Below are 144,179 nucleotides of genomic sequence, written 5' to 3'. Positions count from 1 at the left end.
CGAAGAGGACGCCATCATCATTTATCCATACAGTAAAGTTGCTTGCCCTCGGTAAAAATTACGGCCGTAGTTTCCCCTTGCTTTCAGCCGTTCGCAGTACCAGCACAGCAAGGCCATTTTGGTTAATGTTGCAAAGTCAGGTCAGTCAATCATCCAGACTGTTGCCCCTGCAACTACTGAAAAGGCTGCTGCCCCTCTTCAGGAACCACATGCTTGTCTGGCCTCTCAACAGATACCCCTCCATTGTGGTTGCACCTATGGTACGGCCATCTGTATCGCTGAGGCACGCAAGCCTCCCCAGCAACGGCAAGGTCCATGGTTCGTGGGGAAGGTTCTCTGATTAGAAAGGGTGAAAGACAGGGATGTAGTCTTTTGCCCCTACTGTTCAATCTATACATTGAAGAAGCAATGATGGAAATAAAAGACAGGTTCAAGAGTGGAATTAAAATTTAGTGTGAAAGGATATCAATGATAAGACTCACTGATGACATTGTTATCCTCAATGAAAGTGAAGAAGGATTACTGGATCTGCTGAATGGAATGAACAGTCTAATGACTAAAAAATATGGATTGAGAGTAAACTGAAGAAAGACGAAACTAATGAGAAGTAGTAGAATGAGAACATCGATAAACTTAGCATCAGGAATTATCATCACAAAGTAGCTGAAGTTGAGAAATTCTGCTACCTAGGCAGCAAAATAACCCACGACGGATGGAGCAAACTTCGTTCAAACAGGACTCGGGAGGCCCAACAGTACTGACCGGCCACCGTGTTATCCTCAGCCCACAGGCATCACTGGACGCGGATATGGAGGGGCATGTGGTCAGCACTCCGCTCTCCCGGCCCTCTGTCAGTTTACGAGACCGGAGCCGCTACTTCTCAGTCGAGTAGCTCCTCAGTTTGCCTCACAAGGGCTGAATGCACTCCATTTGCCAACAGTGCTGGAATACCGCCTCGACATTCTCCGAGCTAGCAAGGGAGGACATGTTGAGAATTACTAACGTAAGTGGTCTTAAAAAAACTAGTAACACTAACCTACGTAATGGCATCAAATCTTAATTATTACGTCAAATGGTTATTCTGTAATAAATTGTTATAATCAGGGCAAGACTTTGTGCTCACCCTGTATATTATGCTAGAAAAGGGCAAGCTGAGTTTCTCGCAAGCCACGCTTTCTAAAACCGATCAGATATACAGACAGACGCTTTTCTGTCTCAAGGAAATTTGTTATATCCTAAGTCAGAATATGTTCAGGAATTCCACAGCAAACCAATGTTAAGGATATTGGTCTGTAATTTTGTGAGTCCATTCTTTTATCCTTCTTGTACGAAGTAGTCACCCGTGCTTTTTTTCCTGTCAAGAATTGAGTGACTGCACGTTGCTTAAATTGCATTGACCGACCGTCTGCACAGGGTTCCATACTTTACACTGTAACAACACAGCTGTCCGATGCTAAGGCTTCCCCCAAACTGGAGCTGTAGAGAAGAGGCTACGGAACACGCCAGTACCTACCACATACCAATGCTGCCAACTGTTGAAGAGTTACAAAGGTGGAGGCATTACTTTTCAGTCAACCCTCGTACAATGAACCCAGTCGAAAAAAATGCTTGGATTTTGTTTAAAGAAGTGGTAACTTTTTAGACAAGAACAAATGTCCAAATTATAAAACCTAGGTTAGAACAAGGCTGCAGAGTCTCGTGCAATTCAGATGTAACGTGAGTGCAAAGCTTCATTTTCTACTTTCACATATTGATGCTAGCCCAGCCCGACAGCACTTAACTTCGTCGATCTGACGGGAACTGGTGTTACCACTGTGGCAGGGCTGTTGGCACAGACATAGCGAGGAAGACATACAAAGGAGACTAACACCAGCGGAAAGAGAATCCCTGGCCTAGAGAAGTCTACTGGTGTCAAACATTAGTCCTAAACTGAGGAAGAAGTTTCTGAGAATGTAAGTCTGGAGCACAGCATTGTACGATAGTGAAACACGGAATGTGGGAAACCGTAAAGGAAGAGACTCGAAGCATTTGAGATGTGGTGCTACAGATGAATGTTGAAAATTAGGTGGACTGATAAAGCGAGGAATGAAGAGGTTCTACACAGAATTGGTGAGGAGACGAATACGTGAAAAAATGGCAAGAAGAAGGAGCAGGATTGTAGAACATCAGTTAAAATATCGGGGAATAACTTCCGTGGTCCTAGTGGGAGCTATAGAGGGTAATAATTTAGAGAAAGACAAAGGCTGGAATAAATCCAGCAAATAATTGAGTAGGTAGGTTGCAGTTGCTACTCTGAGGTGAAGAGCTTGGCACAGGAGAGGAATTCGTGGCAGGCCGCATCAAACCAATTAGGAGGCTGATGTTTTTTTTTTAAGGGGGGGGGGGGGGGGAGGCTACCATCTCATCAATCTCCTCTATGTACCTGTGAGCAGGTGACCCCTTCGATACCCCCTTGATACAGCTCGCCTATAGCAACCATTAGAGCAGCAGTGTGTCCACTGGTTACCTACCCACAGGCACCTAGCGGTAAAAGAGACAGTGGTCCTTGTGCAGGTACATTTTTAATGTGATCAACAAAGGCATGCAGGTGACAGCAATGATGTACCAAACCAAAGCAGGAGTGGGAGTGTCTTAGAGAGACCCTTTGCTGTTTCATTGGTACACTTGCCTCATCCCCCCCCCCCCCCCCCCCCCCCCCATCCATGTTTACGCCACAGCAGGGCTGAAAAGGAATAAACACCATTTGTTGCTTCGGATCACATTCAGATTTCATTGAATGGTATTAAATGGTCTCTAGTGGTTCCGCAGCATATACAAGGGCAAAAATTGTGGTCACGCTACACTCCAAAGGGGTTAGATAATGTTCAGGATGGTTACAATCTGACAACATCCTTTGAGAAAGGGGCAGGAATTGGGGGGGGGGGGGAGGGGGGGGAGGATGTCAACAGTGTTAAAGACTGTTAATAACATTCTGCTGCACATCACTCAGCAAACTGTTGTTCTCTACCATGAAATGTGTGTACATGAATGCCCAAGAGAAAGGCTGGTTTCGTTGACGCCCGTTACACCGCCCCCTGATGCTGTTTCATGTACACACAAAAAAAAAAGTTTTGCATCACCCCTGTTCCCAGAACTCCTGAAGATAGATGTTGACTGTCGATATTGTATCACAGACACAGTCCCTTCGTTCTGAGATGTCACTAAACCTGCCCAAAGATGTAAACAACCATGCATGAGCAGTGCCTATTAGATGGAGGGGGTCCGACAGCTGATCAGTTCCAGTTATTCCACCAGGAAGCAGGTACACGGCTCATGTTGCCTGTAGTTCAACCATGCCTAGATGGTCAGTACCGCACTTCGATCGTGTCCGCATTGTTACTTTGTGCCAGGAAGGGCTCTCAACAAGCGAAGTGTCCAGGCATCTCAGAGTGAACCAAAGCAAAGGCGTCTCAGAGTGAACCAAAGCGATATTGTTCAGACATGGAGGAGATAGAGAGAGATACGAACTGTCAATGACATGCCTCAACAGGCTGCCTTAGGGATACTACTGCAGTGGATGATGATGATGTTTGGTTTGTGGGGCGCTCAACTGCTTGGTTATCAGCGCCCGTACAATTTCCCAACCTTTGCTCAGTTCAATTTCGCCACTTTCCTGGATGATGATGAAATGATGAGGACAACACAAACACCCAGTCATCTCGAGGCAGGTGAAAATCCCTGACCCCGCCGGGAATCGAACCCGGGACCCCGTGCTCGGGAAGCGAGAACGCTACCGCGAGACCACGAGCGGCGGACGGCTGCAGTGGATGACCACTACCTCTGGATTATGGCTTGGAGGAACCCTGACAGCAACACGATTACGTTGAATAATGCTTTTCATGCAGCCATTGTGGGCAATAGGCTGCACGATTCGGAACTTCAGTTTCAATGTCCGTGGTGAGGTACGTCTTTGCAACCACAACACCATGCAGTGTGGTACAGAAGGGCCCAACAACATGCCCAACGGACTGTTTCATTTTCTCTTCACCAACGAGTGCCGCATATGCCTTCAACCAGAAAATTATTGGAGACATGTTTGGAGGCAACCCGGTCAGGCTGAACACCTTAGACAAACTGTCCAGTGAGTGCAGCAAGGTGGAAGTTCCCTGCTGTTTTGGGGTGGCATTATGTGGGTTTGACGGGTGCCACTGGTGGTCACGAAAGTCCCCATAATGGCTGTACGATACGTGAATGCCATCCTCCGACCGATAGCGCAACTGTGTCGGCAGCATATCAGCGAGGCATTCGTCTTCGTGGATGACAATTCTCACCCCCGTCATGCACGTCTTGTGAATGACAGGATAATACATTGCTCGACTAGAGTGGCCAGCATGTTCTCCAGACATGAATCCTATCGAACATGCCTGGGATAGATTGAAGGGGGCTGTTTACGGATGACATGACCCACCAACTACTCTAGCAATCTGGACCACCACCTCTGAAGGTCTCGCTGTATGGTGGTGCAACATGCAATGTATGGTTTTCATGAGCAATAAAAAGGGCAGAAATGATGTTTATATTGATCTCTATTCTAATTTCCTTTACAGATTCTGGAACTCTCGGAACCAAGGTGATGCAAAACTTTTTTTTATGTGTGTAGATTCTGAGCAGTGATGTGTCTGAAACGTATACCTTGGCCACCCATAAAAAAATCACGTGATTTAAATGCTGGGTGTTGCAGTTCTGACCTCCATCACGGAGGCTTGAAACAAAGGGAGGATGTGTGGATAAGAGGGGGGTGTGATGACCTCCCCATCATGTGACAACTTGACAGTGATGTTGGGCAGAATTGTAGTGCAATTTGATGCCAATGTGACACCTATAATCTACCTTACACCTCGTCTGTACTTCTGAGCTCCAGCCTTTTTTCGCACATTTAGGCACCCCGCTGTTTGAAGTGTCGGTGATCCCAAGGGTGTCATTACAGGCCTACAGCGTTACAGAAGTAGGTTGTCGGTAGGGTGACCAGATGCAGTTGTTTAAAAAGGAGGACAAACAGCTTCAAAAAGGAGGATAAAGGAAAAAAGAAAAGAGGACACACAAAACAGGTCAACTGCTGATGAGGACACCACCCGTCAGCTTTGGATCAGTCACAAAACTGCCGGGAATTACCGGTAAAACTAGTAGTTAATTGTTACTGACGATCAGGTGGTGGTGAATTGAGCAATATAAAAAAATTAAAAACATTGATTGTGATGACAGTGTGGCATCAATTGTTTTGTTATGTCAACAACACGGAACTGTAAAACGTAAGACCATTCACCTCCCTTCATTCGACGCACCGCTACCAACATCTGCAATTCGAGCAGCAGCTGATGACATGTAAACTGCACCTTAACCTTCTGAATACAAATAAAATGAATGACTATGAAACAATGAAATAAAACTATGACAGTTAACTTTTATTGGCCACGTTCCAACTCCACATATCTTACATTCCGCTTAAAATCCATTTCTCCCTTTCTTTAAAGCCAGATATTTGCAGGCATCAGAAAATGTACACTTTCATTTAGGTATAGCCAAATATTTTACGTAACTCACTCGGTTAAAAATTACACTCACAAATTACACGTGCACTACAGGAAGCCAAGCCAATACAAAGCGAAGATACGAAATGGAAATTTTAAATAATCGATATTTGTGCATTCGCTTATAGGTCGATCAACGATAACACTGACGATCTCGGTGCCACCTACTAACACTGCCTTCACGCGTGTTTATCACGAAGGCTGTGCCAATAGGTAAAGTATTTAAGAAAAGAGCAATAGAACAGGACAAATTGTAAATTTAACTGTATTACGCTCGACTTTGCGAAAAAGCTGGACACTGTAAAAATCCGTCTGGACCCCGGACAAAGAGCTAAAAAGGAGGACACGTCCAGATTAATCCGGACGTCTGGTCACCATAGTTGACAGCACCTTTGAGCCAAATTTCGAACTTGTGTGCTGCAATGGGAGCCAGTGACAGGGTTTCAAAACAGTTATCCTTTAATTGTGTTCTGCAGTGTAGTTTGGAATTAATGAATTGTCTGCTAATCAACAGAGAACTGTAAATATTCTATTCTATTTCTGTACTTGCTGCATTTTAAAACTTTTGGAATGACATTTCATTATTGTAAAGTCATATTTAAAGTGCTTTCCATTCTCATTTCAGGTCTGATTTTGGTTTTTCTGTATCACATCAGATTTTTGTACAAATCAGATCTTAAGTTTCAGCTGAAATCACATTTTTTTCTGACAGGGAATTTTTTAAATTGCTTTAAAATTACTGACTTTGTAATCTTGTATAGGATTACTACACACTGCATTAGAGTAGACAATGGCATATGTTCACTTAAAAGTGCTAAAAGTTATTACAAAAACACGACACACATATGCAAAATTAATTTCCTGCTGCTGATTCCACTGCATCAAATTCTTTCTGATGTGGGGTAGAACTTCTCTCTCTTGACTTTCTCCCTTCTCCAGTGCCATATCTTTTTTGTCCAGATGGAACTGCTCTCTTTGTCCTCCACCGACACCGCCGAGGTTCACAGGGAAAAAATCAGTATGTGAATGTTGAAAATGAAGCTTTGCACTCACGCTACATCTTCGTGAAACTCTGCAGCCTTGTTCTAACCTAGGTTTATAATTTGGACATTTGTTGTTGGCCAAAAAGTTGCTCACTGCTTCTTCACACAAAGTCCAAGCACGTTTTTCCACTGGGTTCCTTGTACTTTCAAGCTGCCTCATTAAATTTCTGATTTGTGCCCTCACAAAGATGCCTTTTTTATGAAGGTTTACTGAAAAGTAATGCCTCCACCTTTGTAACTCTTCAACAGTTGGCAGCATCGGTATGTGGCAGGTACTGGCTTGTTCCGTAGCCTCTTCTCTACAGCTGCAGTTGGCCGGAAGCCTTAGCATTGAACAGTTGTGTCGTTACAGTGTAAAGTAGGGAACCCTGCACAGAAGGTCGGTCGATGCGATTTAAGCGACGTGCAGTCACGGAATACTTCACAGCAGAAGGTGTCACCCCAAAGGAGATTCGTCAGAGAATGAAAGTAGTGTGTGGTGGTTGTGTTGACGTGAGTACTGTGCGTCATTAGGCGAGTACGTTTAAAGATGTCGAGGCAGGAACATCTGGCCTGCGTGACAAACACAGGCTTGGACATCCTGTGACAGCAACCACCGAGTTTTGCAAGCAAAATGTTGACAGAACGATTCAGGACAATCGTCATATCACTTGGAGAGAAACTGCAACCACAATCGGCATTTCACGAGAATGTGTGGGTCACATTATTGCTTTAGCAGCTATTGGAAGATCTGTACACGATGGGTACCCTGGATGCTGACTCCTGAAATAATTGCGCACAGACTTGAAATTTGCCAGGAATTCCTCATATGTTACAAGAATGAAGGTGACGCCTTTCTCCATTCAATTGTGACAGGAGACGAAACGTGGGTACACCATTACGACCCGGAGACGAAACGTCAGTCTGTGGAATATTGACACAAAGACTTGGCCCAGAAAAAGAAATTTGAGATGCAGCCCTCAGGTGGAAAAATCGTTGCCACAGTGTTCTGGGCTGCAGATGGTGTTATCCGTGTCAATTTCCTAGATCGCAGGACAACAATAAATTCAGAACGTTACATCACGATGCTGCAAACTCTGAAACGACAGCTAACAACAGTCCGAATGGAAAAGGGAAATGTTTTACTGCAGTATGACAATGCCAAACCACACACTTCACGTGCCACCACAGCAGAACTTTAGTGCATCCTCCATGCAGTCCGGATTTAGGACCGTGTGACTTCCATCTGTTCCCGATGATGAAAGACGATCTGCGGGGACATCATTATGTTTCTGATGAAGACGTCGAGAGAACTGTGAGACTGTGGTTGCAGAAACAGAGTATGGACTTCTTATGGACTTCTTCCGTGATGGCTTCAGAAAACTTGTTCATTGTTGGCAGGAATGTATCCAATTGGCTGGTGATTATGTGGAAAAGTGAATATTGGTAATTAAAGATCACATTGTAAGGATTATTTCTGTGTTTGATTTATTGAAATCTTTGTATCCAAAACCCAATTAATGAAGGTGGAGGCATTGCTTTTCATTCAACCCTCATAATTTCAAACAAACTGCCTCATCAAATTTCTGGTCTGTGCCCTCACAAAGATTCCTTTTTTTAAGTTTCTTATCAGATAATTTTGGAAATCTTGTTGCAAAGTACATGATGCAGTCACCTTCTTTCGGAAGGCCTTTAGTGAACTGTATCATTAATCCAAGCTCAGTGTGAAGAGGAGGTAATTGTTTTTGGAATCCTGATTTGGTTTTACAAAGAGTACTCTGTGGCATGGACCCATTACTTGGCTTGTATTTATTGCAAATCTCGTACCCACTGCAAAGTCCCAAGTAACTGGAAAAAAAAAGCATGGGTGACTGCTTCATGCAAGAAGGATAAAAGAATGGACCCACAAAATTACAGACCAATATCCTTAACATTGGTTTGCTGTGGAATTCCTGAACATTTATCAGCTAACAAGACAATGCACTCGTTGGGTCAACACCACCCCTGGCAAGCCGCTTGAATGTGAGCGCGAGACGCCCCGATTGGCTAACTTCAGTGCTAAATAACTCATAAACGGAGCAACGTATCGTATATATGTAGATGTTTCTTGATTGAACAACTTTGTAATTTATTAAATTCTGTGAACCATGTTGGAGGGTTTTTCTTTTGGGCCAGTTGGTTACATTCCAATACTTGTCTTTGGCTCAGCTGTCCCACTCAGAGATAAAATGTGCCGTTTTTGTGTAGCTGAATGCCAACTATTTTCAAATCCCCACACATTGAACAAGAATTTTTTCATGGGTGACTTCGTGACAAAAATTCATTTTCAACACAGCTTTGAGGTGTTCATACATCTCCTTGTGTACTGAGGCAAACTAATTTCCATTGTGTAAAAAATACGCCTTTCAGGCTTCGTTTTGATTAATCTATAAATGACCTCCACTGTCTCAGATAGTAAGTAACTTTAAAGAAATTCAGTAAACCCATGGTATCACAACAAAACACCATACAGTTGTCATCTTTGATGAATGTTATTAATTCCTCGCCTCTGTTCCTGTACCTGGAGAATGGTACTCTCGATAGTAGAAGTTTTTTTGCTTTTAGTCTTGGCCCAAGCAATTTGGTGGCATTCTTTATCATATTCAAGTCATGAGTTAAATCATTTAGTTTATTTTGAATAAATAATTCTGGTGCAGTACCTTCTCTCCTATTGGAAATCTTTAAGAATAGTTGGTGGAATTGGAATAGGGAGAGAGTCAATATGTGTAACTGGTTGTGACGCCAAAGAAATACACTACTGGCCATTAAAATTGCTACACCAAGAAGAAATGCAGATGATAAACGGGTGTTCATTGGACAAATATATTATACTGGAACTGACATGTGATCACATTTTCACGCAATTTGGGTGCATAGATCCTGAGAAATTAGTACCCAGAACAACCACCTCTGACCATAATAATGGCCTTGATACACCTGGGCATTGAGTCAAACAGAGCTCGGATAGCGTGTACAGGTACAGCTGCCCATGGAGCTTCAACACGATACCACAGTTCATCGAGAGTAGTGACTGGCATATTGTGACGAGCCAGTTGCTAGGCCACCATTCACCAGATGTTTTCACTTGGTGAGAGATCTGAAGAATGTGCTGGCCAGGGCAGCAGCCAAACATTTTCTGTATCCAGAAAGGCCCGTACAGGGCCTGCAGCATGCAGTCGTGCATTATCCTGCTGAAATGTAGGGTTTCACAGGGATTGAATGAAGGGCAGAGCCACGGGTCGTAACACATCTGAAATGTAACGTCCACTGTTCAAAGTGCCATCAATGCGAATAAGATGTGACTGAGACGTGTAACCAATGGCACCCCATACCATCGCGCCGGGTGATACGCCAGTATGGCGATGACGAATACACGCTTCCAATGTGCGTTTACCACGATGTCGCCAAACACGGATGTGACCATCATGATGCTGTAAACAGAACCTGGATTCATCCGAAAAAATGACATTTTGCCATTCATGCACCCAAGTTCGTCGTCGACTACACCATCGCAGGCGCTCCCATCTGTGATGCAGTGTCAAGGGTAACCACAGCCAAGGTCTCCGAGTTGATAGTCCGTGATGCTGCAAATGTCGTCGAACTGTTTGTGCAGATGGTTGTTGTCTTGCAGACATCCCCATCTGTCGACTCAGGTATTGAGATATGGCTGCATGATCCGTTACAGCCATGCGGATAAGATGCCTGTCATCTCGACTGCTAGTGATGTGAGGCCGTTGGGATACAGTACGGCGATCTGTATTACCCTCCTGAATCCACTGATTCCATATTCTGCTAACAGTCATTGAATCTCGACCAACACGAGCAGCAATGTCACGATACGATAAACCGCAATAGGCTACAATCTGACCTTTATCAAATTTGGAAATGTGATGGTACGCATTTCTCCTCCTTACACGAGGCATCACAACAACATTTCACCAGGCAATGCCGGTCAACTGCTGTTTGTGAATGAGAAATCGGTTGGAAACTTTCCTCGTGTCAGCATGTTGTAGGTGTCGCCACCGGCGCCAACCTTGTGTGAATGCTCTGAAAAGATAATCATTGCATATCACAGCATCTTCTTCCTGTCGGTTAAATTTCACGTCTGTAGCAAGCCATGTTCTTGGTGTAGCAATTTTAATGGCCAGTAGTATATTAGGATATTTGATATCCTTCTTACTTTCTGCATTATGACCATCACAAAAATAATGATCTTGTCCTCTTCATTCCCTCAGTCCACACATGTGGACCTTCGTTCATTAATTGTTTTCCTCCACAAATAGGTTTATTTTTCTTCTTATAGAGCAATGGTACATGAGTGATGCTGGATTTGATGGTCATGTGTGTGTGTGTGTGTGTGTGTGTGTGTGTGTGTGAGTTGTGCTTGCTTTGTGTGTGAATGGTCTCTCTCTCTCTCTCTCTCTCTCTCTCTCTCTCTCTTACTGAAGAAGCTTTACACGTCTTTTAACTGTGCCTGTCTGCAACTTGACATGTCCTCTGTATGTTAAGTACCAGTCTGTCTTTCCCTACATTGTTAATTTACTCTTTGTGTGGTAATGCAGATTAGAGATTAGATTAGTACTTGTTCCATAGATCATGAATACAACACTTCGTAATGATGTGGAATGTGTCAGGTTAATAAAAGGTGGCTATACAAGATATTACATTACACAAAATATTACATGGCACTTTTTTTTGTGGGTGTTGGGGAAATTACACACTTACTATATCCAAAAATTCATCTAATGAGTAGAAGGAGTTGCCATTAAGAAATTCTTTTAATTTCCTTTTAAATGCTATATGGCTATCTGGCAGACTTTTGATGCTATTAGGTAAGTGACCAAAGACTTTTGTGGCAGCATAATTTACCCCCTTCTAAGCCAAAGTTGGATTTAGCCTTGAGTAGTGAAGATCATCCTTTCTCCTAATGTTGTAGCCATGTACACTGCTATTACTTTTGAATGCATTCGGATTGTTAATAACAAATTTAGTAAGTGAATATATATATTGTGAGGCTACAGTGAAGATCCGTAGCTCTTTAAAGAAGTGTCTGGAGGATGATCTTGGATGAGGTCCAGCAATTATTCCGATTACATGCTTTTGTGCAATGAACACTCTTTTACTCAATGATGAGTTGCTCCAGAATATGATGCCATACGAAAGCAGAGAATGAAAATAGGCATGGTAAGCTAATTTACTCAGATGTATATCACCAAAATTTGCAATGAACCTAATAGCTTAAGTAGCTGAACTCAAACGTTTCAGCAGATCCTCAGTATATTTTTCCAGTTCAACCCCTCATCAATGCATACACCTAGAAATTTTGAATATTCTACTTTAGCTACCGATTTCTGATCACAGTCTATATTTATTAATGGATGCAATAAATATGTAATGCTTGTTTTGAAGAAATTATATTGTGGTAGTAGTGGCCTACTGTCATTGCACATCTAACCATTACTGTGCAATTCACAATTAAGTGCCTGGCAAAGGGTTCAAGGGTTCATCTAACCACCTTCAAGCAATTTCTCTAGTGTTCCACTTTTGAACTATACATTTACAGGATGTGGAATCATCAAAAACACAACACATTACCAAGGCTAATATGATGTAGGAAACCCGTTGTCATTCAAACCAGCTTCCATTTATCTCAAAATGGCTAAAGACAGGCCTGTATGTTTTTCAAGGCGTTTATATTTCATTCTGCCTGCAAAACAGTGCCAAGTTCAGGAGATAATGATGGATGTGAATAGTGATCTTGCACCATCCTGTCCAAAGCAGATCACAAAGCCTCAATAACATTTAGATCTGGTGACTGTGGCAGTCAGTAGAGGTGAAATAATTCATCCTCGTGCTGACGAAACCAGTCCTGGGCTAAGCAAACTGTGTGAAGATGGCCCTGTCATCTTGGAACGCAGCATCACCATTGGGGACAAACATATAGCAAAACCTGACATAGATACGACAGCCCATCAGGACAATATGATTTTCAGGCATAGAGATGGCATACAAAACATTTGTTTCAAAAAATTCAGAAGAATCACCCAGAAAGATGTGGAAGACACAATGTCGTCTTACAGCCGTTTGTTGCGGGAGGCCGAGACGGTTGATACAGTGTGGCTCATAAGAAGCGCGTACAGTGCGGTTTGTAAGGCAACAAGAGAAACCCAGGAAAGAAAAGAAAGGAGGGTGGACATTGAGTATAGCGGATGCAAAAGAATGTAGTTACAAAGGAAAACAGCACAGGGTTAGGATCGAAGAAAAGCCGTCAGGCAAAAATCAAACAATGGAAAATCGAGGATGGAATGTAACAATACCAGAGAAGGAAAGTTACTACTCACCATATAGCAGAGATGCTGAGTCGCAATAGGCACAACAAAAAGATTCACTCAATTAAACTTTCGGCCATTAAGGCCTTTGTCAGCAGTAGACACACACACACACACACACAAGCACACACCTGCAGTCTCAGAGAGCTGAAACTACACTGTGAGCAGGAGCACCATTTGTTTCAAATTTTACACAGAGTACGCGAAGGAACTTGCCCCCCTTCTTGCAGCAGTGTACCGTAGGTCTCTAGAAGAGCGTAGCATTCCAAAGGATTGGAAAAGGGCACAGGTCATCACTGTTTTCAAGAAGGGAAGTCAAACAGATGTGCAGAACTATAGACCTATATCTCTAATGTCGATCAGTTGTAGAATTTCGTAACACGTATTATGTTCGAGTATAATGACTTTTCTGGAGACTAGAAATCTACTCTGTAGGAATCAGCCCAGGTTTCGAAAAAGACGGTCGTGTGAAACCCAGCTCGCGCTATTCGTCCACGAGACTCACAGGGCCATAGACACGGGTTCCCAGGTAGATGCCGTATTTCTTGACTTCCGCAAGGCGTTCGATACAGTTCCCCACAGTCGTTTAATGAACAAAGTAAGAGCATATGGGCTATCAGACCAATTGTGTGATTGGATTGAAGAGTTCCTAGATAACAGAACGCAGCATGTCATTCTCAATGGAGAGAAGTCTCCCGAAGTAAGAGTGATTTCAGGTGTGCCGCAGGGAAGTGTTGTAGGACCGTTGCTATTCACAATATACGTAAATGACCTTGTGGATGACATCTGAAGTTCACTGAGGGTTTTTGCGGATGATGCTGTGGTATATCAAGAGGTTTTAACAATGGAAAATTGTACTGAAATGCAGGAGGATCTGCAGCGAATTGACGCATGGTGCAGGGAATGGCAACTGAATCTCAATGTAGACAAGTGTAATGTGCTGCGAATACAGAGAAAGATAGATCCCTTATCATTTATCTACAAAATAGCAGGTCAGCAACTGGAAGCAGTTAATTCCATAAATTATCTGGGAGTACGCATTAGGAGTGATTTAAAATGGAATGATCATATAAAGTTAATCGTTGGTAAAGCAGATGCCAGACTGTGATTCATTGGAAGAATCCTAAGGAAATTCAATCCGAAAACAAAGGAAGTAGGTTACAGTACGCTTGTTCGCCCACTGCTCGAATACTGCTCAGCAGTGTGGGATCCGTACCAGATAGGGTCGATAGAAGAGAGAGAGAAGATCCAACGGAGAGCTGCGCGCTTCGTTACAGGATCATTCAGTAATCGCGAAAGTGTTACGGAGATGATAGATAAACTCCAGTGGAAGACTCTGCAGGAGATACGCTCAGTAGCTCAGTACGGGCTGTTGTTGAAGTTTCGAGAACATACCTTCACCAAAGAGTCGAGCAGTATATTGCTCCCTCCCACATACATCTCGCGAAGAGACCACGAGGATAAAATCACAGAGATTAGAGCCCACACAGAAGCATACCGACAATCCTTCTTTCCACGAACAATACGAGACTGGAATAGAAGGGAGAACCGATAGAGCTACTCAACGTACCCTCCGCCACACACCGTCAGGTGGCTTGCGGAGTATGGATGTAGATATAGATGTAGACTAGTGCATGATGGGAGAGGTGACTGGGTGTGGTTAAGGAGGAGGCTGTGGTGGGGAGGGAGAGGGATAGTACAATGGGAGTACACGGACAGTGAAGTGTTGCAGTTTAGAGAGAGGGCAGGAGAGAAGGTGCGGAGGGGTGAGGGGGTAAGGAGTGGGAAGGAGAGAAATAAAAAGAAATTAAAAGGCTGGGTGTGGCGGTGAAATGACGGCTGTGTGGTGCAGGAATGGGAACAGGGAGGGGGCTGCATGGGTGAGGACAGTAACTAACGAAGGTTGAGGCCAGGAGGGTTACGGGAACATAGGATGTATTGCCAGCAACTTGTTTTTTGGCCACAGTTTGTCGGTGGCTGTTCATGCAGACAGACAGCTTGTAGGTTGTCATGCCTACATAGAATGCAGCACAGAGGTTGCAACTTAGCTTGTAAATGATCAGTTTGAAGGTATAATGTGGTACCTAAGATCAAATTACCCATCTCCGGTTGCCACCCCTCCTTCCACAATGACCTCCACCTGTTCAGATTCCGCCAATCCTTACCCCTCACCAACATAGTCCTGGCAAAACCATATCGACGAAGCCCAATCCTCCTTGCAGTACCTTCTCTCCATGTGCAAAATTCTCCTGCTATGTAATCCCTGATTCCTGAACCCATAACTCACATTGAAACTCTTGCCCTGCAGGAACTTGAGCAACATGCACAGTGCCACCTCAAAAAGCTCTCCATCCTACTCACTTCCTACCCCCACCTTTGAGTACCACTGTCCACCACTTCTACAACAACTTCCAAACATCCCCACGCCCCCTCGTAGCTGACAGACCCTGTCTCGCCGACCTACTACACTTACCCCACCCTCCAAAACTCACTCCCACCACCACACAGAACCCAGAACCTAAACAGACCCGCAACACAGTTATGAAGCTTTCCTCCAGAAGCCTTAGTCCCACAGAAATATCAGTCCTTTCCAAAGACCTCACCTTTTGTCCCACTCCCAAATTCAACCATGCACGACTAGTTAAAGACCTTCTCTCCTTCTCCCGGTCCCTACAGTGGAAACACTTTTTCGCCACCAACCCGACCAATCAGACTCGACCAAAGACCAATATTGAACCTTGCCTAACTCAGTTCACTCTTCCATCCAACCGTGATCCACCCCCACTGCCTCCAAACCAACCCCTGTTAACTTTCCAGAATTACTTAACCTCGAACCTTGCCTCAACATCATTCCCCAAATCCCTCAACATGCAAACTAACCTTACATCCGCAGAAAAAACTGCAGTCCACCATCTAAAAACAGATCCCGACCTTATAATCCTACCTACTGACAAAGGCTCCACCACTGTTGTTTTGAACCACAAGGATTACGTGGCAGGAGGACTACGTCAGCTGTCAGATACTGCCACCTACAAACTGTGACACAGTGATCCCATTCCAGTAATCCAGCGGGAGCCCATCCCAGAACTTCTCCTCAGAGTCCATCTCTCTACTCACCCCTACCACTCCCCGCACTCCCACCTTCTACATGCTTCCTAAAGTCCATAAACCCAACCACCCAGGATGCCCCATTGTGGCTGGTTACTGTGCCCCCCACTGAGAGAATCTCTGCTCTCGTAGACCCACACCTTCAACCTATTACCTGGAACCTATCCTCCTATATAAAAGAAACCAACCATTTCCTCCACCGACTCTCCACAGTTCCTGTCCCTTTACCACACGGTGCCCTACTCGTCACTATTGACGCCACCTCCCTGTACACTAACATTCCTAATGCCCACGGCCTTACTGCTATTGAACACTACCTTTCCAGACGCCCTATGGATTCCAAACCGACAACCTCCTTCCTAGTCTCCATGACCAACTATATCCTCCTTTGAAGGCATTACCTACAAACAAATCTGCGGTACGGCTATGGGCGCCGGCATGGCACCATCCTATGCTAACCTATTCGTGGGCCATCTAGAGGAATCCTTCCTAAAAACCCAGAATCCTAAAACCCTCACCTGCTTCACATTCACTGATGACATCTTTGCTATCTGGATTGAAGGTGAAAACACCTTATTCACAGTCCTTCAGAACCTCAACAACTTCTCCCCCATTTGCTTCACCAGGTCCTACTTAACCCAACAAGCCACCTTCCTCGATGTTGACCTTTACCTCAGTACCTCTGTCCGTATCGAACCTACTAATCACCAGCAATACCTCCACTTCGACAGCTGCCACCCATTCCATACCGAGCAGTCCCTTCCGTAAAACGTAGCCACCCGTGGTCGTCGCATCTGCAGTGACGAGCAGTTCCTCTCTAAATATACCGAGGGTCTCACTGAAGCCTTCACTGACCATAATTATCCTCCCATCAAAAACAAATCTCCCGTGCCTTATCTTCCCAGTCTCCCACCAGCTCCCAGAGTCCCACAGTTCGGCCACAGAGGAGCATTCCCCTCGTAACTCGGTGCCGTCCGGGACTGGAGCAACTGAATTACAGTCTCCACCAGGGTTTCGATTATCTCTCGTCGTGCCCTGAAATGAGAAATGTTCTGCCATCCGCCGAACCTACGCAATATACTCGTCCATCCTTACATGACCCCTGCTCCCAATCCCTTACCTCGTGGCTCATACCCCTGTAATAGACCTAGATGTAAGACCTGTCCTATACATCCTCCTACCACCACATACTCCAGTCCGGTCACTAACATCACCTATCGCATCAAAGGCAGGGCCACCTGTGAATCCAGTCATGTGATTTACAAGCTAAGCTGCAACCTCTGTGCCGCATTCTACGTAGGCACGACAACCGACAAGCTGTCTGCCCGCACGAACGGCCACCGACAAACTGTGCTCGAAAAACGAGTGGACCACCCTGTTGCTGAACACGTCGCCAAACGTGATACCCCTCATCTCGATGACCGCTTCACAGCCTGTGCCGTACGGATCCTTCCCACCGACACCAGCTTTTCTGAATTGCGCAGGTGGGAACTTTCCCTGCCATGCATCCTATGTTCCCGTAACCCTCCCGGCCTCAACCTTCGTCAGTCACTGTCCACACCCATCCAGCCCCCCCCCCCCCCCCCCCCCCCCGCCCCGTTCTCATTCCAGCACTACACAGCCGTCATTTCACCTCACAACCAGTCTTTTAATTTCTTTTATTTTTATTTCTCTCCTTTCCGCTTCTTACCCCCCACCCCCCTCCGAACCTTCTCTCCTGCCCTCTGTCTAAACTGCAACACTTGACTGTCTGCCACTCCCGCCATGTTATCCCTCTCTCTCCCTGCCCCAGCCTGCTCCTCACCCCCACCCATTCGCCACTCCCATCACGCACTGGTGCTGCTGCTTGCAGTGTAGTTTCAGCTCTCTGAGACTGCAGACGTGTGTGTAAGTTGTGTGTGTGTGTGTGTGTGTGTGTGTGTGTGTGTGTGTGTGTGTGTGTGTGTGTGTGTGCGTATGTGTGCCTACTGCTGACAAAGGCCTTAATGGCCGAAAGCTTTGTGAGAATTTTTTTGTTGTGCCTATCACAACTCGGCATCTCCACTATATGGTGAGTAGCAATTTTCCTTCTCTGGTATTGTTACATTCCAGCCTGGATTTTCCATTGTTTAAAAGTAATACAACAATATTATGAGAAGGAAAAGTTGCTACTCACCATATAATGGAGATGCCGAGTCACAGATAGGTGCGACAAAAAGTCCCTAACAATAATAGCTTTCGGCCATTAAGGCCTTTGTCAACAACAGACACACACATGCAAACATGCCCCCCCTCCCCCACACTCACACAAGAATGCAACTCACACATGACTGCATTCTCAGGCAACTGAAACCACACTGCGAGCAGCAGCACCAGTGCATGATGGGAGTGGCCACTGGGTGGGGATAAGGAGGAGGCTGGGTCAGTGAGGGGGAGGGATAGTATGTAGGGGTGGCAGACAGTGAAGTGCTGCAGGTTGGACAGATGGCAGGGGATAGGTGCGGAGGGGGGGGGGGGGGGGGCGGGGGGGGGGAAGAAGAGAAATGAAAAGACTGGTTGTGGTGGTGGAATGATGGCTGTGTAGTGCTGGTATGGGAACAGGGAAGGGGCTGGATGGATGTGGACAGTGACCAACGAATGTTAAGATAGGAGGGTTATGGGAATGTAGGATGTATTGCAGCGAAAGTTCCCACCTGTGCAATTTAGAAAAACTGGCGTCGGTAGGAAGGGCCCATAAGGCACTAGCTGTGAAGCAGTCATTGAAATGAAGGATATCACGTTTGGCAGTGTGTTCAGCAACAAGATGGTCCACTCGTTTCTCGGCCACAGTTTTCCGGTGACCATTTGTGTGGACAGACAGCTTGTCGGTTGTCATGCTTACATAGAATGTAGCACAGTGGTTGCAGCTTAGCTTGTAGACGACGACTTGTTTCACTGATAGCCCTGCTCTGATGGGATACGTGATGTTAGTGACCAGACTGGAATAGATGGTGGTAGGAGGATATGTGGGAGAGATCTTGCATCTAGGACTATCACAAGGGTAGATTAGATTAGATTAATACTTGTTCCATAGATCACGAATACGACACTTCGTAATGATGTGGAAAGTGTCAGGTTAATAAAAGATGTCTGTACAAGATATTACATTACACAAAATATTGCATGACACTAATGTTTAAGTTTTTTTCCCCCTTAATTTATATATAAAAATTCTGCCAATGAGTAGAAGGAGTTGTCATTTAGAAATTCTTTTAATTTATTTTTAAATGTTACTTGGCTATCTGTCAGGCTTTTGATGCTGTTTGGTAAGTGACCAAAGACTTTCGTGGCAGCATAATTTACCCCTTTCTGTGCAAAAGTCAGGTTTAACCCTGCATAGTGAAGATCATCCTTTCTCCTGGTGTTATAGCTATGCACACTGCTATTACTTTTGAACTGGGTTGGATTATTAACAACAAATTTCATAAGTGAATATATATACTGTGAGGATCCCTAGATCCTTAAATAGATGTCTGCAGGATGACCGTGGGTGGGCTCAGCAATTACTCTGATTACACGTTTTTTAGCAATGAATACTTTTCTACTCAATGATGAATTACCCCAGAATATGATGCCATATGAAAGCAGTAAATGAAAGTATGCATAGTAAGCTAATTTACTGAGATTCTTATCACCAAAATTTGCAATAACCCTAATAGCATACATAGCTGAACTCAGACGTTTCAGCAGACCATCAATGTGTTGCTTCCAGTTTAACCTCTCATCAATGGACACACCTAAAAATTTTGAAAATTCTACCTTAGCTACAGACTTCTGTTCAAAGTCTATATTTATTACTGGAGTTGTGCCATTTACTGTACAGAACTGTATGTACTGTGTTTTATCAAAATTTAAAGAGAGTCCGTTTGCTGAGAACCACTTAATAATTTTGTGAAAAATATTTACAATTACATCACTTAGTTCTTGGTTTTTGGATGTTATTACTATACTTGTATCATCAGCAAAAAGAACTAACTTTACATCTTCATCAATGTGGAATGGTAAGTCATTAATGTATATCAAGAACAGTAAAGGACCTAAGACCGAACCCTGTGGGACCTCGTACTTGATAGCCCCCCCCCCCCCCCAGTTTGAGGAATCAGCTGTTGTTTTAACATTACATGAACCACTTATTTCAACTTTCTGCATTCTTCCAGTTAAGTATGAATTAAACCATTAATGAGCCACGAAGTGAGGGCTTGGGAGCGGGGTTTTGTAGGGATGGACGAATGTATTGTGTAGGTTCGGTAGACAATGGAATACCACTGTGGGAGGAGTGAGAAGGATAATATAATATTTTTAATTGAACAATGAACAAAAAACTTACATGTCATTTTTCAGTGTAGTGTCCCCAATGTGGACTTTGGAAGTGCACAGATACTACAATGAAAGAACTGTCTTGGATGTACGTATAGCCAGTCGTGCACTGCCTTTTCCACTTCTTCGACACTTCTGAAATGCCAGCCTCTCATTGCGTCTTTGAGTCCGCCGAACAGATGATAGTCAGTAGGAGCGAGGTCTTGTGAATGACGATGTACCAGACATTCAGATTTAATTTCCTGAATAGTCTCAACTGTCTTATGGGCTGTATGCAGTTGGGCTTCGTCATACTGTAGGAATACTCTGGAAGTCAGAAGCTGTCGTCGGTCACTGCCAATTGCAGGGTGAAGTTGATTTTTCAGCACGTCTAAATAAGAATACGACTTTTTCAGCAGACGGTTGAGTACGGCATTGTTTTCGGTTTCAGCAATGAGCTCGTGGCACCATTCCTTGCACGACCTTTTCATTTCTGGTTGGTGATGGTGGACCTGAGTCTCGTCACCTGTAACAGTTTTTTCTCAGAAATGCATCACCTTCGATGTGGAAACTATGCAAAAGTTCTTTACAGGCACTGATGCGACGGTTTTTCAGTTCGACAGTCGACTGACGTGGCACCTGTCTTGCAGACACCTTGTCGAGGTGTGGCACATTGTGAACAATATTCTGTACTGAGCCAATACTAATCTTTGGATTTATAGCCTGTTTTGTTCAGAATTATGCATCTGTTCTCCTTTAAAAGTTGCTCCACTGACACAGTGTTCTCACTCGTCACTATGCAGTGAGCCTGTCCTGGTATTGGGGCATCCTCCACAGAAGTTACACCACTTTTAAACTTCCTACACCACTCGTAGAAGGCAACAGCACGGTGCCTTCTTCTGCATTGCAGCATCACTCCGCTACCTGTAGGTCGCTTTATGAAACTCGAGGCGCACTACTTCTCGAAATTTTAAGGAACTTTTAAGGTTTTTGTTTGAATCACCCTTGTACTTTATGAAATACACAACAAAACAGAATTAACTTTATCATTTTTAAAACACTATCTGTACATGGCATTAGCTGTGCTGAAACATAGAAAAAATTGTACATTTAAGTTTAATGGCATTTTTACACTTTTGTAACATTAATAACGGGTGACAGAATGCTAACTATAGTTGTAGAGCATTTCTATACCTGTGATCTGGTACCGAATGCATCACTGTTGGAGAGCATCGAGTGGTTGTTGTTGTTGTTGTTGTTGTGGTCTTCAGTCCTGAGACTGGTTTGATGCAGCTCTCCATGCTACTCTATCCTGTGCAAGCTTCTTCATCTCCCAGTACTTACTGCAACCTACATCCTTCTGAATCTGCTTAGTGTATTCATCTCTTTGTCTTCCTCTACGGTTTTTACCCTCCACGCTGCCCTCCAACGCTAAATTTGTGATCCCTTGATGCCTCAGAACATGTCCTACCAACCGATCCCTTCTTCTACTCAAGTTGTGCCACAAACTCCTCTTCTCCCCAATTCTATTCAACACTTCATCATTAGTTATGCGATCTACCGATCTGATCTTCAGCATTCTTCTGTAGCACCACATTTCGAAAGCTTCTATTCTCTTCTTGTCCAAACTACTTACCGTCTATGTTTCACTTCCATACATGGCTACACTCCATACAAAAACTTTCAGAAACGACTTCCTGACACTTAAATCTATACTCGATGTTAACAAATTTCTCTTCTTCAGAAATGCTTTCCTTTCATCGAGTGGTGAACTAAATGAATCTCAGTCTGCGACACTGCAAAACGTAAAGTGGTTTTTCATCCAGCCTGTAGAACTTTGGTCTTAGAGTACAGAATTGCAGAGTCCTGCTCTCTGCATTGCTTGTCATGTTGTAGTTAAGCAAATTCATGTTACGCAGTAAAGACTATTTATACATTTCAGATTATAAACCTTATGTCATGGACTATAATTGAAGCAGGGGACTTACAGGTCAGTACAAGACTGAAAGACTTCATTAGAAGATGCTTTCTTCTTCTTTTCATTCCCCTCCTCCTCTTCCTCCATTCAGTCTATTATTCAGCATTTCCTTCCATTTTTGTCCTTTCCAATGCGCATCATTCTTCACCTCAGTCTTGTTCGTGGTCTTCCAATCGCTCTTCTTCCAGATTTTTTTCCATTCCAGATCTTTTCTGGTAGCCTTTCTTTCCCCATTCTTTTAACATGGCCAAACCATTTCAGCAAATTTCCCTCTGTAGTTTCTTTTATAGGACTGATCTGCAGTGTGATTCATATTCTTTCATTATTGTTCTGCTCCTTCTCATCTTATTCAGGATCCCTCACAGAAGTATTCTAATTAGATCTTTCATTGCCCAGGTTCACATTTTGATTCATAGGTTAGAAATAGTGGATAATTACCTGTACATCATAATTTTTGCATCAGCAGGGATTTTCCAATTCCTAATTATGTGTGATACACAATAATGAAATTAAGAGCAGTTTCCTACACTCTCCAAAATTTCTTCCTTGGTGTTTCCTTCATTAGCTTATTTGAAAGCATCTAATTCTTTAATTCTCGAAAGAGAATTGCAGTGTTGGAATACATCTGCATACTAGGAAAGATGGAAGGCTTTTCAATGTTAGTCTTCTGAAGAGTAAGACAAAGCGCTACGAGATAGTCGCTCGTGAACTCCTGTATGCTGATGATGCTGCAATTGTTGCTAACTCTGCAGAAGAGCTGCAAGAGCTAGTATCAAGATTTAGTCATGCACGCCACCTATTCTCGATGAGTGTAAACAGCAGTAAGACCGTAATTATGGTTCAGGGTACTAACACAAAGCTGAATATCACACTAGATGGCACTACTCTGCAAGTCGTAGATAACTTCTGCTATCTTGGATCTACTATAGAATCAAACATGTCTGTTGACAAGGAAATTGATGCTCGCATTGGAGAGCTGCGACAACTTTTGGCAAACTCTCTACACGCGTTTGGAAAAACAACAAACTCTCTTTGACCACCAAAATTCTTGTATATCAAACTTGTGTCCTCAGCATCCTTTTGTATGCATCGGAAACATGGACTACCTATGCCAAACAAGAACGTCGCCTTAATGCTTTCCACATGCGGTGCCTGAGATCCATCCTCGGAGTAACGTGGAAGGACCGAGTGACCAACGAAGCAGTGCTATCTAAAACTAACTGCAACAGTATTTCAGCTATCTTGAAGCAGAGACGACTCTGTTGGTTGGGACACGTCCACCGTATGGATCCTGACAGATTACCACGTGAGGTGATGCTTGGAGAGATCTCTATAGCCAAAAGACCTGTAGGATGTCCTGTATTGAGGTCCAAGGACTCCTGTAAATGAGATATGGAGAGCTTTGGAATCGACACAAACAGATGGGAGGCACGGGCTAGCGTGAGACCAGAGTGGCGTGATGATACATCATCTGGAATGTCGAAGCTTGATGAAGGCTTGTTAGACAGATTAATTGCGGCAAGAGGTGCCTTGCTGCCATTGGCTTGACAAGTCATATGAAAAAATGCAACGCATAACCACACAGACACTGCAACAATCATCTACCAAGACGTCGTGGCCAGTATATATTTCTATAATAATTTTACCATTAGAATGTACATCCTTCATTTTTTCACTTTTCCTGCTGATTTTCATCACCTCACTTTTTGTTAAGCCTATTTTCACCCCTGCTTCTTCAATTACCGTATGACAGGTATTTAGTTGCTCCTCCAATTTCTGCTCATTGTTTTCTCATGTCGATGATTTTCATACCATCTACATTTCATCTATAATCTGTAAACCACCGTGAAGCGCATGGCAGATGGTACATCTCAGTGTACCAGTTATTAGAGATTTTCCACGTTCCATACACTTATGGAGCACAGGAAAAATTATTGCTGAAGTGCCTCTGTACATGCTGTAATTAATCGATCTTATCCTCGTGATCCCTATGGGAGTGGTATGTAGAAGGTTGTGGTACATTCCTGGAGTCATCATTTTAAGCTAGTTCTAGAAACACTGTCAGTAGACTTTATCAGGATACGTTCCATCTATCTTCAAGAGTATGCCAGTTCAGTTCTTTCGACGTTGACACTCTCTTGCAAGTCAGACAAACCTGTGATCATTCGTGCTGCCCTTCTCTGTATATGTTCAATATCGTCTGCCAGTCCTATCTGGTGTGGTCCCACAGACCACAGAAGTATTCTAGGGTGGGTTGCACTACTGATTTGTAACCTGCTGTTGACTGTTGGTGAACCCTACTATCTATTCAAAACTATTCTGTTTCTTTTTTTAAAATCTATTATAATACAATTCAGTCATTTGGTGTACATGTTTCTGATTCTGAATTACATTGCTTTTGATAGTTCCAGTCTAATCAGACCTTGCCATATCTCTTCCCTAAGCCTTTTGTATATCTATGAACACAAACATTTCATTCACTAATTCCCATTTATTTTCTACTACCTGACCAGCTGTAAATATGGCCGCTATAGTTGCTCTTCCAGGTCGAAAGCCTTGTTGTTGCCTTAATTGTGGTTCTATCTTGTTGCTGATATTATGTTTTCCTAAATTTTCATGCAATGGCACTATCTGTTTGTAGTTCTCACAGAGAACATTGTTATCCTTCTTAAAAATGGGTAAAATAATAGCCTATATCCAATTGCCAGGAATCTCTCCGAAGGGCAATACTGTGCTCATTATTCTGCACAGCCAACAAATATCAAAAGGTCTTGTGGCATTGACCATTTCCACTTTAATGTCATCGACTCCAGGAGCTTTACCATTCTTTCATTTCTAATACAGCCTTTGCTACATCCAACATTTGCACACCTTCTCTTTCTATGAGAGTCATAACAAAAGTCATGAGCAACCCCCTGCTAGAATTCGAATTCAAATTCAAACAGTGTAATAAAAATCGCTGCAGGATTGTAATTTATAGACTTTGCACCACATGTTGCCATATTATGACATCATTAACATCTGTCATGTGACCACAGGCAGTACTTCCAAAATCGCAGACACAGATATTTTGTTTTGACAGCACACTGTCATTGAATTCCTTGTTAAAGAAATAAAATCTGCTACTGATATTCACCTCAGATTTCAATGTGCCTAGGGAGATGTCTGCATGGGTGTTAGGAGCATTAGGAGATGGGTGAAGCATTTCAAAGGTAGGAATACAAGCATCTGAGATGAGCCTTGTTGTAGTCGCTCGCCTCCACAGAATGCAACAAGGAAAGAGAGGGGAGCTCATTAGAGAAGACAGGCATGTCGCAGTGAATGAAATTGATGCTAAGTTTGCAGTAGGACATGGTGCAGTGGAAGAGATAATTCAAAGCTTTTTTATTGAAAACTTAGGGGCCATTGGGTCCCACATTTATTGACCAAATACCACAACTTCAGAGGAGAACCATCAGAGAAAACCACCTTTAGAGATTTAAAGGTGGTGGTTTTTTGACGAGTATTGTCACAGATGATGAAAGTTGTAAAGGAACAGTTGCTGACATTACGAGAGTGTGGAGTCTCAATGAATCTCATAATTTGCAGCATTGTCCCCCGCACGGAGTGTGGCCCTTTGGTTCTGAATCAAGTGGGAGGACTGAACCAGAGACTTCAAAAGTTCTATAACAATATACTGAGTGGTCCAGTGATAGCGACTGGGCCAAATGTCACACAAAATAATGGCGTTGCCATAGGTCAAATGGATATCAACTGCATTTTGTTAAATAGGAACCCCATTTTTTATTACATACTCGTGTAGTATGTAAATAAATATGAATGTTTCAGTTGGACCACTTTTTTCGCTTTGTGATCGATGGCGCTGTAGTAGTCACAAACGTACCAGTACGTGATATCACATAACATTCCACCAGTGCAGACGCTATTTGCTTTGTGATACATTACCTGTGTTAAAATGGACTATTTACCAATTGCGGAAAAGGTCGATATCGTGTTGATGTATGGCTATTGTGATCAAAATGCCCAACAGGTGTGTGCTATGTATGCTACTCGGTATCCTGGACGAAATCATCCAAGTGTCCGGACCGTTCCCCGGATAGTTACATTATTTAATGAAACAGGAAGTGTTCAGCCACATGTGAAATGTCAACCACGACCTGCAACAAATGATGATGCCCGAGTAGGTGTTTTAGCTGCTGTCGCAGCTAATCCACAGAGCAGTAGCAGACAAATTGCACGAGAATCAGGAATCTCAAAAACGTAGGTGTTGAGAATGCTACATCAACATCAATTGCACCCGTACCATATTTACATGCACCAGGAATTGCATGACGATGACTTTGAACATTGTGTACAGTTCTGCCACTGGGCATAAGAGAAATTGCAGGACAATGACAGATTTTTTGCATGTGTTCTATTTAGCGACGAAGCGTTATTAACCAACAACGGTAACGTAAACCTTCATAATATGCAATATTGGGCAACAGAATATCCATGATGGCTGCAACAAGTGGAACATTGGCAACCTTGGCGGGTTAATGTATGGTGCGGCATTATGGGAGGAAGGATAATCAGACCCCATTTTATCGATTGCGATCTGAATGGTGCAATGTATGCTGATTTCCTACGTAATGTTCTACCGATGTTACTACAAGATCTTTCACTGCATGACAGAATGGCGATGTCCTTCCAACATGATGGATGACCAGCACATAGCTCGCGTGCGGCTGAAGCGGTATTGAATAGCATATTTCATGACAGGTGGATTGGTCGTTGAAGCACCATACAGTGGTCCACACGCTCACCAGATCTGATGTCCCCGGATTTATTTCTGTGGGAAAAGTTGAACGATATTTGCTATCGTGATCCACTGACAACGCCTAACAGCATACGTCAGCACATTGTCAATGCATGTGCGAACATTACGGAAGGTGAACTACTCGCTGGTGGGAGGAATGTTGCTACACATATTGCCATACGCATTGAGGTTGACGGACATCATTTTGAGCATTTATTGCATTAATGTGGCATTTACAGGTAATCACACTGTAACAGCATGCGTTCATAGAAATGATAAGTTCACAAAGGTACATGTATCAAATGGGAACAACTGAAATAAAATGTTCAAACGTACCTATGTTCTGTATTTTAATTTAAAAAGCCTACTGCTACCAACTGTTTGTCTAAAATTGTGAGCCATACATTTTTGACAATTACAGCGCCATCTCTCACAAAGCGAAAAAAGTCGTCCAACTAAAACATTCATATTTCTTTACGTACTACACGAATATGTAATAAAAAAATGGGGGGGGGTCCTATATATAAAAAAAAAAAAGCACAGTTGATATCCATTTGACCTATGGCAGCGCCATCTAGCGGGCCAGCCATAGCGCCATCTGGTTTCCCCCTTCGAGCTAGACAAGTTTCGTTCTTTGTAGTTTTTTTGTTTGACGCTTATTTCGTGAGATATTTGGACCGGTCACGATCAATGGACCACCCTGTAGACTGTGACTTCCTGGACTTGTGCCATAGGGTTGAGAACTGTTGTGTCCTTCTAAGTGGGTTAGGTTTGCACTAAACATCAGGGGCAGCTACGCGGGTAGCTGACTGTGAGTGGGGTGCATACAAGGGTTTTTTAGATTAGGCAACTCTCCATCCAGTCCAGGTAATGATAGCTGTCGGAAACCCTCAAGTATCAGGATAAGATCCAAAGAAATGCCTCCCAGAGGTGAGAGTATTAAAATCCTAATGGTAAACTGGCGAAGCATTTGCAACAAAGTACCAATGTTTGAAGCAAAAAGGCACAGGTCACACCCGTCGACAAGAAGGGCAGTAGAATTGATCCACAAAACTACCGTCCAGTATCCTCGATGCCGATTTGCCACAGAATCTTAGAATGTATTCTGTTATCAAACATAATGAGGATCTCGAACAGAATGACGTCCTCGATGCCAACCGGCACGTTTTTCGTAAACATCGATTGTGTGAAACCCAACTCGCACTTTTCTCACATGACATACTGCAAGCTTTGGATCAAGGCAACTATAGTGTGCGTCATTTATGACAGAGTTTAGGTTCATTCTGCGCATCTAACGTCACAAAACACAGTTAGCCAACGAACAGAGAACGACGTTGCCAGAGCTCGACTGCAGTGCAGAGCACGGACAAGTGTCTTCAGTTTTAGAAATGTTCAGTCATAAATAAAGTGATTGAACAAAAGCAATGTCTTGATAGCAGACTTGCTTTTGTAGAAAGTTTGGAAAAAGCATTCTTTATACCAATTGCTTCATATTCTGTTAATTAAACCAAACAAGCAATAAGCCTCCTAATTCAGGCGATAGGAAGGAAAGGTGTTTGTATCAATCTCACGAACCGCTTTTTCACAATAAAGAACAGTGGTAATTGTTTATTTCCTATTGTACTTCAACAAAGTGTGAGTAATTCATAGTGATACCAACAGTGTTTGTCGGTATTTTGCGTGACGTTTTAAAGATCTCAAGAAGTTTTATTGTGCGAAGAACTGCGTTAGCGCAATGGTTAAGGTGTTGGGCTGTTCAGCGAAAGGTTATGAGTTCAAACCTTGTGTGGTGCTTAATATTTTCTTTATGTAAAAATAATATCGAAGTGTCTTACTTCATGAATTTTATTCATTTGAATGTAATTTTTTGAAATTTCTAGTGCTTTGTCTCTTCATTAACCCTTTCGCTGCTACAGAGACGTGCTCCCCGCATTCCGCGCTGTGCGCAATTTTGTCATCACTGCACCACTCGCCTGTGCAGACACATTGTGTTCTGACTGCTTTGACACACTTATCATTTGATTTAACAAAAACTATTTGGTCCAAAAATTTGATTTTTACACATCTTCTTGACTGATACCTTCCCCCCATAAATGACTTAATTTTGTTTTGATGTTCAACGCAGTTACTGTGCAGCATTAAATGTAGTAAACTATTGCACGAAATTTGGAAGAGTATACGCTATGGACTTTTACCTCTGCAAACTCTTCAAAATTTCGTGCAATAGTTCACTATATTTAATGCTGCACAATAACTGCATTGAACATCAAAACAAAATTAAGTCATTTATGGGGGGAAGGTATCAGTCAGGAAGATGAATAAAAATCAAATTTTTGTGCCAAATAGTTTTTGTTAAATCAAATGATAAGTGTGTCAAAGCAGTCGGAACACTATGAGTCAGCACAGGCGAGTAGTGCAGTGATGACGAAATTGCGCACAGTGCGGAATGTGGGGGGCACGTCTCTGTAGCAGCGAAAGGGTTAATGCAGCCGTGGTGGCTTTACTTCATAAACTGCGCGCTCCCCCCTAAACCTAAGTTTGTGAACTATACTATACTATAGCGCTCCTTCTCTTGGCGTGTGAGTCGTGTGCAACTGACAACGCAGCAATTTCCTGTGTCTGGGTGGGCATGCGCGAGCCGCCAAGATAAAAGAATTGAACTATAGATAGATGCAGTGTTTCTTGATGTCCAAAAAGCAATTGACTCAGTACCACACCTACGCTTATTTTCAAAAGTATGATGGTATAGGGAATGAGGTGCAATTTGTGAGTGGACTGAGGACTTTTTGACATGTTATCTTGGATGAAGAGTCATCATCACATGTTGACATAACCTCAGGTGTGCCCCAGGGAACTATATTGACATCCATGCTGTTCATGTAATATATTAATTACTTTTTGCTGTTCCCCCTCCCATCTCTGTTACAAACAGTGCACTTAGCTTTTCACCCCTATTAACTCATGCATGATGTCTTAGTGGTAATCTCTGTCTTGCATATTACCCTGTCTTCCACCTTTAACCTCTCAGGTTTCCAAATCTTGTCCTAAGTCTTCCCTGAACTGCAATTCTGGCTAACTTTTCTAAACTGTACCCTTTTCCCTAAATCTCTCGTCCTTTTCCTTCACCCCTTTTCCTTCCCGAGCCACTTTTAAAAGCTAAATACGTGTGTGTGTGTGTGTGTGTGTGTGTGTGTGTGTGTGTGTGTGTGTGTGTTCCCTTGCTGCCCTACTCTATCCTGTGCAAGATTCTTCATCTCTCAGTAACTACTGCAACCTACATCCTTCTGAATATGCTTGCTGTATTCATCCCTTGGTCTCCCTCTGCAATTTTTTCCACCACGCTTCCCTCCAATACTAAATTGGTGGTCTCTTGATGCCTCCGAATCTGTCCTACCAACCGATCCCTTCTTCTAGTCAGGTTGTGCCACAAATTCCCTTCTCCTCAATTCTGTTCAGTACCTCCTCATTAGTTATGTGATCTACCCATCTAATCTTCAGCATTCTTCTGTAGCATCCCATTTCGAAAGCTTCTATTCTCTTCTTGCCTAAACTATTTATCGTCCATGTTTCACTTCCATACATGGCTACACTCCATACAAATACTTTCAGAAAAGACATCCTGACACTTAAATCTCTACACAATGTTAACAGATTTCTCTTCCTCAGAAACACTTTCCTTGCCATTGCCAGTCTACATTTTATTTCCTCTCTACTTCTACCATCATCAGTTATTTTGCTCCCCAAATAGCAAACCTCCTTTACTCCTTCAAGTGTCTCATTTCCTATTCTAATTCCCTCACCATCACCTGATTTAATGCGACTACATTCCATTATCCTCATTTTGTTTTTGTTGATGTTCATCTCATTTACATTATACTATCAATAATTGAATGTCTTTGTTGCATAAATATTCAGTTGGGTCTTGATAAGATATCAATGTGGTGTAGAGACTGGCTATTTGCTTTAAATGTTGCATTTCTGAAAACAAAAAAATGTAGCATCCAAGACTATAAAATCAATAGGTCACTGTTGGAATTGGCCAGCTCATACAAATACCTGGGTGTAACATGTCGTAGGGATATGAAATGGAATAATCAGATTGGTTCAGTTGTGGGTAAACAAGTGGTAGACTTCACTTTATTGGTATAAAACTGGGGAAGAGCAGTCAGTCTACAAAGGAGATTGATTACAAATCACTTGTATGACCAGTTCTAGAATACTGCTCAAGTGTCTGGGACAATTCGAGAAATTAGAGCCAATACAGAGGCTTACCGACAATCATTCTTCCCACGCACTATTTGTGAGTGGAACACGGTTGGAGGGATCAGATAGGGGTACCGAAAGTACCCTCCGCCACACACCATTAGGTTGCTTGCGGAGTATGATGTAGATGTAGACGAGACCCATACCAAATAGGGCTAACAGGTGATATTGAACATATACAGAGAAGGGCAGAGTGAATGGTCACAGGTTTGTTTGATCCATGGGAGAGAGCCACGGAGATACTGAGGAACTGAAATGGCAGATTATTGAAGACAGATGTAAACTATCCCAAGAAAGTCTTTTAACAAAGTTTCAAGAAACAGCGTTAAATGATGAGTCTAGGAATATACTACAACCCCCTACATATCACTCACATAGGGATCGTGAAGATAAGATTAGGATAATTACTGCATGAACAGAGGCATTCAAACAATCATTCTTACCACGTTCCATGCATGAATGGGACAGGATGAAACTCTAACAACTGGTTACAAGGGACATACTATTCGCTGTGCATCACACAGTGGTTTGCAGATTATACATGTAAACACAGATGCAGATATAGATGTAGATATTCATAAAGCGTCTGGAACAGAGTTCTGTTGTAAGTGTGTTTTCCAACTTGCAGAATGATGGGGAAAACAGTGTGAAAATAAATAGAGACTATGTTGCAAAGTGAGAGAAAAGTCTTTAGATTGTGATGACATGCTTGGTTTCTCTAAAAAAACAAATATTAAGAGATTTAAAAAAATTTTCTCACCACTTTCAGTATGGCTCTTTGATGTCATCAGTTCATTTATGCATTGTTTCTTCTGTAATGGTGTTATTTCTTCTACCTCCCTGTGTTTCAGTGATGCAAAGATTCGTGACTGGCCTAACAAGCCAGTGCTTGTCAACAATAAAACAAAAAGATGCCTACATAACCATACCTATGAATTGTACAATCTCTCTCGCTGTTTTGTTAACATAAACGTTAAGTTTCCAGAAATATTTAGTTCACTTTGTATCTTTACTGTGTGCATACAGCAGTAAACTTACAAGTATTTGCTACACTATTCCTGAAATCCATTATTGTCCAATTGGAACTTTTGCCCGTGTTATCAAAATAAACCGTATGCAGCACCCATAAGAGCTGATAATTTTTCTGAAAGCAAAAATAAGTTCTCTGTCAAATGAAATACAATGTCACATTTGCAATAGGTGTCTCTTCGACAATGACACAGAGTGAACGCAGAAAAAACTGACAAAAAGAATGTTGTCAGCACATTACGCTTCCTAGGAGTCTGTCGTCACTTAGTAACAGCCAATGTCCTTGGAGACACACTTCTTATGCAAACTCAGCTGTTAGCTAAGGGTTTCTTCAGTTGAGATTGGACACATAGAACATAGAAATATTACAAAGTTTTTCACTAATAATTCTACATGCAATCCCAGAACAAGAGTTGGCTGGACTTAGATTTAGCAAGGAAAAACAAAGCTCAAGACACCATTTTGTACCAGGAAATAAAATTGTGCAATAAACATTGCGAGGAAAAAAAAAAAAAAAAAAAAAAAAGGCCACCAACAGACATCCATTTAAAAAGGCAACTAAAAGATCCTAATACATAAGGCAAACAATATAATTAAAGTTTACGTAGAGGACTTGTAATGGTGGTTAATAATAAAAGAGGATAATAACAACACCCTGTCACATTACAGTACATGATCACACTGTAATGTGTTTACAAGAAAATGTTATGCCAAGATCTGTAGTGCATGATAGCGATGTCTTATCATTTTCTTGGGCTCAGTATCTCACTCCTTATGGGGGAATGCTTACTTAGTTTTTCAGGTGGTCTCAGGGGAGAACATGAGGATGTGCGTGGGCTTGAAGGCAGTTTTCTGAACAGATTGAAGTTAGTTAGTGGAAGGGGCATAACAGCACATTCATGGTCCAGGATTCATGAGTGGGTGATCAAATGAGGTGTGATCTAAAAGTAATGGGAATTTTATAATTCCTCAGGCTTTATACATACGATTTTCAATTTTTTAAATCTTCCGGTACAGATTTTCTGTATGTATGTGTGCATTTTCAGCTGTTTCAAATATTTAGTTTATCATTGATGGCCAAAAAGGTTAGACATGTTTTCTAGTGCTCAGCGAATTTTTACTTTAGAAAATGACGGATCAAAGAATTTGTGTTAAATTTTGCTCAAAAAGTGAAATAAAGTGCAGCACCCCATTCAAAATGTTCACTGTGGCTTTTGGTGAATGTACTACGAGTAAAACATGAGTTTACAAAGAGTGTCGTGAAGACAGCGACCACCCTGGATGCCCTAGCACATCTGTTAGTGATGACAATGTGGAAGAAGTAAAGAAAATGGTTCTGCAAAATTTTTGATCACACCTCATGGTGAGTGCAACAGTGAAGAGTATAACTATGTTTTACATTATCTGAACCAAATGGTGCGTTGATGAAAGAACATTGTACAATAGGACCTTGCTGAATCAGACAGTGCAGAGACTGACCTCATAGTTGGTGGGTTGGAGGTTGCTCTGTCCAACTATTGTGATTTAGGTTTTCTGTGGTTTTCCTAAATCTTTCCAGGCAAATGTTGGGATGGTTCCTTCATTGAGGTCAGAGCTGAGCAACTCTTTCAGCCTCATAAAAGCACAGCTATACCGGGTGATCAAAAAGTCAGTATAAATTTGGAAACTTAATAAACCACAGAATAACGTAGATAGAGAGGTAAAAATTGACACACACGCTTGGAATGACATGGGGTTTTATTAGATAAAAAAAAAACCATATTGCTAGGCGCGCAAAAGATCTCTTGCGCGCGTCGTTTGGTGATGATCGTGTGCTCAGCCACCACTTTCGTCATGCTTGGCCTCCCAAGTCACCAGACCTCAGTCTGTGCAATTATTGGCTTTGGGGTTACCTGAAGTCGCAAGTGTATCGTGATCGACCGACATCTCTAGGGATGCCGAAAGACAACATCAGACGTCAATGCCTCACCATAACTCCGGACATGCTTTACAGTTCTGTTCACAACATTATTCCTTGACTACAGCTATTGTTGAGGAATAATGGTGGACATATTGAGCATTTCCTGTAAATAACATCATCTTTGCTTTGTCTTACTTTGTTATGCTAATTATTGCTATTCTGATCAGATGAAGCACCATCTGTCGGGACATTTTTTGAACGTTTGTATTTTTTTGGTTCTAATAAAACCCCATGTCATTCCAAGCATGTGTGTCAATTTGTACCCCTCTATCTACATTATTCCACGATTTATTCAGTTTTCAAATTTATACTGACTTTTTGATCACCTGGCATATCCTTTGATTATGTATACTAAAAGCTGTTTACTTTCACTGTATTGTGATTACGAATCCCATATCATTCTGAGATGATCCCTGAATGAATGAATAAATAAATGTCAACATCTATGTTGGTAGGCAATGCACCACATCAGAGATCAACTATGCTTACATTTCTTCAAGAGAAATACTGAACTTTCTCCTACCCATGCTGCTTTTTCTTTCTAATGCTATTGATAAGCTGTAGACAGTGTGGTGTAACATACCATTTCAGGAAAAGTTGTGTTGCCTCATGGCTGTCTGACAAATGATGATTGTGACCTTTGGAAGTAATTTTTGTGCTAATTAAGTAGCTTGTTTCAACCAGCATACTGTTGGAGAAATTTTCTGTTTCTTACATGAATGTGCACAAGTTTAGATGGACACAGCACGTACAGGGCCTTTCTGTAGGAGCATGTAAAAATTTAACATGACATAGAGGGTGCTCCTCTGAACAATTTGAGGTAGGGAACCTGGGGTCATAGAAGCTAGCTTAAAGAGATAATACGAATAAAATCACATTACTGTGCACTTTTTTATTTACATTAGTTACAGTTAACTACAAATACCATCACCGACAGAATGAATGTACCATTTGTGCTGTATCTTACAAAATGTCCTGAACTGATGGCCATCAACCTCAACGCAATCATGGCATCGACGAACAAGATTCTGACACACCCTGACAAATATCCTGGGTGTGTCTCGAATCATGTGACAGGTAGCTACAATTCTGGCATCTAATTCCTTCTCCGTATCCACTGGGGCCTCATCCACAAGTGACTTTAGATATCCCCATAGGAAATAATCGAGGGCATTCAGGTCAGGTGGCCTCACAGGCTGAGGAATAGGACCTCCGCTTGCAATCCAGTGACCAGGAAATACAGCACTGAGATGGTTGCAGACATCCACAGTGAAGTGAGGCAGTGCCCTGTCATATTGTATCCACATCCCTCACGACATGAGACAATGTAAATATGACAGAACAGAACTACCTTATGGACAAGTAAAGTAAACAAAACCTGCATCATGACTTCCCAGTAATCCGTTGTCCTTGTTTCCTTGCAGAAAATAAAGAATGTACATGTAAATAAAAAGCACAGTACGTGTAAACTTGTATACATGTTAGTTGTAAATAAGTTGGAAAACAGTAATGCTCGGCAGATTGCTAGACAAGTTTACTTCCGAATGCCCTTACGCTGCCCTCTCCGGGTTCCTTACTTCAAATTGTTCAGTGTAGCATTCTCTATGTCCTGTAACATTTTTGCACGCTCTTATGGAAACACCCTGTATGCCAGAAGAAGTGACAAGGGCAGTCTTTCTGTGAGCTGCAGCACTTGCTGATCTGGCAGTTTACTCCATCCCATCGCTGTCCTCCCTAGGATGTGCGCTGCTGGCCACAGAAGAAAAGACTGACATTTTTCTTGTCAAAATAAATAACGTTTCTTTGAAATAGTCTTACAGTTTTGTATTGAGACGGATAATTTGTACAGAGAAGCATGGTCAAAGAAAGTTCTGTAAATGTAGAATATACTGCATGTTTCCAAATGAACATACAGGTTTTAAGGCTTTGTAGCATTTATTACATTTAACTTACAATTACATATAATACATCAAATGAAAGAACAACTATAACAGTTTTTCCTAAAAGTTCAATGTGAGCACCGTCACACATCGAGTCGATAGGCCAGTTTTTCTAAAACCTTGATCACTATGTCAATAGTAATTGTTGCAACACTGCTATTTCTGAAGTCAGATAGATCACCTGGTATACACATCATCTTTTGAAACCCCAAAGGCAAAAAATTGCATGGCATCAGATCGTGTGTGAACATGAAGATCACAGAAAACTAACTCTGTCATACACCACCTTGCCGCCAATCTAGTGATTGGGTACAACGTCATTTAACCAGTTGCGTGCTGAGCTATGCCAGTGAGATGGAGCACCATTTTGCTGCTGAGAAACATCAGTTACAGTTGCTTCACCGAAAAAAGTCTTGAGGAGTCTCGTTGCAACTGTACCATCTTGTGGAGATTTGCTTACCCCCATGTGGTGTGCGTACTGTAAGACCTTTGGTACACACACCATCAGATTATTTGACTTGTTGCTCTAACAAAGTAGGCGAGTGTCAGCAATATGTCTCGTGGTCTTATCGTGGCGTGTTTATCTTCTGCCGTCAGGTCAGATGATAGAAATGCCACTTGCACACTTAGAGTAGCAGATTGACGGTGATCAACTTTAAACAGAACTTGATTAATTTTCACACACATTTATTAAAATAATAACAAGCCTAAAAATTACTTTACTTGGTTCTGGATGCTATTTACAATTGACAATCCGAAGTTCTTTTAGTCTTGGTACATTAATCTTATTCTCACATATCTCTGATACTTGACAAAGTGTCTATCATTTCTCTTCATGGCTATGTACAGGAATATGATAATCTTATTAGGCGCAGACTGAAACTTGACTACAGACTAATGCAGACTGACTAATCAGAGGTCTGTACACTCGTTATAATACCTCGCGCGTTCATGTATCACTGCGCGAGTGCGATCCGCGAGGAGAAAAGGTTCTACATTAGCAGCAATCTCATTGGCTGCGTTACATATTAATACGCGGATCGTTGGAAGCAGAATTTGGTCCGTCTCTAAGGCAGCGCCATCTCGTAGTGCGGAGACGAACGAGCGCTGCGCCTGCGCTGTTGTGCTTAGCGGGGCGCGCTCTAGTGGGAAAGTTGTGTACGCACTGACTACACAGAACTATGTACACAACACCCCAGATATACACATTATGTGTGTTTACATTTCCATTTAGGTAGAATATCGATTCACCACTTAAGACAACAAGATCCAGAAAATCATCTCATGCAGCAAAATTTCATTTGCAAAGCTGGCACGTAAACTGTATGTAGGCTTTGGAGCCTGTAACTACTGCGAATGACAATGATGAACTGATTTCTTGGGACTACGCGTGGTAGACCCTCACTCGTTCAAAATGTTTTCCATTCATTCTCGGTCGTTCCATATTTTTCCCTTTGCGCACGGGTATACATACAAATCTGAGTTGCTCTTTCATTTGATGTATTATTTATAAGTTGAGTGTAATAAAAGCTACCAAGCCCTAATACCGATATATTCATTTTGAAACAGCCTGTATATGGAGTAATTCCATGATCTAATGGAAAGCGTACTATACAAGTACTTCACAAAAATGTACTTGATATCATTTGGTTGAATTTGGTTCCCCAAATGACATTTCACCTAGTACAGGAGGCATTGTAGTGGAAACGTCTGAAGATACACAGTTGTGATATATGCAGCCAGGGTAAATTAGGTATGGCAAGTGAAAATTTATTTGCAAGTTATATACTGGACATAGCACATAAAATTTCAAATATCATCAATGCCTACAATGGATAATTTACTGTTCGTTAGTCAACCCACAAGAATGAGGGGACTTTAAAAGGTAAGTTACACATTATAACATATAACAGTAGGCCAAGTAACTTCCATTGTATGCTGCACTACATTTCAAACTGACACAAATAGGTGACACTGTTTTTCAACACAGACACCGAGTACAGCAAGACCCTTCTACCAATTGTTCAATTCATCAATGATAGAAACCCTTTGCCTGATTGTGGATCCATTCAAGAACTGCTGTGTACGCATTCTCATCATTGGAAAATCTGTCCCACTTCCCTCCCTGAAATATTCTTTCAGCTTGCCAAAAGGATGGAAATGGCATGTGAAGAATGGTGTGGACTTCCCGATCAGCCTCTCACTTCTGTGTCACCTTTATCAGGTTGTGGGAATGGTACTGTCCGGTGCGGTTTAACTTTGGAGTATTTTTCCAGTTGTGGCACAGTTTTACTGGCAGCCAATGACAAGCCTGTTGCCAGTACCAAAACAGAACTGTGCGTACAGGAAACCTGGAATGTGTTCTCTCATCTGATAATTTGCCACTCTTGTTGCACAGTGGCCTTAGTATGCGGTGACACGTGTAACTCGCATTAAGAAATCTCCACATACACTATGTGATCAGAAGTATCTGGATACTACCAAAAACATACGTTTTTCATATTAGGTGCATTGTGCTGCCACCTACTGCCAGGTACTCCACATCAGCGACCTCAGTAGCCATTAGACATTATGAGGGAGCAAAATGGGGCACTCTGCGGAACTCACGGACTTCAAACGTGGTCAGGTGGTTGGGTGTCACTTGTGTCATACGTGTATAGGTGAGATTACCACACCCCTAAACATCCCTAGGTCCACTCTTTTCGACGTCATAGTGAAGTGGAAATGTGAAGGGACACGTACAGCACAAAAGCGTACAGGCCGACCTCGTCTGTTGACTGACAGAGACCACCGACAGTCGAAGAGGGTCGTAATGTGTAATAGGCGGACATCTATCCACACAACCACACAGGAATTCCAAAATGCATCAGGATCCACTGCAAGTACCACGACAGTTAGGCAGGAAGTGAGAAAACTTGAGTTTCACAGTCGAGGGGCTGCTCATAAGCCACACATCACGCCGGTAAATGGCAAACGATGCCTCGCTTGGTGTAAGGAGTGTAAACATTGGACGATTTAACAGTGGAAAAACGTCATGTGGAGTGACGAATCACGGTACACAACGTGGCAATCCAGTGACAAGGTGTGGGTATGGCGAATGCCCGGTGAACGTCATCTGCCAGCGTGTGTAGTGCCAACAGTAAAATTCGGAGGTGGTGGTGTTATGGTATGGTCGTGTCTTTCATGGAGCGGGCTAGCACCCCTTGTTGTTTTGCGTGGCGCTATCACGGCACAGGCCTACATTGATGTTTTAAGCACCTGCTCGCTTCCCACTGTTGAAGAGTAATTCGGGGATGGCGAATGCATCTTTCAACTCGATCAAGCACCTGTTCATAATGCACGGCCTGTGGCAAAGTGGTTACCCGACAATAACATCCCGGTAATGGACTGGCCTGCAGAGTCCTGACCTGAATCCTGTAGAACACCTTTGGGATGTTTTGGAACGCCGACTTCGTGCCAGGCCTCACCGACCGACATCGGTACCTCTCCTCAGTGCAGCACACAGTGAAGAAAGGGCTGCCATTTCCCAAGAAACCTTATAGCACCTGACTGAACGTATGCCTGCGAGAGTGGAAGCTGTCATCAAGGCTAAGGGTAGGTCAACACCATATTGAATTCCAGCATTTACAATGGGGGGCGCCATGAACTAATAAGTCATTTTCAGCCATTTGTCCGGATACTCTTGATCACATAGTGTATGTTGTGCATGTGGCTTCATGGGGACATCACTTTCAACAGTATCTATAAAGTAATCATTGAAGATACTGTTAACTAGAAGGGGAGAAGACTCACCCTGTCTCACAATTAGTTCTACATTATTTATTTTAGTTCCCAATTTTATTTCCAATTGGCTGGCTGTATCTGTTGGTTAATTCTCTGTATTCTTAATCTGCTGACTTCTTAGTGAAATGCTACTAGCACCTGCTTCTAGAATTCTTTATGTATCTGAGTTTGGCAGTATGTCTAGATTATACATGTTTTTTCTTTTTTTCTTTCAGATCTTTTACTTTAACATGTAATGGCACAGATTTTGATATTAAGTGGTGAATTTTTATGGGTGTTTACTTTTTTGGGATGGTACTATTTATACAAACTGTTACAACTTCTAAGAAAATGTTCCACTTACATTTCATTCCAGTGGTGATAATTACTGATTGCCTAGGTTCCTAAATTAAACTATGGCTCAGTACAGCAATGTTGTTTCTAAACAATATTCTCTTGTACTCATACATTTTTCTTGGTTTGAACCTTGTACTACAATTTAGCAGCAGTGTCTGATCTAAGTGATATGAGAGGTGACCATTTATTACGTATTCTGAGATTATGTGGTCGTAATAATTTGATGTATTTGTATGTTTATTTAACCTTACAGGTTAATACAATACTTTTCTGCACATAGCTACCCAAGAAATAACAATCATTTTATTATGACAAATGGTAATAAAATAGTATCAATAAAATTAAGAATTATTTGAATGGACGTGGAGGCAATGTGAATAAATGGTACTGACTAAGAACTGATAAAGTTAAGACTCAATACTGCTGCTGCTAGTAATAATAATAATAATAATAATAATAATAATAATAATAATAATATGTGGCAGATACAAAATGTATTTATAGGGTTTTTTTATTCCCTTTCAGAAACATACGTATTATACACAGTTATGAATTTATATCAGGTGTCTGTCCTAAGGGTCATTGGGTGCATTTTCTCTGGTGTTTTGGCAGGTATTTACAATTTCATTTTTCCAGCATATAGCTGGAGTCATCTTTGCTTAGGAGCAAAGAAGGGAAGCCACAAAGTGGAAGGAGTATGTAGAGGGTCAATATAAGGGTGATGTACATGAGGGAAACATTATGGAAATGCAAGAGGACGCAGATTAAATGGGAGAGATGATACTGTGTGAAGAGTTTGAAAGAGCACTAAAAACCTAAGTTGAAACAAGGCCCCAGGAGTAGACAACATTACATTAGAACTACTGACAGCCTTGCGAGGGCCAGTCCTGACAAAACTCTACCATCTGGTGAACAAGATGTATGAGACAGGCAAAATACCCCCAGACTTCAAAAAGAATATAATAATTCCAATCCCAAAGAAAGCAGGTGTCGAAAGGTTTGAAAATTACCGAACTATCAGTTTAATAAGTCACTGCTGCAGAATACTAACACTAATTCTTTACAGACGAATGGAAAAACTGGTAGAAGTCAACCTCGGGAGAGATCAGGAGGAAGAAGAACCAAGTACTGGCTCAAACACAAGATAAAATGCAGCTGATGACTCTTGGGAGAGACAACCTGTGTGTGTACAAATGTGGTTTGGATGCAGGTATAAAGGTAAATGTTTTTGCTTCAGAAAATTTGTCCTTATCCGTCTTTTGAAGATGGCACAGTTATTCAGTTCTCTAGTATAATGGGGGAGTTCATTATGGAGTCTGGTTCCTGCTACTGAAAAAAATGTGTAGAAAGTGGCTGATTGATAAGGAGTGCGACAATAAGGATTCTGTTCTGGTGGGAATGGGTGATCCTACTACGTTGTTCAGACAAGAGCATTAAGGTCTAAAGGGCAGATAAGGGACAGTCCAGGATAACTGTGCATAAAACGGTGAAATTTACACAGTCTGTTCAAAATATTCCAGAACATTTGTAATTCTGTAACAATGGTGTGTTGGAGTGCATGTGATGGGCATCTCTGCACACGCCTGTGTTTAATGTATAACTGCTGGAAATTTCATTGTTGTATGTCTGTTAGTTATTGTTCAGTGCTGTATTGAGTAGAATGTGGTGTCACACAGTGCGGTGTGAATTTTTGAGATGGGAGAGTTAGAAGAGCAATGTGTCTGCAATAAATTTTGTGTGAAACTCAAGGAAACCTTTACAGACGCACACCAAATGATGCAGGAAACTTGGTCACGAGTGCTTACACCATACTTGGTACTACAAATGGTTCAGACGATTTAAAAATGGCCGCACGGAAGTTAAAGATGACCGTCGTTTAGGATGCCCTTCGACGACTACCGACAACATTCGTGTCGGGAACGTCGATGAAATGGTACCTGTCAATTGAAAACTGGCTGTCTGAGAGAATGCAGAAAAATGTAACATCTCAGTTGGATCACATCATGTAATCCTGACACAGGATCTTGGAATGTACCGTGTTGCTGCCAACTGCATCCCACACCTCACAAGTCAAGACCAGAAAAACCTCTGCCTCACAACCTGCGAAGAGCTCCCGGATCGCGAAAATGGGAACAAGATGTTCCTTAATAGAGTCATAACTGGTGATCAGGTGGAGGTCTACGGTTATGATGTTGACACCGAGGTTCAATCTTCTCAGTGGGTCAGGAACGGTCCTCCCAGACCAAAAAAAACCTTGTCAGGTCAGGTCACAAGCCAAAGCCGTGCTGTTAGTTTTCTTTGACTCAGAAGGATTAGTTCATCATGAATTTTTGATATAGCGACAAACTGTTAATCGACGGTACTGTCGGAACACGTTGTGATGCCTGCGAGAAAATGTGAGAAGGAAATGGCCAGAAATATGGCGAGACAATTCACAGCTCACATCACGACAATGCACCTGCAAATTCATCCTCGTTGGTGTGTGACTATTGCACAAAAACGAGATCACCGTGTTGCCTCATCCTTCCTACTCTCCAGATCTGGCCCCTGTGGACATTTTTTATTTCCAAAGTTGAAAACTCCATTAAAAGGACAAAGATTTGCAACAATAGACGAAAATTTATACACGGCGCTTCGCTCGACCCAGCAAGAGGCATACCGAGTCTGTTTCCGGAAGTAGAAATGGTGTTGGGAGCGGTGTATCAATTATGAAGCAGAGATTTTGAAGGGGACCAAGCACAATAAGTAAAAGGTAAATGGAGAAAAACTTTGTGGACAAAGTTCCAGAATTTTTTGAACAGTCCTCAATACATCTACATCTATACTCTGCAAACCACCATGAAGTGCAGAGGAAAGGGTACTTCCCACTGTACCAATTATTAGGGTTCCTTCCCATTCTATTCATTGTAGTATGAGCCATATATAGGAGGTTGTAGTGGGGTCATCATTAAGAGCCAGTTCATGAAACTTTCGTTACTTCAGTTCCTTCAGTATCTCTGTGACACTCTCCCACAGATCATATAAATCTGTGACCATTTGTGCTGTCCTTCTCTGCATATGTTCAACATCCCCTGTTGGTATGGGTCCCACACACTTGAGATATATTCTAGAACCAATCACTCCTTTGTAGGAATATCGTCAAAGAGTCAAACATTGCAGGTAAACTGATTGCAGGCATTTGCTTACTTATTATTTATTCACACGTCGAGTTCCGTAGGATCAAATTGAGGAGCAAATCTCCAAGGTCATGGAACTTGTCAGTACATGAAATTGCAACATAAAAGAAATAACGGATAAATATAAAATGTTTATGAACCTGAAAAACGTAAATCCATGAGTCTAAGTAAACGTAATCAACAATACAACAAGAATGAGCTTAATTTTTCAAGGAACTCCTTGACATAACAGAAAGAGGGACCCATGAGGAAACTCTTCAGTTTTGATTTGAAAGCACATGGATTACTACTAAGATTTTTGAATTCAAGTGGTAGCTTATTGATCTGGTACAGAAGCAAATAACCAGAGCCACTTCCTCATCCTCTCAAACCCAGAACCTCCCAAGGAAGAACCCCAAAACTGCCCCACTTGTGACAGGATACTTTCCGGGACTGGGTCAGATTCTGAATGTGGCTCTCCAGCAGGGATACGACTTCCTCAAATCTTGTCCTGAAATGAGATCCATCCTTCATGAAATCCTCCCCACTCCACCTAGAGTGTCTTTCCGCCGTCCATCTAACCTTCGTAACCTCTTAGTTCATCCCTATGAAATCCCCAAACCACCTTCCCTACCCTCTGGCTCCTACCCTTGTAACCGCCCCCGGTGTAAAACCTGTCCCATGCACCCTCCCACCACCACCTACTCCAGTCCTGTAACCCGGAAGGTGTACACGATCAAAGGCAGAGCCACGTGTGAAAGCACCCATGTGATTTACCAACTGACCTGCCTACACTGTGAAGCTTTTTATGTGGGAATGACCAGCAACAAACTGTCCATTCGCATGAATGGACACAGGCAGACAGTGTTTGTTGGTAATGAGGATCACCCTGTGGCTAAACATGCCTTGGTGCACGGCCAGCACATCTTGGCACAGTGTTACACCGCCCGGGTTATCTGGATACTTCCCACTAACACCAACCTGTCAGAACTCCGGAGATGGGAACTTGCCCTTCAGCATATCCTCTTTTCTCGCTATCCGCCAGGCCTCAATCTCCGCTAATTTCTAATTTCAATTTGCCGCCGCTCATACCTCACCTTTCAACATCATCTTTGCCTCTGTACTTCCGCCCAGACTGACATCTCTGCCCAAACTCTTTGCCTTTACAAATGTCTGCTTGTGTCTGTGTATATGCGGATGGATATGTGTGTGTGTGCGAGTGTATACCTGTCCTTTTTTCCACCTAAGGTAAGTCTTTCCGCTCCCGGGATTGGAATGACTCCTTACCCTCTCCCTTAAAACCCAAATCCTTTCGTCTTTCCCTCTTTCCTGACGAGGCAACCGTTGGTTGCGAAAGCTAGAATTTTGTGTGTTTGTTTGTGTGTCTATCGACCTGCCAGCACTTTTGTTTGGTAAGTCTCATCATCTTTCTATAAAAAACAAAGATGATGTGACTTACCAAACGAAAGCGCTGGCACGTTGACAGACACACAAACAAACACAAACATACACACAAAATTCTAGCTTTCGCAACCAATGGTTGCCTCATCAGTAAAGAGGGAAGGAGAGGGAAAGGTGAAAGGATTTGGGTTTTAAGGGAGAGGGTAAGGAGTCATTCCAATCCCGGGAGCGGAAAGACTTACCTTAGGGGGAAAAAAGGACAGGTATACACTCGCACACACACACACACACACACACACACACACACACACACACACACACACACATATATCCATCCACACATATACCCTCTCCCTTAAAACCCAAATCCTTTTGTCTTTCCCTCTCCTTCCCTCTTTCCTGACGAGGCAACCATTGGTTGCGAAAGCTAGAATTTTGTGTGTATGTTTGTGTGTCTGTCGACGTACCAGCGCTTTCGTTTGGTAAGTCACAACATCTTTGTTTTTAGATATATTTTTTGCCACATGGAATGTTTCAAAATACCCAGACTCATGAACAGGGGTCGACAAGAGGTTTGTGAACTTACACCACTTATTGCCTGAACTGCCTGTTTCTGAGCCAAAAATATCCTTTTAGAATTGGAAGTGTTGCCCCAAAATATACTACCTTACGACATGAGTGAATGAAAATAAGCAAAGTAGACTAATTTTTGTGTTGAACAATCACTCACTTCAGATACCATTCAAATAGTAAAAATGGCAGCATTAAGTCTTTGAACAAGATCCTGAATGTGTGCTTTCCACAACAGCTTACTATCTACCTGAACACCTAGAAATTTGAACTGTTCAGTTTCACTAATCCTATGCCCATTCTGTGAAATTAAAACATCGGGTTTTGTGGAATTGTCTGTTAGAGACTGTAAAAAATGAGTCTTACTGTGATTTAGTATTAGTTTATTTTCTACAAGCCATGAACTTATGTCATGAACTGCACTATTCGAAACTGAGCCTAGGTTGCACACAACATCCTTTACTACCAAGCTAGAGTCACCAGCAAACAGAAATATTTTAGTTACCTGTAATACTAGAGGGCATATCATTTATATAAATAAGGAACAGGAGCGGCCCCAACACTGCTCCCTGGGGCAACCCCCACTTGACTGTACCCCACACAGACCCCACATCACAGCCATTATCAACACTGTGAATAATGATCTTTTGCTGTCTGTTGCTGAAGTAAAAGGTGAGCCAAATGTGAGCTACTCCCTGTATTCTGTAATGGTACAACATGTTGTTGTGGTCTTCAGTCCTGAGACTGGTTTGATGCAGCTCTCCATGCTACTCTATCCCGTGCAAGCTCCTTCATCTCCCAGTACCTACTGCAACCTACATCCTTCTGAATCTGCTTAGTGTATTCATCTCTTGGTCTCCCCCTATGATTTTTACCCTCCACGCTGCCCTCCAATACTAAATTGGTGATCCCTTGATGCCTCAGAACATGTCCTACCAACCGATCCCTTCTTCTGGTCAAGTTGTGCCACAAACTCCTCTTCTCCCCAATCCTATTCAATACTTCCTCATTAGTTACGTGATCTACCCATCTAATCTTCAGCATTCTTCTGTAGCACCACATTTCAAAAGCTTCTATTCTCTTCTTGTCCAAACTATTTACCGTCCATGTTTCACTTCCATACATGGCTACACTCCATACAAATACTTTCAGAAATGACTTCCTGACACTTAAATCTATACTCGATGTTAACAAATTTCTCTTCCTCAGAAATGCTTTCCTTGCCATTGCCAGTCAACACTTTATATCCTCTCCACTTTGATCATCATCAGTTATTTTGCTCCCCAAATAGCAAAACCCCTTTACTACTTTAAGTGTCTCATTTCCTAATCTAATTCCCTCAGCATCACCCGACTTAATTCGACTACATTCCATTATCCTCGTTTTGCTTTTGTTGATCTTCATCTTATATCCTCCTTTCAAGACCCTGTCCATTCCGTTCAACTGCTTTTCCCTGTCCTTTGCTGTCTCTGACAGAATTACAATGTCATCGGCAAACCTCAAACTTTTTATTTCTTCTCCATGGATTTTAATACCTACTCCGAATTTTTCTTTTGTTTCCTTCACTGCTTGCTCAATATACAGATTGAATAACATCGGGGAGAGGCTACAACCCGGTCTCACTCCCTTCCCAACCACTGCTTCCCTTTGATGTCCCTCGACTCTTATAACTGCCATCTGGTTTCTGTACAAATTGTAAATAGCCTTTCGCTCCCTGTATTTTACCCCTGCCACCTTCAGAATTTGAAAGAGAGTATTCCAGTCAACATTGTCAAAAGCTTTCACTAAGTCTACAAATGCTAGAAACGAAGGTTTGCCTTTCCTTAATCTTTCTTCTAAGATAAGTCGTAACGTCAGTATTGCCTCACGTGTTCCAATATTTCTATGGAATCCAAACTGATCTTCCCCAAGGTCGACTTCTACCAGTTTTTCCATTTGTCTGTAAAGAATTCGGTTTAGTATTTTGCAGCTGTGACTTATTAAACTGATAGTTCGGTAATTTACACATCTGTCAACACCTGCTTTCTTTAGAATTGGAATTACTATATTCTTCTTGAAGTTTGAGGGTATTTCACCTGTCTCATACATCTTGCTCACTGGGCTTTGTTTCGACTCAGGTCTTTCAGTGCTCTGTCAAACTCTTCACGCAGTATCATATCTCCCATTTCATCCTCTTCCATTTCCAAAATATTATCATCAAGTACATCGCCCTTGTATAGTCCCTTTAATTTTCCTGTAGGCAGTATCTGTCTTACCCCTAGTGAGATAAGCCTCTACATCCTTACATTTGTCCTCTAGCCATCCTTGCTTAGCCATTTTGCACTTCCTGTCAATCTCATTGTTGAGACGTTTGTATTCCTTTTTGCCTGCTTCATTTACTGCATTTTTATATTTTCTCCTTTCATCAATTAAATTCAATATTTCTTCTGTTACACAAGGAGTTCTACTAGCCCTCGTCTTTTTACCTACTTGATCCTCTGCTGCCTTCACTACTTCATGCCTCAAAGCTACCCATTCTTCTTCTACTGTATTTCTTTCCCCCATTCTTGTCAATTGTTCCCTTATGGTCTCCCTGAAACTCTCTACAACCTCTGATTCTTTCAGTTTATCCAGGTCCCTTCTCCTTAAATTCCCACCTTTTTGCAGTTTCTTCAGTTTTAATCTACAGTTCATAACCAATAGATTGTGGTCAGAGTCCACATCTGCCCCTGGAAATGTCTTACAATTTAAAACCTGATTCTTAAATCTTTGTCTTACCATTATATAATCTATCTGAAACCCGTCAGTATCTCCCGTCTTCTTCCATGTATATAATCTTCTTTTATGATTGTTGAAACAAGTGTTAGCTATGATTAAGTTGTGCTCTGTGCAAAATTCTACCAGGCGGCTTCCTCTTTCATTTCTTACCCCCAATCCATATTCACCTACTACGTTTCCTTCTCTCCCTTTTCCTACTGACGAATTCCAGTCACCCATGACTATTAAATTTTCGTCTCCCTTCACTACCTGAATAATTTGTTTTATCATACATTTCATCAATCTCTTCGTCATCTGCAGAGCTAGTTGGTATATAAACTTGTACTACTGTAGTAGGTGTGGGCTTCGTATCTATCTTGGCCACAATAATGCGTTCATTATGCTGTTTGTACTACCTGACCCGCGTTCCTATTTTCCTATTCATTATTAAACCTACTCCTACATTACCCCTATTTGATTTTGTATTTATAACCCCGTATTCACCAGACCAAAAGTCTCGTTCCTCCTGCCACCGAACTTCACTAATTCCCACTATATCTAACTTTAACCTATCCATTTCCCTTTTTAAATTTTCTAACCTACCTGCCCGATTAAGGGATCTGACATTCCACACTCCGATCCGTAGAATGCCAGCTTTCTTTCTCCTGATAACGACATCCTCTTGTGTAGTCCCCGCCCGGAGATCCGAATGGGGGACTATTTTACCTCCGGAATATTTTACCCAAGAGGACGCCATCATCATTTAATCATACAGTAAAGCTGCATGCCCTCGGGAAAAATTACGGCCGTAGTTTCCCCTTGCTTTCAGCCGTTCGCAGTACCAGCACAGCAAGGCCGTTTTGGTTAGTGTTACAAGGTCAGATCAGTCAATCATCCAGACCGTTGCCCCTGCAACTACTGAAAAGGCTGCTGCCCCTCTTGAGGAACCACACATTTGTCTGGCCTCTCAACAGATACTGCTCCATTGTGGTTGCACCTACGGTTCGGCTATCTGTATCGCTGAGGCACGCAAACCTCCCCACCGACGGCAAGATCCATGGTTCAAGAGGGGGGGGGGGGGGGGTGTACAACATCTGGAGCAATATTTTGTGATTGAAACTTTTTGTTTAATACATCCAGTTCCTAAAAGAGAATATAGCATTTTCAGTTGTTAAACAACTTCTAAAGCCGAACTGTACATTTGCTACCAAATCGTGTGACATAAAATGATTATTGATTGGCGACTCCATGGAGTGCTGTGTGCACAACGACCATATATGTTAAATTAAAAGGAAGGTAGCATTGGCTGTAATATTGATGTTTTATTGATGGCAGAATCGATTTTCAATCAGATAGTGATCATCTTCAGTGCTGATATGTACACTGAGAAGCGATCACAATAATTATTGTGATCGCTTCTCAGTTTAATTTGTACATATCAGCACTGAAGATGATCACAATTTGATCGAAAATTGATTCTGCCATCAATAATACATCAATATTACGGCCAATGCTGACCTTCCTTTTAATTTAATAAAATGATCAATTATCCTTACATACACAGCATTTTCAATAACTTTAGCAAACACTGATGGCATAGAAATAGGTCTAAAATTGTCTATTTACCCCTTTCTTCATTTTTATAAAGCGGTTTCACTACTGAGTACTTTTAATTGTTCAGGAAACTTACCATTCCTAAAGGAAAAATTACAAATATGGCTAAGTGCAGGGCTATCATGTGCAGCACAGTACTTTAATATTCTGCTAGACACTCCATCATAACCATGAGAGTCCTTAGTCTTCAGTGAATAAATTATTGACTCAGTCTCCCCCTTGTATGTATCACAGAGGAGTATCAATATAACAGAGGGAAACATTCCACGAGGGAAAAATATTCACAGAGGAGTATTTCAGACATCAATCTCAGAGAGGTATTTGCTGAGAAAGTTACATGATTCCCTATAGAAACTAAATTTTTATTTGATTCACCAGCAATGATCAGAAAATGATTGTTGAATACTGTACACATATCTGGTTTATCAGTAACAGAAATATTTTTACTTCAAACTATTTTTATATCATCAACCTTTTGCTGCTGACCAGACACTTCCTTCACAACTGACCATATGGTTTTAATTTTATCCTGTGAATTAGCTATTCCATTTGCATACCACATACTCTTTGGCTTCCTAATAAGATTTTTAAGCACCTTACAGTACTATTTGTAATGGGCTACTGACTGTGACTGCTAACATTTTGATATAATTCCCACTTTGTTCTACATGATATCCTTACCCCACTAATCAGCCACCTGGGCTGCCTTTTACTGCTAGTATCCCGTTTAGAACATTCTAATGGAAAGCAACTCTCCAAGAGCACGAGAAATGTCTTAAGAAAAGTATTATATTTGTCATCTATGTTGTCGGCACTATAAACATCCTACCACTCTTGTTGCTTGAGGTAGTTTAAAAAACTCTCTATTGCTGTTGAGTTAACTTTCCTACATAGTTTGCAATTATATGTGACATTTGTTTGAGTACAAAAGCCTTTTGGTGTTAAAATTTGTGCATCATGGTCTGAAAGGCCATTCACCCTTTTACTAACAGAATGCCCATCTAGTAATGAAGAATGAATAAAAATATTGTCTATGTTCACCTGCACCCTAGTTGGAAAAAAACAGTCTGCATCAGATCATATGAATTTAGGAGATTTACCAACATCCTGTTTCTTGCACCATCATATACAAAATTTATATTGAGGTCACCACAGTTACCTAATTTCTGGTACTTCCAATAAAGTGAAGAAACCTCTATAGCTTGAGCAGAAATGCTCTGAAGTCAGAGTTAGGGGACCTATAAACAACAACAATTAGAAGTTTAGTTTCACCAAATTCAACTGCCCCTGCACAACATTCAACTATCTGTTCAGTGTAGTGCCATGATGTGTCTATAGACTTAAATGGAATACTGTTCTTTATATACATGGCCACTCCCCCACCCCACACGGAACTCCTAGAAAAGCAGACAGCTCATCTGTATTCTGGTAAAGGAAGCCTCTGAATTGTCAAATTATTTAAGTGGTGCGCCGACATACCAATAGTTTCAGAGTCAATATCTATAAGCAGTTCACTAACACTAATACCTCTAATATTTTGATGAAATATGCTAATTCCTTCTCTACTTTGAAACATGATGTCCTCTGAAGGTAAGCCCTTAGAAGGAATTCCTTTAAGCAGGTATACCCATCAACTGACTTCAGTCTAAAAAGGGTGCAGCTCTAACACCAACTACTACAAGAATTTTTCCACGAGTGATCCCACCACCACCGACTATACTATTCCCTATAAACTTTGCCAGCATCCCCTTCCCATACCTATTGAGGTACAGGCCACGCCTAGTGAAACCCGATCTGCTGGTAGACTCAACTGTCACCACTGAAATGTGATCCATGCCCTGTGCCATCAGCCCCACGTTAATGCTCCTAACAGCCGCATTAAGACGAGGCCGATCATGACACTGAAACAGTTGCACGAAATGAACATTAGTGCCACCAGTTTGAGTAGCTATCTTCACCAGGTCACCACCTACATCATATTCCCTGTCCCTTATCAAGACTGTCCCTGCTCCACCCACTATCACTACCTGATCCTCTTTCGTAAAGTTCCTACGTAACTCCCGTATGCTGTCAGTCACCTGAGCCAAACCTGCACTAGGCTGGTACTCACTCCCCAACACTTTCTGCAACTGCTGGCCCACACCTCTACCGTGAGAACTACCTAGCAGCAGAACCTCCTTCTTTCTAGTTTTGGTAAGGAACTAGTGAAATTTTTAGGGCGTGTCAAACAAGGTATATTACCTGATCCGAAAAAACTTGACATCGTACGCAATTGTCCAGCTCTAAGGAACAAAAAACAACTAAAAGCTTATTTAGGACTAGCATCCTTTTTTCGTAAATTCGTACTACAGCAACTGATGAACAGTGAGGCATTACTTAACTTGCTATGAAAACATAGGCTTTGGTTATGGGACGATAAGTGTCAGGGGGACTTAAATAACATTAAGCAGGCATTAGTCAATGCAAACAGTCTTAGCCACCCTGACATGTCCAAGGATTTTTGTCTATGCACAGATGCCTCATCTCAGGGGCTGGGGGCACGCTTGTTCCAGATGCGAGAAGAAGAAGGTAAAGAAGTACCCGAGGTCATGAGCTTTGCTAGTCGAACATTATCAGAAGCAGAAAGATCTTACTCTGTGTCAGAATTGGAAAGTTTAGTTGTAATATGGGCTTTTAAAAAGTATGAATATTTTTTGTGGGGAAAGAATACCAAAACTGAAGAAACTGCAAAAAGGTGGGAATTTAAGGAGATGGGATCTGGATAAATTGACTAAACCAGAGGTTGTACAGAGTTTCAGGGATAGCATAAGGGAACAATTGACAGGAATGGGAGAAAGAAAGACAGTAGAATAAGAATTGGTAGCTCTGAGGGATGAAGTAGTGAAGGCAGCAGAGGATCAAGTAGGTAAAAAGACGAGGGCTAGTAGAAATCCTCGGATAACAGAAGAAATATTGAATTTAATTGATGAAAGGAGAAAATATAAATACGCAGTAAATGAAGCAGGTAAATTGGGAATACAAACGTCTAAAAAATGAGATCGACAGGAAGTGCTAAATGGCTAAGCAGGGATGGCTAGAGGACAAATGTAAGGATGTAGAGGCTTATCTCACTAGGGGTTAAGATAGGTACTGCCTACAGGAAAATTAAAGAGACCTTTGGAGATAAGAGAACCACTTGTATGAACATCAAGAGCTCAGATGGAAACCCAGTTCTAAGCAAGGAAGGGAAAGCAGAAAGGTGGAAGGAGTATATAGAGGGTCTATACAAGGGCGATGTACTTGAGGACAATATTATGGAAATGGAAGAGGATGTAGACGAAGATGAAATGGGAGACAGGATACTGCGTGAAGAGTTTGACAGAGCACTGAAAGACCTGAGTCGATACAAGGCCCCAGGAGTAGATAACATTCCATTAGAACTACTGACGGACTTGGGAGAGCCAATCCTGACAAAACTCTACCATCCAGTGAGCAAGATGTATGAGACAGGCGAAATACCCTCAGACATCAAGAAGAATATAACAGTTCCAATCCCAAAGAAAGCAGGTGTTAACAGATGTGAAAATTACCGAACTATCAGTTTAATAAGTCACAGCTGCAAAATACTAATGCGAATTCTTTACAGATGAATGGAAAAACTGGTAGAAGCCGATCTTGGGGAAGATCAGTTTGAATTCCGTAGAAATGTTGGAACACGTGAGGCAATACTGACCCTACGACTTACCTTAGAAGAAAGATTAAGGAAAGGCAAACCTATGTTTCTAGCATTTGTAGACTTAGAAAAAGCTTTTGACAGTGTTGACTGGAATACTCTCTTTCAAATTCTAAAGGTGGCAGTGGTAAAATACAGGGAGCAAAAGGCTATTTACAATTTGTACAGAAACCAGATGGCAGTTATGAGAGTCGAGGGGCATGAAAGGGGGAAGCAGTGGTTGGGAAGGGGAGTGAGACCGGGTTGTAACCTCTCCCCGATGTTATTCAATCTGTATACTGAGCAAGCAGTAAAAGAAACAAAAGAAAAATTCAGAGTAGGTATTAAAATCCATGGAGAAGAAATAAAATCTTTGAGGTTCGCAGATGACATTGTAATTCTGCCAGAGACAGCAAAGGACTTGGAAGAGCAGTTGAATGGAATGGACAGTGTCTTGAAAGGAGGATATAAGATGAACATCAACAAAAGCAAAACGAGAATAAAGTAGTAAATGAGTTTTGCTATTTGGGAAGCAAAATAACTGATGATGGTCAAAGTAGAGAGCATACAAAATGTAGACTGGCAATGGCAAGGAAAGATTTCTGAAGATGAGAAATTTGTTAACATCGAGTATAGATTTAAGTGTCAGGAGCCGTTTCTGAAAGTATTTGTATGGAGTGTAGCCACGTATGGAGGTGAAACATGGACGATAAACAGTTTGGACAAGAAGAGAATAGAAGCTTTCGAAATGTGGTGCTACAGAAGAATGCCGAAGATTAGATGGGTAGATCACATAACTAATGAGGAGGTATTGAATAGAATTGGGGAGAAGAGGAGTTTGTGGCACAACTTCACAAGAAGAAGAGACCGGTTGGTAGGACATGTTCTGAGGCATCAAGGGATCACAAATTTAGCATTGGAGGGCAGCGTGGAGGGTAAAAATCGTAGAGGGAGACCAAGAGATGAATACACTAAGCAGATTCAGAAGTTTGTAGGTTCCAATAGGTACTGGGAGAAGAAGCAGCTTGCACAGGATAGAGTAGCATGGAGAGCTGCATCAAACCAGTCTCAGGACTGAAGACCACAACAACCACAAGAATACCAAAATTTACTGTGATCATCAGTCACTGTCATTTCTTTTAACATGTAAACTACTGCACCTCAGATTTGCTAGGTGGTGTCTATTTTTACAAGAATTCAATTTCAACATCATTTATATTAAAGGAAGTCAAAATGTTATTGCAGATGCCTTGTCTAGGTTACCACAAGGTTTAGATGAATTTAGTGAATTAACAAAACAAGATTCAGAAATCAAAACATTATTAATGGAAGGTACAACACAACAGTGTGATTACCATTTGTTTTGTAAGCAAATACCATACGTTTTGCAAGAAAATGAAAACTTTACAACAGAAACATCACAAATGGAGTAGCCATGCTAAATCTTAAGCAAGATTAAGGTGGAAAGGTAAGTAAATGGTATCAGGAGTACAAGGGTGTTTTGTTTCATAGGAAACGTGAAAGATCTGATCAATGGTGTGTTGTGTGTGTGTGTGTGTGTTCCTGAAGATTCACATGAAGTATGGGGACATTATAGAGTAGGCAAACTTACTGAAAAATTTGCAACACTTTATTTTCCAAATTCGAGAAAGCGAGTCCTACAGGTATTAAGGAAGTGTGCAATATGTCAAAAATCAAAACAGTTCAGTGTGTCAAAATATACTGAGCTACACAAAATACTGAAAAAAACCCTCTAGATATAATATCCCTGGACATAGCTGGTCCATATTCAAGAAATAAAGGAGGAGTAAGATACTTAGTGGCACTATATGATATTTTCTCAAAACGTATCAAAATGTGTGCTATTAAAAATGCAACAACCACAAATATCTGAAAAAGAATTGAGGAAGACTATTTGAGAAGAGCAGGTAAACCAAAGATACTACTAACTGATAATGCTTCATATTTTGTTGGGCAGAAGTGGAAAAATTTTATGACCTCAGAGGGCAAAGAACATGCATTAGTAAGCTTTTTTTCACCCTGAAGCAAGCCCAGTAGAACGAGTGTTTAAGGAATTTAACCGGTTCGTTAGGAAAACAATTTGTCAATAATCTTCCACATTCTTCAACAGGTTTCACACCTAATGAACTGATATTCTGGACAGAACAAACAGATGAATAGGAGTCGCCTATACTAAAAGTACCCACTACAGAAATGACATAACAAGACAAAATCAAACAAGCCAAGTTGACACTAGAAAACAGTGCCGAGCATAGAAAGAAAATTTATCATTAGAAACTGAAATGTGTTATGGACGCACCCTAAATCGACAAAAATTGGCAAACAGAGTAAGAATTGGCAATTACTCTATTCCAGACCATATATAATTTCTAAAATCCCTTATTCTGGAACATACAGATTAGTCTATGAGAAAACAGGGAGAGAAAAGGGTCTCCACCATCACAAAGATATAAAAGCTTTTACATAATGATGAAGCTAGGTAGCATTTTTCTTTCTATCACAAGATAATTGTACATAATGTACACAACTCTAAGTGTAATTTTTTTGGAGTGTATTTTAGATTAAAATAATAAGTATAGGTATAAGTAATGCTTTTGATTTGTACAAGTAAGCATAAAATCAACAGGAATGAGAAGTAATACACCACTTCATGTGAAGCAAAAGTACAAACAGAATTAGCTTATGGCTCAGCTGTGCACACTCGACAATACATGCTGATGTCAGTAGTAGGAGAGGAGGCATTGACCTGTGTGCATGCGCGACAAACTGGCAGAAGGCACAACCAAGTAGGAATGCGAAACGTACAAGTACCTAATGTAAATACAAAGTAAACGGAAATACTAAGCAATTACATCTACTGTCTAAGAACTAAGGAACCAATTGATATAAATACACAGAGATTTAATTAAATACTAAGCTATATACAACATATTTACAAGCAAAAGGAAGCATTATGATGAAATATACAAGATATGTTAGCTAAGGAAAATGATAAAACACCGTAGGAAATGTCAAATAATTCTCTTTGCAGGGTAAATGATCATAAAGGGTAATAGAATAAACTAATGTCTATGAATTTAAACGAAGTATGGAAATATCTGTGGACAGATGTAATGACCAAATTTATCAGTGGCCATCGAGCAATTAGTTTTAAGTTTTTTATTTCATCAACCAGTGCATCATCACAGCACAGAGGAAGAGAATTATGTTGACAGTAGCAGGCACCAACTGAAGAAACGCGCCGCCCCTCGAGTAAACAATTTAGTTACAAAGATGTTTATACAAAGGTCAAAAGGGAAATGAAAATATGCATCGTCACAGTATAGCTCCGTGACATTTACCAGTACCTATTCGCTGCAAAGTACACACAAACTTTAAGCATGTGATTTTTACAAAAACAAGTTAATTTTTATTGTGACACATGGAAAGCATAAATAATGACATTTGTATGTATTCAAGAAAGATAAGTCTACAATGGTTGAAACTCCTTCATAATTAACACTAAGCTACATGTGAATCAAAATAAACAGCACTAACGCATGAAGAAACAACATGATAGTACATGAATGATTAGTCAGTACACATTACTTCCATGAAACTGAAGTTCCTTGGCAACTACTCCATGATTGTAAGAGTAACATGTCCTCATATATATATATATATATATATATATATAAAAAAATCAAAGATGATGTGACTTACCAAATGAAAGTGCTGGCAGGTCGACAGACACACAAACGAACACAAACATACACACAAAATTCAAGCTTTCGCAACAAACTGTTGTCTCATCAGGAAAGAGGGAAGGAGAGGGAAAGACGAAAGGATGTGGGTTTTAAGGGAGAGGGTAAGGAGTCATTCCAGTCCCGGGAGCGGAAAGACTTACCTTAGGGGGAAAAAGGGGTGGGTATACACTCGCACACACACACATATCCATCCATATGTGTGCTTGTGTCTGTATATGTGTGGATGGATATGTGTGTGTGTGCGAATGTATACCCACCCCTTTTTCCCCCTAAGGTAAGTCTTTCCGCTCCCGGGACTGGAATGACTCCTTACCCTCTCCCTTAAAACCCACATCCTTTCTTTTTTTACCTCTTTCCTGATGAGGCAACAGTTTGTTGCGAAAGCTTGAATTTTGTGTGTATGTTTGTGTTCGTTTGTGGGCCTGTCGACCTGCCAGCACTTTCATTTGGTAAGTCACATCATCTTTGTTTTTAGGTATATTTTTCCTTCGTGGAATGTTTCCTTCTATTATAACTATATATATATATATATATATATATATACATATATATATATATATATATATATATATAATAGAGGGAAACATTCCACGTGGGAAAAATATATCTAAAAAGAAAGATGATGAGACTTACCAAACAAAAGCGCTGGCAGGTCGATAGACACACAAACAAACACAAACATACACACAAAATTCTAGCTTTCGCAACCAACGGTTGCCTCGTCAGGAAAGAGGGAAGGAGAGGGAAAGACAAAAGGATTTGGGTTTTAAGGGAGAGGGTAAGGAGTCATTCCAGTCCCGGGAGCGGAAAGCTTACCCTCTCCCTTAAAACCCAAATCCTTTTGTCTTTCCCTCTCCTTCCCTCTTTCCTGACGAGGCAACCGTTGGTTGTGAAAGCTAGAATTTTGTGTGTATGTTTGTGTGTCTATCGACCTGCCAGCGCTTTTGTTTGGTAAGTCTCATCTTTCTTTTTATATATGGATATGTGTGTGTGTGCGAGTGTATACCCGTCCTTTTTTTCCCCCTAAGGTAAGTCTTTCTGCTCCCGGGACTGGAATGACTCCTTACCCTCTCCCTTAAAACCCACATCCTTTCGTCTTTCCCTCTCCTTCCCTTGTTTGTTGCGAAAGCTTGAATTTTGTGTGTATGTTTGTGTTAGTTTGTGTGTCTGTCGACCTGCCAGCACTTTCATTTGGTAAGTCACATCATCTTTGTTTTTAGGTATATATATATATATTTTTTTTGAATTATGAATTTGGCCAGCTATGGACCGCATACAACTTAAGACTTATGGTGTTTCTTTTTCTTCTGTTCTTTCCAGTACTACTTCATTTTCTCGCCAACTGCTTGTCTCTGCTCATCTGTCCACACTCTCTTGGGTCGAGGTTTTGGTGCATCTTCTTCGTAGTTTGCGTTTTCTATAAGTAGCCTAAAGTTATTCCTGTCGCGTATTATTTCTTCTGTAACACCTATTTTGTTGGCGTCTTTCTTTACTGCTTCTATCCATCCTACAGTGTTTTTCAGCTTACTAACGTAATTAAAAATTTTCTTTGTAATCCGTGTTTCTTCCATTCTTTTTAAATGTCCATAAAATTTTAGCCGTCTCTTCCTCATTGTATCTGTGATCTTTTCTGTATTTTTGTATAGGTTTTCATTTCTCCTTTTAATCCACCTATTTTCCTTGTTTTTCTCAGGACCTAGAATTTTTCTTAATATTTTTCTCTCTCTTTTTTCTAGTTCTCTTAATTCGCCTTTCTTATTCAATGTTAGGCACTCTGATCCATATGTTGCTTGTGTCCTAATAACTGAATTATAATGTTTAATCTTTGCTTGTATGGATATTGATTTCTTATTGTAGTAGTTTTGTGTTAATTTATATGCAAATTCCAACTTTTTTATTCTTTCTTTATTTGTTGTGTTATCCAGTCCATTGGCTTGGATCCACTCCCCCAGGTATTTGAATCTATCAACTCTTTTAATTTTTCCATACTTTGTTTTCATAAACTTTTCTGTATTATGTTTGTGTTCTATATACTCGGTTTTTTCGTAGGATATTTTTAGCCCAGTCTTTTCAGCAATCTCGTGTAACATATCAAGCATAACTGTTGCGTCTGTTCGGTTTTCAGTTATCAATGCCATATCATCCACAAAGGCTAAACATTTTACTTCAAATTTGTTCTTTCCTTGGCCCATGCGTATACCCTTTGTGCCTCTGTTTTTTAATGTGTTTTCCCATGTTTTTACTACTTTATCTAAAACCAAGTTAAAGAGCATTGGGGACAGTCCGTCACCTTGTCGAACTCCTGTTTTGATTTTGAATGGTTCAGAAACTTCGCCTTGAAACTTAATTCTTGATGTATCTGTGAGCGTTTGTTCAACAAGTCTTCTGGTGTTTTCATCTATCCCTGATTCATAAAGTATCTGGAATAGTGTTTGTCTGTCAACTGAGTCGTAAGCCTTCTTGAAGTCTACGAAAGTAACTACTGTATTTTTATTTTGTATAGCTCTCACTCTCAAAATTGGTTTTAAATTAAGAATCTGTTCTGCACATGATCTACCTTTTCTAAATCCTGCTTGATAATCTCCTATATTAGGTCCTGCTTGTTCCTCTATTCTATTTAAAAGGGCTTTAGAAAGTATTTTGTATGTCACTGGTAACAAGGATATGCCCCTGTAGTAGTTGGTGTCTCCTTTTTTATGGAGAGGGTGGTCAATGCTTGTTTCCAGTCACTGTGTATGATTCCTTTTGTCCAAATGTCTTTCATTACTTTGTGAATTTTCTGACATGCGGATAAGCCCCTTAGTTTCCACATTTCTGCCACTATCCCATCCTCACCTGGTGCTTTGTTATTCTTTTCTATTTCTTCTACTGTAGGTGGTTCCGAAGGTGGATTTTCATGTTGTGGTTTTTGATATTGTAACCTGTCATCAGGCTCCTCACAATTTAATAGATTTTCAAAGTATTCAGCTAAGATTTGGCAGTTCTCTTTATTGCTTAAAACCATTTTTCCATTTTTATCTTTAAAATGTAAACTTGGTGACTGGAATCCTGTTAAAACTTCTCTGAAAGTCTTATAGAAGTCTCCAGTGTTGTTCCTTTTCAAATCAGAATCCATTTCTTCTAATCTGTCTTTGTCATATTTTCTTTTCACTCATCCGATGATTTTTGCTGTCTTTTTCCTTTCTTCTTTAAACTCTTCCCAGTATTCGTGTTTCTTATTACTGTTCCATTTTTTCCATGCCTTTAGTTGATTGTCAATTGCTTCATCTCACAGCTCGTTCCACCATCTGTGTTTTGGTATTCTTCGTGGCTGTCCCATTTCTTTAACTGACTATCATTGTTTCTTTAATTTCTTCCCAATTATCCATTTTCCTTGTGTTTAGTATATGACAGAATTTGTCCTGCTTTTGCAGGAGAAATTTAGTGTTTACTCTTGGAAATCTTCTTTGTTTTGGTTTGTTTGGTTGGAACATGGTCTTTATTTCTGTCAGATAATGATCTGAGTCTATGTTTAGGCCCTTCCTCACTCTGACATCCAAGATTTCCTTGTAGTTGCGAGTCGTTCTTGCCACATGGTCCACCTGATATTCACCTTCATTTGGATTAGGTGATACCCACGTTTTTTTCCCCTTGCTTGCAAGTTTCCTGAAACATGTCGGCATTAATTTTAGATTAAACTGTCTACAAAAATCTATGAGTCTTTCCCCATTTCTGCTGGTTCTTGCATGTGCTGGATAATCTCCAACTACTGATTTAAATTTTATTTCTTTGCCAACTTGTGCATTAAAGTCTCCCACTAAAATTTTTATATGTTCTTTTGGTAATATGGATGTTTCGTGTTCAAGCATTTCCCAAAAATCTTCCACTTTGACAACATTTGTTCTGTTATGTTGGTTAATAGGTGCATGTGCATTTATAATAGTGTAGCGTTTATTGCCTGACTTGAACGTCAGAAATAAAATTCGTTCTGATGGGGAGCTAAAATTAGTTATTGATTCCGTAAGTTGCTGTTTGACCATAAATGCGGTCCCTAATATAGTCGTATTATTGGAATTTTTAATGGCTGGTTTTCCTTTGTAGATCTTGTATCCACCTGATTCAAATGCATTTTCATCCAGATACCTTGTTTCTTGAAGAGCTAATATAAGTATGTTGCGTTGATTGAGAGTGTCCGTTAGGTGTTTTAGTTTTCCAACTTTTGTAAGTGTGTTGATATTCAGAGTCCCCAGTAGAGGTTTTTTCTTGGGTCTTATCTTCGAAGAAGTACTAGGAAGCTCCGACTCTTCCTTACATGACGTTCTAGGCTCTCCAGAATCCAAAGGCCTAGTTGCACCGCCATGAATAGTGATGGAAGATTGGTTACTTCCCGGAGTAGTTTTCATTTTGAAATTTACCATCATGTCTTAGGTTAAAGTTTGGTTTGGGGAAAGGTAGTTGAACCTTTCGATGATAAAAATTCAAGCATTTAGCTTAGAATTATAAGTGAAGCCGCCACTAACATGTGGGACAGACGCCTTTTGCAGCCGCCCACTGTGGGAACAGACGCTATAGTCTGGTCCTTTTATACAAAAGCCTGCCTCTTCCGCCAGTTCCGATGATCTTCATCGCCGCCTTCACTGCTGATGAGGTCTTCACCGTTTCCCTGGCAAGGGACCCTCATGAGGTACTATCACCCGGGCCAGGTGAACCAAGGTTTTTTAACGAGGTGTTACTCCTCCCCCTCCTCCTTTTTCAACCAGGCTTGGGACCGGCTTTGGCATATTAAGGTATAGAACCTTAACATACATAGGATAAGCTGACACATCCATTCCATTAAATAAAAAAGAAGCAGATACATAAAGGGCATCGACCCCTATCAGCAAATGTAAATATGAGTTATGTACATGCAAAAACACTGTACGTCTCCATACCATGTCAATGTACAGTGTGGGGGCAATTGTGTAGGTACATGGTGAAAGACCCTCTGGATATGGTAAAGTCAAAATTTATTTTAAAAAATGAAACAGCGATAAAGACCGGCAAAGACATTAGTTATGAATGCACAGTTAAGTGTAGACAAATGACCATAAAACCTTTCTCTCTCTCTCTCTCTCTCTCTCACTCATATGTAGAAGTTTGGTTAAGATGCATTGTTCGGAGTATGACGGGCTAAGAGTGTTTTGCATTGTGTGTGTGTTTCTGAATAAGAGAAGACTTAATAACAGTATTAAGTATTTTTATTAAATTGAAATAGAACCAAGTTAAGAAGAATTCCTACACATTTTATATCATCTCGAGAGGCACTGGTGTTCCCTGGAGTCAGCTGCCTGCATCTGCAATCGAAATGGAGGAAAAGAAGTCCACGGTCATATTTTCGTAAAGTTAATAGGAGAACCTTTCAGAAGACGACAACTATAATTAAAATATATATAGTGATGGACCCAAAAAATGGAAGGATGCAAGGTAAAGTGAATGAATAATAGTACAATTTCATACATGCAGAACATTTCATAATAATATGCTGTACTAATATTCTCTTTTCATTGCAAGCAAAAGGACATTTACCAATCGTAATTTTTCCTTTTAATTATATATATTTTATATAATTATATTACAAGATCAACAAGATCAGATTTGACACTAAACTATAAACTCCTCCACATTCAGCGTTAGGGGTGGTTGTTTGAAGGGGGGAGGGGAGGGGAGCCTCCCCCTGCGGCAGGTAACCCCCTTCAACTACAGGATACTTTCTTTCCTGCTCCCCCCCCACCTTGTCAAACCTTTAGACCATCTTGTCCACAATGCTGCCTGGGCTATCTCAATTTTCTTTTACCTATCATGGTACAACTACTGTCACGGCCTTTTTTAAACTGTTTGACTTGCTTATGTAGTTGGAGCAGCGAAGTCCCCACTTCCTTTTTCTTTTTACATGTTTCTCTCAGAAAATGGAGGGACTGATGATCCGGTAGTTTAATCCCTTTAAACACATAATCACCACGATCATCATCAGTTAATTAAGACCAGAAAGCTAAGTGGATTCTATGTGCAGACAGGTGAGGTGAGGGGAGGGGAGAAATAGGGAGGTCAGAAAATAAAAGATATAGAAAACTAAAAAGGGAGTGAAGAAATGAATAGCTACTGAGAATAAATGGTGAGACCACATAAATTAATATAAATTAAGGCCAGGCAGATGACGAGAACTAAGGATATCCTACCTGCGGAGTTCTAAGAATACGGTGTCAGTGGACAACCCAGATGGTACCTGTGGTGAAACATGAACCAAGATCACAACTATCATGTTGCAGAGAATATTATGCATTGCCGGTATACCGACAACTTGGTGTTAGTAATACCAATGTAAAAGACAGGACATTGTTTACATAACAGCTAGCAATGACATGTCATTTCACATCCCAGACTGATGCTACGATCCTCGACTTCCAGAAAGTGTTCGATAAAGTTCTGCTCTGCCACCTCTTTAGATACTATAGTGTTTGGCTTGCCTGCTAATTACATTAAACTTGGTTTCTTTCGGCAGAGTGCAGTAGGCTGCAAATGAAAATTCGTTTCTATTGTAAACTGAATGTCAACCGTAAAGTTAGCTGAATTTCTGTCCTCGTGGAACCAAACAACCGTAAAAGTTTATCGGATTGGCCACGGGTCCACAAATAGCGGTACGGGTGACATACAGTTTAACTGGTTGTGCCTTCCCACTCAGGACTGCCACATTAAAAGTTAGGGGAGAATTGGGTAATGGTGAACATTTAAGGGAGAGCTGAAACAAAATAAAACCTGATAAAAGTTAACAAATACAAATTCTTGCTGAAACTTTTCTTAAACAAATCAATCTTTGCATAACCAATGTAGATAAATTTCAATACTAAATCAAATATTAACAAAAAAAAACAAAACCTCAGTGTCTGGGACTACCACAACACAGAGTATGGGGTAATTACGGATGGTGTGTAGGGTCATCACAGAGACAGTCTAATCTTCACACAAGTCACAGATAAATCCTCTCGGTGTACTTTCACCACTCGTGCAGTTTTCCACGGGCCTATAAATTACATCAGTAGCATTTTATACAGTCTTCTGTGGGATTATCTTCACGCTTTTCTCCACAAATTAGGCATTAACACTCATTCTCCATTTCAGATCATTCCTGACCTTTTTCTTCTTGCTTGGTGTGTTCTTTTCTTGAACCTCATTGTAATGAAAGGTTATTTACACCTTTCCTACATTTAGTGGAACCTAAGTCTTTTTCACTTTCTTCCATCTTCTTTGTTTTTCTTTCTTCTTTCTCTTCGAAAATATCTTTCAAAGGAGAACTGGTTATTATAACTGAATGTTGTTTTCTGGCATTTTCTTTACATTACACATGTAGTAGTTTGGGAATATTAGGCTTAACAATATCTTCAAGCAGAACTGATTTGCCCAAAGCAGCTACACGGGTTACTGGCCGCTGTCAACCCCAGGCCTCTCTGCGTGTCGTTGCTCTTTGCTCATTTCGTGTCAATGTTACCAGTGCATCATGTGTCAGTGATGTCACATCTGTGAAATGTTCCTCAAATTTAGTCGTTATCCACTGGCTAAATACTAGCTGCCAGGAAACCGTTTGCTGCTTTCTCCATATTGCTGATGTCACTAAAGGCTTCCACGATAAGTTCGACAACTTCGTACTGTGTAATTCAATGGTCTACATTCAAAGCCATGTATGAGTCGTATCCTCCTTCGTATGAAGCCTCGAGAGGTCCAAAATACGCCAGGTCCAATGATTGCATACAATGTGATGTATATGGTGGAAGGTATAACAATATTATTCCATTCTGGTGAGAAAGGAGATAGCAAGCAAGACTAATGTGACTATGATGATTGTCTAAAATACATAAAATATTGCAACCAAGACTGTTTTTAACCAATACTGTTAAGCACTGGTTTGCTGTTATGCCACATATGGACTGGAAGAATTACATAAAATTGGTTCTGGAACAGTTGGCTTAGCACAGGAGTTGATGTGGTGTAGCAGGTTCTCGTTAATCCAGTGCACTAACTGCTGCTATCATATCAGCATTACCTTCATGCAGTAACTTAGCATTCTTTTGTTTCCTCTTAAAAATAAAAAAAATGAAGTAACATACTTTTCTGAAGCACTAAATGTGCAGACAACTTCTTGAACTGGATCCTAAGTAAAACGTAGGAAGGAAGGAAGATTGACTGTAATGTCCCATTGGCATTGAGGTCACTGGAGACTGAGCACAAGCTCAGATGGTGTCAAGGATGGGGAAGCAAATCAGCCGTGTCCCTTCAAAGGAACCATCCCGGCATTTGCCCGGAGCGATTTAAGGGAATCAATGTGACACCTAAATCTGGATGGCCAGACACGACTCTGAATCGTTGTCGTCCTGAATGCTAGTGTGCTAAACACTGTGCCATCTCTCTTGGTAAGTAATATGTAGCCCCTACACATGTGACATGTCGTATGATTGCAATGTGCAGGACTTGTAACTTATAAACCTTGAAATTATTTCTGTTCAGATATAACAGTGATAACTAAGTAGTCTTAACACCTTCCCTATAAAATAGGGGAAAAACTGTACAACAGATACAAATATCACACAATAATCAGGTATTCCGGGGTTTTGTTTTTTATAATGATGCTTGCAGCAGAGTACTCTTTAGCCAGCACAACTGAGGCTCATATTTTACAACTGTTTGCAGAAAAAAATAGCTTCATAATAAAGTAAGTTTCTTGAAATTTGAACCATACGAAATAGAGACACAACATTTATTTCTAATCAGAAAAACTTGATTCTCCATCTTACAACTTCTTCTACAAATGAAGGATTTCAAATACTTCTGTTTAGTTACATCAAAACATTTTTAACACTGACATCAATGCTCCGAACTTAAGAGCAGCTAGTCAAGGCTGTAATGAGTTTCTGTGACTTAAAGTAAAAAATTAAAATTATCATTTCTCTTCTAACAGAGAAAAAACTAGATATACAGGTACTTCATTCTGGATACATACTTAACTGCACACAAACAGGTTACTGCCTTCATGCTTCTCCTGTAAAGCCTTTAAATTAACATGGAGTCTAAATGACATAATTTTACAACTCCGAAGAGCTTTACACTAATTTGCTAAACACTCCAGCCTTTGCAAATATTTGTCCAGGGCACAGATCTAACAGTGTACAAAAGTGGCAACTGAAGCAGAGAGAATGAATTTCATTTCCCATCATAAAAAGCTTCATTACCAGTCTTGCAGCTTCTTCCACATGTGAACAGTTTACAAACAGTTCTGTTTAGTAATCTGGAAGTGGATAGGGGAGGGGGGAGGGGGGGGGGGGAGAAGGGGAGAGGAATGCTCAGAAATGAAGAGCAACAAGTCAAATTTGTAACGAGTTCCTGTACCTCAATGTAAAAAATAAAAAAAAAACACACTCTTCATTTCACTTCTAACAGGTGAAAAACTACGTATACACATACTTAGTTTTAGACACAGATCACTGCTCACAAATGTAGGTGTTTACACAAAAAAAAAGAACCTTAATCAGGTACATCCCTCTTTCAATATGAACACTGTGAAGATAACAAAAAGCTACAGTATCAGTCTTGAATAGTTTCTTCTACACATGAAAAGTTCAAAACACTTCTCCTTAGTAACTGAAATACATTTTTAACACTAACATGACTACTCAAAAATTAAGAGCAACAAATCAAGGTTGTAATGAGTTCATCTAACTGAAAGCAAAAAAATCAAAATTTTCTTTTCAGTCCTAACAGATGAAAGACTAGATATGCAGGTACTTAGTTTTAGACACAGACACTTTTCTGCTCACAAACAGGTAAACAGATTACTACTTCCTCGCTTCTCCAGTAATACTTTTAAGTTTGGCACTGACAATATTCAGTGTCTAAATAATATGATGTCACAATTTTGCAGATCTCGACACCAAGGAGCTAAACAGTCCAGTCTTTGTGAATATTTGTTTAAACCACAGACCTAGTGGCAACACGAAAAATGTCCTGCAAACTTGTAGTTTTACATATCACAGTTCAGTTCCATTTTATCAAACTTATACAGGGCAGCTAATGTAACTAAATGCATTCTAGAGAGAGATACCAGTATCGGAGTATTTATCTTTCTGGGCCTGGAAATCAAGAAAAGCCCATCATTACAAACAGAAAAAGGAACATCTGTCATACAATATAATTACGAGTGCAGAAGAAAATTGAAATTCTTTTCTATACAGACAAGGGCAATGAAAAATAAAAGATGCAGGCATGTATTACTGACCACAAGTTATCATCAAACACAGTTATGTGGATTACCTTCACCTGTTCTGACAACACTCCTAAAACAACTAGTATTTCTTTTCTTTTCTTTATTCTCCTTTTAATTGCCTAATTCGGATACCACACAGTAGGCACATGAAATATCAAAATTCTTTTACAACTTCTGCTTTCATAATCCTTAATGTACAAGTGTGACTTAATTTGTCCAATAACAGTAGTATAAATATTTTAAATAAAACCCATTTTTAAGGAAATATTGAAATTAGTTTTTGTTCAGTGAATTGTGGTTGTTAAGGCAGTTTCACTAGCAATCCAAGAAAAAGTTTTCTAGAATTTTTGAGACTCATTTCAGATGAGAAACTAAATCATAATTAGTTACTTTCACTTTATCACCCCCTATCTACTGATGTTTAATGATGGCATACTGAGCTCTATCTGGAACAGTTGGAGTTGCAGCGATATATGACACATATCACATTTATAGGACACTCAAGAATTTTGACAGGTATTTCACCAATACCAGTGGAGTTTTTATTTTTCAGTTCCCTAATTACCCTTTCAATTTTACTTACAATGGCAGGAGGGAAAACCAGAAGATGGAAGGAATATAAATGGGTGGTTTTTAACTTTAAACAACTAAATATCTTGAAAAATACACATCATATGAAAAAAATGTTCTTGGTGATAGTTAATATTTTCAAATGTTTGTGTGATAAAACTGACCACCTCCTACACGGGGGTGGGAGATCAACTTATTATTTTCAAATGGAAGTCACCTTTTTGTTGCAGATTCAGATCCTTCATCTACATCTACATCCACATGACCACTCTGCAATTCACATTTAAAGAGCCTGGCAGATGGTTCATCGAACAACTTTCACAGTATTTCTCTACCATTACACACTCTAACAGTGTATGGAAGAAACGAACATTTAAATATTCCTGTGTAAGCCCTGATTTTTCTTATTTTATTACAATGATTATTTCTTCCTATGTAGGTTTTTGACATTTTCCCTGATTTCACACTCATTATTTATGTAATCATTCCAATTTAAGTTGTTTGTAATTGTAATTCCTACATATTAGTTGAATTGACAGGCTTTAGATTTGTGCAATTTGTCATGTTACTGAAACTTAATGGGTTCCTTTTCACAGTCATGTGGATGAACTCACACTTTTCATTATTTACGGTCAGTCACCTCTTTTCACACCATAGAGTACTATGTCTAAATAATTTTGTAATTGGTTTTGATCTTCTGATGCCTTTAATCATCTGCAAGCAATTTACAATGGCTGCCCAGATTTTCTTCTAAATCTTTTATATAAATTAGGAACTGCAGAAGGGCTATCAAATTTCCTTGGGAAATGCCAGCTATTACTTCTGTTTCACTCGATAACTTTCCATCTATTGCTACAAACTGTGATCATTCGGACAGGAAATGGTGCATCCAGTCGCACAACTGAGACGATACTCCATAGGTACGCCACTTGATGATGAACCATTTGTGAGGAACAGTATCAAAAGCCTTTGGGAAATCTAAACATATGGAATCAATTTGATATCCCCTGTCAATAGCAATCATTACTTCACGAGGATAAAGACCTAGTTGAATTTCACAAGAATGATATTTTCTGAATCCACGTTGGCTGTGTGTCAACATAATTTTCGTTGAGGTAATTCACGAAGTTTGAACACAGTATATGTCCCAAAATCCTACCTCGAATTAATTTCAGTAATATACATACACATAATTCACCCGGTTTACTACCACTTCCTTTCTTGAATACTGGTGTGACAGTCTAGTCTTTAGGTACGAGTGTATTGTTGGGTGCGAAGTTATATAAGGCATAGTTTTACAGAAGTTCGAAATTTAGCATGAAATTCAATGAAAGATGCTTTTAATAGGGTCCACAATGAGATTTTATCTCAAAATGTGACAGGAAGTCCAAAGTGATTTTGGTCGGATGTGAAGTGCATCAGCAGCAAGAGACAATCGATACCTTTACCAGTGAAATAGCAAAGGTAATGTTACCGATGACACTGCCACAAAAGTGCCGAGTTGTTAAATACAGTTTTCTGACATTCCTTCACTAAAGAACATGGATATTATATCAGCATACTCTGAAAATATTCTAACTGGTCTACAATCTGGACCAGAGGACTTGCCTTTATTAAATGATTTAAGGTGCTTTGCTACACCAAAGAACTCTACTTCTAAGTTATTCATGACGGTAGCAGTTCTTGATTGAAATTCTGGAATACCTAATTTGTTGTCTTTAGTGAAGGAATGTCAGAAAACTGTATTTAACAACTCCACTTTTGTGGCACTGTCATCGGTAACATTACCTTTGCTATTTCACTGGTAAAGGTACAGATTGTCTCTTGCCACTGGTGTACTTCACATACAACCAAAATCACTTATGACTTTCTGTCACATTTTGAGACAAAGTCTCATTGTGGACCCTATTAAAAGCATCTTTCATTGAATTTCATGGTAAATTTCAAGCTTCTGTAAAACTATACCTATCTTGGGGATTTTGTGTTCTTTTAAATTAGGCACGCTTTTTTCGTTGCTTCTGCAATGATATTCTGACCTGTTCTGTGTACTGTGGGAGGTCAGTTCCATCTATTATTAATTTACTTGGTATAAATCTCTCGACTGTTGTCAATACTATCTCTCTGAATATATGCCACATCTGGTCTACACTTATGTAGTCAACTGGCTAGGAGTAGAGACTGTCTCTTAGGGACGTGTCAAGCAAATTTTTATCTGCTTTTTAAATAGACATATTTTGTCATTTTTATATTTTGTATTTATTTTTGGTGGGCTTGGGGACTGTGGTATTCAGTCTCGCTACAACATTCTTCTGATCACTAATCCCCGCATCTATCTTAATGCTCCCTATTTGCTCAGGTTTATTTGTTGCTAAGAGGTCCAGTATGTTTTTGCAACCATTTACACTGAGTGGGCGCCTGAGCTAACTGTTCAAACTGATTTTTGGAGAAGCATTTGGTACAATTTCAGGTGACGTTTTATGCTCACCACCAAATTTAAACATGAATTTTCACCAACATATTGAGGGTACATTGAAGTCACCACCAAGTACAATTGTATGAGTGGGGTACCTATTTGAAAGGAAACTGAAGTCTTCTTTGAACTGTTCAGCAACTGTATGATGCGAGCCGGGAGGCCAGTAAAAGGAGCTAACTATTAATTTATTCTAGTTGTCAAGTATAACCTCTACCCACATTACTTCAATTTTGATACAAGACAGACTACTTCTACCAGCAACAAACACGCTACCACAAACTGTATTTAATCTGACCTTTTTGAACACGATTAGGTCCGTTTTTAAAAATTTTGCCTGAACTTATCTTTGGTTTTGCCAGCTTTCAGTACATATAACAATATGTGCTTCTGTGTTTCCTGTTAGCGCCTGGAGCTCTCAGTCTTACCCAACACAGCTATGACAATTTACTACTATAGTACCTACGGTCCCTAAATCAACCCTCGTCTTGCATTTGACCTGGTCCCTTTGATACTGAAACCATCTTTGTTCTTTACTAAGACCCTCTAACCTGGTCCAATCCACACAGCCCCTGCTATCTGTGTAGCCACATATTGTGTGTAGGGGACCCCTGAGTTGAACCCAATACCCCACCACCCAACGGCACAAGTCAAGGAATCTGCAGGCTACACAGTAACAGAACTGTTTGAGCCTCTGAATCACTAATTCAGCTAGCTGCCTCAAACCTGAGGGAATGCATCAAAAAAGACCTTAGGTTTATCTGAAACAATTTTTTCTATTCGTGGTAAATGGTGCTGTAATTGGTGTGAGATTTAAGACGCTTGGAAGTAAGAATGGGCTGAAAACAGTCATCCTAATGGTGAGATTCAAGGGGGACTTACTAAAATCAAGTCTTGTGATGGTGTGGGGCACTGAAGGAAACAGAGAGCTACATTATATTAAATGTAGCTTATATGCCAGACTTTTAAATGTCTGCATGTAAAAGTTTTACTGCACAACTAAATTTGCAAAACTAAATTAAATATTTAACAACAGCTATTTAGGACAAAATCTTTTCAATCAAACAAGTCAGTGCTAATCGAGGGGGAGAGGGAGGGAGGGAGGGAGGGAGGGAGGGAGGGAGGGAGGGAGAGAGAGAGAGAGAGAGAGAGAGAGAGAGACAGGAGCACACCACAGAACTTAACAAATCTGTATTTGCAATTCGAGTGTTAGCAGACATAGGCGACATAAAAATGAAAAAGCTTGCACACTTTGATTCCATAATGTCATATGGTATAATATTTTGGGGTAACTCTTCAAGTCAAACAAAAGTTTTCAGAGTCCAAAAGCGTGTAATACATATTATTTGTGGAGTAAATTCACGGACGTCCTGTAGAAACCTTTTCAAAGAACTGGGTATACTAACTACTGCCTCTCAGTATATTTACTCCTTAATGAAATTTGTCCTAAATAATATATCTCTTTTTCCAACAAACAGTTCAGTTCATACATATAATACCAGGAACAAAAATGATCTGCACAAGGACTTAAAAGCACTTACTTTAGTTCAAAATGGAGTCCAATACTCAGGAACTCTCATCTTCAATAATTTGCCAGCAAACATAAAAAAATTTAGTTACAAATAAAGATCAGTTTAAAAGAAGCCTCAAAGACTTACTAGTCGCCAACTCCTTCTACTCCACTGACGAATTTTTTAATAGAAACAAATGATGTATTGTATATACTCATACTATTAGTACTGTTATTTCAGCTTTAAAAAATGATGTATTGTATATACCCATACTATTAGTATTGTTATTTCAGCTTTTTCTTTTTTAAAAAAAGTGACATGTTCCACATCCACGAGGATCTCCTCAGTACGGATCTATGGAACGAAAAACTAATCTAATTTAATCTAAGAGAGAGAGAGAATTCTGTCAATTACAGTGCTAACTACCATGAACGGAAAAAATGTCTTTGGTAAATCCTAGATAGGTTTTGGTGTAGAATCCCAATCTACAGTAGAAATGGGGGATTCAAATTTGAAAATAAAAAGTTGACCCCCCCCCCCCCCCCCAAGGGGGCAGGATCAGTGGTTGGTAGGGGATGGCCAGTTTTAGTACAAACAGGTGTCCCCTTTGAAAATATTAACTTTTCATCTCAAAATTTTTTCATACAGTGCATATTTTTAAGATACTTAATTGTTACAAGTTAAAGCAAACACCCCGTATAGAAGCGCTATATAAGAGAAATTAACTTGAAAGTAACATTATAGAAAGTGGTCAGGAAAATGAAGATGAGATTATCCCTCTCCCAGTCTCCCGTCCCCTCCCCCCATCCACCGCTCCTCCCGACACTGTCCTCTTTGCTTCTTTTCCCTCTGTTCTCCTGCTCCTTCCCTCTGTCCGTATCCTCGTCACCCTTCCGAGTTGAGCTCTTCCCGCCACTTATCTCCTCCTCACTACCTTTATCTCGTCTCCTTGCTGTCTCTGTCCATCTCCTACTTCCCCTCTGTCTGTCCACCTCCTCCATCTTTGCTGCCCATCTCCTCTTCCCTTTCTCTGTTCATTTCTTCCTCACCGTCTCTCCATCCTCCTCCTCCTCCTCCTCCTCCTCCTCCTCCTCTACTCTCCCCCAGTCCATCTCCGTCTCTCCCCTCCACCTCTGTCGATCTCTTCCCTTTTCCCATCAATTTCCCCCCCCCACTCATTTCTGTGTCCATGCCCTCCTTCCCGTCACTGTCTGTCCATCTCTCCCATCCCCCTGCCTGTCTCCAAGTGATCATCCCCCCCCCCTTCTGTCACCAAGTTATCACTCCCACCCCAATAGGAGGATGCTAGTTCTTGTTGTTGTTGTGGTCTTCAGTCCTGAGACTGGTTTGATGCAGCTCTCCATGCTACTCTATCCTGTGCAAGCTTCTTCATCTCTCAGTACCTACTGCAATCTACATCCTTCTGAATCTGCGTAGTGTATTCATCTCTTGGGCTCCCTCTACGATTTTTACCCTCCACGCTGCCCTCCAATATTAAATTGATGATCCCTCGATGCCTCAGAACATGTCCTACCAACCCTTCTTCTAGTCAAGTTCACGTTTCACTTCCGTACATGGCTACACTCCATACAAATACTTTCAGAAACGACTTCCTGAAACTTAAATCTATACTCGATGTTAACAAATTTTTCTTCTTCAGAAACGCTTTCCTTGCCATTGCCAGTCTACATTTTATATCCTTTCTACTTCGACCATCATCAGTTATTTTGCTCCCCAAATAGCAAAACTCCTTCACTACTTTAAGTGCCTCATTTCCTAATCTAATTCCCTCAGCATCACCCGACTTAATTCGACTACTTTCCATTATTCTCGTTTTGCTTTTGTTGATGTTCATCTTATATCCTCCTTTCAGGACACTATCCATTCCATTCAACTGCTCTTCCAAGTCCTTTGTTGTTTCTGACAGAATTACAATGTCATCGGCAAACCTCAAAGTTTTTATTTCTTCTCTATGGATTTTAATACCTACTCCGAACTTTTCTTTTGTTTCCCTTACTGCTTGCTCAATATACAGATTGAATAACATCGGGGAGAGGCTACAACCCTGTCTCACTCCCTTCCCAACCACTGCTTCCCTTTCGTGTCCCTCCACTCTTATAACTGCCATCTGTTTTCTGTACAAATTGTAAATAGCCTTTCGCTCCCTGTATTTTACCCCTGCCACCATTAGAATTTGAAAGAGAGTATTCCAATCAACATTGTCAAAAGCTTTCTCCAAGTCTACAAATGCTAGAAACCTAGGTTTGCCTTTCTTTAGCCTATCTTCTAAGGTAAGTCATAGTGTCAGTATTGCCTCACATGTTCCAATATTTCTACAGAATCCAAACTGATCTTCCCCAAGGTCGGCTTCTACTAGTTTTTCCATTCGTCTGTAAAGAATTCGCATTAGTATTTTGCAGCCGTGACTTATTAAACTGATAGTTTGGTAATTTTTACATCCGTCAACACCTGCTTGACAGATGTGAAAATTACCGAACTATCAGTTTAATAAGCCATGGCTGCAAAATACTAACGCCAATTCTATACAGACGAATGGAAAAACTAGTAGAAGCCGACCTCGGGGAAGATCAGTTTGGATTCTGTAGAGATATTGGAACAAGTGAGGTAATACTGACCCTACGACTTATCTTAGAAGCTAGATTAAGGAAAGGCAAACCTACGTTTCTAGCATTTGTAGACTTAGAGAAAGCTTTTGACAATGTTGACTGGAATACTCTTTCAAATTCTGAAGGTGGCTGGTTCTTATCATGTTATTTCAGTCTAGATCCAAGTTTGGTTGAAATCGATCCAAGGGTTTGGGAGGAGTTTTTTTTTTTTTTTTTTTTTTTAAAAAAAACCCTTGACTTGGCTTGAGTATGCACATGTCAAAATATATTTAACATATTTGGCACACATTTGTACACACATTTCATCTGTATCCTTAGTGAATTACATCCTGCGTTATGATGTATTTTGTTTTTGCATTCAGTGTCGTACAATTTTATACTAATAGAGATAGCAGCAGAGAAGTAATTCATATGAACTCGTGCAGCAGTTTTCCACGCATTTCAGTGTATTTTCGATATTGTATCTCCTGAAATATGTGTCGCAAAATGATATAATTTTGCATGAACGTTTGGTGGTAAGTGCTAATGGAATCTGCAGAAGCAAACTGAAATCTTATCTGCTTAACAACTACTACTCTACGCAACAATTTCCAACTTGTTCCGTATCCCAGCAAGAAGTTGCAACGGTGATCCACGGAACGTGCAAAAAGCCAATTATTGTAGTATTATGCAGTACTGTGTTGCCATGTAGACAGATAGCTAGAAGTAGAAGAAATAGGAGCTATTTATTTAACTGGGGGAAACAGCTTTGCTATTCAAAGTATCATTTATCATTCTTGTTATTTAATATTAAAAACAGACAGCATAAGAACAAATAGCATAGTCTCAAAAGTTGTACTAACTATAGCTACCACCAACCAGAATGTTTGTAATTTGGTCCAACAGCAGTTTTACTTACATTTTCTAATGTGTGGGTGGTGATGGGGTATCTGGGACTGCTTTTACAATAGCAACTGTGCATCAATCGTATCTCTCACTTCCAGCCCTCGGTCATCAGGGTCAACTGCTTCTTTTTCAGCTCGAATTAGCAACTGTGTGGCAATTCTGTCCCTGTTTTCCAGCCCCAGTTTATCATCTCCGATGTCGAGGTCATCCGATTCTTCTTCGTACGATATTAGTAACTGTGCAGCAATCGTGTCCCTCTTCTCCGCCCCTAATTCGTCGTGTCGGATATCGAGGTCAACCGATTCTTCTCCTTCTGTAGCGTCTTTATCGTGTTCACCTATGTGTGAGAGAGATAATTAAACATTACTAAAGATTTCCAAAAGCATTTGTATATTAAGCTTATATCAGTGAATTCTATAAATGAATAATAGGTATTGTAGAATGAGATTATCACTCTGCAGCGGAGTGTGCGCTGATATGAAACTTCCTGGCAGATTAAAACTGTGTGCCAGACAGAGACTCGAACTCGGGACCTTTGCCTTTCGCGAGCAAGTGCTCTACCAACTGAGCTACCCAAGCACGGCTCGCGCCCCGTCCTCACACCTTTTCTTCTGCCAGTACCTCGTCTCCTACCTTCCAAACTTAACAGAAGCTCTCCTGCGAACCTAGCAGAACTAGCTCTCCTGAAAGAAAGGATATTGCGGAGACAATTTTAATCTGCCAGGAAGTTTCATATCAGCACACACACTGCTGCAGAGTGAAAATCTCATTCTGGAAACATCCCCCAGGCTGTGGCTAAGCCACGTCTCCGCAATATCCTTTCTTCCAGGAGTGCTAGTTCTGCAAGGTTCGCAGGAGAGCTTCTGTAAAGTTTGGAAGGTCGGAGACGAGGTACTGGCAGAAGTAAAGGTGTGAGGACGGGGCGTGAGTTGTGCTCGGGTAGCTCAGTTGGTAGAGCACTTGCTTGCGAAAGGCAAAGGTCCCGAGTTCGAGTCTCGGTCCGGCACACAGTTTTAATCTGCCAGGAAGTTTCAATAAGTATTGTGTTTAGATGCTGACGTGTCCTTTCCCAACACTTAAGACAGCAAAACATGCTAAAAATTTAACATTTTGGAGTGATTTTTAATGTAGTTTGTTACTGACTGCCTATTTTCATAATATGCAGGTATAAATATGAAAACTATAAATTAGACACGAGTTTCAGAAACACTTAAATCATTATGATGACTATCAGCCAACCACAGCACAGGTGACATGTCCACATGGATATCAGAACAATTTCCGACAAATTCTGTACTACAGCAAGAGATCGAAACGATGATCTACGCCTACATCTGTACTCTGCAAACCACTGTGAAGTGCATAGCAGAGGGTACATGCCACTGTATTGGTAATTTGGGCTTTTCCTCATTCCATTCACATAAGGAGCGTGAGAAGTGAAAAAAATGATAGTTTAAATGCTTTTGTGCATGCTGTAATTAATCTACTGTTATATTCACTATCCTTACAGAAGTGACATGTGGGTGAGGGGGTGGGGGGGTGGGGGATGAGGGTGGTGGTAGTAGTAGTAGTAGTAGTAGTAGTAGTAGTAGTATATTCCTAGAGTCATAATTTAAAACCAGTTCTTGAAACTCTGTTAGCAGACTTTCTCAGGACAACTTCTGCCTGTCAAGTCATTCCTTTCAACACCTGTGACACACTCCTGTGCGTCAAACAAACCTGTCACCATTTGTGCTGCTCTTCTCTGTATACGTTCAATATCCCCCATCTGTCCTATTTGGTATGAGGCCCACACCCTTGAACAATATTCTAGGATGAGTCACCCGATTGATTTGTGAAGAATCTCCTTTGTAGACTGATGGCATTTCCCTAGTATTTTACTCAAAATACAAAGTCTGCTACATGCCTTACCCGTAACTCTGCCTATGTGATTGTTCCACTTCATGTTCCTAATAAGTGTTGCACTCATGTATTTGTATAAGTTTACAGATTCCAACTGTGACTTAATAATATTATATTCAAGAATACCATGTTTTTTCTTCCATGAAGTGCACAATTTTAAAGTTTTGAACATCTAAAGCAAGTTGCAGACATTGCACCACTTTGCAATCTTATCAAAGTCTGACTAAATATTTGTACAGCTTCATTCAGAATGTAATTTGTTGTAGATAACTGCATTGTCTGTGAAGAGTCTGTGTTTACTATTAATATTGTACACAAAAAAGAGGGAAGGAAGGAAGGAAGGAAGGAAGAAGAAGAAGAAGAAGAAGAAGAAATTCTAACAATAACTATTATGCAATAAATATCATAGTATCTTGTGAAAATTTGCAGTCCAAACAAATACTAAACTAGAGAAAGCTCTGTAAATAATAGTGTAATTAATGTGTAGAAGTGTAAGATGTCCAACAAATTTGATATCTATTATGACAACTTGCATCTCATCTACGGGGGAAAAAACGTGAAGAAAGAAGGATGTACAAAAAAATGAGAAACATAAATTACGATCCAGGTGAAAGCACATCTGTACAAACAACTTTTATACGAGTGCTGAAGCTACAGACAATCTATGTTTTTGTAAGCAAGCAGTGGCGAAAGGAGTGACTTCAATAAATTTAAAGAGAAATTTCATCTGAAAACTAAATGCTGGATATGTGAAGAATGTGCAGAAAGGCATATGTCAGGTGTAGACAAGAAAGACAAAATTACTACAGTTCTTATAAAACAAAACGAAAACTTAAAAATAAAATACGACCAAATTCCGATATGTAACCGAGACAGTGCAAACTGAAATTAGTGAAAGTGTGTACTACAAATTAGACACGGCAAAAGAAAAGTAGTGGAAAAATCTGTGATAAGTCCACAGGAAAGTGACTGTCAGGAAAAGCTGAAGAACTGTACTGGTTATCCAAACTTACAGATTTCAAGTTTTGGGACGGAGCAGAGACGAAAGTAAATCGACGAAATGACGATGTGAAGAAACGTCGAAGCAATGCCGAATAAAAGCAGTTAATAGCAACAACAAAACAACAATATTGCCAGACAGCCACGGACGAGGACTAGCCGAACCGATAAACCAGCTGCCAATGTTAAAAGTAATCAGGTCTGTCGAGCCGTGTGCTCCTCTGTCAGAAATAGAGAAACTAGCAGATCTGCCGATTGTATTAATTTAAATAAAAATGATTACATAATTCTAATGGGCAGATTGAAAGTGATACAAAACAAACAGCGTCCAAATAGTCCACGAAGGCTCAATGGTACCGACCGGCCGCCCCGTCATCCTCGACCCTTAGGGGGCCCAGGATGCGGATGTCGGAGCCCGCGGTCAGCCGACACCCGCGGGATAACAAGGCCGCCCAGCAGTGTTAGTGACGTCACACTAAGCGGCCCATAGCCGACGCAGCAGTCCACGGACACCTCCGTACAGACGCGCCTGGTACTCACGATCTTCTGTCCGTCATACAGAAAGGAGCGAACTATAATTCGAACCAAAGACCAAATTATATATATTCTTGTAAACAGCATAAAGGTTCATAACGAAATACCGATTACATACACGGACAGGAATAAGTTTAATCGATTGAGGAACTTTGCCACTATTTTATAATTGTCAGAACACTATTTAGCTTTAAAACTCGCATACAGGTGGTGACAAATGCCAACTGACAGCAGGACTTAACATTTTCAAGCTATCACACTGAAAGTAAATTAACTTAAACACTATCATACATAGCAAAACCCTCACAACTTTCGTTTACAATAAGGTAACAAGAGTTTGCTTTATCTCATAAAACACATGACAATTGTGAATTTACTCATATGTTCATGGTGACAGCTCTTTTCAAGAATTTTTACAAGTGTATCCCCAGTAATAAAGAATGGAAACGAAAGATAGATATCAAATATTCTCCTTTTAACATAGACATCACTGAACACAAGATTCCGTCTTGCACTGTGATACTAAGGGACTGCTCTTTCCTTTAAGAAAAGCCTGACAATTTGAAGTTCACTCTGCTATTGAAGATACACTTCTTGAAACAATATTAAAAATGTTATGAAAGGTAAGGAAATGAAAAACAACCAAGTGCATTACATGTAAGAATGTGAGCAAAAGGCTGAGGCTCTCTTTACTTACCATTTTCAATCTCTCTACAGCTTATTTCCTTTTCCACGTAGAAATCACCAACTGCAAGTCTCATTATTGCTGTCTGTTACTAACAAAGTGCTTTTCTATTTAGAAAACCTGACAATTTGATGTTCATTCTGGTACTGAAGATAAACACTTTTCAGAGGAGTTCTAGAACCTATTCCTGCCCGTATATGTAATCGGTATTTCGTTATGAACCTTTATGCTGTTTACAAGAATATATATAATTTGGTCTTTGGTTCGAATTATAGTTCGCTCCTTTCTGTATAACGGACAGAAGATCGTGAGCACCAGGCGCGTCTGTACGGAGGTGTCCGTGGACTGCTGAGTCGGTTACGGGCCGCTTAGTGTGACGTCACTAACACTGCTGGGCGGCCTTGTTATCCCGGGGGTGTCGGGTCAGCACACCGCTCTCTGGGCGATTGTCAGTTTTTGAGACGGGTGCCGCTACTTGTCAATCGCGTAGCTCCTCAACTGAACTCTCGAGGGGCCGAGTGCACCCCGCCCGCCAGCAGCACTCGGCAGACCCGGACGGTGGCCCGCGTACGTGCCGGCCGAACCTGACAGTGGCAAACTTTGGCGATCTGCAGTGAACCGGTGTCACTAATGCGGCAAGGCTGTCGGCTCGAAAGAAGTACACAGAAATGAAACACGAGTGACTGCGAGTAATTTATAAGTTAACTAAAATAAAAAAGGGAGAGGAAAGAAAAAGAAAGAATGTAATAGACTATCTTCAGTTGACTTTCCTCGAGTTACCTACTATTTGTGAGAAAATCACATTCTGACAAGTTCAGGTCACAGTGTGTGGCTGCACCGGGCACGTGCAACCGAGCTAAATAATCGAGTGCAGGTGAGACTGACTAGGTGTTCACTGTATGTTTACTGTTTTCCTGTTAAGTACCACAGTAATTTTCATTAGTTCCCAGAATCAGATTCTAGCTCAACAACTAATGAAAATCCGTGGCTGCATTTAAGTGACTACATTACTTTTGTACGTAGATCGAGAGAACAAACACGTTTTGACTGTAAACTGTACTTACCTAAAAAAAAATCAGCAATTGAGGCTCTCACTTTGAGCCTTACCAATTTCAAAAAACGTACAAGGAGAGCACACCAATCACAGTATAAGGAAGGTAGTCAGATATCTACAGTGGAGCCAGCAGTGATCCAGTTCAAAGTTTCCAGGATGTGACCATAATAAAGGAGTATGTGACGGTAAATTTGATAAAATTCCGCAATATCCTTTCTTTCAGGAGTGCTAGGTCTGCAAGGTTCGCAGGAGAGCTTCTGTAAAGTTTGGAAGGTAGGTGACGAGGTACTGGCAGAAGTAAAGCTGTGAGTACCGGGCGTGAGTCGTGCTTGTGTAGCTCAGTTGGTGGAGCACTTGCCCGCGAAAGGCGAAGGTCCCTAGTTCGAGTCTCGGTCCGGCACAAAGTTTTCATCTGCCAGAAAGTTTTGTATTTAAAGTGTCGAGTACAAAGCCTAGGCATCTTGTAAATTCCACAGCTTTAGCCAATGTTTTGTCAAGTGGTGTAGATAAAAGATTTGGAACTCTACTAAATGGTGAACAATGTTAACTTGCTGTGTGGCTTTTCATCCAATGTTCCAGTTGATTTGGCTAGAGAAGTATGATAACAGCAGAGTGGAAGTAATAAGACCAGGAATGTAAAAAGTTGTAGAAGATGCTTCGAGGCACGATACTTTAAGCAGCAGTGGTGAAAGCAGCAACAGAGACGCCAAAGAGAACTATATTTTTTTTTTATGCGTGTCACTCAATCTGAAGAGAAACCTAGTGGTAAGACATCTTTAAAAAGTAAAGCCCAGACTCTAGTCAAAATGTGGCTAAACACGAGATGAAGACACTCGCACAACAGTGCGATTTCTTGGGGAACAGGTTTTAGTAAATTTATTTATTAAATATAATACCTCTACATATTCTAGTGCTGCAGTCTAATGATTTTTTTCTGGCAGCAGACACTAATTTTTGTCTCCTAGACAAGGCTCCCCCTCGGCTGAAAACAAAAAACATATGCATCTTATATCAAATCCTGTATTTTTATTCTCCCGTGATTCAATATTGATAACTAAAGTTTGATTCACTTGCTCATTTCACTACACCCATAATCAAGTTTATAATTATGAGTTAATTAATTTCAACTTTCAATAAATCGCCTGTGACATTTTTAGTAATGGATTAACGATTAGCAGAGTTAACTTTTTGATTAACACTGCCCTGGTACGCCATACAGATATGATTTCTGAGCACGGTCCAGTGTAAACAAGGAACTAACAGTTGCAAATAATATTTCACCTAGCATTTGCTATCATTTCAGAAACACTGAAATTACGGACATAAACAATATTGATTGCAGATTCATACTGGATACACCACATATAAACAAACTGAGCAAATGGCTGATAGCTGAAAGGCTAAGAAACATTGTGACAAAAAAGCAGTATATGTCTGCTACATCATCAGCTAATCTTATGACTTAGGTTGACACAAGCAAACGCCTAGATAACAAAAATATTACCAAGACTGCAGAAAATATCTTCACCACCGGAAAAACAAGAACCAGAAACAGATGGAATAGCTGCTAGACAAGTGAATGCTTCACGATAACTTGCAGGACAAAAGTGAAGCAGTCGGCATTGGAAACCTCATCAAAAGTGTCTACTTGGGAAGAGAGAAATGACAGTTCCATCCCCCTTCCATGACTTTTTTACTAAAGGGTTATAGGAAACAATCAGTAAGATAAGTACAAGGGGGGATAAAAGCTTCATCAGATGCACTTGTACCAATGTATCAAAACAGACAGTCCATAAAAAATGAACTTTTGTACTTGCAGATAGCCATAGGAAACATGAGAACAGGATTAAGACCTACTGTTCTCTGTATAACAGAGCATTGGCTCGGAGATATGAAATTAAGTGTATTACTACTGATAACTACAAATAAATATCAGACTTTTGCAGAAAACAGTTGAAAAAAATGGAGGCAGTTGATATTTGTAAGAGATGAGATAAAATGCCCAATAACTGCAATTCCCATGGACTGTTATACTTTAGGAATGCACTTTGAATGCAGTGGTGTAAAAATTGAGCCACAAGATTTAACTGTATTTCAACATCTGTATACAGGACACCTTGTGGTAACTTCAGTAGAATCATACAGGATGGGGCACAATATGTGTCACCATTTGTTTCATACACAATTTGTAAGTTACACCTAGATATACCACTGAATATCTCAACAGTGGTAGCAGTAGATTTTGGAGAAACAATTGAGTTATGAAATGACATCAAATTCACGATACCATCATTAGGAGCCTAGTGATTACAAGACAGCCAACTAACAATTCCACAGCAATTGGTAATTGTGTTCCTTTATGACGAAAGGAAAAGTCCTGTTGCGACTTGGAGACAGTTTCAACATAAGTTTAACACACAGTGGGCCCCTTGCACTAGAATCATTCAAAGACTGCACAATCAATTTGTACAGGAGCGATCAATATAGAAATCCTTATTGTTCACCAGAGAATATTCAAGCAGTACAAGTTGCTCTGCAAACAGTGCAGAAAGGCAGCAGTGCAACTCAAGACGCTCCGTTCAACAGATTTTAAAAAATGACCTCTGGGTGTACCCATAAAAGATGATCTCTGATCAGAATCTCACTGCAGAACACAGGCAGCTGAAAGTAGTGTTTTCCTTGTGGATGGAAGATAGGGAACAAACTCTCAACAACGTTTGATTTTCAGATGAGGCACATTTTCATTTGGACGGTGTGGTTAACAAACAAAATGCATGTGTTTGGGCTACCAGAAATCCACAAATGCTTCGCAAATGCACAAATGCTTGGCGAACGACAACATTCTGCTCCGAGGATTTGTGTGGTCGCAATTTCTAATCACAGACTTATTGGATCTTTTTTCTCTGAAGAAACTGTGAACCAGTCGTGATATTTGAGCATGATCTGCAATAATTTCTTTCCACAGCTTCTTGTTACTGCATTGCCCTTCAACATATAATGGTTCTTGCAAGATGAAGCAAGGCCACATACTGCAAACACTGTCAGATTTCTTACACGAGCATTTCTAGATGAGGGTCATTTCGCTCAGATTTCCAGGTCATTTCAATGACAGACAATTTTGGCCCTCAACAGTACAGACCTCAGCCTGTGTGACTTCTTTCTTTGGGGATACCTAAAGGAAATAATTGTCTCAAAACGTCCACATCTAAAGGAGCACAGATACCTTATTCTTTAAGCTCAGGTACAAATCATGGAAGATGTGCTGTAGGGTTATCACTAACATTGGTATTTGTTTGAAGGAAGTTAGGAATTGAAATGGTGGGCATGTTGAGCACGTACTGAGTTATAACAATTCTCCACCGAGTGTTTTCCATGGTAGTATATGTTGCTTTGAGTTTCTCTTGGCAGTAAAGGGTTTATTCAAAAACAAAATGGTGACATTCCGTGTACCCCTGCACAAATCGTGGACAGGGAATTATCATACTTATTTTATGTAGGGACTTGACGTTTAAACCCTCACACACAATACTCAAAGAAGAGCTGGACATATTAATTACAACATGTGGTTTTCAAAATATTGTTCTAAGTTTTTTTATGAGAATAAGCAAGAGTACACTGTCCTGTCATTGATTTTATAATTACAGATGTTGAATCCAATAGGAACAAAAGCCTGACAAACAAAATGAGTCTACCAGATCACAACTCACACATTATAATTACAAAAGTGCTGTGAAGGTAAATACTTGTTACCAATGCTACTATTTTTCTTATAGACACATTAGCATCTCTAAAGCCCGGTCCACACGCAACGATCTGTCTGCGCAGACATCGGCGCAGATGTCTGTACATGCAAAAGATTGCTGCAAATGTGGTGTGTTCACACGACACAAACCCCAATCTACTACTCGCCCGCCATCTGTCGGTGTAGAAAAGAAATATCAGTGGCAAGCGACTGCGCTCCCCGTAAACGTCAAAAATTTAATTCAGTTATTTTGAAATATAGAAATGGAGGAAGTTCTGTTGTGGTCTGTGTTCGCAACTTGTGTTGCAAAAAACATTCAGACCAACCGCAGGAAACAGAGAAAGCGGTCAAAATGGTGTAGACAGTGGCTGCTAAAGCGAAAGCAATTTTCTCACATAAATTTACTGCGAGATTTGAAGGGCGAACCTTAAGAAAGCCAAGGAGATCAAAATACCATAACGTTGGCTGGTGTACTTGATCTACTCCTACTTCAAATCTTCTAGATTTCTGAACTTTGGATAACTCTTTTCGGTAAACAGTTCGCAAAGAATTTTTTTTTTTTAATTCTGTTTGCCGAGGCGTCAACTGCTCGCAATTTTTCAATTAGAGCATTGTATGGTGCTGTCTTTTTGTCTCTGTCACTATATTCTTTACTTTTAATCTTCCACAAACATGATGATGATGATGATGATGATGATGTTTGGTTTGTGGGGCACTCAACTGCGTGGTTATCAGCGCCCGTACAATTACCCAACCTTTGCTCAGTCCAATTTCGCCACTTTCCTGGATGATGATGAAATGATGAGGACAACACAAACACCCAGTCATCTCGAGGCAGGTGAAAATCCCTGACCCCGCCGGGAATCGAACCCGGGACCCCGTGCTCGGGAAGCGAGAACGCTACCGCGAGACCATCCACAAACATGGGTGGTTTCTATATATTTCAATGAATTCACTGACAAACTCTCGAGAACACTGACGAGTATCAGCCATTTTAATGCCCTGTGCGCACAAATACAAACACTAGACTGAGCAAACAGCTGTTTCGGGCCAGATTTGCGGCGATCTCCTGTCCATACGCTCCAACTTGTCTGCGCAGATGCGGTTTGAACCCACAGATTTGAGAGGTTTCGCTCAAACCTCCAACTCCAACTTTCAGGTTTGCACACACCTCAGGTTAGTGCAAATCTTCTGTCCACACGCAACGATCTGTCTGCGCAGATGTGATGTGCGCAGACAGATCGTTGTGTGTGGACGGGCCTTAAGACAAAGTTAAAAAAAAAGGAAAACACTGGACAGAATTGTACCTTTCTGATAATATAAATAATATATATATATATATATATATATATATATATATATATATATACTTAAAAACAAAGATGATGTGACTTACCAAATGAAAGTGCTGGCAGGTCGACAGACACACAAACGAACACAAACATACACACAAAATTCAAGCTTTCGCAACAAACTGTTGCCTCATCAGGAAAGAGGGAAGGAGAGGGAAAGACGAAAGGATGTGGGTTTTAAGGGAGAGGGTAAGGAGTCATTCCAGTCCCGGGAGCGGAAAGACTTACCTTAGGGGGAAAAAAGGACGGGTATACACTCGCGCACACACACATATCCATCCACACATATACAGACACAAGCAGACATATTTAGAGACAAAGAGTTTGGGCAGAGATGTCAGTCGAGGCAGAAGTGCGGAGGCAAAGATGTTGTTGAATGACAGGTGAGGTATGAGTGGCGGCAACTTGAAATTAGCGGAGATTGAGGCCTGGTGGATAACGGGAAGAGAGGATATATTGAAGAGCAAGTTCCCATCTCCGGAGTTCGGATAGGTTGGTGTTAGTAGGAAGTGTCCAGATAACCCGGACGGTGTAACACTGCGCCAAGATGTGCTGGTCGTGCACCAAGGCATGTTTAGCCACAGGGTGATCCTCATTACCAACAAACACTGTCTGCCTGTGTCCATTCATGCGAATGGACAGTTTGTTGCTGGTCATTCCCACATAGAATGCATCACAGTGTAGGCAGGTCAGTTGGTAGATCACGTGGGTGCTTTCACATGTGGCTCTGCCTTTGATTGTGTACACCTTCCGGGTTACAGGACTGGAGTAGGTGGTGGTGGGAGGGTGCATGGGACAGGTTTTACACCGGGGGCGGTTACAAGGGTAGGAGCCAGAGGGTAGGGAAGGTGGTTTGGGGATTTCATAGGGATGAACTAAGAGGTTACGAAGGTTAGGTGGACGGCGGAAAGACACTCTTGGTGGAGTGGGGAGGATTTCATGAAGGATGGATCTCATTTCAGGGCAGGATTTGAGGAAGTCGTATCCCTGCTGGAGAGCCACATTCAGAATCTGATCCAGTCCCGGAAAGTATCCTGTCACAAGTGGGGCACTTTTGTGATTCTTCTGTGGGAGGTTCTGGGTTTGAGAGGATGAGGAAGTGGCTCTGGTTATTTGCTTCTGTACCAGGTCGGGAGGGTAGTTGCGGGATGCGAAAGCTGTTGTCAGGTTGTTGGTGTAATGCTTCAGGGATTCCGGACTGGAGCAGATTCGTTTGCCACGAAGACCTAGGCTGTAGGGAAGGGACCGTTTGATGTGGAATGGGTGGCAGCTGTCGTAATGGAGGTACTGTTGCTTGTCCACATCAAACCCACCAACAAGCAACAGTACCTCCATTACGACAGCTGCCACCCATTCCACATCAAACGGTCCCTTCCCTACAGCCTAGGTCTTCGTGGCAAACGAATCTGCTCCAGTCCGGAATCCCTGAAGCATTACACCAACAACCTGACAACAGCTTTCGCATCCCGCAACTACCCTCCCGACCTGGTACAGAAGCAAATAACCAGAGCCACTTCCTCATCCTCTCAAACCCAGAACCTCCCACAGAAGAATCACAAAAGTGCCCCACTTGTGACAGGATACTTTCCGGGACTGGATCAGATTCTGAATGTGGCTCTCCAGCAGGGATACGACTTCCTCAAATCCTGCCCTGAAATGAGATCCATCCTTCATGAAATCCTCCCCACTCCACCAAGAGTGTCTTTCCGCCGTCCACCTAACCTTCGTAACCTCTTAGTTCATCCCTATGAAATCCCCAAACCACCTTCCCTACCCTCTGGCTCCTACCCTTGTAACCGCCCCCGGTGTAAAACCTGTCCCATGCACCCTCCCACCACCACCTACTCCAGTCCTGTAACCCGGAAGGTGTACACAATCAAAGGCAGAGCCACATGTGAAAGCACCCACGTGATCTACCAACTGACCTGCCTACACTGTGATGCATTCTATGTGGGAATGACCAGCAACAAACTGTCCATTCGCATGAATGGACACAGGCAGACAGTGTTTGTTGGTAATGAGGATCACCCTGTGGCTAAACATGCCTTGGTGCACGACCAGCACATCTTGGCGCAGTGTTACACCGTCCGGGTTATCTGGACACTTCCTACTAACACCAACCTATCCGAACTCCGGAGATGGGAACTTGCTCTTCAATATATCCTCTCTTCCCGTTATCCACCAGGCCTCAATCTCCGCTAATTTCAAGTTGCCGCCACTCATACCTCACCTGTCATTCAACAACATCTTTGCCTCCGCACTTCTGCCTCGACTGACATCTCTGCCCAAACTCTTTGTCTCTAAATATGTCTGCTTGTGTCTGTATATGTGTGGATGGATATGTGTGTGTGCGCGAGTGTATACCCGTCCTTTTTTCCCCCTAAGGTAAGTCTTTCCGCTCCCGGGACTGGAATGACTCCTTACCCTCTCCCTTAAAACCCACATCCTTTCGTCTTTCCCTCTCCTTCCCTCTTTCCTGATGAGGCAACAGTTTGTTGCGAAAGCTTGAATTTTGTGTGTATGTTTGTGTTCGTTTGTGTGTCTGTCGACCTGCCAGCACTTTCATTTGGTAAGTCACATCATCTTTGTTTTTAAGTATATTTTTCCTTCGTGGAATGTTTCCTTCTATTATAACCATATATATATATATATATATATATATATATATATATATATATATATATATATATATATGGTTATAATAGAAGGAAACATTCCACGAAGGAAAAATATATCTAAAAACAAAGATGATGTGACTTACCAAATGAAAGTGCTGGCAGGTCGACTTTTTAGCGATGTGCAAAAAGGTTAGGTGGTTGTGTTGCCGCTAAATCACGTTAAAGGACGGAGAAATTCGGGAAAATTTCAAAAAAACGTATTAAAAGGACCTGCCAGCACTTTCATTTGGTAAGTCACATCATCTTTGTTTTTAGATATATATATATATATATATATATATATATATATATATATATATATATAATAGAGGGAAACATTCCACGTGGGAAAAATATATTTAAAAAGAAAGATGATGAGACTTACCCAACAAAAGCGCTGGCAGGTCGATAGACACACAAATAAACACAAACATACACACAAAACTCTAGCTTTCGCAACCAAAGGTTGCCTCGTCAGGAAAGAGGGAAGGAGAAGGAAAGACAAAAGGATATGGGTTTTAAGGGAGAGGGTAAGGAGTCATTCCAATCCCGGGAGCGGAAAGACTTACCTTAGGGGGAAAAAAGGACAGGTATACACTCGCACACACACACATATCCATCCATTATGTATGGATGGATATGTGTGTGTGTGCGAGTGTATACCTGTCCTTTTTTCCCCCTAAGGTAAGTCTTTCCGCTCCCGGGATTGGAATGACTCCTTACCCTCTCCCTTAAAACCCATATCCTTTTGTCTTTCCTTCTCCTTCCCTCTTTCCTGACGAGGCAACCTTTGGTTGCGAAAGCTAGAGTTTTGTGTGTATGTCTGTGTTTATTTGTGTGTCTATCGACCTGCCAGCGCTTTTGTTGGGTAAGTCTCATCATCTTTCTTTTTAAATATATATATATATATATATATATATATATATATATATATATATATATATATATATATATATATATATAAAATAAAAATAATAAAATAATAATAAATATAAGATTAGCTACAGAAGAGAGGCTACCAACTAAAATGAGGACAGTGAAGAGAAAAAGGGGCAGAAAGGGGGATGACATAAGCCACAGTTGATGGAGAGTCTACTTGTATCCTGTAAAAATCTGAAACAGCTTTACAGTATTAGCAAGGATCCACACAGGCTTGACCACTTTGAAGAATATTATAAGAATATTTACAATACGAAACTAAAATCAGGGGGGGGGGGGGGGCAGTTTGAGCGAAACAACATTGCTCAGCCATTGAACAAAGTCAGAAACACATGGAATATAATTAACAGAGAAACAAGGAAATCATCACACAATATTAGAAAAAGCCCAGAGCTCAAAGTAAACAATAGAGCAATCGAAGATCATGTAGCTACTAGAAACACTTTCAACAAATACTTTACATACATATGCCAAAGAGTTACACAAAACGAACAAAAGTGATCCTCTGCAAGCCCTACGGCAGCCTAAAAATAAGCAAGACTCCTCCATCAACTCGTGTTATTTATACATGAACAGAGGAGGAGATAATAAAGTGATAAAGAAATTAGATAATAAAACTGTCACTGACACTAACGGGATTTCAAATAAACTTTTTAACGACACTGATACGGCCAAACCGCTTCACCACATAGTTAATCCGTGTCTGAAAGAAAACAGTTTTCCCGATATGAAGATACAAAATTGTTAAGGCAAAAGGATGTTGGCCAAAGAACCTAAGGGAATAGAACAAGGTCCGATTCTATGTGTCTGGTCTTAAGCATGTCATATTTTGAGTAAAGAGGTTGCCACAAGTTTCCCCAAGTGAAACTCCCTGATATTTCCATGATTTCCAGACAAGTTTTAGCGTTTTTCCCTGACAGATTTTGAGGTCTCAAGGGTAAGTAAAGACATAAGTTGACAAAAAAATGTAAGGACTTCTTTATTTCTCCCCCGTGTGAGCAAAAATCTTAAGTACTAACATCAAAATCTTTTGTAATGAACTGTTTTTAGATGGAGAAAGCAAGCCAAATTGTATGTGTGTTTCATTAAGACCACTGTTGTTATTTTATTTCAATAAAACAAAACATCTAATGACAAAAATGCATATTTTCTTGGAGTCACAAGACAGATTTAAAATACCATCACTAATTTCAGAAACAACCTCAGAAAAAAGTAGGCCTCTTGAAAGAAGTGTATAAGGCAGGGAAGAGTTGTGTAAACCAACACTATAGGTGACCACAAATAAAATGTCTGTTTTATTATGTTTGTTATTGTTGTTTATTACCACTGTGCTGTGTCTATTATTTTACAGGTATTGTGTGGCCTTTCTTTCGAGAAATATATGAGTACATAGCATACAAACTGCCAGTGACTGCCACAATTTTCTTCTTCTTATCGTCCATACTTTCTAATATATAAAGTACTTTTGAAGTGCCAAAATGTAAGACAATAAATAAAATGTCTGTGAAACACTGGACTGTACAACGTACTTGCAGTGAGACAGTCAAAATTCCTGAAATCCATCGCCCGTGGCTTCTGGCTTGCCGAGGAGCACCGCATACCTGGGTCCACGGATAAACCACAAAAATTCACGACATTATGCCACACACAAACAGATCCAGCCTGCAAACAGATGAGTGAGACTAGGTCCGGCGGGCAGGGCCTGCACATCACGGGAAATGATGGGCTTCAGGTCGCCAGACCCGATCCTTTACAGATATCTGCAAAAATGCCCTGCAGTTTCGACCCGTCACAGGAATCCACTCGTCTGGCCAGCTATTCATGTTACAGGCAGCATGTAGATGAAATGACACTGTGCTGATCAATCCATGCAACAGATAACTTGGCAAGTACTCTGATAATCAATACTAATGTGGATAGGTAACACCATAAAGATGTTCCCTGCGCCACGGACAGGCATGTAGAAAAAACAATCACACTCTCTCAGCTAAATTATCGGCCCTAGCCTTTGTCCGAAACTGAGAGCACACACATTCATACGATCACTCAGACAACTCGTGCCCTCACGACCGTCTCCAGCCGCTGCATCGACAATATCCGAGAATCAGATGCAAACAAGCCACTTCTCACGCCTCACTGCCTCTCGTCGGCAGCTGCTGGACTAGTGGCAAGAAGTGGTGCCAGCACTGACTGCAAGCTGAGGGAAATGGTAGGAAGGGGAGAAGCAGTAAAAATGAGGGAGTACGGAAGCGGCAAGAGTACTCAGTTGCGCCCAGCCGGCGACAATGCGTGGCACCTCAGTAAACAAACCATTTCATCTACTGTGACAAAAATGAGATTTTTCCAGTGTTTTTTCAAATTACGCTGACACATTTGAAATTCTCCAGAACTTGTGGAAACACTGGTTACTAATAAGACAACTGTAGGTAACATTTAATAACAGGCTACAAGATAGATCATTACAGCTGAAATTAAACATAAAAAACATGTGAAATATTTCAGTCAACTAATAAAATGACATTAATGGGACAACTGTGGATGAACACAATGTACAAAAAGGAAAAAAAAAGCTAATAAAGCTAAGACCATTCTAGAGGAACCAAAAGACCTAAAAAATCATGCACACGAATTGCTCTAAAATAAACCAAATGAAAATATCACAAAAATACAAAATAGGAATTGAATAATTCCGTTGACCCATGTAGGTCAAACAAAGACTGTGGAACAAGACCCCCCTACAATATAACAAAATAACTGAAAAATTGACACTCAGAAATCCTTCCAGAATACTGTTGTTGTCTTCAGTATGACGACTGTTTTAATGCAGCTCTCCATGCTACTGTAGGTTCAAGCCTCATCATCTCCGAATAACTACTGCAATCTACATCCTTCTGAATCTGCTTACTGTATCTCTTGATCTCCATCTACGATTTTTACCCCCACCGGCACTTCCCTCCAGTACTAAATTAATGATAGTGCCAGTACTGCCAGTGTCGTCGTAACTGCCGTCTGCTTCACATCTCCTGTGCAGCAAGCTACGTAAATTTAAGTATTAACTTGTCACTTCTTTTTCCGTGTGTTTTTGCTCTTAGGAAGCTTTAATTTTCGAGTACTAGTAATAGTGTTTCATAGATTTCGTATTTGTTTTGAATACAGTCCAGAGACATTTAGTGCTTATTTTCATTGTTTCCAACAAGAAGTGTCTAGTAACCACACTTTAGTCAGTTACCAGCCACCTTCAGTGAATTAGCAGTCTAGTTAAAAGTTGATTACTTAACTCTCCACAGTAAACTGTTGATTTCTCAGGATGGATAGGATGTGTGACTGCTGTGTACGGACACAGGAGGAGCTGGCCACTGGTCGCAAACAGTCGAGCATGTTGATGGCCGCGGTCAGCTGTCTTCAGGCTGCCGCCTCGGAATGTAGCAGCAGTGGGGAGTCTGGTGCGTCACACGGTACACCCCAGGTGTTACATGCTTCACCCACGGTCCCTGCTGTCGAGACATCTTCGCAGGTAACAGGCACGGTTGGGCCACCCTCTCCCCAAGAGAGTAGCAGGTTCAACGGCGTTTGCGTCGCACGAGGCTGGCCGTGTGGCATCGCCCGCTCTGCCTGTGAGTGGACATGTGGTCGCTCCTTCAGCAACGTCCGAGCAGGCACACGGGGAGAGTGGTTTATTAGTGATTGGGAGCTCCAATGTTAGGGGGGAGATGGAGCCCCTTAGAGAAATAGCAGAAAAGTCGGGGAAGAAGACCAGTGTTCACTCTATCTGCTTGCCGGGGGGTCTCATCCTAGATGTGAAGGAGGCCCTGCCGGCGTCGACAGAGAGCACGGGGTGCACCCGACTGCAAATTGTTGCTCATGTCGGCACCAATGACTCCTGCCATCTGGGTTCAGAGGTCATCCTCAGTTCGTACAGGCAGTTGGCGCAGTCGGTGAAGGCGGAAAGCCTCGCTCGCGGGGTGGAATCTGAGCTAACTATTTGTAGTGTTGTTCCCAGAACTGATTGCGGTCCTCTGGTTTGGAGCAGAGTGGAAGGCTTAAACCAGAGGCTCAGACGATTCTGAAGAGATCTGGGGGGTGCAAATTTCTCGACCTTGGGTGGAGAAATGTAGGGTCCCCCTGAATAGATCAGAAGTGCACTACAAGCAAGAAGCGGCTGCAAGGGTAGCGGAGTACGTGTGGAGTGCACATGTGGGTTTTATTTTAGGTTAGAGAATTCCCTCCATAGACACCACCTGAGATGCGACAAGGTAGTAGTAGGCAAAATGCAACAGGGAATGACAATATTAATGTGGTAATAGTAAACTGCAGGAGCGTCTATAGAAAGGCCCCAGAACTGCTCTCATTAATAAACAGTCACAATACCACACTAGGGACAGAAAGTTGGCTGAAACCAGATGTAAACAGTAATGAAATTCTAAACTCAGATTGGAATGTATACCGCAGAGACAGTCTGGACAGTGAAGGAGGAGGCATGTTTAAAGCAATAAAAAGTGCAATAATATCGAAGGAAATTGACGGAGATCCGAAATGTGAATTTGGGTGAAGGTCACGGTTAAAGCAGGCTCAGACATGGTAATTGGCTGTCTCTATAGGCCCCCCCTGGCTCAGCAGCTGTTGTGGCAGAGCACCTAAAGGAAAATTTGGAAAACATTTCGAGTAGATTTCCCGACCATGTTATAGTTTTGGGTGGAGATTTTAATTTACCAGATATAGACTGGGAGACTCAAACGTTTATAACACGTGGCAGGGACAAAGATTCCAGTGAAAATTTTTTTAAGTGCATTATCTGAAAACTACCTTGAACAGTTAAACAGAGAACCGACTCGTAGCGATAACATATTAGACCTTCTGGTGACAAACAGACCTGAACTATTTGACACAGTTAGCGCAGAACAGGGAATCAGCGATCATAAGGTGGTTACTGCATCGATGATTTCAGCCATAAATAGAAATATTAAAAAAAGGTAGGAAAATTTTTCTGATTAGCAAAAGTGAGAAAAAGCAGATTTCTGAGTACTTGATGGCTCAACACAAAAGTTTTATCTCAAGTACAGATAGTGTTGAGGACGAGTGGACAAAGTTCAAAACCATCGTACAATATGCATTTAATGAGTATGTGCCAAACAAGAGCGTAAGAGATGGAAAAGAGCCACCGTGGTACAACAACCGAGTTAGAAAACTGCTGCGGAAGCAAAGAGAACTTCACAGCAAACATAACCACAGCCAAAGCCTTGCAGACAAATAAATTTTACGCGAAGCGAAATGTAGTGTGAGGAGGGCTATGCGAGAGGTGTTCAATGAATTCGAAAGTAAAGTTCTATGTACTGACTTGGCAGAAAATCCTACGAAATTTTGGTCTGATGTCGAAGCGGTATGTGGATCAAAACAAAATGTCCAGACACTCTGTGACCAAAATAGTACTGAAACAGAGGATGACAAACTAAAGGCCGAAATACTAAATGTCTTATTCCGAAGCTGTTTCACAGAGGAAGACTGCACTATAATTCCTTCTCTAGATTGTCACACAGATGACAAAATGGTAGATATCGAAATAGACGACAGAGGGATAGCGAAACAATTAAAATCGCTCAAAAGAGGAAAGGCCGCTGGACCTGATGGGATACCACATCGATTTTACACAGAGTACGCGAAGAAACTTGCCCCCTTGTTGCAGTGGTGTACCGTAGGTCTCTAGAAGAGTGTAGCGTTCCAAATGATTGGAAAAGGGCACAGGTCATCCCCACTTTCAAGAAGGGATGTCGAACAGATGCGCAGAACTATAGACCTATATCTCTAACGTCGACTTTTGGAGCACGTATTATGTTCGAGTATAATGACTTTTCTGGACACTAGAAATATACTCTGTAAGAATCAGCATGGGTTTCAAAAAAGACGATCGTGTGAAACGCAGCTCGTGCTATTCGTTCACGAGGCTCAGAGGGCCATAGACACGGGTTCCCAGGTAGATGCCGTGTTTCTTTACTTCCGCAGGGCGTTTGATACAGTTCCCCACAGTCATTTGATGAGAAAAGTAAGAGCATATGGACTATCAGACCAATTGTGTGATTGGATTGAGGAGTTCCTAGATATCAGAATGCAGCATGTCATTCACAATGGAGAGAAGTCTTCTGAAGTAAGAGTGATTTCAGGTGTGCCGCAGGGGAGTGTCGCAGGACCGTTGATATTCACAATATATATAAATGACCTTGTGGATAACATGGGAAGTTCACTGAGGCTTTTTGCGGATGATGCTGTAGTGTATTGAGAGGTTGTAACAATGGAAAATTGTACTGAAATGCAGGAGAATCTGCAACGGACTGGCGCATGGTGCAAGGAATGGCAATTGAATCTCAATGTGGATAAGTGTAATGTGCTGCAAATACATAGAAAGAAAGATCCCTCATCATTTAGCTACAATATAGCAGGTCAGCAACTGGAAGCAGTAATTCCATAAATTATCTAGAAGTAGGCATTAGGAGTGATTTTAAATGGAATGACCATATAAAATTAATTGTTCGGTAAAGGAGATGCCAGACAGATTCATTGGAAGAATCCTAAGGAAATGCAGTCCGAAAACAAAGGAAGTAGGTTACAGTACACTTGTTTGCCCAGTGCTTGAAAACTTCTCACCGTTGTGGGATCCGTACCAGATAGGGTTGATAGAAGAGAGAGAGAAGATCCAACGGAGAGCAACGCGCTTCGTTACAGGATCATTTAGTAATCGCGAAAGCATTACAGAGATGATAGATAAACTCCTGTGCAAGACTCTGAAAGAGAGATGCCCAGTAGTTCGGTAAAGGCTTTTGTTGAAGTTTCGAGAACATACCTTCACCAAGGAGTGAAGCAGTATATTGCCCCCTCCGAAAAACAGAGATATTAGAGCCCACAGAGAGGCATACCGACAACCTTTCTTTCCACAAACAATATGGGACTGGAATAGAAGGGAGAACCGATAGATGTACTCAAGATACCCTCCACCACACACCGTCAGGTGGCTTGCGGAGTATGGATGTAGATGTACCTTGAAGTCTCAGAATGTGTCCTACCAATCGATCTCTTCTTCCAGTCAGGTATCTAACAAATTTTTTTGATTCACAACTCTTTTCAGTACATTTCTCCAGAAATGCTTTTCTTCCCATTGCCAGTCTACATTTCATATCCTCTCTACTTCGACCATCATCAGTGATTTTACAGTCCAGCAATACTCATCTACTTCTTTAAGTGTGTCTTTTGCTAATCTAATTTCCACAGCATCACTTTATTTAATTCAACTACATTCATTCCTTTTGTCGATGTTCTTCTTACATCCTCTTTTCAATTGCTCTTCCAAGTCTTTTGCTGCCTCTGACAGGATTACAATGTCACTGACAATTTTTTCTTTGGTATTCTTTACTGCTTCCTCAATGCACAGACTGAAAACATCAGGGATAGGCTACGGACCTGTATCACTCCCTTCTCAACCACTGCTTCCCTTACATGTCCCTTGACTCTTATAACTGCCATCTGATTTCTGTACAAGTTGTCAACAGCTTTCCGGTCCCAGTATTTTACTCCTGCTACCTTCAGAGTTTCAAGGAGAGTATTTCAGCTAGCACTGTGGAAGGATTTCTGTGAAAGTCTACAAATGCTGTAAATGTAGGTTTGCCTTTCCTTAACCTATGCTCTAAGGTAAGTTGTAGTGTCCGAATTGCCTCACCTGTACCTACATTTCTCCAGAATCTGGACCAATCTTCCTCAAGCTCATCTTTTACCAGTTTTTTTCATTCTTCTGTAAAGAATGTGTAAGTATTTTGCAACTGTGACTTATTAAACTGATAGTTCAGTAATATTCACACTTGTCAGCATCTGTGTTCTTTGGAATTAGAATTCTTATTTTCTCCTTGAAATCTAAGGGTATTTCAACTGTCTCATTCATCTTGCACACCATATGGAAGAGTTTTGTCATGACTGGCCTCCCAAGGCTATAAGTAGTTCTGACAAAACGTCATCTATTCTCGGGGCCTCGTTTTGACTTAAAGAGCTCACAGTGCTCTGTCAAATTTTTCTCTCAGTATCATATCTCACATCTCATCTTCATCTACGTCCCCTTCCACTTCTATAATATTGCCTTCAAGGACATCTGTACAGACCCTCCATATGTATATTCCTTCCACCTTTCCCTTCTTTGCTTTTGACTGGTTTTCCATCTGAGCTTTTGATATTCATACAACTGCTTCTCTTTTCTCCAAAGGTCTCTCTAATTTTCCTCTAGTCGGTATCTAGCTTTTCCCTAGAGATTAAATGCTTTAGGATTAAAGGAGACCACTCATCGAAAAGCAGATGCACCGAGTTGTCGATAGGCGCACAACAAGAAAAAAAACTTGCTAGCTTTCAGACTCATCCTTTGACGAGGTGGAGTACAGAAATACACACACTCTCACAGATATGCCATCCGGTTGCACAATACTGACGAGTATCATGAGCGCCCTGCAACACTTGTAAATCTAGAGCATCACACAGGGACTCCGCCGCCTAACATGCGAACAGTATGCTAGTATATCGAAGATATATACTGTAACTTACCAAACCAGAGAGTGTTGGCATGTTGAAAGAGACAATGAAAAACACACAAACACACACACAAATTTCAAGCTTTCACAACCCCATGTTGCTTCATCAGGAAAGAAGGAAGGAGAGGGAAAGACGAATGGATGTGGGTTTTAAGGGAGAGGGTAAGGAGTCATTCCAATCCCGAGGGCGGAAAGACTTACCTTAGGGGGAAAAAAGGACAGGTATACACTCGCACACACACACATACCCATCTGCACATATACACACACACAGGCAGACATATGTAAATGCAAAGAGGTTGGGCAGAGATGTCAGTCGAGGCGGAAGTACAGAGGCTGTGCGCGCGCACGTGTATACCTGTCCTTTTTTTCCCCATGAGGTAAGTCTTTCTGCTCCCGGGATTGGAATGACTCCTTACCCTCTCCCTTAAAACCCACATCCTTTCATATTTTCCTCTGCTTCCCTCTTTCCTGATGAAGCAACTTTGGGTTGTGAAAGCTTGAAATTTGTGTGTGTGTTTGTGTGTGTTTTTATTGTGTCTATCAACATACCATCGCTTTCTTGTTTGGTAAGTTACAGCATCTTTGTTTTTTATATATATTTTTCCCAAGTGGAATGTTTCCCTCCACTACATTCATACACAGGGTGTTACAAAAAGGTACAGCCAAACTTTCAGGAAACATTCCTCACACACAAATAAAGAAAAGATGTTATGTGGACATGTGTCCAGAAACGCTTAATTTCCATGTTAGAGCTCATTTTAGTTGCGTCAGTATGTACTGTACTTCCTGGATTCACCGCCAGTTGGCCCAATTGAAGGACGGTAATGTTGACGTCGGTGCTTGTGTTGACATGCGACTCATTGCTCTACAGTACTGGCATCTAGCACATCAATACGTAGCATCAACAGGTTAGTGTTCATCACGAGCGTGGTTTTGCAGTCAGTGCAACGTTTACAAATGTGGAGTTGGCAGATGCCCATTTGATGTATGGATTAGCACGGGGCAATAGCCGTGGCGCGGTACGTTTGCATCGAGACAGATTTCCAGAATGAAGGTGTCTCAAAAGGAAGACGTTCGAAGCAATCGATCGGCGTCTTAGGGAGCACGGAACATTCCAGCCTACGACTCGCGACTGGGGCAGACCTAGAACGACGAGGACACCTGCAATGGACGAGGCAATTCTTCGTGCAGTTGACGATAACCCTAATGTCAGTGTCAGAGAAGTTGCTGCTGTACAAGGTAACGTTGACCACGTCACTGTACGGAGAGTGCTACGGGAGAACCAGTTGTTTCCGTACCGTGTACAGCGTGTGCAGGCACTATCGGCAGCTGATTGTCCTCCACAGGTACACTTCTGTGAATGGTTCATCCGACAATGTGTCAATCCTCATTTCAGTGCAAATGTTCTCTTTACGGATGAGGCTTCATTCTAACGTGATCAAATTGCAAATTTTCACAATCGACATGTGTGGGCTGACGAGAATCCGCACACAATTGTGCAATCACATCATCAACACAGATTTTCTGTGAACGTTTGGGCAGGCATTGTTGGTGATGTCTCGATTGGGCCCCAGGTTCTTCCACCTACACTCAATAGAGCACGTTATCGTGATTTCATATGGGATACTCTACCTGTGCTGCTAGAACATGTGCCTTTACAAGTACGACACAACATGTGGTTCATGCACAATGGAGCTCCTGCACATTTCAGTCGAAGTGTTCGTACGCTTCTCAACAACAGATTCGGTGACCGACGGATTGGTAGAGGCGGACCAATTCCGTGGCCTCCACGCTCTTCTGACCTCAACCCTCTTGACTTTCATTTATGGGGGCATTTGAAAGCTCTCGTCTACGCAACCCCGGTACCAAATGTAGAGACTCTTCGTGCTCGTATTGTGGACGGCTGTGATACAATACGCCATTCTCCAGGGCCGCATCAGCGCATCAGGGATTCCGTGCGACGGAGGGTGGATGCACGTATCCTCGCTAACGGAGGACATTTTGAACATTTCCTGTAACAAAGTGTTTGAAGTCACGCTGGTGCGTTCTGTTGCTGTGTGTTTCCATTCCATGATTAATGTGATTTGACGAGAAGTAATAAAATGAGCTCTAGCATGGAAAGTAAGCATTTCTGGACACATGTCCACATAACATATTTTCTTTCTTTGTGTGTGAGGAATGTTTCCTGAAAGTTTGGCCGTACCTTTTTGTAACACCCTGTATATATGACCAGGCCAAATATCTCACAAAAAAGTATCAAATAAAAAAAACTACAAAGAACAACTCGTCTAGCTTGAAGGGGGAACCAGATGGCGCTATGATTGGCCCATTAGATGGCGCTGCCGTATGTCAAACGGATATCAACTGCGGATTTTAAATAGGAGCCCCCATTTTTTATTACATGTTCGTGTAGTACATAAAGAAATATGAATGTTTTAGTTGGATTACTTTTTTCGTTTCGTGTTAGATGGCGCTGTAATAGCCACAAACATGTAAGTACATGGTATCACGTAACATTCCGCCAGTGCGGACAGTATTTTCTTCGTGAAACTTTTCCCATGTTAAAATGGACCGTTTACCAATTGCGGAAAAGGTCGATATCATGTTGATGTATGGCTTCTGTGATCAAAATGTTCAACGGGCATGTGCTATGTATCCTGGACGACATCATCCAAGTGTCCAGACCGTTCGCCGGATAGTTACGTTATTTAATGAAACAGGAAGTGTTCAGCCACATGTGAAACGTCATCCACAACCTGCAACAAATGATGATGCCCAAGTAGGTGTTTTAGCTGCTGTTGCGGCTAAACCGCACATCAGTCGCGGACGAAATTTCCTGAGAATCGGGAATCTCAAAAACGTCGGTGTTGAGAATGCTACATCAACATCGATTGCACCCGTACCATATTTCTATGCACCAGGAACTGCATGGCAATGACTTTGAACGCCGTGCACAGTTCTGCCACGAGTCACAAGAGAAATTACGAGACAATGACAGATTTTCTGCACGTGTTCTATTTAGCGACAAAGCGTCATTCACGAACAGCAGTAACATAAACTGACGTAATATGCACTATTGGGCAACAGAAAATCCATGATGGCTGCGACAAGAGGAACGTCAGCGACCTTGGTGGGTTAATGTATGGTGCGGCATTATGGGAGGAAAGATATACGGCCCCCACTTTATCGATGGCAATCTAAATAGTGCAATTTATGCTGATTTCCTATGTAATGTTCTACCGATGTTACTACAAGATGTTTCACTGCATGACAGAATGGTGATGTACTTCAAACATGACGGATGTCCGGCACATATCTTGCGTGCGGTTGAAGCGGTATTGAAAGCATATTTCATGACAGGTGGATTGGTTGTCGAAGCACCATACTGTGGCCCGCACGTTCACCAGATCTGACGCCCCCGGATTTCTTTCTGTGGGGAAAGTCGAAGGATATCTGCTATCGTGATCCACCGACAATGCCTGACAACATGCATCAGCGCATTGACAACGCATGTGCGAACATTACAGAAGACACTCACTGTTGAGAGGAATATTGTGACACGTATTGCCAAATTCATTGAGGTTGACGGATATTATTTTGAGCATCTATTGCATTAATGTGGTATTTACAGGTAAACAGGTAAAAAGTGGAAACACCATTGGAGTCGGTGTGTTCCGTCAAAACGGGACTATTTTGAAGGAGATGAATCAAAGTAGCATGTAAGTACCACCATTGTACAATTACTAGCCCATTCTTAAAACTTTCCCATCACACCTCATATCTGCCACAATGGCGAAAGTACAATAGACATTGCATTGATAAGGGGACCATTCAGAGGTAATATATTGCTTCTCTGAACTGCAGCCCACACACCACTTCGGAAACATGTCCCTCTGGAAATAAACATCTAAGGAGCATGGCGAAAAGTGCAAGAAAAAGAGGAAGAAGCACTTTCAAGAACAATAGACTTCGGGAAAGTGGAAGCAAAATCTGATGACATAAAACAAATCGAAATGCTAAGAGACAATTCGTGACTAAAGGAAGCCACAGAAGTGATAGGAGAAGTAAGACAGGCTGCCAATTCCAGGTACAAAAGAAGAGCGAAAAAATGGTTGGACACAGTGTTACAGTCTAGGAAAAGATGTACTAGAAAGCCTACATCAACTAAAACACTGCACGAACAACCCCATACTCCTCGGGACTTATGCCGAAAAACTAAATATCTATAAGAAAACTCTTCTTTTCCTTTAGAGAACATTACAGGCAAGAGAAAGAAAGAAACTAGTGGAGAAAGCCTCGAAAGACCAATACATTGTGCTATGCCCCAGAAAATGAGCTGAAAGACATTACGTCCATACAAAAATATGGGAGACGCACTATGACAACACACCAAACAAGGAAGCACTAAAAGGGAGACCAGAGGGCAGAGAGGATACAATGCCACAAACAACTGTGGAATGGAACCCATTGGCCACAGAAGAGATCAAAGATGCCATTAACAGCACCAAGAACAAAACAGCTGCAGGTCCTGACAGACTTTATAGCAAATATTTGTAGGACACTGCCCAAATACTAACACCAATGTGTACAAAACTATACAACAAGTGCATAGAAACAGCCTACATTCCACAACAGTGGAGACAGTCAATAGTAAAAGTGCTTTACACAGGAAAAGGAGACGTCAAGGACCCTAGCAAATACAGAGGCATAGCCCTAGAAAACTTAGCTTTCAAAGTGTTCACAAAAATAATAAGAGAACGAATAAAGCATACAATCAACGAACACCACCTTGAAAGCCAAATGGGGTTCAGGAAGGGAAGATAAACTCTGAGTGCAATAGAACTCCTGCTAAAGAGAGTATAAGACTCTCTTGAAGCCAGAGAAAAATTCTATGTAGTTTTCATAGAATTCACAAAAGCCTTTGACTTTATAAACAGAAAATTAATGAGCAAAAAGCTAGAGGAAAACTCAGGAGAAAATATATGGACACAAATCATAAGTGCAATACTGTGATAGAATGAAATAAGGGTATCGGAAAACCTCGCCCTATCGCAACCGATTCTCCAATTAAACAGAGTACTCCAGGGAGATCCACTGAGTCCTCTGTCATTTACCCTTGCAGTGGAAGAAATTGTAAGAACAAAGGGAGGGTGTAATCTCATATGCATATGCAGACGATATTGCAATAGGCACAAAGGACATGGGAGATTGGCATGTTGAGCACAGCTTCATAATAAATGTGGCGAAAACAGAAATGGGAATATTCATAAATGGAGGAAGAGCACCTGCATCAGTTGAGATCTTCATACGGGAGAGAAAACTGGAGATTGTACTGGACTTCAAGTCTCTAGGAGTCACAATATAAACAACTGCAAAATGTTTCACAAAGCATGTCACAGAGAAGCAATAATGGCAATCCATGAAATACAATAATTAGATTCCTCAGCCTAGAGACAGCAATGGCACTATCCAGAGCCAAAATCTTCCCAATACTGACATATGGCACAGAAATTATTGGACCACATCTTACAGTGAAAAACCTAACAACACTAGAAAGAATGAAGGCTAAATATATAAAAAAAAGCAATAGGGGTCTCCCAAAACAACACGATCCAGACTCGTATACTTGCTGGCGAGGGAACCCTTCCTCACTGAAGACCTACGGGCAAACCTGATGCTACCCAACAGCAGCGCTTTGGAAACTCAATTTAAAACTTTGAAGGAAAAAAGGGAAGCCATACCTCCAGAATCTTACAGCATGGGCACCATGATTGACTGAACATGGACAAAGGAAAACTTCGAGATGAGACACGTGATCACCAGAATGGCAGTCAACGGTTTCCACCACCATATTTGCAAAAACACGTCATATCGTGAACCAAATGAAATGTGTGAGTGTAAACTGTGTCATCAAATATGCAATGGTTACCATATAGAGCTCTGTACCAAAAGGACATTCCACACTCCAGTCCGTAGAATGTCAATTTTCTTTCTCCTCATGACGACATCCTTGTGAGTAGCCCCACCCGGAGTTCCAAATGGGGGACTATTTTACCCAAGTGACTATGCAAACCACAATATGTAAAATTTCTAATTTCTTTTACCATCATCATTGTACTTTGAATCTGTATGGCTATTTGGCTGCAATAAACTTACTATTATATTCCCTTCCACCTGCTTTATTTTTATATTTTCTCATTTCACCAATTAAATTCAAATTCTCCTGTGATATCCAAGGTTTTCTACTAGGCCTTGCCTGTTTACTGATTTGAGCCTCTGCTGCCTTCACTATTTTATCTCTCAAAGCTACCCATTCACCGTCTACTGCATGCCTTTCCCCTCTTCAAGTCAATCATCATATAATGCTCCCTCTGAAACTCTCGACAACGTCTGCTTCTTTCAACTTATCCAAATCTGGTTTCAAAATCTCTGTCTTACCGTTACATAATCCACCTGAAAGCTTCCAGGTCTCTTCCACATATACAACCTTCTTTCATGATTCTTAACCAAAGTGTTAGGGATGATTAAATTATGCTCTCTGCAGTATTCTACCACGTGGCCTCCTCTTTCATTCCTTTCCTCCAGTCTCCCTACTATTTTTCTCTCTCTTCCTTTTACTATCAAATTTCAATTGCCCACCACAAATAAATTTTTCTGTCTTAACTATCTGAAGAATTTCTTTTATTTCATACATTTCTCCAATTTCTACATCATCTGCAGAGCTAATTAGCTTATGAACTTGTACTATTGTTGTGGGTGTGGGCTTCGTGTCAATCTTGGCTACAATAATGCTTTCACTAGCTGTTCACAGTATCTTACACACATTCCTATTTTCTTATTTGTTATTAGCCCTACTCCCGCATTAACCCTACCTGATTTTGTATTTACAGTCTTGTATTTGTCTGACCATAAGTCCTGTTCCTCCTCCTACCACTGAACTTCACTAATTCCTATTGTATCTAAATTCATCTCATCCATTTCACTCTTTAAATTTTCTAACCTACCTGTCTGAGTAAGAGATCTAACATTCCACACTCCAGTCCGTAGAATGTCAATTTTCTTTCTCCTCATGACGACATCCTTGTGAGTAGCCCCACCCGGAGTTCCAAATGGGGGACTATTTCACCCAAGATGATGCCATCGTCATTTAACCATACAATAGAGCTGCATGCCCCGGAAAAAATTATGGCTGTAGTTTTCTCCAGCTTTCAGCCATTCACAATACCAGGCATTCTGGCTGACGTTACAAGGCCAGATCCTTCACTCATCCAGACTGTTACTCCTGCAACTACTGTAAAGGCTGTCGTCCCTCTTCATGAACCACACTTTCATGTGGCCTGTCAACAGAGACCCTATGGCACGGCTATCGGTATTGCTGAGACAAGCAAACCACCCCACCAACAGCAAGGTCCTTGGTTCTTGAGAGGGTTGTTCCGGAATACCTAACAAAAAATGCAAAATACAAGCAATTAGAATCGAACTTTTCACTGGACCTATATAGTTCAAATGAAGACAGCAATAAAGACACACCTGCACAAAACAATGACAATCGAAAAATAGCACACAAAAATTCCTCAAGAATGAACTACAAGAAAATGTAAGAAAACACACAAATGGAATCGTGCTTACATTGGGCCTATACTGCTCTGAAAATGAAGACAGGAATACCAGACAACCCCCAAAAAACAACTGTATGGCTGAGAAATGACACACATGAATTCCTTTTGAAAAAAACCACAAAATTTGAGTAATATATTTTGGTTGACCTACGTAGCAAAATGAATGGTCACTGTACTCGAGAACTGACAAATATTGTGAGCTGTGATCATTCCAGCATCACGCGACATTTGCATGCAATGGGGAAGATTCAACAATTGGGTGTATGGGTACCACAAGCCAAAAATCACAAAAATCAGCAGATTGTCATATGTGCATCTCTCCTAACTCATCATCAATTAACTCATGAAGAATTACTTCTGCAAGGTTTAACCATCACTGCTGATGACATTTATTGTCAACAACGACCAGAAAGAAGGCATGAAGTGATGATACTCCACGATAATGCCAGCCCACTTTCCGCTAGACTGACAAAAACACTATACAGGACGTCATTCCGCACCCACCTTATTCACATGATCTTGCATCCTCAGATTTTCACCTTTACTGCTTTCCATCGAACAACCTTCAAGGAGCTTCCTTTCTGATTGAGAATGCTTTACGAACACGGTTTGACGAGTTCTTCTCCACAAAACTATGTGATTTCTACAGTTGCAGAAATGAAAAGTTATCCTAGCATTGCTGGACTGTTGTACATAGTGAAGGAGAATACTATACTATTAATGACTACATTCTCTGTTATGTGTTGTGTTTATTAAATTTATGGAAAAATACTATGAACTTATGCACCAACCTACTACATGTTCCTTTAAACAATTGGAATCACATGATAAATGAAAATTAACAGGTCAAAAACCGAAACCAGATAAATAACCAATGAATAGCAAAGTCCCGACCACATTCTACAGGGCTATTACTACAAAACCACTGTACAAAAAATAACATCTACCATAAGAGTGAGCCACTCATAACAAGAACACAACCCTTGTAAGAACAATCGATTGCAGCAGACCCTCCATGATGTCACATGATGTAAGAAGGAAAAAAGAAAAGCAGTCAAATTTTTGTAAAATCCAAAATTATAAATAACATTACTGCTTGTTTCATTCACAACCATTTGAACTATGCATTTAGGTTTCTAGTTAATCTCACCCTGAACAAACCTGCCACATTACAAAAACAGCAAATCATATTAAGAAATAATGACAAATTATAATCACTAATAGTTTCACTCACAACAACAATTTAACATGTGCTCTTAAATCCTGCCTAATCTTAACCTTGGAAATCATGCAAAATACATAAAGCAGCAGCCAAATATCTGGTCGGGGGAGAGGGGGCACAATTTGGGAAATACTGAAGCGTCCGATCCCACACATCTGCTTTGACCCATGACGTCACAAATATGGTGGAAACACCATAAACGACGATTCCAATATGGCGCATATAAAGTCGTTATGTACACATTATAAACACAAAAACACATAGAAAAACAAACACACGTTCCACAAAAAGCCTAATGACACTAACGGGACAAGCGCGGGAAATTGGGGTTTTTGGGTGGGGGCAAACTAAATATAAACAAATTTAGACATCCACCCCCATACAAAACCATGCAAAATGACAAAAAAAACAACAACACAAAACTCCCCAAATACACTAAACACAATATCATCTGGAATCTGACACTTCCCTTGACCTATATAGCTCAACAGCAGCTCCCTATCCCATAAATTGGAATCAAACACTTCCCAAACAGCCGTAAAACTTTATCAGCTTCAACACAGTATTTTTCATCATTTCTCACAGACACGTGCTATTAATTTTATCCTTCATATTCATTCTGAACAAAAGCAACAACCAATTAATTTACTGAATTTACTACACGACCTACAGCAAACAACACTAAATTAACCTCCACACAAAACCACTAAATCGTTAACTCACTGAAACAAATTCCACTATAAACACAGCCAACACTAACAATTCTTTATAATGAGCAAGACCAAACTGAGCCCATTACACCACACAAACAAAAGCCCTGAACATACCACCAGGGGCCACAACAAACCACAACACGACGACATCCACGAACACGCCACACTCACAAACCAAACTCCACGCCATCATGATGTCACACACCACAACATCCTTACGTAACGGGTCAAAGCCGACAGGTGGGATCAGACGCTTCTGTCGACCCACAATTTGTTACTACTGTCTCTATCAACAATTTAAGCAGAGTGTCAGATTAGACCCAAACCACACCCTCTTACAGCATGACAGATTTGGTAAAAGAAAAACCGTAGTTTGATCTTCATACGTTACCTAAGACAACCATGGGTAACATGTAATAAGATGCTTCTTACATCATGTAAATTCATGTCATCACACTGAATGTCTTGGATCTTGGAATCAAATGTGTGCTTGGGCCATACCCGAAAAATGAAAATAACTAGAATCTTGTTACTGTGCAAATAAATAATAAGAAACGAAGATCCAATTTGCTCTCTCAACTACAGACCTTTCAGTCTGCTACCCATTTCTCAAAAGTTCTTGAAAAACTAATATACATCAGGTTTATGTCATATATTGAAAGAAATAGTATCATAAATGGTAGACAGTTCGGATTCCAGAAAGGAAAATCAACAGTTTCAGCTGCATTTGAATGTACAAATATAACTTCAGTAGGATTAGATTGAGGCCAAAATCCTCTTAATACTTCCTGGGACATATCAAAAGCTTTCTATCAAGCTGACCAAGACATTTTAATATAAGGAAACTTGACTACTATGAGATTAGAGGAATTGTTCTTTGTATCATAAAATCATACCTGCAAAACAGAAAACAAGCATTAGAAATACAACCAAACACAAAAGAAATATTTAATGGAATTTCAACAAATAGTCACAGTGTACCACAGGTTATCATATTGGGTCAATCTGTATAAAGTGGTACAGTGATGGTTGCTTGACCATTTTTAAATATTTTAATTTTTTATGTACAATTGCCCTATAATTGAGAAGTTCGAAACAGTTTTTTAAAATAATTTATCTTGCACCTTTACTGGAGGGTAGCCATTTTTATTCGTAGGTCCTCGACGATTTTTCAGTCTGGAGACATTAGCAAAAATGTGAATATCACTGCACTGGGTTAAGTTACAACATTGCAATTGACATGATTGTTTTTAGAAAAGTGTCCTCTACAACATTGACTATTGCACAAAATACCCTACATTAAAAAATAACCAGTAAAATGACCTCCGAAGTTTGGTATCCAAATTTTCAAAAATCCACTTTTTAAGCCCAAAAATAACAAACAAGGAGTGATTTATGAGAGTCTATACTTTCCCTATGGTTAGATGCCATACACTACTAGCCCCATATAGAGCAAGAACACTTACATATGTTTCCTTAATTTTTTATAAATTTTTGAAATTTGTCTATTTTCATTTTTTGTAAAGTTTGGGGTTAGTTATCTCAGGTGAGACTGAATATAAAAATATGATTTTTGCACAGTTTGTACACCTATGTGATAGCAATGTACTGTAAAAATTTCAACACTCATATCTGACTGTGAACAAAGAGATGAATTTTTGAAAATAAGGAAATAATTCACGTTAGGCCTATTCTACAACTGATCTTATGGCTGTTGCCTATTTAAATGGTTTATTGTTTCATTGTAGTAAAATTTAATTGTGACATATTTAGTTAACACTATCACCCAATATTCATTTAGTTTATTTATTTTTAATAATGCAATATTAAAAAATAGGAACTTTTGTAATTAATTTTGAGTGCAATAACACGGATGAACAGTGCTCTGCTGGACAGATAGCAAGTGAGGTGTATCACAAAACAGTTTAAAACAAAACCTGAAACATGTCAATAACTTTCATGAAGTTAGCCAAACTTTGTTTAAATTTCGATTAAGTTCTGTAACATCAGTGTGCGAGTTTCATGAGAAGAAATATATTCTGAAGTACAACCACATTTATAGAAGAAAGTGCTGTGATCCACTTAAAAGTTTATAAAAAGCCTATTACTAAAGGTTTGAGGGAAATAAAACTTGGAACATTTGTCCATGTTATGTGTGAGTGAAACAGCTTTCCAAGTGAAATATAATGTGACTCCTGGAAATTCCCTGTGCCCAAAGTGTTACTCAGAAATATTTGTTGTGAATCCAGAACCAGAATCATGTAACATTGTTAATGACATTTATATTCCTAATGAGGAAGCTGTTAGCATATTGGATTTTGCTTGTTCTAAGTTAGACGTATCTCCTGCTTCGAAAATAATAAAATTAAGTATCAGAAAAAGAAAAGCAGCTATTGAAAATAAGGTACAACAAATTTCAGACAAAATTTGAAGAGACTTGGAATCATGCTTTAATAATACAGATACCAACATTATTTCTAAAGAAGAATATCTATCACCAGCATCATCTGACACTGAATATTTGAGCTTAATAGAGAAATTAAAAATTAAATATTCAGTGACATCTAAAGGGAAAGAAGTTAAAATTTTAAGTTTGCTCCCTGACTCATAGTCAAGAGAAAAAATAGTTAATGAATTCAACATTTCTCATCATTTTGTTAAATTAACCTGAAAATTAATGAAACAGTAGTGCATTCTTCCAATTTCATGAAAGAAGAAAGGAGTAGGGGAAATACGGAAGTGTCCGATCCCGCCCGTCTGCTTTGACCCATGATGTCACAAATATGGCGGAAACAAAAACAAACACACACACCTTCCACAAGAAGCCTAATGACACTAACGGGTGTCAAGCGCGGGAAATGGGGTGTTTTGGGTCGGGGGGGGGGGGGGGGGGGGGGGGGGGCTAACTAAATATAAACAAATTTATACGCCTTGCATAGCTACAATGTGTAAGTGAAGACAGCCATGCATGAATACCCACCCACCTCCCCAGGGGTCGTAACCCCTGCAACCCATAGAAGATAAAGATGCTTCAGTAGCTGATTAGTGTTTTTTGTCTTTTTTTAAAAAAATCTCACGGGATAGAACGAACAGATCAGAAAAGTAAATAAAATAAGATAAAACAGAACTGGAGACAGCCACACTCAAACCAAACTCCGCGCAGTCATGACATAACACACGACAACACCCTTACGTCACGGGTCAAAGCCGACGCGTGGGATCGGACGCTTCTGTCGACCCGGAGTAGGTATGATGAAAACAGTAGAATGTGCCCAGGTTGCAAAGATAGAAAGAGAGTTGTTATAAATGGAAATGACTAGTGCTGTCAGATTTAAATGACATTTATGTAGCTTTCAAAATTCTCATCCTGAATGCAAAATTGGAAGGTCAAAATTTTGTGACCTCCACCCTAAGTGGTGTATTTTGGTTGTAACCTCAGGGACACACACTGTATGTGTTTGCTTATATCATCAAAATGTCGAACAGATGATTGCGGGTGCAAAGCTCAGTGATCTGATCTACAAAGAGTTACTAGATTTAATGGTCTGTGACACTGACTGGGCAAAAATGATAACAGTGGTTACATCTCAGGAATAGTACTTGGAATCTTTAGCTGATAACTTACAAAAACTCAAAAGTCACCACTATGTTTCTAAAATCCAAAGTAAGTTTTTGAAGGACAAAAAGCACAACTTCAGAGAAACTGAATGCATAGTACTAGCTGATTTTGCAGAAAATTTTACATTTGTGATTTAGGATGCAATACAAGGATACCACTGGGTCAATGACCAGGCAACAGTGCATACATTTATTCTCTACTTTAAAAATGAGAAAGATGAAGTTTGCAGTTCTTCAATTTGCATTCTAAGCGACTACTTGGAGCACAAGACTTTGGCTGTACATGTGTTTCAAAAGTATGTAATAAATTACATAAAAGAAAATTTTTCCAAGGTTGAGAAGCTGATATACTTTTCAGAGGGAAGTGGTAGTCAGTACAAGAACAAAAAGAATTTTTCAAATCTGTGCAACCACAAAGCAGACTTTGGGTTGGAGGCTGAATGACACTTTTTTGCATCTTGCCATGGTAAAAATGCATGTGATGGAGTAGGAGGTACAAGAAAACAAGAAGTAAGTAAAGCCAGCCTACAAAGACCAACCATAGACCAAATTCATAAAAAATTAAGGAAACATTTGTAAGTGTTCTTGCTCTACATGGGGCTAGTAGTGTATGATATCTAACTATAGGAATAAAATAGACTCTCATAAATCACCCCTTGTTTGTTATTTTTGGACCTAAAAACTGGATTTTTGAAAATTTGGATACCAAACTTTGGAGGTCATTTTGACCGGTTACTTTTGAATGTAGGGTATAATAGACACTGTTTGTAGAGGACACTTTTCTAAAATCATGTCAACTGCAATGTTGTAACTTCACCCCGTGCACAGATATTCAAATTTTCACCAATGTCTCCAGACTGAAAAATCGTCACGTGCCTACAAATAAAAATGGCCACCATCCAGTAAAGGTGCAAGATAAATTATTTTAAAAACTGCTTTTAACTTCTCTATTATATGGCAATCACAAAAAAAAAAAAAAAAAAAAAAAAAAAAATAATAATAATAATAATAATAATAAATAAATAAAATAAAAAAATAAAAAGTAAATTAAAAATGGTCAAGCAACCAACTTAATTTTTATTGGACCACTTCACCCGGATTGACCCTATTAGGACCTCTGCTGGTCCTGTTATACATAAACGACTCACCTCTAAACACTAAGTGAAATTATTCTTTTATGCAGATGTTACTACTGGTATGCTCATTGACAAAAGCAAACTCATGATTCAGCATATGACTCAGTTGCTTATGCTCAAGAATTATGACGCTTTTGGAAAATCCTGCGATAATCAGCTTGCTCTGTTCATCAATGAGATCCACAGCGCAGTGAACAACTGCGCTCAGGTTGATGCTGTGTTCTTTGATTTCAGTAAGGCATTTGATACCGTCCCGCATTGCTGTTTAATGAAAAATATGAGCTTATGGAATATCAGCGCAGACTCGGGATTGGATTCAAGACTTTCTTGCAGATAGAACTCAACCCATCACTCTCAATGGAACTAAATCGACAGATGTAAAGGTAATATCTGGAGTACCACAGGGAAGTGTGACAGGGCTGCTGTTTACAGTATATGTAAATGATCTATTAGAAAGAGTCGAATGCTCTTTAAGGCTACTCACAGATGATGTAGTTGTCTATACCAAAGTAGCAATGCCAGAAGATAGTAAGAATTTGCAGAATGACCTGCAGAGAATTGATGAATGGTGTACGCTCTGGCAGTTAACCCTTAGCATAAATAAATGTAACATATTGAGCATGCACAGGAAAAGAAATCCATTACTGTACAGCTACACTACTGATGACAAACAGATAGAGACAGTGTCTGCCGTAAAAACAAATAGTGGGAAAAGCCGACACCAAACCCAGAGTTATCGGAAGAATCTTAAGGAAATGTAACTCATCCATGAAAGAAGTGGCTTGTAAGGTGCTTGTTCACCCGATTCTTGAGTGTTGTTCACCTATCTGGGATCCGTATCAGGGAGGACTGATAGAGGAGATAGAAATGATCCAACAAAGAGTGGCGCGTTTCGTCACAGGATCGTTTAGCTAGCGAGAGAGCGTTACAGAGACGCTAAACAAACTCCGCTGGCAGACGTTACAAGAGAGGCATTGTGCATCATGAAGAGATTTACTATTGAAATTTCAGGACAGTACTTTTCAGAAGTCTGACAAAATATTACTTCACCCCCACATACATCTCGCGTATTGACCATGAGGAGAAAACTCGAAAAATTAGAGCAATACAGAGGCTTCCCGATAATCATTCTTCCCATGCACTATTTGCGAAAGGAACAGGGTTGGGGTTATTGGATGGTGTACTGAAAGTACCGTCCATCACACACCATTAGATGGCTTGCAGAGTATGATTTAGATGTACATTAAACCAATAGGCTAATTCTCAATAATGAGAAAATTAAAGAAATACTGTTTTGGTACAATAACACAAGAAAATTATAGGAATCTTCACAATTGCAGGCACTGGATATAATTGGAGTTCCAAACACAAAATTCTTAGGGCTCACCATGGTTAAAGCTATGTATTGGACACCCGGCCCCCTCCCCTGAAATCTTGATTTGTGGTGACAGCTTGATCTGAAGCACTGCCAGAGGTCTAGGTTAGGCCATAAGGTGATAATATAGTTACGAGTTGGTAAAGCCAACAAATGTGAAAGTAAACAATCTGGTTGTGGTAACAAATTGACCAGTAGTGAGGCCTAATGTTTACATCCACACCATACAGAAAAATGCAAGGGGGGTTCAATACCTTTCACCATAGGTAACTTGTTTACTGTGGAAAGACCACGTTGCTAACAAAGTTCTGCCATGTTTGTTCTCTGCCACTAGTAGCAAATGATGCTATGCAAATAGTGTACTTCTCATATTTTAATGCATTTATGACACTTGGCATAGATATATAGAGTCAATAGAGTGATGCAATTAAAATCTTTGAACTACAAAAAATTAGCAATCAAAGCAATGGCCAATGCAAGAACAACAGACAGCTGGATGCCACTACTCAAAAAATTTAAAATTCTTTCTACAAATAGAACACACAAAACTTGGGTCTAGTTTAGCAGGGGATACAACCCGTTGGCTTTGAACAATGACATCACAAGTCGCCAGAGAGCATGTATTACAAAGATGAAAGAGCTGAGGAGAATGTTGAGAAACAAAGGAATGCGAGACAGATAAACTTTACTTCACATATGTAAGGGCCACTAGTATTTTCACGTTAATGATATCGCGTGTTTGTATCTTAGTATTTCTCCGCAAAATACAATGGAAAGAAATGAATGAAATTACTAGCAAAGAATACATCACGTTACATGTATGTCAGTTGTATCTCGAAAGTCTTTCGAACTATATTGCTTAAGTGCAGTATGGGATACAAGTTCAGCGTAGTCGATTTCTTAGTTTCAACTAGCATTGCTGTCCTGTTGTTCACTTGAACTATGTATCCCCTGCTTCACTAAACCTCACATGAAACACCCGATACAAATTAAAAGCTCATTCGAAGTGTGTTGCTTAAGTACAGTCGAGAATACGAGTTTGTCGTAAGGCGATTTCTTCGTTTTCATAGCATTACTGTCCTGTTCTTCACCTGAACGATGTATCCTCCGCTTCAGTAAACCCTAAGTGGAACACGGGATACAAATTGTAGATGTGCTGTTTATTTCATCTCCGCTATTACTAACAGTCTTTTCTTACGTACATATCAGTATTACTGATGACAGAAGGACCTACGTATGTAATATATGTATACCAGACTTCCATTGACCTCGATATATGTACACTGGTAACGAATAGGTGGAAATACATGTACGTTACATTTGCAACCTGTTTCATTTTATATGTTTTGATTGTTTATTTAACCTTTGTGTTTCACTTGTTGAAAGGGAACTACACATTGATCTTGTCAAAAGCCGAGAAACGATTCTTCTTAGTGTTGTAGCTCCCTTTAGTAGCTGATAAGTGTTTTTCGGCTTTAAAAAAAAAATAAATCATTAAGCAATCAATAAAAAAACTAAACTAAAACATAACAGCAAAAGCTTATTAAGCAATCAATAAAAAAACTAAACTAAAACACAACAGCAAAAGCTTTTGCTGTTATGTTTTAGTTTAGTTTTTTTATTGATTGCTTAATAAAGTAGGATCAGTTTATCCTATCTCGTGAGATTTTTTTTTAAAAAAGCCAAAAAACACTTATCAGCTACCGCCACAACCGATCTTTGCTGCAGCGCCATACGAATAAGTCGTGAGTATGGCGACTTGATACACTCATAAGGCGCATATGTTCGCTGCACTCACAACACTGAACGTATTCTGCAATGAGACCACACATTTGCAGGAAGCAAATTGTGGTCAACATATCTTGGCCCATAACATCCCTTAAATCGTCCAGATTCATTCGGATAGACAAATCCATTCCTATAAACGAAAAGGGTAGACAGAAGCGTCCGATCCCACGCGTCGGCTTTGACCCGTGCTGTAAGGGTGTTGTCGTGTGTGACGTCATGACAGCACGGAGTTTGGTTTGAGTGTGGCTGTCTCCAGTTCTGTTTTATCTTATTTTATTTACTTTTCTGATCTGTTCGTTCTATGTCGTGAGATTTTTTTTTTTAATTTAAAAACACTTATTACTTATTTTAATTATCTGTTTCCTCCAATTTCTGTTTTAGTTTATTATATTTATCTTTCTGATCTGTTCGTTCTATCCCGTGAGATTTTTTTTTACAAAAGACAAAAAACACTAATCAGCTACTGAAGCATCTTTATCTTCTACGGGTTGCAGGGGTTACGACCCCTGGGGAGGTGGGTGGGTATTGATGCATGGCTGTCTTCTCTACACGTTGTAGCTACGCAAGGCGTCTAAATTTGTTTATATTTAGTTTGCCCCCCACCCAAAACACCCCATTTCCTGCGCTTGTCCCGTTAGTGTCATTAGGCTTCTTGTGGAAAGTGTGTGTGTGTGTGTGTGTGTGTGTGTGTGTGTGTGTGTGTTTTTGTTTCCGCCATATTTGTGACGTCATGGGTCAAAGCAGACGGGCGGGATCGGACGCTTCCGTATTTCCAACGAAAATAAGACACTACAAATTGTTCTATAAGAAAAAACTAATAATCCACATTACCTCAATATCATTACGAAAAATATTAAGTACCGTCTGAATAAGAAACAAACAATTAACTTAATTAAATCACACGTTTAATGATTTAGCGAATATCACGCGATCGCTTTTAGATTCACATTCAATTATTTTAATGATAGCGCTTATTACAACACAGAACTGCTTTATTATCTATGCCTCGAAGTGAAGACATTACTATCTATGACTAAGGAATGACGTCATTCTTCAAAGCCGACGGGTTGTATCCCCTGCTTCACTAGACCCCAAAACTTTCTGCTTGGAAAATAAGAAAAATCTCTTCAAACATTTCATACTTATCTTTGGTACTATAAACTGAATAAAGTTCAACACAACACAGTTAAGTGCAAAAGAAGCAGTGCTTAATTGGCAATAAAATAAATTAAAAAAAAAAAAAGAAACAACTGTTCATGAATTCATGTAAAGTCAATGAATTCATGCAAAGAATTGAATTAGGTATACAATGTCACAGAATTACAACATGTATAGGCAGAATGTTAGCAGATTCAAAGTGTGTATCTATGTATAGTATAACAGTGTATCTATGTATAGTATAACAGAATTCAACTATGTATAGGTAGAATATATAGTAAATCCCAAATGTATACTTTTGTATGGTTTTTTGTACTTAAAAATCTGTGATAATTAAACAGTGCATATGATTATTATTTTGTAAAACTGACATCACAAATATGCACTTCATCACATCCAAAGCTGCCCAATTAAATAAATAAAAATATCTCCAAAACGTGACACTTTTGGTAAGGTCTGTTGTGAAAAAATGTTAAAATACAAGCAATATTACAAGTATAAAAGCTGTTATATTTACCTTCGTTTCCTTCAAATACAAAGGTGTCTTTCAAGGCGATATTGTGCAGTATGCAGCAAGCTCGAATAAAATGAACTATGTCTTCAATGTTCCTTAACTTAATATAAAACAACTGCTTAAAACGCTCCTTTAATACACGGAAACAATGTTCAACAACACTCGTACTTCTCGAAAGTACAAGATTGAAATCATTTTGCTGTCTGGTTAAATGCCCGGTGTTTCTGTACGGAGTCAGCAAATGCTTAAGGCATGGGTACGCGACGTCTCCCACAATACATAACTCGCTGCAAATTTCTCCGAGCTTTTTAAACAATGGTGATTTTCTGAACACTGTCTCGTCATCGACTGACCCCGGATAACCCACGAATATGTCCCTTATACGTAGCTCGTGGTCGGAAACGATCTGCAATTGAATAGAATAAAAACGTTTCGTGTTCAAATATGAATAGGGATCGCTTTGAGGTTTATCAATCTTAATATGAGTGCCGCCGATGGCGCCAACCACACCTGGCAAACCGTTTGACCGGAAGTATGATTCTATGCCTGCTTTTTCTGCAGCGGACGGCCACTTTATTACACCAACGTATTCATTGCTAATGAAGTGTGACACCCTTTTCACAATGTTGCACAGAGTACTAGCAGAGATGCTGAATCTCTCTGACACATTTCTGAATGTGTCTGTTTCATGTCCAGCAAACCATAAAAAAATTAGGATTTGTTGTAAGGGGATCAGTTTTCCATTCCCACCCGCTTGATGGTTGTAATAGGCAGAATTTCTGTACTTTTCTGCAATGTACTCTGCAATGTGGCGTCGTACACGGAAATGTTCCAAAAACACGGCATCACTATACTGCGGCACCACGAGATCGAAATAATCATCTTTCTTCTGTCTTTTACTCCTCTGAACTGACGTTGCTTCAGACTGAACGAGAAAATCTTCTTCCTTCTGTCTCTTACTATTCTGAGCTAATGTTCCTTTAGACTGACTGAAATCATCGTCTTCCTTGTCTCTCTCAGTCCTCTGAACTAATGTTGCTTCAGACTGATTATGACTGGAAGGAATACAACCCGACCCACTGGACATCTGGAATGAATCGCATTCGTAAATACCATTTTACACACAATTCCGGTCACTTTGCACTACTCCAAGTAAAAATGATTTCATACGCATGTATAAAATGCTTACGTTACCTGAACTGGCGTTTCTTCAAATTCGTCATCACTGGAAACAGAATAATCAGAATCGCTGAGCATCTGGAATGAATTTCATCCGTAAATATCATATATTACACAATTTTGGAGTATCAAAAGTGATTTCACGGGAATAAGTGAAACGATTAGCTTACCTGAAGCAAATTTTCTTCAAACTCATCGTCACTGGAAGGATAGTTACAATCCCAATCCCAAACGAAAATCATTTTGAGGGTCTGGAAAAATCGTAAATTTCACATTACTGAAAGTTCAAGTTGCTTTGCTCTACTTCAAGTAAAAGTGGTTTCACAGTATCACAAAGATGCTTACCTTACAACTGATTTTGCACCAAAAAAGCAAGAAACAGGAAAAAAACCGAAACCAAAACAAAGTTGCTTCAAATTACAACAAGATAACAGACAGACCGCACAGTGTAAACAAACCAACGAAGTTCGACAAAGTTATGCACATGCGCAGCCGTTGATCTTTGGAACAAGTTTATTTAGGCACTGGAAGATTTTTCTTCCATGTTTCATAGATTATTTGAACGATTCTTTTATCGAAATGATGTGGAACGAGACAGTTTACAGGATATTTATAAATGATTAGTGTTAACATTTGTGAACATATTATTATTTTCAGTTTTTTCTTTACTGGCTACTAGCTTTTAAGTAGAAATTCGTCAATGGAATAATTGTAGTTCTCCAGGAGAAATTATTTTAAATTACCCATATATTTAAAACTTGCTTCGCTACCTGTCAGACATTTTATGTTACTGGGCAAATGGTCAAAATCCTTTCTAAGCCACTAACACCTTTAGCTATGGTTAATAAAGGTCGTTTTTCCTCTTGCGTAGGATATATGGACATCACTGTTTTTCTTAAATTGTGAGGAATTATTTATGACGAATTTCATTAGCGAATATATCTCCTGGTGTCGTGCTGAGTGATAAAAATGCCTAGCTCCCTGAAGAGGTACCTATATGACACTTGGAAACCACAATTGGTTACTGCCATATTGTAGAATTAAATGTGCACAGCTTTCGGCAACTCAGAAACGACTAGGACGATCATGGGGAGAATTCGCTGCCCGAAAACAACTTCCGATCTGTGCAAGATCGTAAAACTGCCCCGAATCTCTACTCGAATAAACGTTAAGGGGCCCTCACTTGCTCAACAACATTGTCAAACCGTCGGTATATTTCCAGAATGAGGTTTTCACTCTGCAGCAGAGAGTGCGCTGATATGACATTTCCTGGCAGATTAAAACTGTGTGATGGACCGAGACTCGAACCCGCCTTTGCCTTTCGCGGGCAAGTGCTCTACCATCTGACCTACCCGAGTACGACTTGAGCCCTGTCCTCACAGCCTTACTTCTGCGGTATATTGTCCGTCTGAGAGCACTAAAAATATGGAAATTCTGACGAGCTGAACTGATGACCCTCAAAACATTCCCAGTATTGTCAAAACATACTGAATGTGTGAGGTCAAGTATTGGCAGTTTGACAATATTCTCCATTGAGATGTTCACACAACTTCATGAACCAGCCACAAGCTGCTAGTGTCCACTGTTTATGTTTTCAATTCGCCTTTGTGCATATCCTACCTCAGATTCAATTTTTCAAGCAGTCTTTTAATACAAAACAATTTTAATAGATCTATGCAATGGTTAACATTGTACACACCACTTCAAGATGGGCAACGGAGGATTCTCTAAGACGTTGCTTACTTTACAAATCTGAAAATATAGTGCAGGTTGGTGAATCACATAGCAGTTAGGAAAACGTTTCCACTTCGAAAAATAAGTTATATATCTGCAACGGCTAGTAAGAGGTCTGCGAAATGTCGTCAATTTCACCAAATTACCACAAACATAAAATAATGTTTTACGTTAACTGCCTGAACATGTCCTTGGCAGGCAGATATTCTTGCTTCACAGGTTTCCATAGAATTTTAATAACTGTATTTGGTGATATTACAGAGCTAAACTTCGAGCATTTGTATGACCTGCCTGTCGCCAGAAACCTCAACGTTGCAACCCGCCTCTCGCCGACTGCAACTGTCTCTATCATTAATGTAATGTTTTATCCCATATCAACATTTATGCCTTGTACTCAATGGAAATTTATGATATCTTTCAGGTGCATGGTTATGATTTCAATCAGTAAAGTCATTCCATATCAACTCGCCTAGTCCTCCCTGCTCGAACATAGTGGATTTCGATAAAATTTTATATGAACAGTTGTCCATGTCCCCAATGAAAACCGGTAAAGTTCATCATTCGTCAAAGCAATAATGGCCGAGATGTAGTCACTTGTTTGACTTCATGCGCGCTTCTCGCAAAGCGAGTGTGAATTTCTGGAGACTGTATATCTCGGGTGATATTTTGTTGAAAGCAATGAAATTTGGCCATCTTGTAGAGCTTTATGCGTTCTCTTAAGAACAATAATGAAAATAATTTTACAAACCATACTCAGGCAGTAAATTGTAGACAAAATCGCCAGAAAAACTTCTCACCTCGAAAAATTTCAGAGTTTTGCTCCTTATATCCCGGGTACCCGTGGTCTAGGGGTAGCGTCTTTGATTCATAATTAAAACATCTTCGGTCCCAGGTTCGATCCCCGCCACTGCCTAAATTTTCATAAATAATCAGCATTGGCGGCCGAAGACTTCCGGCAAAAGAAGTCCGCCTTATTCTGCCAACGGCCTTGTCAAAGAGGGCGGAGGAGCGGATAGAGGTTCAGGGCACTCTCTCGTCCTAGGGGTGGGAAATTGCCCCTAAAGGCGGAAGAATTAGCAATGATCAACGACATGAGGATGCAGAAGGCAATGGAAACCACTGCATTAAAGGAACGTAACGTGTATCCACAGGACATGTGGCCTGTAATTGAAGAAGTGTCATGATGATCTCTCCATTGGCAAAAGATTCCGGAATAGTCCCCCATTCGGATCTCTCGGAGGGGACTGCCAAGGGGGAGGTTACCATGAGAAAAAGATTGAATAATCAACGAAAGGATAACGTTCTACGAGTCGGGGCGTGGAATGTCAGAAGCTTGAACATGGTAGGGAAACTAGAAAATCTGAAAAGGGAAATGCAAAGGCTCAATCTAGATATAGTAGGGGTCAGTGAAGCGAAGTGGAAGGAAGACAAGGATTTCTGGTCAGATGAGTATCGGGTAATATCAACAGCAGCAGAAAATGGTATAACAGGTGTAGGATTCGTTATGAATAGGAAGAGGGTGTGTTACTGTGAACAGTTCAGTGACCGGGTTGTTCTAATCAGAATCGACAGCAGACCAACACCGACAACGATAGTTCAGGTATGCATGCCAACGTCGCAAGCTGAAGATGAACAGATAGAGAAAGTGTATGAGGATACTGAAAGGGTAATGCAGTATGTAAAGGGGGACGAAAATCTAATAGTCATGGGCGACTGGAATGCAGTTGTAGGGGAAGGAGTAGAAGAAAAGGTTACAGGAGAATATGGGCTTGGGACAAGGAATGAAAGAGGAGAAAGACTAATTGAGTTCTGTAACAAGTTTCAGCTAGTAATAGCGAATACCCTGTTCAAGAATCACAAGAGGAGGAGGTATACTTGGAAAAGGCCAGGAGATATGGGAAGATTTCAATTATATTACATCATGGTCAGACAGAGATTCCGAAATCAGATACTGGATTGTAAAGCGTACCCAGGAGCAGATACAGACTCAGATCACAATATAGTAGTGATGAAGAGTAGGCTGAAGTTCAAGACATTAGTCAGGAAGAATCAATATGCAAAGAACTGGGATACGGAAGTACTAAGGAATGACGAGATACGTTTGAAGTTCTCTAACGCTATAGATACAGCAATAAGGAATAGCGCAGTAGGCAGTGCAGTTGAAGAGGAATGGACATCTCTAAAAAGGGCCATCACAGAAGTTGGGAAGGAAAACGTAGGTACAAAGAAGGTAGCTGCGAAGAAACCATGGGTAACAGAAGAAATACTTCAGTTGATTGATGAAAGGAGGAAGTACAAACATGTTCCGGGAAAATCAGGAATACAGAAATACAAGTCGCTGAGGAATGAAATAAATAGGAAGTGCAGGGAAGCTAAGACGAAATGGCTGCAGGAAAAATGTGAAGACATCGAAAAAGATATGATTGTCAGAAGGACAGACTCAGCATACAGGAAAGTCAAAACAACCTTTGGTGACATTAAAAGCAACAGTGGTAACATTAAGAGTGCAACGGGAATTCCACTGTTAAATGCAGAAGAGAGAGCAGATAGGTGGAAAGAATACATTGAAAGCCTCTATGAGGGTGAAGATTCGTCTGATGTGATAGAAGAAGAAACAGGAGTCGATTTAGAAGAGATAGGGGATCCAGTATTAGAATCGGAATTTAAAAGAGCTTTGGAGGACTTACGGTCAAATAAGGCAGAAGGGATAGATAACATTCCATCAGAATTTCTAAAATCATTGAGGGAAGTGGCAACAAAACGACTATTCACGTTGGTGTGTAGAATATATGAGTCTGGCGATATACCATCTGACTTTCGGAAAAGCATCATCCACACATTTCCGAAGACGGCAAGAGCTGACAAGTGCGAGAATTATCGCACAATCAGCTTCACAGCTCATGCATCGAAGCTCCTTACAAGAATAATATACAGAAGAATGGAAAAGAAAATTGAGAATGCGCTAGGTGACGATCAGTTTGGCTTTAGGAAAAGTAAAGGGACGAGAGAGGAAATTCTGACGTTACGGCTAATAATGGAAGCAAGGCTAAAGAAAAATCAAGACACTTTCATAGGATTTGTCGACCTGGAAAAAGCGTTCGACAATATAAAATAGTGCAAGCAGTTCGAGATTCTGAAAAAAGTAGGGGTAAGCTATAGGGAGAGACGGGTCATATACAATATGTACAACAACCAAGAGGGAATAATAAGAGTGGACGATCAAGAACGAAGTGCTCGTATTAAGAAGGGTGTAAGACAAGGCTGTAGCCTTTCGCCCCTACTCTTCAATCTGTACATCAAGCAAGCAATGATGGAAATAAAAGAAAGGTTCAGGAGTGGAATTAAAATACAGGATGAAAGGATATCAATGATACGATTCGCTGATGACATTGCTATCCTGAGTGAAAGTGAAGAAGAATTAAATGATCTGCTGAACGGAATGAACAGTCTAATGAGTACACAGTATGGTTTAAGAGTAAATCGGAGAAAGACGAAGGTAATGAGAAGTAGTAGAAATGAGAACAGTGAGAAACTTAACATCAGGATTGATGGTCACGAAGTCAATGAAGTTAAGGAATTCTGCTACCTAGGCAGTAAAATAACCAATGATGGATGGAGCAAGGAGGACATCAAAAGCAGACTCGCTATGGCAAAAAAGGCATTTCTGGCCAAGAGAAGTCTACTAATATCAAATACCGGCCTTAATTTGAGGAAGAAATTTCTGAGGATGTACGTCTGGAGTACAGCATTGTATGGTAGTGAAACATGGACTGTGGGAAAACCAGAACAGAAGAGAATTGAAGCATTTGAGATGTGGTGCTATAGACGAATGTTGAAAATTAGGTGGACTGATAAGGTAAGGAATGAGGAGGTTCTACGCAGAATCGGAGAGGAAAGGAATATATGGAAAACACTGATAAGGAGAAGGGACAGGATGATAGGACATCTGCTAAGACTGATGACGAAAAAAAAAAAAAAACTAGATGCATGACGAAGTTGAAAGGTGGCATGCAGTAACCTAACGACATCAAGTATTCAGATACAAAGTTTCACCTATGTACCATTTTCCAGTAGTAAATAAATGAAGTGCAAAACTGAAAATTTTGTAAAAAAATATAAACTGCAGTATTTTCGACCTGATTTTGCAAAAAACCATGTTCTACAAAACTCTCCAAATGGGGCTCGTTAGAAATGCCATGGTTTTAACCTCTAAAAAGTGTATTTGATTTTCCAGCGCATGTTAACAATGCCACATAATTTCAATCAAAATTGGTAGCGATAATCATGGTACAAAATGAATGCAAACTTTGGATTGTTATACATTGGAGAGTAACCGCTTGCTGAACATGGGACTTAGTACACTATAGGTCTGTATCTCAAGGATGTGGAATAGAAACTTTCATTCATCTATTATTTTCCAGTAATCTACAAAGTTTTAACTATGGGTTCTTATATCTCGTTGATGTCAGGCACTATAAACATGAAAATTTGGACATAATAATTATGAACATAAGATTTTCCAATATAAAATATCATTTATGTATTGCTTCCTAAACTGCTAAAAATCATATGAAAGGTAATTATATTTGTACGACTTACAGAAATAGATTACATTCAACTTGCTTTTAGAAAATTTGTTTTCCATAATTGATTTCAAACTAATCACAGTTGGAAAAGGCACTTATTCATGCATTCATAAAATCACATTTGATTGTCCAACTTGCATTAACAATACCTGAAAATGATGGGCAAATCTGAGAGAATGTACCACTGCAACAGACTACATTGCAGCAACCTGCTGTCTGTGTTTTGTTGCATTTGTTTTTTGTTATTAAACTGACAAATAATATCTTGCTATAGTGCACTGTTCCATGGTGACATTGGCACTACTGGTTGCAGGACATGAACCACCATAGGGGTCACACTTGTCAGATGTGCAATACCAGCCATAGGTGGGTTACTTCATCCAGGTTCGCAAACCTGTAAATTGATTTCTTAATTTAGGTTCAAAGTCCCTAAATGGTACCTGTATGCTTACAAAGCTATTGTTTTATTAATGTCACAATAATGTTGCAATTAAATTAAAATTGATATTACTTTTTGCTTGGTGCCTATGCAAGATACTGTTATAGATTTGAGATAAGATACTTAGCAAATGGATTTGTAAGCAGACAGATACCACCACAAGGCTTTGGAAGTTAAATTAATAAGCCAAACTATAGGCTTGTGAACCTGAATGAAGAAACCCAACCATGGCTGGCATTGCTCAGGTGATGGGTAATGGGGTTGACAGTTCATGTCCTTGACTGGTAGTGCCAATGTCACCATGGATGAACGAAATTTAGTGAGATATTACATGTCAGTTTTTAAAAATAAAAATTTCATGCAAGGAAACACAAACATGTTGCTGCAACTTAGCCTCTTGCTGTGGTACATTTCGTCAAATTCGTCTGTCGTATTCAGTTATTGAAGGCAAACATTGGAAAATCGAATGTGAATTTCTGAATGCCTGAAAACATGCTCTTTCTAAGTGTGATTATTTTGAAATCAATAATGGAAAACAGATTTTCAAAAAGCTGATTTAATGCAGTCTATTTTTGTAATTTTTACGAAAAAACTAATGTTTGCACTGACTTTGAAGAAAAAAAATATATGTTATACTGAAAATCCTTGCTTATAAATCGTGTCCAAAGTTTCATGTTTATCATGCCTGTAACTGACGAGATATAAGAAGCCAAACTGAAGTTTTTCCATGAGCCGATTTTTTTTGGGTGATTTTATCTTAAAATTTTCTGGCTGAATATGGCTTGTAAAATTCTCGTCATTATTATTATTAAGAGAACGCATGAAGCTGTACAAGATAGGCAAATTTAACTTCTATCAACGAAATATTGCCTGAGATATAACAGAACAAGATTGCCAGAAATTCTCACTTGCTCTGTCCAAAGTCGCGCAAGTGACTATATCTCGGCCAGTATTGCTTTGATGAACGTTAAACTTTACCAATGTTCATTGGGGGCATGGGAGAATGTTCACATAAAACTTAATTTAAATCTGTGATAGTCGAGCAGGGAAATATTCTGAAATGAAGCAGTTTGACATGGAATTTCCCTAGATTAACATGTGACCATTCGCTCCTTTTTTTTTCAACCACTGTCGGACCCACTTCCTTCTTTTCGTTGTTTTCTGTTGCTTGCAAGTTATATGTAATGTAATTGCAGCACACTCTTTCTTTTGGGTGTTCGAAATTTTAACCTCGCAAAAGCCATATTATAAACTGAAAATTTTTGTCAGTAACATTAATGGTGTGATTTCGCTTCAGTGTACTGAAGGTTTGATAAACTAGTATTGTCAATAAATATTGAATGTGTGCAGTCCCCTTATGAGGTTCAGTCTCCCATGGGAATGGGCATCCTAGACTACTGAAAGCAGTGATAGAGCTCTCTGTTGATACGGCATCGTTAGAGATCCTGTATAGGCTCGCTAGGTATAGTGATATTAGATTGCAGATGTATTAAGGCAGCAGCTTATTATGTTTTCATCTGGTACGTTCATTGCTATTTTGGAAGCGAATGCTGCTTTTTCTTTCTGTGAAAGTGAGAACCTGCCAATGTATTACGAAAAGTTACAATAACCTGTCCCTAATAATGAATAAAAGTCTCATTATGTTAACTCGATGTACTTTTTCAGTGCATTGTGATTCTGTCCATTAAGTGCTAATCCTACGAACCTGGAGGTTCCTGTATTGAAACTCATTGCGATACTAGATTTTATTTTTATTTATGTAAGAAACAACAAATTGCACTATGGTCCACATTACACTCGATAAGTTAGTTCTAAGATTGTATGAAGATGGCAAGGGCATATCAAAGGTAACAGGACCATTCTTGTGGCAGCATATTAGTTTATTGCAGTGACCTTATGATGAATCCAGTCCTATCGGAACTTCTGCTCAATTAACGAATGATACAATACGACTTAAATTCTGGCCAGATGTGAGTTGTTTCATATCTGTGGACGTTCATAGAGGTTTCTAATTCCTGAGTGCAGGTTTTGCATGGAGGTAAAAAAAGAAGGGAGATGGCGCTACAGACATACACTATACATTATTTTGAAACCTGAATGGGTAGGACCTGCCGTCATTTCAAACAGCCCAAAACATTAACAGACTACTACTTACGATTGCATGTTGTTCATTATTTCTGTCTCGTGCACACAAGAGCTGTTTTAAATACTAAAACCTACAATGCTTACGTGAATTATAAGGATGGCAATTCGAACGTTTTTCTATTCTTAAGTGCGTATTTGCTCTAGTAGTACGATACATTTGGCATAATTAATGTAACTTGCTTTGCACTGATATATGCCAAATAACCAAGAAGAGAAGGATATGATGTGAAAATGATGCTTTCGTAATCCTCTTCATTCCACTACTGCTGTATTTGTATCGATAGCAAATGAAACTGAGCTCCGAAACTAATGTGTGTTGGCTTACTGGCACTGCTTCTTGTTCGTCACATTTTCAGCTTTCAACTCGTATGAGCAACATTTTTAATGTTCACGTTTGGAAAAAATTTACCTACGCATTCTTTGTTAGCCCATAAAATGTGCAATAAGGAAAGAAACAATGCACACTGTAGTATCTTGCACATGTCAACAAAGTGAACGGCTATTGACAAGTCAACGAAACAGAACTGCGTGGGAATCGATAGGAAATCTAACGTCAAGTGACAGAGATAAAACCACTATAATAAAATTAAACAGCGCAAGTATAATTCATGTATACAGAAGAAAATATTGCTTGGATGGCTCCACTTACGAACGAAATGCGAACTATAGAGCACGATAGGATCGATTAGTACACTCGTAAACGACGCAAGTTAGCACTTTTGGTGAAACTACTACGTCTCCATAAAAACAAAGCAGCATATGGTATTTTCGATACGACCACGAAAGTCAGAAATATCCCCAATGATCGAAATTGGGCATGGACACATCAGAGTGATGTCACAGGGGAAGTATCACTGCAGTGAACCATGGAAGTACAAATGCGGTGAAACCAATGTTTTTGGGCTATGTAAGATGGCGGATGTCGGCTTCAACCTTGTGGCATAATCACGACTACCTTCTTTTTATCTCCATGATGTTTTCTCCATATCTAATTTTCTGTCTGCATATCGATATACTCTGATACTTTGAGTTTATACTACGAAAATTAATTGCAAATAATGAACACCAAACGCTCTCCAAACAATTCCACATTAATTTTAATTTTCTTTTTTTACTTTTATGTTTCAAATGTGGACAAAGTGTACATTTCTATCTGTATTTTTATTTCTTTTTCTATCGATGTATAATCGATACTACAACATAACAGTAAGTTTCCAACTTTGATATTTGGAAATTTTGTAACTTTTATTATCAGATATCTGGAAATATTATATAAGCTGAATTAGATAAGTAATCTAAAAGACGGAAATCATAATAACGTTATTTTGAGTCATGGTACGTTGCTGAATGTCCTAGAGCACTTACATGTCTTGTGTTATGCTTGATGGGCGCCATTTGTGCCATACCGTTTTCTACTTGGCTTGAGTTAATATCCAGGGAGAAACTCTTTGGAAACATACTATAATAAGAGTTACACTGCTTATGTTTTGATTTGTACTTGGAAAAGCATATGTGAAATGTTATGCAAAAGAATGAATATAACAGTTAATGAGGAAATGAACTGTTGGGTTGGTGCTTAAGTTCGTAGCTTTTTACCATAAGTTTAATAAACGGGACAGATACACATAACAGAGACTTTATTTACCAATAATATACACTACCTCACTATTTACAATAGTCTGCTAATGCTGGATAACTTTTCGATTCCCCAGCTGTAAAAATACGTGGTTTTAAGGTGAAGAACTTGTTGAGCCATGTTCGGAGCGCAGTTTCATTCACAAAGAAGTTCCTTGAAGACTGTTCGATACTGAGCGAAAAAGGTGAAAATCTGAGAGCGCTAGTTCAGGTGAATAAGGTGGGTGTGGAATGACTTCCCAAACCAACTTCTGTGTCTGCAAGACGACTAAGTTGTTGACAATGTCTACAGTAATGGTTACACCTCGGGGAAGCAATTCGTAGCACACCTCACCGTCTCTATTCCACCAGATGCATAACATTATCTTTTGTCGATGCTAATGACTTTAATTTTCTTGGCAGAGGGTACTCCCTGTGGTTCCACGTATTTCCTTCCATTTCATTCATGTAAGGAGTGGGAAGAATGGCTGCTTAAATGCCCTTGTGCATGTAGTACTTCATCTAATTGTGTCTTCATGGTTTGCATGGGAGTGATACATGCAAGGCTGAAGAATATCTCTAGATTCTTCACTTAATACTGATTCTTGACGCTAAGTAGGCTTTCGCAGAATAACTGGTGTCTCTCTTCAAGCGCCTGATAATACATGTTTTTCAGCAATTTTGTGACGCTCTTCCACAACACGTCATCCCTGCGAACACACATACTGTCGTTCTTGGTACACGTTGTAAGAGGTTCACCACCCTGCTGGAAGAAATGAAATCTTGATGTATTGCTCACTTGCAAGAACGACAATTCACAGGCGCTGCCTGAGACATAAAATATCTTTGCCCCTGACAAAAGAGAGCTGCAATAGAGTTGCAGGTCAGAGCAGTCTCTGCCGCAGTTGCAGTCACTCGCTGCTACAGTGCAGTTGTAGCCTGTCGCTCGTACAGTGCAGTTTATAGTTAGTAGTTGTTAAAGTCACAGTGCAGAACAAATTGTAAAATTTTATTATATGGAACTGAATAATAATTGTGATCAGCCGCAGGGCTGGATGAGATGATGATAAACAAATGAATAATTGTTAATATAAAGAAAAATCAACAGAGTAATTAAGTCAACCATCTGTTGTAAGGTAAAATTTATTATTTTTACTGGCATGCGTGTAGTTAAGGAAATTGTCTGAAATTTTAATATGAATTTGTTTCAATCTTTCCTTTTGTGATTCATCAGCACCAGTTGTCGCAGACTTGTACTATATTCAATTTTCTTGTGTGATGGATTGTAGATCTTTATCAATAGCATAAAAATTTTCAGAATACAATTGTTTTTACCGGTCAACTATAAAAGTACAATTTCCCCTTAAGTCATTGCCAGTTCCGATCAAGTCATTTATCTAAATTAAAATATTCCAGAATTTTTGTCCGATCATAGCTATGTGCTCTTTAGTAATCAGATGACCTGCTGTGCACCTGTGTCGCTAACTAACGTCAGTTTGTCAAGTAATTCAGGTTCTCTGACATATGTTATTCAGTATTAGTAGATAGGCCAGCATTGCACTAAACTGACCATTTACGAGCAGATATATAGACAGCGTTATTTGGCGACACCATTACAAGGTAAGAATTTTTCAGTTTCATTCTCACGGACAGATTCACATTGATTTCACAATGCCATAGCGTAGTGCTGCTTACATCAAAATTTGTCAGTTTTTCATTAATTAAGATTTATCAATTTTCATACATAAGAACTTATTTATCCAAATTTCATTATTTTATATTTTTATTATTTTATATTTTTACAGGAAGGTTACACTAGTGTTCCATATAATAAAATTTTACAATTTGTTCTGCACTGTGACTTTAACAGCTACTAACTATAAACTGCGCTGTACCAGTGACAGACTACAACTACACTGTAGCAGCGAGCGACTGCAACTGCGGCAGACACTGCTCTGACCTGCGACTCTATTGCAGCTCTCTTTTGTCAGGGGCAAAGATATTTTATGTCTCAGGCAGCGCCTGTGAATTGTCGTTCTTGCAAGTGAGCAATACATTGAGATTACATTTGCTCCAGCAGTAATATTTGATATGGGTCACACGCATTTAGGCAATATTCTAAAATGGGACAGCTAAATGTTTTGCAAACAGTATCTTTTGTAGATGCCTTCTTTAATATACTAAGAGAAAAAAGCTGGAGCACTAAGAAGGAGTTGTGTGACATTAAGATAGTAGGCGTCTTCCTACATCTGAAAGACTCTACATAAATAGTGACGGTAGTAGTACCACTATGAGGACATAAACCAGATTTGGTTTAAACACAGGCTGTTACACTACTGGCCATTAAAATTGCTACACCAAGAAGGAATGCAGATGATAAACGGGTATTCATTGGACAAATATATTATACTAGAACTGACATGCGATTACATTTTCATGCAATTTGGGTGCATAGACCCTGAGAAATCAGTACCCAGAACAACCACCTCTGGCCGTAATAACGGCCTTGATATGCCTGGGCATTGTGTCAAAAAGAGCTTGGATGGCGTGCACAGGTTCGGCTGCCCATGCAGCTTGAACACGATACCACAGTTCATCAAGAGTAGTGACTGGCGTATCCAGAAAGGCCCATACAGGACCTGCAACATGTGGTCGTGCATTATCCTGCTGAAATCTAGGTTTTCGCTGGGATCGAGTGAAAACAGGAACCACGGGTCGTAACACATCTGAAATGTAACGTCCACTGTTCAAAGTGCCGTCAGTCTGAACAAGAGGTGACCGAGACATGTAACCAATGGCACCGCATACCATCACGCCGGGTGATAAGCCAGTATGGGGATGACGAATACACGCTTCCAATGTGCGTTCACCGCGATGTCGCCAAACACTGATGCGACAATCATGATGCTGTAAACAGAACCAGGATTCATTCGAAAAATGACGTTTTGCCATTCGTGCATACAGGTTCGTCGTTGAGTAGACAATCGCAGGCGCTCCTGTCTGTGATACAGCGTCAAGGGTAACCGCAGCCACAGTCTCTGAGCTGATAGTCCGTGCTGCTGCAAACATAATCGAACTGTTCGTGCAGACGGTTGTCGCCTTGCAAACGTCCCCATCTGTTGACTCAGAGATCGAGACGTGGCTGCACGATCTGCTACAGCCATGCGGATAAGATGCCTGTCATCTCGACTGCTAGTGATACGAGGCCGTTGGGATCCAGCACGACGTTCCGTATTACCCTCCTGAACCTACCTATTCCATATTCTGCTAACAGTCATTGGATCTCGACCGACGCGAGCAGCAATGTCGCGATACGATAAACCGCAATCGCGACTGGCTACAATCCGACCTTTATCAAAGTCGGAAACGTGATGGTACGCATTTCTCCTCCTCACACGAGGCATCACAATAACGTTTCACCAGGCAACGCCGTCGACTGCTGTTTGTGTATGAGAAATCGGTTGGAAACTTCCCTCATGTCAGCACGTTGTAAGTGTCGCCACCGGCGCCAACCTTGTGTGAATGCTCTAAAAAACTAATCATTTGCATATCACAGCATCTTCTTCCTGTCGGTTACAATTCGCGTCTGTAGCACGTCATCTTCGTGGTGTAGCAATTTTATTGGCCAGTAGTGTATTTACCTTTTAGGTTGGACATGGTGAGTTGCTGTTAGCCAAGAATGCCTTTAAGGCGATAAGGACGCCGTTATCAGCACCTGGCTGAGTTTGAATGGAGTCCTGTAATAGGGCTACAAGAGTCTCCATGTTACTTCTGCAATACTGCAGAAACAATTGGCAAGAAAGTAGCCACTGTGCATGACTGTCGGCAGCAATGTACAGTCGCAAGAAGGCAGTTCCAGACGGCACTTCTGAGAGTGAAGACTATCGTGTTCGGCGTATGGCTGTTGAAAGGTGGCTACACTGAGCCACAGCGCCAGAGATTTCGCCAGAGAGTATTATTCAGCCGCCTCCACAGGCAGTGGTTGTTCAGAAGCGGTGGTAGGCAGTGCTTGTCGTGAAGTCGTCGTGGAGAGTGCTTGTCGAGAAGCGGTGGTAGAGAGTGCTTGTGGAGATGTTGCAGTAGCGTGTCGTTGAGAATATCCCATGGAGAGTGGTTGTTCAGATGTTGTCATATTGCTTTGATGGACTAGAGTGTACTTTTCGTCAATATATATGAAGGTAAAAAGATTCCTTTTTTTTTATTATTTCAAAGTCTTAAACAATAATGCCTCTTGGTAACAGGTTCAGTCAACAAGCATCTGGCTCGTGTTCTTGTATTAGACTGTATTTGTGGTTTCTAGTCCAATTATAGTATTTCTGTTTTTTTTTAATTACTTCAGTATAAATGGTGTTTAAAATATCTGGTCTTATTGAGGAAGAACCGTGCCAGATGTGTCTGTTGAATCACTCTTCCACTTACAGAACAGTTACATTTGTGTTTTGTCGTTTCGTACGTTTTATAGTTGCCGGGGACTTAATTAATTAATTGTGTTAACGGAAGTTTTGTTTCATTCTTTGTTGTTATTCTATGCAGTCAGATTGCGTACTAATACTACTCAGGGCCAACCGGTTACGAGGCTGCGTAACCGGACAGACAGTAAAAAATATTTGCATAATATTTAATAAAAATTAAATAAGCCCCCATGCACTGTGGCGCACCGTCCTGCATTTGCAGCAACAGTTTGAGCAGCAGTTGGCACCACTGTGACACAAAGAACTGTTACTGATCGGTTACTTCAAGGACAGCTCAGAGCCAGACGCACTGTAGCGTGTATTCCACTGACCCCAAACCACCGCCATTTGCGACTCCAGCAGTGTCAGTCGAGAGCTCATTGGAGGGGTAGGTGGAGGTCTGTTGTGTTTTCTGATGAAAGCTGGTTCTGTCTCAGCGCCAGTGATGTTCGTGTGGTTTTTTTTTTTTTTTTTTTTTTTTTGGAGGAGGCCAGATGGTCTGCAACCAGCTTGTCTGTGTGCTAGACACACCGGAGCTACACCTAGGGTCATGGTTTGTTGTTGTTGTTGTTGTGGTCTTCAGTCCTGAGACTGGTTTGATGCAGTTCTCCATGCTTCTCTATTCTGTGCAAGCTTCTTCATCTCCCAGTACCTACTGCATCCTACATCCTTCTGAATCTGCTTCGTGTATTCATCTCTTGGTCTCCCCCTACGATTTTTACCCTCCACACTGCCCTCCAATACTAAATTGGTAGTCCCTTGATGCCTCAGAACATGTCCTACCAACCGATCCCTTCTTCTAGTCAAGTTGTGCCACAAACTTCTCTTCTCCCCAATCCTATTCAATACTTCCTCATTAGTTATGTGATCTACCCATCTAATCTTCAGCATTCTTCTGTAGCACCACATTTCAAAAGCTTCTATTCTCTTCTTGTCCAAACTATTTACCGTCCATGTTTCACTTCCATACGTGGCTACACTCCATACAAATACTTTCAGAAATGACTTCCTGACACTTAAATCTATACTCGATGTTAACAAATTTCTCTTCTTCAGAAACGCTTTCCTTCCCATTGCCAGCCTACATTTCATATCCTCTCTACTTCGACCATCATCAGTTATTTTGCTCCCCAAATAGCAAAACTCCTTTACTACTTTAAGTGTCTCATTTCCTAATCTAATACCCTCAGCATCACCCGACTTAGTTCGACTACATTCCATTATTCTCGTTTTGCTTTTGTTTATGTTCATCCTATATCCTCCCTTCAAGACACCATCCATTCCGTTCAACTGCTCTTCCAAGTCCTTTGCTGTCTCTGACAGAATTACAATGTCATCGGCGAACCTCAAAGTTTTTATTTCTGGTTTCTGTACAAATTGTAAATAGCCTTTCGCTCCCTGTATTTTACCCCTGCCCGTGCCACCGGAGCTACACCTAGGGTCATGGTCTGGGTTGCGATTTCTTATGACAGCAGCAGTACTCCCATGGTTGTCCCACACACACTCACTGCAGATTTGTACGTCAAACGTAATTCGACTGTTGTGCCACCATTCATGGACAGCATTCTGGGGCTGTTCCCAAAATGATAATGCTCGCCTACAACATGCTCTGGTTGATCAACAAATCTGTCTCCAATCGAACACATATGTGTCAGCATCAGACCACAACTCTAATGTCATCCATAGACAACAGTAATTGTCCCCATGTTGACCTACCAACTGAAACAGGGATGAAACTCCCATAAACTGACATCTGCACCCGTTCAACACATTGCAGGTACTTTTGCATGGCTGTATTCAGTATTCTAGCGATTACACCAGTTATTAATGTACCAGCATTTCACGTTTGGAATGCCTTTCCTCATGCTTACTTTAAGCTGTGATCTTCCATTGTTAATCACTTAAATATGTTACCTATGCAAATATATACCTGAAATTTCATTACTCACATACATCACTTTACATGCGGAAGCACCCTGCTTGCACACTATCGTGGCTTGTTACACAGACCAGTAAGTTACAAGGTAGTTAACTTTCTCGCACAATGATCCTTCATCCACCATCGCCTATGAACGTAACCTGCTGTTAGGTGTATCTCTTTAATTGTGATACATTGGACAGCACAGATCTTGAGTCATCTGTTTATGTACATAGAAGTTTAGTGTCATGCCAATATAATGGGCTTAGTCTTCAACTATATAAATAAATACTTTGTATGATGGCAAAATAATCTTAAACCAAGTGATAGGAATCTCATTCTAGCATTCTCTTCCTTATAATCACTTATTTGTAATAAAGTAACACAACATTGCTTGAAGTGACGAAATTGATTGTAGATTTGCCAAAATTCTTATTACTACAGAACAGTCGATGCTGTAAATGAATTTTTTATTTCAGTATATTGATAATTTTTTGCTGTAATCATTGAATATAAATATTATGGTGATATAGAAATTTATTTGTGACTTTAGAGAATTAAAGCTATTCTTGATCCTTATTAAAATCTATAGAAATACATCAGTGTCGGCGCTATCATTGTTCTGCATGGTAATAAAAAATTTGGTTACAAAATTAAGTACCTTATTGGCAAAGGAAATGTTCTATATATCGCAAATGGGACCTGGGAATACCATGATTAACTCTAAAAAAAAAAAAAAAAAAAAGTAACTGATGCTCAAAACCTCACCTTCTGAAGTCCATTCTGTGTCTTGTAAATAGAATAGTATTGTAGACGGGGAATATCAACACTGATTTGATTCATCAACAGCAACAACATTCTAAAGTGATGTTTGAAAAGAGATAGCTCCTTTATTAGCGTATTGGATGCTCCCAAACGATTTCTAGGAGATACCCATATCCATGCCCTATATTTGTAAATCTGTTTTGTCTTCAACATCATTATAAGTTCTTCAGCTAAATGCTGTGCAACTTGCGTGTGAATAACTTCACTGGTCCCCATCTTGAAAGTCCCATAAATACCGTTTCCAACTCTGATATGTGCAAATGCTAACTTATATGTAAGAGTAGTGGTGGGAGAATGCATGTGTAAGTTATACATGTTTGTCGAAACCTGACTTTTGTTACCTTTATATTTGAGTCTTCTGTGCTTTGAAGTTTGCACTGTATGAGGACAAACACTGTTTCATAGTACTCAAATGTTGGAGGAAATGTTGTATAGTGTTTTTGTTGTTGGATTTGTATCTGAAAATTGGGCACAGTTTCTGTTACAGGTACTTGTTTCTTTCCATTACATAAAAATATGACCCTTTAACATGCAGATGATTGAACACTTACAAAACACTTCATTATGCTGTTACAACAATACACAATGTCACATCCATAGTACAATGCAATTTATAATTCAGAAGTACATTAGATTAGTTAACATCATAATTTGCCAATCAGTACTGAAAACAAAAATCAACTGTGAAAATGTAGACAAATCATGGGAAACACTAAAAGATGTAATACCTAAATTCCACAAAGCCGAGTCAGAATCCAACTAGATGACATCAACTAGATCACAGATAGGCAAGGAAAGAAAGTACAGGAAAACAATTGGAAAATTCCCAGCACGTAAATGGGCTAACCAAGATGGACAAAGATTAGTTGAACTCTGTAGGATATTCAGTTTTAAAATCATGTCAACACACTTCATAAAGAGACCATCATAACAGATGACATGGAGATCATTGAAGTCACCATGAATTCGATATAGCCCATGCAGAAATTTCTTACTTAGAATGCAAATAAAATATGAACACTGATGTCAGAAACAGTGCTAAAATAGACTTAGACCTTTACCTGACAAGAATAAAACTAAGTTTAAAATCTCAGAGTTCACAAAAAGGAGACCAAATCCCTAAATTTGACACTAGTATAATTTAAAAATCTCTCACAGAAGATTTAGAGAAATAACATTCAAACTCTTGACAACAATTCAGAAGAAAATTGATTGAAACAGCAAAAAACACCAATTCCCTTGGCACTAGGCGGAATGTGAGCATGCAACCCAGTCTCAGCATGATGTGTACAACGTCTGGAACCATAATAAGAAAGAGGAAATCTACAGAACATTTCTATCACTGAGTGAAGAGACAATCAAATTAACCAGAAAGGGTAGGTAGGAATTCGAAAATAATCAACTTGTTGAAATTGGGGAAGGCTTTGAAAGAAAAAACACTCAAAATTTCTATAAAAACTCTAAAACTATGCTTGAAGGATATCAGTCACAAAGTATCTGCTTCAAAAAATATAATGGGCACTTCATGGCAAACAGTCAAGAAAGTTAAAAGGGACTTGCAAGATATTTCAAGGAAATATTTAACTGTCTAGAGCCAACACAAAGATTCCCACTAGAAGAACCTGAGAACAGTAACCTAGATTCGGTACAACTAGCCGAAAAGAAACTGCCTGACAGATTAAAAGGCTGAAGAATATTAAAACAAGAGGGAAGATGGAATGATTATAGAAATCCTTCAGACAGCAGGTTCAAATGCTGTACAAGAGATCACCAAAACCATGCAAGACATTTGGCAAACAGAAAAAATTTTAGAGGTTTGGAACAATACATTAATTCACCCATTACACATGAAGGGCGACTGAACAGACGTAAATAACCACCGGTGTAGCTCACTACACACAAAATTCTATCCCAGTATATTCTCAGTAGAGCACAGAAACAATCAAAACCAAAAACTGGAGAGTATCAGATAAGATTCAGATCAGGCCATTCATGTCCAGAGCAAATCGAGAACCAAAAGCTAATCCCGAGCCATCAGAGAAGTTGTGGTAAAAATTTAGACTCTACACCCGTTGATTTAAAAAAAGCCTATGACTCAGCTGAGTACAAATAACTCTTCCAAATGCTGAACAAACAGGGTCTAAATCTGAAAACACTTGCAGTCTTAAAACAGACACTGTCAGATTCAAAGTCAAAAATTAAATATATGGGGTTTACGGGGGGGGGGGGGGGGGGGGGGAATCTCATAGTCTTTCCAAATCAGAATGGTAGTAAGACAAGGAGCTGGGCTGCCTCCATTACTTTTCGACTGTTTACTTGACAAAGCAATACAAGAATGGTCCACACAGAATTCAAGGTCCAAAACTGACTAACCAAACACACTAGGCAGAGGCAAGTTATCCACAGAGTGTTTAGCATTTGCATAAAATTTAACGATCTTACTTCATGACATTTCGTCAGCCGAAAATCAGACTGAGCTCATGAAAGAAATTGCAGAAGTCGGTCTCCAGATATATTTTGAAAAGACAGAATACATAAATTGCAACAGGCAAGTACCAAAATCCATGGATTCGAAATGCGGAAAAATCAAATGGGTTTCACAGTTTAATCACGGAAGCGTAGAAAGATTTGGAATGATTTCAAAGAGATAGTATCGACCGCAATTGAGAGATATATACCCCATAAATTAATAAGTGATGCTACTGATCCCCCATGGTACACAAAATGGTCAGATCGCTGTTGCAGAAACAACGAAAAAACATGCCAAATTTAAAAGAACGCAAAATCCCCAAGATTGGGGAAGCTTTGCAAAAGTTCTAAATATAGTGCGTACTTGAATGTGAGATGCTTTCAGTAACTTCCACCACGAAACTCTGTCTCGGAATCTGGCAGGAAACCCGAAGAGATTCTGGTCATACATAAAGCACACCAGTGGCAAGACGTAATCAGTACCTTCACTCAGCGTTAACAAGGGTGAAGTCACTGACGACAGTGCCACTAAAGCAGAGTTATTAACCACGGTTTTCCGAAACTCCTTCACCAAAGAAGAGGAAGTAAATATTCCTGAACTCCAATCAACAACAACTGCCAAGATGAAACACATAGAAGTAGATATCCTCGTCGTAGCAAAGCAGCTTAAATCACTTAATAAAGGCAAGGTCTCTGGTCCAGACTGTATATCATTCAGGTTCCTTTCAGAGTATGCTGATACAATAGCTCCATATTTAGCAATTACATACAACCACTCGCTCACAGAAAGTTCCGTACCTAAAGACTGGAAAATTGCTCAAGTCACACAAATACCCAAAAAGGGAAGTAGGAGTAATCTGCTGAATTACAGGCCCATGTCACTAATGTTGATTTGTAGTAGGGTTTTGGAACATATACTGTATTCGAACATTATGAATTACCTCAAAGAAAACGATTTATTGACAGTCAGCACGAATTCAGGAAACATCGTTCTTGTGAAATACAACTAGCTCTTTATACTCATGAAGTAATGAGTGCTATCGACAGGGGATGTCAAATTGATTCCATATTTTTAGATTTCAAGAAGGCTTTTGACACCGTTCCTCACAAGTTTCTTGTAACCAAACTGTATGCTTATGGCATATCGTCTCAGTTGTTTCCTGTCAGAAAGGTCATAATTCGTAGTAACAGACGGAAAGTCATCGAGTAAAACAGAAGTAATATCCGGTGTTCCCCAAGAAAGTGTTATAGACCCTCGGTTGTTCCTGACCTATATTAAGGAAATAGGCGACAATCTGAGCAGCCCTATTAGATTGTTTGCAGATGATGCTGTCATTTACCGTCTTGTAAAGTCATCAAATGACGAAAGCGAATTGCAAAATGATTAAGATAAGATATCTGTATGGTGCGAAAAGTAGCAATTGACCCTGAATAAATAAAAGTGTGAAGTTATTCACATGAGTGGAATGGTAGCGAGACAGCTTGAAGGCAGTTCGCTGAACCCTCTGCCAGGCACTTTATAGTGAATAGCAGAGTAATCAAGTAGATGTAGATGTAGAAAGATCACCACGAATCCACTCAGAAAAGTGGAATCGAAACAACAGCAAACGTAATTAGGTGCTAAATGATGAATCATACAATAACTAAACATGACAGTACAATAAACAAACAGAATGGCTCTGTAGATAAGAAACACTAATTTTGAACAGGAAAGTAGAAACGAAACTCGCCTAGAAAAAGGAAACCAAAATCGCAAAAAAAATTCTGTACCTAAAGCTTGTAGAAGAACAATACCGACACAGAGGGAAACAGAAAACCATACAATACACAAATGTCCATAATAGCATTAAAAATTGCAGGTTAATATCCTATATGCATACTAAAAGAAAGAACCCAGACTGATTAACAGAACAGGTATGGTAGGCGAATTCTTTGATAGTACGAGGGGCTTTTGAAACGTGTCTGCAAAGTCCGAGAGATGGCAGCACCGGCGCATATCGAGGTCACGTTCAGTCAGCAGCATCTTTGGAAAGAACGCACACGAAATTTCAGCCATATTGGTCTATTTCTTTGTGTTTGACATTCGTGTGAATCAAGGAATTCGAGTGACTGTCCAAAAATGGACGAAAAAGAATTTCGTGTGGTGATTAAACATTGCTTTATGAAAGGCAAAACGCCTCAGGAGACTAAAGAGAAGTTTGATAAACATTATGGCGGCTCTACACGTTCGATTAGAACAGTTTATAGGTGGTTTCAAAATTTTTGGAGTGGCCATATGGGCATAAGTGATGCTGAACGTTCTGGACGCTTGTGGCGGTTACAACTCCAGAAATCATTGATAAAGTCCATGATATGGTGATGAATGACAGAAGAGTTAATGCGCATGAGACTGCTAGTGCTGTGGGCATCTCTAATGAATGGGCACATAATATTTTGCATAAACATTTGGACATGAGAAAGCTATCTGCAAGATGGGTTCTGCAATTGCTCACACTTGACAGAAAAGGGAATTGTGTGAAGTGTTGCAAGGATGGTTTGCAGCTGTTAAGCAAGAATCCGCAGGACTTTAAGCGTCATTTCGTCACTGTGGATGAAACATGGATACATTACTATACTCCTGTAACCAACAACAGTCTAAACAACGGGTTACCAAGAGAAGAATCTGCACCAAAAAAGGCTAAGACAATTCCATCGGCCAGAAAAGTTATGGCGACTGTCTTTTGGGATTTGCAAGGGATAATCCTTATCGATTATCTGGAAAAAGGTAAAGCTATCACAGGTGCGTATTATTCATAGTTATTGGACCGTTTGAAAAACCGAGCTGCAAGAAAAACGCCGGCGATTGGACCGCAAAAAAGTCCTTTTCCATCACGACAATGCACCAGCACACACCTCAGCAGTTGTGGTCGCAATATTAATGGAAATAGGATTCCAACTCGTTTCACATCCCCCCTATTGAACCGTAGTCCTCCCGATTGCGAGTCCAGTGTCTAACCACTGCGCCACCTCGCTCGGTTGAAAATGTGTGCCCCGACCGGGATTCGAGCCCGGGTTCTCCTGCTTACATGGCAGACGCTCTATCCATCTGAGCCACCGAGGGCACAGCGGATAGTGCGACTGCAGGGATTGATCGCTGGCACGTTCCCTGTGAGACCCACATTCTCAACTTATAGTCCACGCACTACATTCGTAGTGCCAGCGTTACTCACGGCAGACAATCCACCGGGTCCCGTAAGAGTTCAGGCAATTCGTGTGCATCCTCACTGAAGAAGGTCATCAGCCGGTTAGCCTTAAAGATATGAAGATGGTATGAAAGAACAGATGCTATTGGTGACCGTGCAGCTGTCTAGAATGAAACTACAATTAAATCAATACTATTAGCTGCTGACAGGCGTTGATATACACCAATGGGGACAGTTGAAAATGTGCCCTCAGTGGCTCAGATGGATATAGCGTCCGCCATGTAAGCATGAGTCCCGGTCAGGTCACACATTTTCGGACATAAATTCATTAGACCTTTTTTGTTCCGTATCCTCTCATCAATCTCTACCTAGAGTTTGAATCACCCTGTATAAAAGTCCGGCCTATCCGATTTTGTCAGGTTATTTCACCGTTGAAGAAGAGAACGCACAACTGTTAATGACGTAAACGCAAGGAGTGGTACATGGACGAGTAAGGTGACCCCAAAGTACAGTTGAACGTAAGCCGCCTCTCCTTTGAATGCGAATGCAATAAATCGACTTCTGAGGTAAGCAGCTACAACAAGAGACAGTTTTATGCAATAACCGATTGTTAGAATTCTTCTGTCAGGATTTCAGTTTATTTCATCAGATGTTTCTCTTTGCGGTCTGCAAAATGACTCTTTCGATGGAAGAAAGACTTGGAAATTGTGGAGTACACTATGTGATCAGAAGTATCCGGACACCTGGTTGAAAGTTACTAAGTTCGTGGCACCTTCCAACGGTAATGCTGGAATTCAGTATGGTGTTGGCGCACCCTTAGTCTTGATGACAGCTTCCTCTCTCGCAGACATACGTTCAATCAGGTGCTGGAAGGTTTCTTGGGGAAAGGCAGCCCATTCTTCACGGAGTGCTGCACTGAGGAGAGGTATCGATGTTGGTCTGTGAGGCCTGGTACCAAGTCGGCGTTCCAAAACATCCCAAAAGTGTTCTCTAGGATTCAGGTCAGTACTCTGCACAGGCCAGTCCATTACAGCGATGTTATTGTCGTGCAAGCACTCCGCCACAGGCCGTGCATTTCGAACAGGTGCTCGATCGTGTTGAAAGATGCAATTGGCATCTCCAAATTGCTCTTCAACAGTGGGAAGCAAGAAGGTGCTTAAAACGTCAGTGTAGGCTTGTGCTGTGATAGTGCCAAGCAAAACAAGAAGGGGTGCAAGCCCCCTCCATGAATAACACGAGCAGAACACCACCACCTCCGAATTTTACTGTTGGCACTACACACGCTGGCAGATGACATTCACCGGGCATTCGCCATACTCACAGCCTGCCATCGGATCGCCAAATTGTGTACCGTCATTCGTCATTCCACACAACGTTTTTCCACTGTTCAATCGTCTGATGTTTACGCTCCTTCCACCCAGGGAGGCTTCGTTTGGCATTTACCGGTGACTGTGAAATCCAAGTTTTCTCACCTCCCGCTTAACTGTCGAAGTACTTGCAGTGGATACTGATTCAGTTTGGAATTGCTGTGTGACGGTCTGGATAATGTTTGCGTATTACACATTACGACCCTCTTCATCTCTCGGCGGCCTCTGTCACTCAACAGACGAGGTCGGCCTGTACGCTTTTGAGCTGTACGTGTCCCTTCACATTTCCACTTCGCTATCACATCGGAAACAGTGGACCTCGGGATGTTTGGGAGTGTGGAAATCTCGCGTACAGTGTGTTAACTGTAGGACGGTGAGTTGTGAGGGGAGTGCGGGGAGAGAAGGAAGCAAGCATTGGCTGGCGAGGGGAGAGGAGCCATTGGGAAAGGGGGGGGGGGGGGACAAGGCACGCCTACCAGTTGCAGTGCTGGCACTACAAATTGCGCGTCACGCTTACACAAAAGCAGACGAAAGGCTTGGAAGTAAAACTCGCTTTAAATGTTGTTCGCAAACGAACCTGAAATCGTCATGTACCTAATGTATGTATGTTTGTCTACTATGCACTCACAAACCATTCATCCGATAATTTTGCGAGCATCGCTACGTAATACTGCTTTCCTTCTACCCGTAGGCCTACCGGTAGGAGTTGTTGGCGACTCCTGTGATGGGCCACCAACTGCCTCTTCACTCATTTTGATAATGTTTAGCACAACTGCACAATAAAAACACGCAGAACAGTACAGCGCAAAACAATAACGAAGCAGATGACAATGGCTACCTTGTAAAACACAGTCAGCTACGTAATATTGGCAGCAGTCGAAACTGCGTGCCTACCGAAGCCTCCCGACGCTAACCAACTTCTACCGATTCAGGACTAGGGAGAGGTCTGCTATCTAAAAGTTTACATACTAGAGT

At 40.5% G+C, this 144,179-nt stretch overlaps 1 protein-coding gene and 1 non-coding gene across 4 annotated transcripts; both read right to left on the bottom strand.

Moving 5' to 3' along the window:
- Positions 1–66,071: 66,071 nt before the first annotated feature.
- On the bottom strand, positions 66,072–118,960 carry LOC126108453 (putative nuclease HARBI1). 3 transcript variants are annotated; one of them, XM_049913665.1, is made up of 6 exons: positions 118,820–118,955; positions 118,645–118,725; positions 118,490–118,552; positions 117,299–118,382; positions 75,744–76,067; positions 66,072–67,533 (listed from the first exon to the last, which is right to left on the bottom strand). In XM_049913665.1, the coding sequence occupies exons 2-5, from the start codon at positions 118,714–118,716 to the stop codon at positions 75,787–75,789; spliced, it is 1,500 nt and encodes a 499-aa protein (XP_049769622.1). In that variant the 5' UTR covers positions 118,717–118,725; positions 118,820–118,955; the 3' UTR covers positions 66,072–67,533; positions 75,744–75,786. The 3 variants fall into 3 exon arrangements, 2 of the variants coding, with proteins under 2 accessions (XP_049769622.1, XP_049769623.1); XM_049913666.1 differs by having other exon boundaries at positions 118,490–118,520; XR_007523528.1 differs by lacking the exon at positions 66,072–67,533 and adding an exon at positions 105,157–105,594 and having other exon boundaries at positions 75,928–76,067; positions 118,820–118,960.
- Positions 118,961–141,681: 22,721 nt separating this feature from the next.
- Trnat-ugu (transfer RNA threonine (anticodon UGU)) lies at positions 141,682–141,756 on the bottom strand. The gene has a single exon. It is a non-coding gene; the product is annotated as a tRNA-Thr (tRNA).
- Positions 141,757–144,179: the final 2,423 nt, after the last annotated feature.

The sequence above is a fragment of the Schistocerca cancellata genome, chromosome 11, assembly GCF_023864275.1.
Source record: "Schistocerca cancellata isolate TAMUIC-IGC-003103 chromosome 11, iqSchCanc2.1, whole genome shotgun sequence".
In the NCBI taxonomy this organism is placed as follows: Eukaryota; Metazoa; Arthropoda; class Insecta; order Orthoptera; family Acrididae; genus Schistocerca; species Schistocerca cancellata.
The sequence above is the reverse complement of the archived record's forward strand: the minus strand, read 5'-3'. Positions and strand labels throughout refer to the sequence as shown.

What these genes read in the sequence shown, in the direction of transcription:
- LOC126108453 (XM_049913665.1), bottom strand. Translation starts at nt 118,716, where the DNA reads ATGATTTTCGTTTGGGATTGGGATTGTAACTATCCTTCCAGTGACGAT. An exon ending in TTGAAGAAACGCCAGTTCAG is followed by an intron (nt 118,383 to 118,489) that starts GTAACGTAAGCA and finishes GATTCATTCCAG; the next exon opens with ATGTCCAGTGGGTCGGGTTG. An exon ending in TGTATTTGAAGGAAACGAAG is followed by an intron (nt 76,068 to 117,298) that starts GTAAATATAACA and finishes TCTCACACATAG; the next exon opens with GTGAACACGATAAAGACGCT.